Here is a 144,179-nt window from a genome sequence, read left to right on the forward strand (position 1 = left end):
TATTTTCAAGAAGTCTGCTGGGATGGGTAACCCCAATCTAGACAGCTGGCAGATACCAAAAGAGCATGACATTCTGATTTATTCATCAGCAAAGTCATTCTAAAAAACAGCATAGGCTGGGCAAAGCAAGGCACCACCTCTGTGTTGGGCAATTTTCATCAAGAGCTCTGGCCGTTGGATGGGGAGCCATCTGTACTCATCAATTTCTGATCATCCCCTCTTCACCCCAGTTCTTAGTAAGGGACCAGGCCAACAATCGTGGCCTGTTTACAGAAGTGCGCCAACGTCCATAAATAGGGTGGGGTAGGTCTGGGTTTCTTCTGGTCCCTGAGGGAACAGCTGCTGTACAGAATGCCCAAGATGGCTTGGTGCTCCAACTAATAATCCAGTGCCTTGGGATGTGCTGCATCCCCAAAATGTCTATTTTTTGAACCTCTTTTATTTAGTTTTTAAAAACAGAATGTGAATTTTGATGGCCAGTGGTCTATCTCTAAGTTCAGAATAGCAAATTAAATTGCACACTATGTGAATTTTTTTCCTTCCTTCCTTCTCTGTAAGGGCTCAAATAATTAAACACAACTAACCTTCAGATAGCACTTTATCCCATTAACACATTTGCTCTTCACAGGGTCGCAGCTCCAAAGCAGGATGGAAGGGTCCTTTATGCATGAAGAAACTGAGGCCCAGAGAAAGTTAACATCACCCAGGTAAGTAAGTACATCCAAAGTAACATTGGAACCTAGGTCCTCAGATTCCAGAACCAGGGCTTTCTCTATTTTCCCGTGTATTTGCATTATGATGCCCCTCATTTTGGACAAGAGGAAGCTAAGGGTTAAAACAGGTGAAATGATTTAAGCTGAAAGGATTCTGGATCTGAAAGGAGGCTTCTTATCTGATAAATGAAGAAACTGAGGCCCAAGAGAGGACGGTCACGCAGATATTAAAGGACTCGGCTGGGATTCGAACTCCAGCCTCCTGACTGCAGATTTAGTGCGTTAGCCATCAGAGAGCTGCCGCGGTTAAGTAAACGGAGAACGACTTGGTTCCCTGCCCGATGCTCTTTGTACCACTGGAAGCTATGGCTCCATGCGGTGCTAACCATCTCCGAGCTTTAGCTCACTAAAGGAGAACACAGTTTCCCTAGAGGGCCGAGGAGGCGTCCACACGGCCCCGAACCTCTTTGCTGAGGGTCGGCAGTAAAGCTAGTCCCGTTTTCCCTTGTCTAGCAGACCTGCTTCCCTGGTATGAGAGCAGGCTGGATCGGCAGGAGAGATCAGCTGGTAGGAAGGTCTACCCAAAAGTCTGAGCTGCCCAATCTTGAACAAGTCAAAGAAATGGAGACCAGCCAGCCCCTACTGGCTCGCACCGCTCCTTTTGCTGGCTTCGGCAGCATCCTGAGGGCTCTTGAGGGGAATGCTGCCCTTCCGTCCTCAAACACGCAGCCAAGGCGTGGCGAGGCATCCTGCCGGAGCAGCCCTCTTACCCATCATCAGAGAACTCGGACAGACGTCTGCACAAACCGTTCCCTCTGCCTGCCTGCCTGAAATGCCTCCTCCCTGACCCCCTGCTTCTGATACCAGCATCTCCTCCGCACAATCATTCCGGTCCAGCCCCCCAGAATGGGGCTCTGTCCTGGGCCCTCTTCCCTTCTCCACCTGGGGGCTCTCCTTGGGATCTCCTCACTTCCCAAGGCTTAGTGATCCTATCTACGTGGCTGACTCCCAAGGAGATGGACTTAGCAGGCGCATCTCTCAGGGTCTGGCCCCAAGTCACAGCCTGCCTGCTGAACATCTCCACCTCCGCGTCCTGTCTCAGCCTCAACGGGCCCAAAGTTCACTTCCGTTCAGTCACACCCTTAGCGTGATCCTTCCCCTTTCCTTCTCCTTCACCCCTCCTCCCATATCCATTTGGTGGGCAAGTCTTACTGAGTCTGTCCTCTTCTCTCCAACACACCATCCTCTTCCAGGCCCTCCTCACCTGTGAGGCCTCAGTTTCCCCCTTTATAAAACAAATTAGATGGTCTTTGTGGTTCCTTCCAGGCCTAGATCTGGGGTCCTATGGTCCCCTAGGGATCATTTAAAACAAGGTGAGTAAGACACACTATGCAAATATCAGTTCTCATCACAGCTATAACAGAAAAGCAGGGGAAAATTCACATGATGTACAATTTGGTTTGCAATTGGAAATCAAGGGAAAGACCACTGGCCATCGAAACACACAGCATATTCTTTAAAACCAAAATCAATATTTTGGGTTGGGATACTGCTCCGATTAATTTTGTTTCTTTGTGATCCTACTGTTTCACCTCAGTAGAAAGTAAGCTCTTTGTGGTTAGGGACATGTTTCATTTTTGTATTTTCATATCCTCAACATCTAGCACAGTGCCTGGCATATATGGGTGCTTAATAAATGTTTGTTGAATTGAATTCTTGTAAGTGCCTCAAGAACCCTTCCTCTATTTATGTCTCATGGCTAAGAAAAGCCTAAAAAAAAAAAAGCTAAAAACATGAAAGATTTCATTGCCCTGTTGTGTCACGTCAGAGAAGCCTGACCCTAACCTTGTAGGGTATTTGGAGCGTGAGCTAACGTTAGGCTTGACTGACCTGTTGGCTTTTCATTGCACAGAGGAGGCATATATTTGCAGATAAGAAAACAACCATGAATGAAAGGAACCACTGAGTCGGAAAGGACCTCCGAGGTCTTCCTACTCAGGCATAAATCCCCTTTGGAATGCCCCTGCCAAGAAGTCAGTCGTCCAGCCTGTGCTGAAGCACCAAGCGCCTCTAAAACGCTAGTGTCCACACTGCAGCCAACGTTGAAGACGGCTTGTTGGAAAGAACCCATCATCTCCACATAACTCTTCCCAAAGCGTCTCTGAGAACATTTTGCCGATCCGGTAATATCCCCATTAGGCCCCAGGCAGAGGCATAATTGATTCGTGGTGTTCTGCGGGTTTTATAAAAGGACATAATCCAGCCAGTGTTTCAGGCATCCTGGCTCCCACCATCTCAGGTCACCGTGACACAGGCTGGTTTGGGGCAGATGGCTCTGTCTGATGTTCCAATGGATCACAAAGACTCTCAGGGCACCATTTTTCCAGTGGGAGTCCGGCGTAGGTGGGACTGCTTTGTACCTAATTGAGGGCTTTGCTATTTCATCTCACATTTATAACGCCCACCCATGTAGAAGGAAGTTGTTTAATTGGATCAAGAACTCCATCTCCATTGTTGGCCTCTCTAGCAAAGAACAGGACTTTAGAGACTGTGGATGAATGGGCATATGGACAGAGTAAAACTTAGCACATTTTCCCAAGCAAGATATCATTAGTAGATGCAGGAGGGAGTAAATGTGTAATTGGCCTGGAAAGAGAAGCCGGAGCCAGATTGAGAAAAGGTTTCAAATGCCAAAAAAGAGACATTTGTATCTTATTCTAGAGGGAACAGGCAACTACTTGAACAGGGAAGTGACATGATCAAACCTGATCTTTAGGAATATCAATCTGGCATCTGTGTGAAAGCTGGATTGGAGAGAAAAGAGCCTGGAGGCAGGGAGAACAGCCAGGGGCATTATCTGTTTAGTTGCCTGGAGCACAATCAGCATATCTTATCACCATCACCACTACCACCACCACCACCACCACCATCATCACCATCATTGCTAGCATTTATATTGCCTCTACTATGTGTGTAAGCTCATTACAAATATTATATTGTTTGATTCTCACAACAATTAGGTGCAATGATTGTCCCCATTTTACCGTTGGGGAAACCGAGGCACACAAAGGTTAAGTGATTTGTCCAAGGTCACACAGCTAGTTAAGTGTTCAGTGTCTGAGGCTGGATTTGAACTCAGGTCCTCCTGACTCCAGCCCCAGCACTCTATCCATCACGCCACCTAGCTGCCTCATCTCATTCTTGTCCCCTCCCCACCCTTGACTGTAAACGCCTCGAAGGCAGGTTGGAATTGTGTCTTCTTGAACGTGTATCGGTATCGCCAGTGTCCAGTACAGGAAAGGTGTGAAAGCATCAGTCTGGGAGTTAGAAGGCAGAACCACAGAATTCCGGATTTGGGAGGAACCTCAGAAGCCACCGCATCCAGTCCAAACTGTGCAGGAATGAGAACTGCCCCCCCCACCCCCGCTGCACACCCAACAGCCTTTGCTTGCTTGAAGGCCTTGCCTGGGGGCAGCCAGCACCTCTAGAGGCAGCCCCCTCCCCCTGCCTTCCCTTCCCTCTGTTGACCACTCCCTAGTTCTTTCAGCCAGATCTTATAGATCATGATCTCCAGGCCCTTCTTCATCCTGTTTTTTAGGGTCCTTTCTAAAATGGAGCGCCCAGAGTTTTAAGCTTTGATGTTCTGAAGTTGTGTGGCCCTGGGCAAGTCCCTTCACTTCTCTGATCCTCTGTTTCCTCATCTATAAAACTGGAATAATACTTGCACCGCCTACCAGCCAGGTGGCGCAGGGGACAAAGTGCTAGAGTTGGAGTCGGGAAGACCTGGGTTCATGCTTGCTAGCTATGTGATTCTGGGCCAGTCACTTCTCTGCCTCAGTGTCCCCATCTGTAAAATGAGGATAACAGCACCCACATTGTTCTGAGGATCAAATGAGCTAACATACATAAAGCACTTGGTAAATATCAAGTGCCGGCCGATCCCTCCACCTAGCCACGGATGAAGAGTGTCACGTGAACCTTAAGTGCCACGGAAACGTGAATGATCACCGGTTCACAGAACAAGCTGCTGAAGTTGTCGAGTGGTGGTACTGAAGCAGGCCCGAAGAGAACAAACTACATGTGCCGAGGGGAGACACGGGCGGGGACCGACGCAGATGCTGCTGGGACGTGCTGGCCCCAGCCGGGTGGTTTGTGGCTCTGCGACAGCACGTGTAGGCAGCCTGGGCGAGTGTGCCGGCGGCCCTGTTCTCTAGATTCTCTGCCGAGGTTCCTGTTTGGATTAAGCAGGCCGTTGACATTCTTGTTAACGGCCATCCCCATCCGGATGAGATAAGCCAATTCTGGAAGGGACCCACCCCTCAAAACATCCCCACCCCCCACAACCGATGCTGAGGGCTCACTTGAGCAGTCGTGGGTGACTTAGAGAGAATTAACACTGGGCCACACGTACTCCTCTGGGAACGAAGCTTGTCTGGTGTCTTGCAGAGGAAGTCAGTGTGACAGAAGGTGCTTCCTGTGTGCCAACCCTCCACTCCCCCCGACTCCCACCCTACCCACGGACCAGTTCTCAGAGGCCTTTCTCTCTCTCCTGGAAAAATCACCTCTAGAGAACAAGGACAGACCCAAATAACTATGTGCAATTCACAGCTCATCCTGCTTTAATTTTCAGGTTTCATACTTAACCCAATTCCCCAGTTCATGGGCTTTGTCAATTAGCAGGATACTGGCCTTTCCAACATCTCGACTTTGGTGCTTTACAGAAATTTCCTTGTAATCCTAAAAATTCCTAAAAGGGTCAATGGAGGGGGAGGGGTTGGGGGGGAGCAGCATCTGTTGGGGAAAGGGCAAAGTTCTGTGTTTCCTGCATCTCTCCCACTTCGATGGCCTTTTCAGAGGTCTTCAGGAATGGGCAAGCCAAGAATGTCAGCAGTGAATATCTCAGCAGTGATTTCTTCCGGGAGCTCTTCCTCCAGGCAAATGTCAGATCCTGGATAAATAAGATGAAACAGAACAGTCCCCACATGCCCAGGTCCCCAGCTCAGGAAGGTTGAGGAAAAGAATCACAAGGAAGTATCACCAACCCCCCCCCACCACCCACACACACATTCAAAGGGATCTGTTCCAGGACCTGACTTTGGTTGCCTGGATGCCATCGTGTGGAGGTTGGTTAAAATCCCATTTTCACCAGAGTGATGACTGTCGATCAGTTCTCTGCAAACTTCATTGGACAGTCTGACATGAGGGCAAGAGTAATTTTGGCCCAAGATACTTTGGGAGAAAGCCCAAATGGAGCATCATAACAATGATAACTCCCACTTTTAGAGCGCTTAACCAGGCTGCAAAGCACTTTCTTCATGCAAGGAGGCAGACAGCACACATATTATTATTCTCATTATACAGTTAGGATGAACGAGGCTGAGAGAGGTCACGCTGCTAGTATGTTTCTGAGCTAGGCCTCAAAGAGTCTGAATCTCTGCACTGGAAAGAACCTCAGAGGCAACTAGGCCAACGACTTCGACCTGAAAAGGAATTCCTTCTCCGACGCCCCAGACGAGGAAGGAGTCCTCTGGGTGCCACGTGGGGACCTCCAGGGGAAGGGGAAGCTGCTGCTTCCCAGGACACTTCTCGTTGTTGGAAGCTTCTTTAACAAACATCAAACCTGATCCTCCTCCCCACCTCGTACCTGTCCCCCTTTCTGCTCCTAAGCCAAACAAAACATGCCTGATCCCTCTTCCCCATGAGGACCTTTCCGGGACCTGAAGGCATCGGCACTTCCCTCTAAGCCTCCTCTGTGGGCCAAACCCCTCGTCCTTGCAGACACTTCTCACGCGCCTTGCTCCTCTCCTCCCACCTGCCCGGCTCTGCTTCTTGGGGATTTTCCCACTGTGTTTGAGTCTTTCCAAAAATGTTCTACACACTGGTTGTCAACTCCCATTGCTAAGGAGGAGCTGAACTTTCTGTGGTGGCTAAGAATCGCCAATCACAGGGATGCCCATCGATTGGGGAATGGCTAAATAAACACGCTGCGGTAGGTGATTGTGACGGAATGTTATTGCACTGTAAGAAATGACAAGAGGATGGTTTCAGAAAAACCTGGAAAGACTGACACGAACTGACGCGGAGTGAAGTGAGCAGAACCAGGAGCTGCCGTACAGTAACAGCAGCATTGTCTGACGAACAACTGTGAATGACCTCGCTATTCTCAGCAATATGATGACCCAAGACAATCCCAAGGGACCCATGATGAAAAATGCTATCCACCTCCAGAGAAAGAACTGACTGCGTCTGAAGACAGACCAAAACATAACTATTTTTCTCTTTCTCTTTCTTTTCTTTTTCATTCCTTCTATTCAAGTCCTCTGGCACAAAATGACTAATATGGAATGTTTAACATGATTACACATGTATAAACTATATCAGATTGCTTGCCATCTCGGGGGGGGGGGGAGGGAGGGAGGAATACAATCTGGAACTGAAAACGCTAAAAAAGTGTTTAGGGGGCAGCTAGATGGCACAGTAGACAGAGCACCGGCCCTGGATTCAGGAGGACCTGAGTTCAAATCCGGCCTCAGACACATAACATTTATTAGCTGTGTGACCCTGGGCAAGTCACTTAACCCCACTGCCTAACCCGCCAAAAATGTTTAAAAAATTGTTTTAACATGTGATTGGGGAAAAATAATTTAAAAAAGGAGAGCTGCAGGTGTTGCCTCTGTCGAATGAGGCAGGAAATCAAGGCTCCTCCAGGTTAAGTGGATCAGATGCAGGATTCAAACCCAAGCCTTCCTGGGCCCAAGGCCAGCCCTCTGTCTCCACTCTATCCACCAGCCCCTCCCAGATGTCAAAGGTGAATGCTGAAGTTTAGAGCAGGCAATGACTGCCCAGTCTAGACTACCATGGACTGGTCTGGATTTAGAAGCTTTGTTAACATTGTCAATGCCCTTCTCTCTGACACCTGAACAGGGAGTGATGGCATCAATGGAGCCCAGCGATCTTGGTCACCCTGGGTGACTCCAGGGAGAGCCTGACAAAAAGGGCACACCGTCCACAGGCTTTTCAGGCCTAGTGTGTCCTTCCTAGCCCTACCTGCCTGGGCCAGGCAGAGGGCAGAGAGAGGGCAGGAAAAAGAAGCGGGGACAGGAAATCCCACGCTCGCCTCCTGACAAGCTGCATGTTCCTCACTCTCTCTGGCCCCTGACACCCAGTCAGCCGTCCCGTTGTGTTGTTTCTACCTTCAGAATGTCCCCTCCAGAATTCTCTCTGACACTGACACCCCTACCCTGGTGCAGGCCCTCATCACCTCCCACCTAGGTCAGCCTGCCGCAAGTCTCTCCCCAGCCCCTCCATCCTCCGCTTGGCCGTCACACGGATTTACCCAGAGTCCAAGTCTATGTCATCACTTAGTCAGTGAAATGCCAGCGGTCCCCTATCACCTCCAATACCAGACAGAAAATCTTCTGTTTGGCTTCTAAAGCCCTTCATAGGCTGGCCTCTTCCTATCTTTCCAGGATTCTTATACCTTATTCCTCTTCACATACTCTATAGTCCAATGACATTGGCTGCCTGGCTGTCCCTTGAACAAGATGTACTATCTCCCAAATCCTCTCCTTTCCACTCCCCTCCCATTCTCTTCCTGTCTTCCCTTCCTTTCCTTTCCTTTCCTTTCCGGCTAGGTCTTTTCCCTATCTCAACCAAACTAAAAGTGCAGTGATGGACTCAGAGTGCAAATTGAAGCATTTTTCCCCCATTTCTTTCCCTTTTTTGGAACACAGTTAAGGTAGAAACTTGTTTTGCATATCTGCATATATTTGTAATAGGTTTTGTTTTTCTCGCCTTCTCAGTGGGTGGGAGAGGGGGTAGAAGGGTGGAGAGAGTTTGTGTACTTAAAAAAAAGAATAAGTCTGTACATAAATTTTTAAAAAGGGAAAAAGAAATTTGAAGAGGGAGAGAGCACTTTCAGCTGTGTGCATGTGTGCATTGTGTGTGTGTGTGTGTGTGTGTGTGTGTGTCTGTGTCTGTGTCTGTGTAGGTGTGTATTCAGAGAAGGCTCCACGGAGGAGTAGTCACTGCTGAGCTTTGAAGTAAGAGATGGATTTTATGCCTATTCCCTCTCTTTGAAGGAAGAGCTGAGGAGCAGATACATTCACACACACACACACACACACACACACACACACACACACACACAATGTGTGCAGGAATACAGGGACCTGATTCATTAAAAACAATGTATGTATGTATTTAAAAGTTCTGGGAAATGCTAAAGCTTTTCAGTAAACTAAGATGTCCCTTCCTAACAGTCTCTTTTTCTGCAACAATCCTTCCCTGAGCCCTTATATCCACCCTCCTGAGCAATGGGACCATGCCAGGAGCCTGCTATTCTACACTCCAGAGTCTCACTACATTGCCCCCATCCTCTCCTCCTCTGTTCTGGTCTGTCAGGCCTTGCCAAGGCCAAGCCCTCTATCTGCTCTGGGAGTTTTCCCCCTCGGGTCCTTTCCCCTGCCCCTCTCACCTTCATTTCCTCATTATCACTGGCCCCTTCCTCACTGCTGACAAGCTTGTCTCTGTCTCTCCCACCCTTAAAAAGGCAGTGGGTATCACAGTGGTTAGAGCATCAGACCTGGAGTCAGGAAGACTTACTTAAAATCCAGCCCTAGATGCCTGCTATAGCTGTGTGATGCTGAGCAAGTCATTTAAGCTTTGCCTACCTCAGTTTCTTCACCCGTAAAATGAGGATAATAATAACACCCATCTTCTAAGGCTACTGAGATAATGTTTGTAAAGTGCTTTGCAAACCTTTACAAAATGCTGTAGTTATTATTATCAATAAAAAAGTTTCATTTGAAGCTGCCATCCTCTGAAGCTATTATTCTATCTTTCTCTTCCCTCCCATGACCAAACTTCTAGAAAAATAACCTTTATCTGTTCCTTTCACTTCCTCCCCTTCCATTTCTGGCCTACAGTCCCACCATGTATGGGGTCATAGGTTTACAGACAGAGGGAATCTTAAAGACGGTCGAGTTTAGCCCCCTTATTTTTACAGGAGAGGAGACAGAGGCCCAGAGTCTCTGATCCCCTCCCCCAAGCCGAAAGTGTTCTCTCCCCCTTCTGCCAATTTCTTTTGAAGCTCAGAGCAGCAGAACCAAGATTTTAACCCAGTTTCTCTGACTCTAAATCCAGTGCTTCCCCCCGTGCTATGTCGCCTCGTATTTCCCTTCAAAGCTACCAACGTTTTCTTGACTGCTTTTCTCATTCCTCACCCTGGTTGACCTCTCTGCAGTTTTTGGCCCTTGTGATCCCCCTCCTCTCCTTTTAGACACTCCCTCCTCCCTCAGCATCTGTGACACTTCTCTTTCTACGGGTCCTCCCTTCCTGCTCATGCGACCCTTCCTTGATCTTCTCTGTGGGATCACCATCTTTCCATCTCCTGTCCCTGAATGTGGGCATTCTTCAAGGTTCTGTCCTGGGTCCTCCCTCCCCTACATCTGGACAATCCCATCAGTTCCCATGGGTTCAATGTTACCTCTATGAAGAAGACTCCCAAATGTGTGTATTCAGCCCCAGTCTCTCGTCCAAACTTCAGACTCTTTTCACCAGACCTAATGGACAACCCCACCTCAATGTCCCCAAAGCAGCTCAAATTTATTGTGTGCAAAATCACCTCTTAACCTTCTCCTTCCACAAGTTCCTGTTTCTATCGAAAATACCATCTTTCCAGTCATCCAGATTCAGAACCTTGGAATCATTCTTGGCTTCTCTCTCTCATCCACCTTGATCTATCAGTTGCCAAGTCCTGTTGATTCTGCCTCCAAGATATCTCTTGCCTCTGTCCTTTGCCCTCCATTCATATGGTGCTACCCTAGTTCAAGCCCCTATCGACCTGCCTGCATTACTGCCAAAGCCTCCTAAGTGGGCTCTTCACTTTTTTAGGGAAGGCAATCAGGGTTAAGTGATTTGCCCAGGGTCACACAGCTAGGAAGTATCTGAGGCCACATTTGAATTGAGATCCTTCTGACTCCAGGGCCAGTGCTCTATCCACTAAGCCACCTAGCTGCCCCCTCCCCACTTTTTTTTTTTAACTCCCTTTTCTCTAATCCATCCTCTGCACAGTTTCCACAAAAATCCTCCCAAGGCAGGGGTCTGACTATATCCCTGCTGCACTCAAAAATCTTTAGTGGCAAAGTGGATAGAGTACCGGCCCTGGAGTCAGGAGGACCTGAGTTCAAATTTGGCCTCAGACACATAACACTTGCTAGCTGTGTGACCCTGGGCAAGTCACTTAACCCCACTGGCTAGCCAAAAAAAAAAAACTTTAGTGGTTCTTTCCTCATTGCCTCCATAATAAAATAAACGGTGTCCCAAAAGTCTTAGTGCAGTATGACAGCACTAAGACTTTTGGGACACATTTTGCACCTGACCCGGGCTGGCCTTCCATCAGAGCTCTTCGCCACAAGATTCCGGCCCACCTTTCCACATACTTGATGTTCCAAACAGGTCACCTTGCTATTCTGTCTCCCCCTTCTGTAGTTGGCATAGGGTATGGTCTAAGCCTGGAATGCACCCCTTTTAGGACTTGAGCTTCCTTCAAGGTCCTACCTCTTTTGTGAGGCTTTTCCCGATCCCCCAATTGTTAATACTCTCTCTTCAAGTGACCATCTATCTGCTTCTTTATGTGCATGTTTGATCCCTACTTTCCCAAAGAATGTAAGCTTTTTGAGGACAGAGACGGTTTCATTTTTTCCTTTGTAGCCCCAGTACCTGGCACGGTACCAGTACTGCACTGTATACAGAAGACACTTAATAAATATTTGTTGAGTTCTGATGACCCGGGATCAAATTCTGGCTCCAAATCCCAACTAACTAGTGACCACAGACAGATTATTTAACCTCTCTGATCTTCAGCTTCATCTGCAAAATGGGGATAATAATGCCTGCATTACCCATCCTCACAGGGCTAGGTTTCAGGAAAGTGTTTTGTTTACCTTGAAGCACTATGTACAAATGAGCTTGTCAACATTATTAAGAAAAAAAAAAAGATGGAAAAGCAAGCAAGGCAACATGAAGTCAAAAAGAACGGCCAAAGGAATGGCTAACATGCTTTCACTGAGGATATTCATTCCTCTCTAACATGCTGTGTGGTGATTTCCTTGCGCCGAACTTGGTGAAAACTCAACTAGTCAGGAAGACGATTGCCCGGGTCATTCTACAGAGCATTCATCAGTGCCTGGGGAAGGTTAATCATCATACCGTACCTTTGTAATCCAAGGTTGCAGGTTCCGATTTCCAGCCCTCTGGGTTCAGGCCAAACAGCGTGCTGAAGCAGTCTGACAGTTCCTCCTCGGTCATATGCTCCCCTGTGCCCCGTCCGGTAAAAAGGCAACTGGTTAGAGCCTGGCACTGTGGATGTGAAGGCACTCTGCTAAGACGCCCGCACTACATGAATGAGCTCCGATGCTCTGTGGAGTCATTATTTCATCACTAAATCTGCTAAAACATCTCCTGACCTGCCTACACCTTGGCAGAGATTGTTTCATGATTGATTGTGGCCTAAAAGAGAAGGCTATGCCCACCGGTGGCCACCCCCTTTGGTGACATGCTCGTTCCAACTCAGCTGAGCTGATCTTTGGACAGCAGACCAGGTTCATGCTCCAACTTTTCTCCTTTGGTTGGGACAATGTGGACTGTAGGGTCCTTGTGCACTGGCCTCAAGGACCCAGACTTATCTCCACTCCAAGTTAACAAAGGCTGGAAAATGAGGGCAGCCAATTCCTCTATTTAAGGTGAGGGGCAAATAAATGAGTGGTCTGAGGGTTATGCTTGAATCCAAAAAAATATTAAAAGACCTCAAGAAAGGCATCTGTGTGCTGGGGCAATCTTCTGTGACATATTTACAGAAGAATGTGGACAAAAATTGCACAGGAGAGAAAGCGTAGATGACTTTTGAGCCCTCACTAGTGGGGGGACTGCCCACATTATTGGGAAGTAGGTTCATCAGTTATTTTACCATTTCCTTAACTGGAAAAACAAACAATTTAAATGGCATACGATTCGGTTCATTCATGAGCATCATTCCACAGGCTTCCTTCGGTGCTTTTAACCTCTTCAATCCTGAAGTTAAGTTTTGACTTATGTGTAAGGGAGGGGAAGAGGTTTTAATGAGTTAACAAGCCTGGATACCCTGTGACCCCTTTATGAGGCACAACCACTTCTCTGATTGAGTTAAGAAGGGAACAAAGCAATTGGCTGAGCAAACAAATTAGCCAGGCCTCTGGGAGCTTTAAGTCGCTAAGCCCTGGGCAAATTTCAGCGTTCAAGAGGGAAAGCTCGCAAGCCTTCTGCTGGCGGTGAAGACCACTGGGAGGGGGAGGGGAAGGGAGTTGTTTCAAGGCCACGTAGCTTTGATGGGGAGCAATGGGATGGACAAATGTGAACACCAAGAGGTAGTTAAGCCAGCAAGGAGGCACTTTCAGGGACCATGATCCCTGGGCAGCAGAGAAGGCAACCGGGCCTGACCCTGGGAACCCCATTGAGCAGCCCAATCTGAGAGCCGACTGCATTCTCTACAAAGAGAAAAAGGTCTTCCAGGGTCTGGAACTCAGGACCTGAGTTCAAATCCGGCCTCAGACCAAACACTTGACACTTACTAACTTTGTGACCCTGGGCTAGTCACTTAACCCCAATTGCTTAAAAAAAAAATACCCCAAACTTATAGCTTTACAAAAAGGGGCAGACAGACAGCTTATTCAGCATGCTCACGTAAAGTAATCAGTCACAACTCTTCAGCTCTATAGCTGAAGGACAGTGCCTAAACCACTGTCCCAGGATCTCCTCTTCTTCCCAGCTCTGCTTTTTCAATGGGAACCTCCATCTTTACCTTGCAAGCCACAAACTGGGCTTTACATAAAAGCAGGCTGTTGTTTACCATTCACCAAGTACTTATATCCTTTGATGCCTCAGAGAGGCAGCCTGGCACAGTGAACCAAGGGCTAGACACTAGGGTCTAAATTCTCCCTCTGACATTACTAATTGTGTGATCACGAGCAAGCTGCTTGCCTTCTCTAAGCCTCGGTTTCCTTACCTGTAAAATGAGGATACTACTATCAGTAACAGCAATACCTAGCTTGCCCTTGTGATAAAGTCTGTAAAGCACTTTGCAAACCTATCAATGCTATAGCAATGCCAGTTGTAATCATGATCTCATGATGGGAGTATGCCTTCTGCTACTGCTACTTAATAAATGCTCATTGGTTGACTGATCACAACCCATGATCTCATCTTGGGAGACTGAGGTGTGTCGTGCCTATGTGAGTCCGCCACTGCACATTGACTCAGTGGCCCTGGTAAGAATGCCAGTGCCCACACTGAGGCTGCCTGTCTGTTATCGCTCATTCTCTATACCTGACCAGCCCACCTCTTGTTCTCATCATACGTATCTCAGATGATGCCTTTTGTGTTACTCCTTGCTTGAGAAAACCTTAGGCATATATACTGACCTTTGGTTAGAAGCAATTCTAGGAAATCTTCTCTCCTAATAGCCATTTCTTCATCCTTTTGAGATAGCCAAGAATTTTGAAAGAATTTCGTATGTCACTCATGGTTTGACCAAAAGGTGGTCTGTGGTTGATGTAAACCTTGACAAAATCTGGCAAGTTGATTGAATCAACGAGCTTCCCTGTATCCACATACTCACTGAATTTAACTTCATTTAGCATATCATCAATCTAAAAAAGATGCAGAAATTTTTAAAACATGTATTCTTGGTAAAAATCTGAAATTTTCACATACTTTTTAAAAAAACAATTTGTATTAATATATTGTTTCTTATAGCATCATAATTATCCCAAGCATTCTTCTTCCTCCCAGAGGAAGTTATCCCGTATGACAAATAGTATCTTTTTTTTTTTTTTTGCTTTTTGGTGAGGCAATCAGGGTTTAGTGACTTGCCTAGAGTCACATAGGTAGTGAGTATCAAATGTTTGAGGCTGGATTTGAACTCAGGTCCTCCTGATTCTAGTGCTGGTGCTCTATCCACTGTACTACCTCGCTGCCCTGACAAATAGTGTTTTTTAAGAGACGAAAGAAAAAAGTCAGTGCCAACTGACTGATAAACTGAAAAAGTCCAAAAATATGTGCAATGTATAACACCTGCAGACCTCCCACTTCCACAAAGGAGTGGGTTGGGGGCCTGTCCTCATCCCTCTTCATTTGAGTCCTGATGGATCTTTATACTTTTGTTACATTTACTTTTAATTTGTTGGTGTTATTCACATAGTTTAAAAGAGTAGAAAGTAGGGGGCAACTAGGTGGCGCAGTGGATAGAGCACTGGCCCTGGATTCAGGAGAACCTGAGTTCAAATCCGGCCTCAGACACATAATATTTACTAGCTGTGTGACCCCGGGCAAGTCACTTAACCCCACTGCCTAGCCAAAAAAAAAAAAAAGAAAGAAAAGAAAGTAACAGGTACAATGTTGGGCCACATCTAGTTTTTCTCAGCATGATCACTCAATTCAGAAATATTCCTCCATAACAGTAATCATGATGATGAGCATTTATATAGCGCTTTAAAGCTTATGAACTGCTTTACATGGGTCATCTCATTCTGTCCTCACAACAATGCTAGTAGGTAGGTGCTAATATCAGCTGTTTTGGATTTTCACACTTTTAAAAAAAAATTAATGCTTATTTCTTCATTGTATTATTTAGTCTTTTTTTTTTTTTGCTTTTTCGGTGAGGCAGTCGGGATTAAGTGACTTGGCCAGGGTCACACAGCTAGTAAGTGTCAAGTGTCTGAAGTCAGATTTGAACTCAGGTCCTCCTGACTCCAAGGCTGGAGTTCTATCTACTGCGTCACCTAGCTGCCCCCGTTTCATAGACGAAGAAACAGACTAGGAGACATTAAGCAACTAGCTTAGGGTTACCCACTTAGTGACTAAAGGCAAGGTTGAAATGAAGGTCTTCTTAATTCCAGGTCCTGCACCTTGTCGTTCAGTTGTTTTTCAGTTGTGTCCTATTCCTCGTGACCCCATTTGGGGTTTTCTTGGCAGAGATCCTGGAGTGGTTTGTCATTTCCTTCTCCAGCTCATTTTACAGATGAGGAAACTGAGGCAAACAGGGTGAAGTGACTTGGCCAGGGTCACATGGCTAGTGTCTGAGGCTGGATCCGAACTGATCCCGGCGTGCTATCCACTGTGCCACCTCGCTGCTCCTCCTCCTACTCCCCTGCACAGACCTGATGCTCCAAACAAGACTCTCAATCGTCCAGAAAGAAAGAATCTGAAGAGAACTCAGCAGGCAGCCAGTCTGATCTCTTGATGCTTGTACAACTTGTTTCCAACTTGAATTGTTCAATCTAGCCACTACTGCAGTCTCAGAGTTTGTAGCTTACGGTTGCTGTTCTGTTTTTCTGTTTTCCTCTGGAGGTGATCCGTGAATTCTTTCAATTACAATTTCACTGTGTCTGTTTAGAAGCTCTGGGCAGTCCTCTTCTTTTATTTCCTGCAGGACAGTGTGAAGGTTTGTGGTCTAGATTCCTATGATCACCACGTTGCCTCTGTCCGTCCTATCTTCCAATATGTCTTCACTATGTTTTGTTTGCATGGTCAGCATATTTTCTGTCAACGTTCCTGTTTCTTGCTTCTCTGCTTCTAGGTTGTCCTTTGCTTCTGTGTATTTGCATTCCCAATCTACTGTTCTCTTTTCTGTTTCTTTGGCGAGGCTGGCCATCGTCATTCGAGTTCTTCTATTCTGTTCACTATTTTTGCTGTGCAGGACAGAAATTCTGCTCTCATAATTCTTATTTTCTTTTAAATCACTCAGGAACAGTGTGTTGTGGTTTCATGCTCTCCTCAACTTCCACAGGGTCCTTTGTCTCATCAAGTGTTACATCATTTTCCTTTTGTTGGGGGAAAGGGGGCAGTATTTATCCACAGATGCCTGAACTCATTTACTACATCTGAAAGCCATATTGCCTTCCATCATTAGTTTTTTCCTGTTGATTTATGTTTATATTCAAGGTCTTCAGATTTCTTTTTCCTGAAAATTTTGGTACTTTTAGACCTTTCCTCTTTTATTTTCCTTATCACTCACTTTCTGACTCCCTCCCTTCTGTTTCCTTGGGGGCTAGATCTCAAAAGTATCTTGGCCTCCTCCCTTACTGAGTAATTCATACTTCAACAGCCTAGGTCTCTGCCCCATGTGACTTCTGAGTGGTCAGAACTGGCTCCGGCTAGATGCTGCGTTCTTCCTTCAGACTTACTGGGGTGCTTCAGAACTCCCCACATGCACGGTGTCCTGTCCTGGTGACCCTGCCCGCTCCCTCTGCTCCTTACTTTCTGGCCAGGCACCAGTAGTTCAAAGTCTGCTTTCTCTGGTTCTAGTAGAGCCTGCTTTCTCCAGCACCAGCAGTTCAGAGCTTTGCAGCACTGGTACTTCTGGGTTGCAAGCCAGAGTCATACTGGCTGTTGATGCCTGAGCAAACTTTCACCATGTGCTGCCAGAGTCTCTAAGGCACTAGAAAAAGAGACAGGGAATGGGGTGCAGGAGTGGGCTTTGATGTAAGCCTGTGTTGTATCGTCAGTTCTGCTAGCGTGGCCTCGCTGCTGATAGTGTTGGAGGTAGGAGAGGGGTACTGAGTGAGCACAGGGCCGGTGAGCATCAGCTCCTGGTTCTGGGAGGATTTTTAAAACCTTCCTTTTGGATTCTGGGTATCCTAGACCACAGAAATAGCTGAAGTTGCTTTATCTTTGGCAAATAATTTCTGCGTTAGAGAGGGCTGAGAGGTTGTGGCCGTTAATGAAGATGTCACAGCTACCATCTTGTTGCTCCTGTGACCTGAAAATCCCCATGCAGTTGGATCTGTAGCTGAACGAGTTATTCCTTGAGGGCTGGAATGACTATGTTTTTCTTTCTGGTGTCTAGCACAGGTGTTGGCATATATCAGGTGCTTAATAAATATTTGTTGACTTAGACTGACCAAGAATCCCCTCTACAATATGTCTAATCACTGGTTGTTTAGCCAGAAAGTTTCTTTCTTTTTTTTTTCCCCAGCAATTAGGGTTAATTGACTTGCCCAGGGTCACATAGCTAGTGAGTGTCAAGTGTTTGGTCTGAGGATGGATTTGAACTCAGGTCCTCCTGACTTCAGAAAGTTTCTAGTTGCATATTTCTTGAAAATAGTAATAGGGGGCAAAGTGGGAAGGTATGATAGTGATATCCCAGAAAAAGAAAAAAGAGAAGTGACATCCCAGAAAAAGAAAAAGACACTAGTAAAACATTAAGAAGACTACACAGAAGGCCAAAAGTAGTTCAGAAAAGAACACAGATAAGCAGGTCAGTTTTAGAACTATCATATCAAATTTATTAGTTAAAAAAAAGCTGTACATAATAGAGATTTCAGATTTTATATGCAATCCTCTTTTTCTGTTCTTTTTTTTAAATAAAGAATGTTTTTCAATGTTCAAATAATGATGTCTGTCAAGTTCATCATTAGGAAAATACTTTTTTTAATGCCTATTGAAAGTGACTTACTTGGAGCTATCAACTGGTCCAACCAATCTGGGAAGAAATTGGGACCTGTGCCCCAAAAGTTACCAAATTGTGCATATTCTTCGATCCAGCTATGACACTACTATCCCCAAACCTCTCAAAAATCAAAGAAAGGGGAAAAGCACCCATAGTGTACAAAAATATCTGCAGCAGCTCTCTTCATGGTAGCTAGAAATTAGAAACCAAGGGGGCATACTCTTAGGAACAGCTAAACAAACTGTGTGTGGTATACAAATGTAATGGGATTTTATCAGCTCGTGAGCAATGACAAAATGGACTGTTTTGCAGGAAGCTGGAAAGATCTCTAATGAAATGATGTGCACCAGAGGGAGCAGAACCAGCAGAATGAGAACAACTCTGGAAGACTCTACAACTCTGATCCCACAGCTCCAAACCACGTGTCCAAAGGAAAGAATGGGAAACATCCCATTGGCCTCTGGACAGGGAGGTGATGGTGGGAAAGTGCAGAGGCATGCATGTTCAGGTCCAACCAAAGTGGGAATTTGTTTTGCCTGTGGACTATGTGGCAACGGACTGAGGGCTTTCTTCTGGTTGGGGTGTGTGTGTGTGTGTGTGTGTGTCTTCCTCTTTATCTGCTCAGCTGGAGTAAAGGGTAGCAGAGTGACTCGCTCCAGGTCATGCAGTGTAGACCGATCCTAGACTGAGTATGAATGCATCTACAAATGCTTCCTCCCACTCCACGCCACTCTCTTCTCTCCGCTCTGTTTCACTTGTGAACTCTGAGCTAGAATCATAAGACCAAACCGACTACCTAATGGGATTCAGGTCAATAACTATTTATTTATTCTAAAAAAGAAAAAAAAACCGATCCCTGCTCCCCATCCGCTGTTTCCCTGCAGCCAAACCTCTGCTCCACCTCGGCTGGAAGCCTCTCATCAGGCACAAAGATTAGTGTTCAAAGCTTGGGAAAGACTGAGGAAACAGCCCTGTGCAAGTTCCTGGACGCTCTGATCATTTTTGAGTCGCTGTTAAATCACACAACTGTGCCATTGCAAGGTCTTCGGAGGCTGCCTGGCCAATCTGTACCTAAGCCACAATCCCCTCTACGACCTACCCATGAGATGGTCCTTCAGCCTCTGGGAGTCTCCAGTGAGGGACAGCTGACTCACTGACCTACAGGTGGTGGGTGGCACCACTTTGGGATGACAGGACAAGCCTTTCTGCACTTCTGCTCATTGATCCTAATTCTGCCCTCGGGGTGAAAACAAACCTAATCACTTGATAGCTGAATGTGCTTTCACATCTATCCTCCTTTTCTCCAATCTCAACATCCTCAATTTCTCCAACTAATCCTCATATGGTGTGGTCTGAAGGTCCCATCCTCACTGGCCTTTTCCGGGTGTTCTGCAGCCTAACAATGCCCTCCCCGAGAGAGACACCCAGAACTGAACCTCACACCATCTCCGCGCTTGGGATGTACTGTCTCTACCTACTCCGTTCCTGCCCTTCTTTCAAAGCCCAGCTCAAATGTCACCTCCTCCGGGAAGCCTTCCCTGATCTCCCTGGCTCAAAACCATTTCTTCTTCCTCTGATCCAGCACAGACCTTGTGTAAGTCTTGCGGCACTTTCGAACTTTATTAGTGTAATCTGTACTCCTGCTTTTTCTCCTCTGCAATGCCATTGGGAAGATCACTAAGGGCGGGGATCATCTATGACTCTTTCTTCCTTCCCATAGGGAAGGGTGCACAGCAATATGGAGCAGATGAGAGAATCCCAGATTTTGAGCCAGAGGACATGGGTCTAACCCGAGTTTTGCCATTTATTACCTGACATCTTGGGGCTTCTTCCTCTGTAAAATGAGGGGAAGGTGGGCCAGACGATCTCTAAGGTCTCTTCTGGCTTTAAACCCAGGATCTCAGCAGGAACTCAATAAATATTTGTTGAATAAATCTGTCCACTGCTTACCCCTCTACCAAAGGCTTAATTCCAGTTTAGTGATTTTATTTACTGTAGAACTGGGTGGCCCCATGGTTAAAGTCAGGAAAGAGTCGTTAGCTGAAGACAGAGCAAGGGTAAACAACCAAACCCAGTTTCAGATCCAAGAACACAGACATTGTTTCTCTAAAGTACTGAAAACAGAAGCGGCATCCTTCATTTCACTGCGGAGCAACCCACTGCTGGCTAGAACAAAACAGCCTCGCCTGAGGGGTAGCTCAGGAGCTGTACCTATCAATTTGGAAATGAAGACCACACTCTTTCGAGCACCAGGCAGAAGAGACAGTCAGACTGAAACATGCTTTGTGTATTTTTGTTTTTGGAGGAAGCCTATGATGCTGAGGCCCCCTCTTCGGGGTAGAGCTCTCCAGATTCCCAGGAGGTTCTTCTAGGAGCAGAAGTGTTGCCTGTTGGCCCTCAGCTAAGATTCCCCTTCCTTGATATGCATGGGCCGTGCCAGTTGGCTGTAATCCTTCCTCCCCCACTGGAAGTGAGTCAGTCACAAAGATTAGTGTACCAAGTTTGGGAAGAGCCCTGAGAAAACAGTCCTGTTCAAAAGCTCCTGAATGCCCCAGTCTCTTTCCACTGATGACCATCTCAACCACAGCTAAGGACAATATCAAGGTTTCATTCTCATTATCCCATCTTCCCACAGGGTGGTATTTGCACCTTCTGTGCACGTGCAGCACCATATTGTTGCCATAATAGCAAATCAAAGCTTCTCCAAAGAGGTTTGGATTCCCCAAAATGCTCCCCATGCTGCCCAGAACTTGGCACTATCCTGCTAAGTAGCAGCTCTCTGGATGAGCTGGAGATTTGGACCTCCACTTATCACATTAACCAGTTTAAACTCCCTAAGACAGCTACAATGAGAAGCAAAAATACATAATGATGCATCAGTCTTGTCATAGTAAGTGGCTTTCAACTGCTGGGTGTGATATCAGTGTCTGAGCCCTCTATGTGTCAGAGCTGAGTTTAAAACAACGTGGAAAAGGACAGCGATGTCTCAATGGGGAATGTACCATTAACCACAGCAGAGGGCTGTTTTCAAGCCAAAAAGCCCTGAGAAAATTTCTATTAAAGTCTCAATAAATCTGACAGGAAAACAAAAGGGTCAAAAGCTTTCTGCAAGAGCTTAAGATAAAACGTCTCATCAGTTAGCAAAGTTTGTGGAAAGACATGGGATCCATCTGGGTGAAAGGGCCTGCAGAAACGGCGTCAAACAAAAGGAATAAATGTGCCCTTTAATAATGTCTAAAATCGAAGAGGCCACGGATCAGAGGGAGCTGACACTCCCAACACCTGCTCTGTACCACCTGCCGGCTCCACGCATAAAGAACCGCCACATGCCGCAGACTACCTTGTTATTGTTGCTTGGTTGTTTCAATCACGTCAGACTCTCTGTGTCCCCATCGGGGGTGTGCTTGGCAAAGATACTGGAGTGGTTGGCCGTTTCCTTTTCCAGCTCATTTTACAGATGAGGAAACTGAGGCAAGCAGGGTGAAGTGACTTGCCCAGGGTCACCCAGCTGGGAAGCATCTGAGGTCACATTTGAACACAGGTCTTCCTGACTCCAGGCCCAGCGCTCTCTGCACTCTGGCACCGCTGAGCTGCTCTCTCATAGTCTACAATCCCATGGTAATGTGCGTGTGGACTAACCTTACTAGATTCCTTGTACGCTCCCTGAGAAAAGGGGTTGTCTCTAGCTTCTCTTCGTATCTTGCCCAGTGCCTGACGCTGTGTACTGCAGACAGCAGGTGCTTCATAAATACTTGTCCCCTAAGGCCGGTGCCACTGACCCTCCTCCCTAACCTCGGGGTGTTTATATCAGCACCCTTCTCCTTCTCTTCAGCCCCAGTACCACTTTCTCTGGGAAGCCTTCCCCGATTCCCTCGTCAGAGTTCCTTCCCTTGGATTCCCTCCTTTCTGCACAGATTGGGAGGGCAGAGTCTGTTTTCTGGCCTTTGTGTTCCTAGCACCTAGGACAGAACCTTGCCCATAGCAGGAGCTGAACAAATATTTGAACAGCATAAACCGAATGTCCATTCAGTGGTGTGGCTTCCTGCCCTGATTACCAGCCATTACACATCCATGGCCCAGTCCCTAGGAGGAGATGGGGACAAGCCCTGATCAAGAGAGGTGAAAAGCACATCTGTACATACCCAACAATGACGGAAAACCGCGTTCACCACTAATTCTCAGAAGAGACAGATTTCTCAGCAAGAAGCTGATGAAGGGACGCTTTTGTCTGTGCCTCCCCCCCACCCCCACCTTTCTCACCAGGGACTCAGATTTCTTTTTTTATTTTGCCACGCGCTTCTCAGAGATGAGTGTTGGGTGGGGTGTGTGGAGGAACTGAAAGGACCCCCGGCACTCACATATGCTCTCATCCAAGAGCCCACAGTGATCGGAAAGTTTTGTTCCCTGGCTCATGCCCCAGACGGTACTTGGGGAGAAGACAGGCGACCTTCCGATCACACAGTGATCAAAACCGGGTGATCCTGACACAAGAGCAGCGGATCCCAATGAGGGGGCATCAAAGCGGGCGCCACAGAAGAGTTACCTTCCTAGCGTCTGTCATGTGCTCTCGGCCGCCAAATAAAACCTGCATATTTTAGGACTCCTGCATCTTAAATGAGTCTCTTCTAGGTTGTGACAGCTAATGGGACTGAGGAGTCTCTGCTCCTCTCCCTCGGGTGGAGTCTTAATAACTACTGACCATCGTCCCTCCTGGCAGGAGTCTCAGGGGCCAAATGTTTTGCACACTGTCAGATACACTCTGTCTAACCCTACCATACTTTCTCTACTGTTTCACTTGGTGATCTCATCAGCTCCCGTGGATTCAATTATCATCTTCACGTTGATGATACCCAGATCTACTTACCCAGTCCTAACTTTCAGACTTGCTTCTCCAACTGCCAACAAGACATCTCAATCAGGATGTGCACATTTTAAACTCAACATGTTCAAAACTGAACTCATCCTTCCCCCTAACCTATGGCCTCGAGGCCACGTGTGTGTGTGTGGCCCTCTAGGTCCTTGGGTGCAGCCTTCTGAGTCCAAGTTTTACAAACAAGTCTTTTTATGAAGGGGATTTGTCTGTGACGTCTGGATTCAGTCAAAGGGCCACACGTGGCCTTGAGGCCACAGGTCCCCCACCCCTGCCAGCCTAAACTCTCCCCTTTCCCTAGATTTCCTGTGACTGTCCAGGGTACCACCATGTCCCAGGCCCCCAGGCCCACAACCTCGGTTGTACCCTCCCTGCCCCCTCACCCCCCTCCATCCAATCTCCCTTCCCAACATCTCTTGTCCGTGGCCCCTTCTCTCCCTGCCACACCCCCTGCCTCACCCTCTCACCCCCCTCCATCTGATCTCCCTTCCCAACATCTCTTGTCCACAACCCCTTCTCTCCCCTGCCATACTCCCTGCCTCAACACCACGTGGCTTCTTTCAATCATCAGCTCAGGTACTGCCTTCTCAAAGATGTTCCTGGTCCTCCTTAACCTTCATGCCTTCCCTCTGAGATTCTCTCCAACCTATCCTGTGTGTATCTTACCTGTATGCAGTTGTTTTATGTCTCCCTATTAGACTGTGAGTTCCTTGAGAACAAAGACTGACTATTTGATTTTTTTTCTCCCTCTGTGTCCCCAGAGCTTAGCCAGACTGTGGCACATTAGGCACTCAGTACTTACTGACTTAATTAACAGCTAATTAACAGCTATTTTTCTTTGTTTCAAAGCAGAGGACAATCTTGGGGTGGAATATGCCTGAGAATGACTGTGATAGTAAAAAGGGAGACATCAAAAATATCTAATAAATAAACGGAGGCAAGTAGGTGGCACACTGGAGAGAGCGCTGGACCTGAGTTCAAATATGACCTCAGACATTTCCCAGGTGTGCGACGGTGGGCAGAGCACCTGACCTCTTCTGGCCTGTTCTCTTCTCTGTAAAATGGGGACAATATGGGGACCAGCACCTTCTTCCTGGAGCTGCTGTGAGGACCAATTGAAATAACATATACAAAGCACTCTGCAGACTTTCAGGAGGCACATAAATGATGGTTATTATTATTATTAATGCAGCTGTACAGTGTTTCCAGGAGACACCTCATAGCCAAAGATAAGAACACGCCTCCCAGGAGAAATCGACCTTGTTTTCACCTGCTTGGACCAATTCCTGAGAGCACCCCCTCTCTCCCTACCTCTCTCTCTCTCTCTCTTTCTCTCTCTCTCTCCCTTCTCTCCTCTCTCTCTCTCCTCTCTCTCTCCTTCTCTCTCTCTCTCTCTCTCTCTCTCTCTCCTCTCTCTCCCTTCTCTTTCTCTCTCTGTCTTTCTCTCCTTCTCTCTGTCTCTCTCATCTCTCCCCTCATAATATCATGTTCTTTGTCATGTTAAATCCTTTTTCAACAATGCATCTGAATCATCCACAAGTGAACTCCCAAATCTATTTTTACGAGAACAAACCTAGGATCCACCCTTTGACCCACAACCACTGTTTCTCAGAGAATGCAGAATTGGGTTGTTTGACTTTTCTGGTGTAAATTTAATATCCCCTGGTTACTCTTTTTTTCTTTCTACCTACCTGCTCTTCAGATGGATAGAAGCCAATTGCTCTCATTACAAAAGGAAGCTCACTCAGGGGAATTTTTGTTGACACCTTTCTGGTCTCCATTGTATCAATACCCTGACTACGGAGCTGAGAATAATAAAAATAGTCCTCCAGTTCCTAAGCGGGAATACAAAAGAAACATGACAAATTTAGGCTTCAGGCTGCAATATCCACCAGGCAACACCTCTCCAGTCTTTTGTAGGAAGTGTGTCTTGTAGGTATGAGGATGAAAAGCTTTTAGAAAAGGGACCGTGGTTAGTTCTGGGTACATTCTTTTTAACAATCTAAACAGAGGTTGCCAGAAAGTGTTTACTGGGAAGACAATTACCTTGTAGAATTCTCCTTCTCTGCCCCCGTCCAGCAGACCATAGAATGGGGTCAGATCTTTACCCCCCAGGGAAACCGCTGCCTCCAGAGCCCTGGAATAACAAAAACATCACTATTGGAGAGCACTCATGCAAGAACAGACTTTAGGTGGTAGCCTGCCCAGCGCCAGCAGCTGCTGAGTGATATTAGACAATGAGGCGCGATTAAAGTCTTGGTCAGCTTGTTAGGAAAAGTCCCTCGGAGATCAACACGAAAACTGAACATTCAGATTCCAGCTAAAGCAGCCAGCAGGACGAGAGCACCGAATGTGAAGGCAGAAACCCTGGTTTTGTTACATCCGAGTTATGCAATCTGGGACCAATCCCTCTGAGACTCAGTTTCTTCATTTGTCATGTGGAGAAAAATACCTATGCTGCTTAAGTCACAGGGCTTTTGTGAGGTTCAAATGAGACAGTGATGGCCAAGCACTTGATAAACCAGAGAGCAGGAGGCCTGAATGTCTCTTAAGGCATAGCCAAGCACAGGGTTTTGCCCAGAGGAGGTACTTAATACAAACGGTGCTGAATGTGAACTTAATCCCTGCCATGCTCAGGCCCCAATGATGAGGCCAACACTAGAGTTGCCTCTGTACTTCTGTGCCCTCAGCTTCCTTAGCACTCATGGGGACAGGCAGCCGAGGAAGGTCTATCAAAGCACAGAACTGGGGAGAAATCCCATATTCTGAAACCAAAGCCCACAGGGTCCAAGCCACTCACTTTTTTTTTTAGGCAATCGGGGTTAAGTGACTTGCCCGCGGTCACACAGCTAATAAGTGTCAAGTGTTTAGTCTGAGGCCGGATTTGAACTCAGGTCCTCCTGACTTCAGGGCTGGTGCTCTATCCACTGTGCCACCTAGCTGCCCTGAAGCCATGCATTTTTACAGAGGTAGAAATGGAAGCCCAGAGAGAAGTCACCTGCCCAAGGTCACAGAGCTAGGAAGTGGCAGAGCCAGCGACCTGAGGCTCAGGTCTTTGGCTACAAATCCAGGGCTCCCTGCTCCCCCCAGAAGGCCAGCAGGGCTCCCTGCTCCCCGCAGAAAGCCAGCAGAGCTTTCTTTCCACCATAGCTAAACCCTGAGTTTCAAGGAGGTTGCTTCAAACACAGCCAAAGCTCCCCCAAAATCTTGAAGCCACCATTAAATAACAATCACAGTCAAAGAGTAATATTCTTGAGCTTTGGAACACAGGGTCAGAGTTTCTGAGACAGACCATCTGAACAGTATGAAGGCCTGCTTCTCCACAGGCCATGGTACACTGATAAACAGGGGGATATTTAATAATAGCTGACAGTTCCATGGTGCTTTATCATTGTTTCCTGAGTGCTTCTCAGGTGGTCTTTCATTCAGTGCTCACAACAGCCATGTAGAGGAGGGTAAGCTAGATCTCTGATCTCACTGAAGTGGCTACTCCCTCCCACGAGGCAGATCCCAACCCTTCCAGGCCGGCTCATCTTGACCATGGCCTTCCATGAGTTCACGACAGGGAGGTCCACCCAGTGTGCTGGTGGCTATTCTTGAATTCCCTTGACATTGCAAGGATACCAGTGGAGTATGGAGGCTTGCCACCTGGCCTGCCATCTTTTTCCCATCACACATTTTTTGATGATATCATTTACACCACTTTTTCTCCCTAATCCCTTACTTATAATGCATCACAGACTGCTCACACCCACCATATCGATGGTATGTCTCCACTCTCCTTTGGGTTATTCTCAACTCCAGTTCTTTGGAGGCTGTAGAGTTCCATGACTTGCAGCAACACATCCACACTGGATGAATAACTGATGTTCAGAGATGGCCCTTTGTTTTAGGGGAAAGCTTAGGGTTATTCAAAGAACTCTGCAATTTCCCAGAAGCAATCGAGCCTGCTCTCCTTCTCCAGTTCAGCTCTGGCCCAAATTCATTGTCTGTTTTCACCGTCTCTCCAAGTGAGATGCACTAACGGAAGGACCCTACAGTTGGGCTACCACATTTAGAAACTAACATCATGATCTCAGATGTACCTGGGCGTTGCCTCAGACAAACTGAGACCTGGGAAAGACCACAGCTTAGAAAGGCCAAGGTCTCTCACTGCATCCAGGGCCATCTCCAGTCATCCTGATCTGTATCTTGCCACTGGACCCAGATGGCTCCAGAGGAGGGAGTGAGGCTGGTGACTTTGCACAGCCCTGCCTCATTTAAATCCAATTCCCCTGCAAGTCATGACATCACCTTGCTGATGTCATGGTCCTCTTCAAGAACAAAGGACGAACAATGACAACAATCAGTTGGACTACCACATTTAGACACTAACACCATGATCTCATGAGATGGCACAAAAGAAAACAAGAATGGGAAAAGCCACTGGGCATTTGCAGAGGAAATCTGCACTGGAGGCAGTGCCTTTCTGAGTGTGATGAGTGACTGCCCAAGAGGTAGTGAAGGAAGAGGAGATGCCAAAGGCACAGGAAAAACCTGGGTCTTATTACTACCAACAAAAGGGGACCTAGAGAACACCAATAGCTATCACCAGCCCATAGGAAATACTATGACACAATCACACACACACATTGAGATGTCTTTGATAAGGGCATTTGCAGGAAACAGGCAGGCTTTCACAAATGATGCTTCACAGCAAAATTCTGTCGATCAAATCACATCTCTACTATCCTACTATTAGCTGAAAGATAGTAGGGAGTACAAGCTCTCTCTGGCTCATTGTTTATCGACTATAAAAAAGCACTAGATTCAGTAGAATAAAGTGATGTCTTAAAGGCTCGCCTCCAATCAGGTTTTGCCATGCGTGTGGCACATGATTACCGAAAGGTGTAACAACTGAGATAACCTTGTTCAGCAATCTTCTGGTCGCTGATGGCAAGTAAGGTACCAAACGGGGAGAAGTGCGCTCGCCAAAGGTGTTTGTCACTGACGTGGAGATCTATGGGAGTCCACGTTGAAGAGGAAATGAAGGTTCCTTAACCTTGTTGGTGTCCCGGAGCCCTTCGGCTGTCTGATGAAGCCTACAGATCCTTTTTCTGAGCTATGTTTTTAAGTGCATAAAACAAAACACACAGGATTACGAAGGAAACCAATTATGCTGAAATGCAGCTATCTAGACCCTTCCAATAAGATCAGGGGTGAAGCAAGACACCCATTATCACTATTACTATTCAATATTGTACTAGAAATGTGAGCTGTAACATCAAGAACAGAAAAAGAAACTGAAGGAATGAGCACAAGCAGCAAGGAAACAGAACTATCACTTCTTGCAGATGACATGATGGGTTACTTAGAGAATCCCAGAGAGTCAACTAAAAAACTACGTGAAACAACTAACAATTCTAGCAAAGCTGCAGGATATAAATCTACCTGCCAAGACACACACAAGAACTTTATAGACACAATTACAAAATGCTTTTCACACAAATACAGATCAGAACAAATGGAGAAACGTTATTCGCTCCTGGGGTAGGCCAATATAATAAAAATGACAATTCTACCTAAATTAATTCATTCAGTGCCATACCAATCAAACTACCAAAGAGTTATTTTGTAGAGCCAGAAAAAATAACAACAAAATTTATATGAAGGAATGAAAGGTCAAGAATATTAAGGAAACAGATGAAAAAAAGCAAAGGAAGGCAGCTTAGCGGTATTAGATCTCAAATATACTACAAAGCAGTAATCATCAAAACAATCTGGTACTGGATAAGAAATAGAGTGGTTGATGAATGGAATTGATTAAGTATATATGGAACCCAAAGAGCCCAGCTCTGGGGCAAGAATTCACTATTTGACAAAAGCTGTTAGGAAAACTGGAAAGCAGTCCGGCAGAAATTAGGTTTAAACCAGCATCTCACACTACATACCAAGAGAAGCAAAAAATAGGTATGTGAATTAGACACAAAAGGTGATATCACAAGTAAATTAGGGGATCACGGAAAAAATTACCTGTCAGATTGATATAGAGGGGATCATGGGAGGTAAGACGAATAATTTTGATTGCATTAAATTAAAAAGTTTGGTAGAAACAAAACCAATGCAGCCAAAAATAGAAGGAAAGCAAGAAACTAGAGAAAAACGATTTTATGAGAAGTTTCTTTGATAAAGGTCACATTTCGGGGCAGCAAGGTGGTGCAGTGGACACAGCACCGGCCCTGAAGTCAGGAGGACCTGAGTTCAAATCCGGCCTCAGACCAAAACACTTGACACTTACTAGCTGTGTGACGCTGGGCAAGTCACTTAACCCCAATTGCCTAAAAAAATAACAATAATAAATAAAGGTCTCATTCCTCAAATATAGAGAGAACTAAGGCAAACTTATAAAAATAAGAGCCATTTCCCAATTAATAAATGGTCAAAGGATATGAACAGGCAGTTTTCAGAAGAAGAAACCAAAACTACCAATAGTCACATGAAAAAAATGCTCTAAATAACTAATAATTGGAGAAACGTATATCAAAACAACTCTGAGGTACCACCTCCTACACAGCTAACATGACAGAAGAGATAAATGACAAATGCTGGAATGGATATGGGGAAATAGGTACACTAATGTACTATTGGCAGAATTGTGAATTGGTCCAACCATTCTGGAAGATAATTTGGAATTATGCCCAAAGGGCTATAAAACTGCATATCCTTTGATGCAGCAATATTACTACTAGGTCTGTATCCCAAAGAGACCATGAAAAAGGAAAAGGACTCACATGTACAAAAATATTTATAGCAGCTCTTTTTCTGGGGGGGAAACTGAGAAGATGTCCATCAGTTGGGAAATGGCTGAACAATAGATGGCATATATGATGGAATCTATTGCTCTTTAAGGAATGATGAGCAAGATGGTTTCAGAAAAATCTCAGGGGCAGCTAGGTGGCACAGTGGATAGAGCACCAGCCCTGAAGTCAGGAGGACCTGAGTTCAAATCCGGCCTCAGACCAAACACTTGACACTTACTAGATGGTGACCCTGGGCATGTCACTTAACCCCAACTGCCTAAAAAAGCAAAAAAAAAAAATCTCAGAAGACTTGTCTGAACTGATGCAAAGTAAAGTGAGCAGAACCAGGAGAATGTTGGACACATAACAGCAACATTGTGAGGATGATCAGCTGTGAAAGACTTAGTTACTCTGATCAAAACAATAATCCAAGACAATTCCAAAGGACTCAAGATGAAAAATGTTATCCATCTCCAGAGACAGAACTGATGGACTATGAGTGCAGATGGAAACATAACTTTTTTTACTTTATTTTTCTTGGGTTTTTTTATGCATATTTTCTTTTGTAACAGGGCTAATATGGAAATATGTTTCACATGATTTTACAAGTATAATTGATATTATATTGCCTGCCTCCTCAGGGGGTGGGAAAAGGGACAGAGAAAGAGAATTTGGAACTCAAAATTTTAAAAGCCTATTTTTTCTATTTTAATATGTGATGGTAAGGATTAATTTTCCCCTAGGGACTGCTTTATCTGCATCTTAGAAATTTCAGTATGTTGTTTCATTATTATAATTTTCTTTTACGTAGTTACTGTTTCCATGATTTGTTGTCCCATTCATTCAAGATTTAATTGTTAAGTCTCCATTGGGGTCTGCATCTTTTGTTTGTGTTCCCTGAACCAATTTCTATTCTTACTGCATTATGGTCTTTAAAGGATGTATTGACTGTTTTTGGCTTTTTACATGTTTGCAATTATCTCTGAGCCCCAGTATATGGTCAATTTTTGGTGCATGTGGTGCAGATAAATATATTTATTCTTTTGCTGTCCCACTTAGGACATGCCATGAATCTTTTAATTCTATTTTTCTAGTTTTTTTCCTCTATTTACTTTCAAGTTCTTCCTTTCCCTTTTATCCTTCTGTTAGACTTATCCACAATCGAAGTCTTCTGTCAACGTTGTGTCGCTGCCATTGTCTTCAGATGTTGGCTTTATGAAATTGGCTGACGAGGCATTTGGAGCATATAAGTTTATTGCTGATATTGGTTTGTTGTTTACGGTTCCTGTGGTGGATGAAAGATGAAATGACTAAGGCAGCTTGAACCTTCGCTTCCTTAGTCATTTCATCTTTCATCTACCATCTTCCTTTCAGCAGAATAGTCTCCTTGTTTATCCTTATTCATTCATTTATTTATTTATTTTGGTGTCCTTTTTATTTTTTTAATTTTTTTAATTTTATCTGTTATCATGACAGCAACTCCTGCTTTTTAAAATTCATTTGATGCATAGTAAATTTCTTCCCATCCACTATTTTATTTTATGTATGTCTCTGTTTTTTAAATATTTTTTTTTTGGTTGGGCAATGGGGGTTAAGTGACTTGGTCAGGGTCACACAGCTAGTAAGTGTTATGTGTCTGAGGCTGGATTTGAACTCAGGTCCTTCTGAATCCAGGGCCAGTGTTCTATCCACTGTGCCACCTAGCTGCCCCCTTTAATTTTTTTTTTAAATATTTCTTGTAAGCAACAGAGTTTTATTTTCTTATCCAATCTGTCACTCTTTTTCATTTTGTTGGTTAGTTTAGTCCATTCACATCTAAAGGTTTATTAGAGTTAGGTTTATATTTTCCTGCATCTGTCCCTAAAACAATTTTTTCCCCAAGCTGTCATCCCCACCTTCTACTGTAAACACAGTATTACATTTCTTCAGTTACTTCACGTCAGTCTTTTTTTGAGGGGGCACCATTCTGGGCCCTGCCCCCTAGGTGCTTTCTCTCACTGCTCTGTAGGGCTTTCCTCATAGACCCCTCTTTTCCATTGTGCCTAACTCTCAGAACAGTGCCAATTATTCTAAGTGTCAGGGAGGACAATGTCCTGTGATAGGGCATCTCCCCCGCCCCACCTCTTGTTGATCTTTTTTTCTGATCTTTTTTTTTTTTCTACTTGGAAATCTCCTCGCGTCCATGCTCTTCGTCGCCTCTAGGTGGGAGTTGTCTGCAGGAGTTCCAACTCCCTCCCTCAGAGGACAAATAGGCTTTTTAGGCACCAAATCCCCCAGACCTAATCCAGTACAAGGTCCACATCTCACTTTACCCATAAGACCATACATCAGTGGAGCCTCCTCCACCCTCCCAAGGAAGGCCTCCTCCCCCCACTTTGCAGTCTTTTCTCCCTTCTCCTTACCCACTCCTCCAGAGGCTCATTTCTTCCTGAGACCATGGAGGTCACCTTCTCCTCACTGAGAGCCCTTGATTTGACTCTGGTGCATCACTCCCTCCTCTCCGTCCCCCTGCTCCCCTCCCCTCCCTTTCAAGTACCCTCCCATGTTGTACTGTAGTCCCACAAAAGAAGCATTTACCTATAGGCAGAGTATTGTCAGGTTCTTTCTACAATGCCCCATCTGCCTCTTCACTGTTACCTCTACCAGATTTCCACCTTCACCCCTGTCTCCTTATGTACATTTAGAAAGAAGTCTCTTACTGGTCTTTCTCTTGTCACTCTGTTGCTTGTTACTGTCTGTATTTATTCACTCTTCCTGCATTTCTATTGTTTGGGGTTTCAGAGAAACAAATAATCTCTTCAGTCCTAGTTTTCTTTCTAAAAATGTGTTAAACTCTTCTGCATTATTGAACATCCACATCTTTTGTCTGTGTGGCTAAGCCCAGATTTGCGGGCTAGATCACCCTGGGCTGTATTCTGTGCTACAATGCTCTTAGGAACACATTATTCCATTCCCTCCCCCCTCCTTCTTCTAGTGGGTACAGAATAGCCTTGCATTATTCAAATGTCTTTTCCTTTGTATTGGAAGGTTTTCTCCCGATGGCTTTCAGAATTTGTTGTTTCTGAATTAAACTGTTAAATTTAACCACCAGGTATTTTGGAGTTTACAGCCTTGGATTTTTTTCTGGAGGCAATCTGTGAATTCTTTCCACTGGAATTTCATTTTCTATGTTCAGAAGTTCTGGGCAGTTCTGCTACATTCTTCACCATGGCTTTAAGAGTGTTTCTGTTTTGTTTTTTGTCCTGTCACGTTCTTCTGGGAGACCTAGGATTCTTAGGCCGTCTCTATGCACCCTGTCTTCATGATGCCTAGGTTTTGCTTGCATAGTAAGTATGCTTTCTTTCAATGTTCTTGTTTTTTGCTCCTCTTCTTCTGGATGGCCCTTCACGTCCGTGTGGGTCCCGATCGACTGTTCTCTTTTTTGTTTCTTTGGTGAGGCCTGCTGGCACAGATTCAAGTCTTCCTATTCTGCTCACTGTTTGTGCTGTGCAGGACAGAAATTCTGCACTCATAACTCTCATTTCTCTTTTAAATCACTCAGGGATAACATGTTGCAGTTCCATGTTCTCCTCAAATTCCACAGGGACTTTTGTCTCTTCAAGTGTTAATCATTTTCCTTCATTCTGAAGTATGTATTCATAGATGTATGACTCATTTGCTAGATTTAGAGGCCCTATTTCCTTCTGTTATCACTGTTTTCCTGCTGCTTTATCTGTTTACGTTCAAGGTCTTCACAATTTCTTCTACCTGAAATCTTTGGTACTTTTGGTCTTCTTCTCCCCACCCCCCTTATTTCCTTTATCATTCACTTGCTGACTCCCTCCCCTCTGACTGTGGTTTCCTTAGAGGTTGGATCTCAAAGCATCTCAGCCTTCACCCACACTGGGTAATGCACGCTTCACCAGCCTACGTTTCCTCCTCAGCTGACTTCTGGGGGTCAGAATTAGCCCCAGCTGGATGCTGGGCTCTTTCCCTCGAGCTTTGTGGAGTGTTGCACAGCAGCCTACTCCCATGGTATCCTGTCCCACCCCTTCTGTTCTTTAGTTCTCTGGCCTGCTACCGGCAGTTCAGAGCCTGCTTTCCCCAGCACCAGCAGTTCAGAGCTTTGCATTGTGGCTACTGTTTTCTGCAGCCTTGTGCTCTTGAGGAGCTGTCCCCAAGCTGGCTGTCAAGGCCTGAGCAAAATTCCACAGCCTGGAGCCAGGCTCTCTACAGCACTAGGGAGCAGGTAAGGGGCTGTAGGGGTGGGTTCTGATGCAAGCTTTTGTTGTGTTCTTAGGACTGTTAGTGTAGCCTCGATGCTGGTAGCATGGGAGGTGGGAGAAGAATGCTCAGTGAGCTCAGGGTCAATGAACTCCAGGCCCTGGGTTTTGGAGCTGGGTTTTTTTTTTTAACCTTCTTTTGGATTCTGGGTGTCCTAGATCATGGAAACAGCTGAAGTTGTGTTATCTTTGGGGCATAATTTCTGTTTTGGAGAGGTTTGAGAATTTGTGGGGATTGGAGAAAATGTCCAGTCTGCCATCTTATTACTTATATGACCCAGAAGTTAGGTAGATTATTTTCTTTTTTTTTTGGCTAGGCAATGGAGTTAAGTGACTTGTCCAGGATCACACAGCTAGTAAGTGTTATATGTCTGAGGCCAGATTTGAACTCAGGTCCTCCTGAATCCAGGACCAGTGCTCTATCCACTGTGCCACCCAGCTGCCCCAGGTAGATTATTTTCAAGAGTCACTGTGGCCAAAAAAAATTATCACCCTATGACCAAACGTGATGAATTTTTCCAAACTCAGATTAGTCTTACTATCTTCACTACAGACACATTATCCGTAGCCAGGTCTATGTTAAAAAACTCAACTGCCAGGCCCACACTGGAAACAAGAGTCACCATAAGGATTCACTGGAGTAGCACTTTAGTAAAGGACCTTGGAAAACACCGTGAAATTAATTGCTTTGCACCCAAACCCTTGTGAGTTCTTGAACATCTTCATCATCTTACACATCCTTTCCACAAAGCCCTGCTCCAATGGCTCACTGTGGCACGGAGGTGTTACTGGCTTCTCAAAAGCTGTCAATTAAGTACAGTCTCCTGCGCATTCTAGCACACTTCAACAGGCATTTTCTCTCGCTGTCCATCATGACTGGAATGCTCTCCCTCCTCAAGTCCACCTACTGACTTCTCTGGCTTCCTTTAAATCCTAAGTAGACTCCCACTTTTACAGGAAACCTTTTCCAACTTCTCTTAATTCTAGCGCCTTCTCTTTGTTAATTATTTCCTATTTATCTGTATATGGCTTGTTTGTATGTTTTTGTTTGCATGTTATCTCTCCTATTAGATTGAGAGCTCCTTAAAGGCAGGGAATGCCTTTTCCCTCTTTTTGTATCCCCAATTCTTAGCAGAGTGCCTGGCACATAGAAGGTACTTAATAAATGTTTATTGATTGATTGATTGGAATAGTTTTGAGTACGGGCCCAGGAAAAGACATCTGCTTTCTAAGGACCAGCCTAGCTAATGACAGGGAGAATCTTTGCTAGTAGGCTGGCCAGCTGGTGATTAATAATCCTCAGTCTTGTGTGGCTCCCTTTCACTTCTGCAGTGATGGCAGGTGAGTAGTAGAAGACGAGGCAGAGGGTATTAATAATCACAAAGCTTTTAGACCATCTATAAATATTAACTTAGCTGTTGGTGCACAAAATGTGTCCAATTCAGGAGGACCTGAGTTGAAATCTGACCTCAGACACATAACACTCACTAGCTGTATAACCCTGGGCAAGTCACTTAACTCCACTGCCCAGCAAAAAAAAAAAAAAAAAAAAGAAAAGAATCTACCTAACTTCTGGGTCACATAAGTAATAAGGTAGCAGACTAGACATTTTCTCCAATCTCCACAAATTCTCAAACCTCTCCAAAACAGAAATTATGCACCAAAGATAACACAACTTCAGCTGTTTTCATGACCTAGGACACCCAGAATCCAAAAGAAGGTTAACAAAAAAAAAACCAGCTCCAAGGAGAACCTTGCCCAAACACTAATACTGAAGAACTAAACTATACCAGCCTTGACATTCTCACTATAATGAAATTGGAAGGTATATACAAGTTGTGGTTAAATGGAAAGTTGGCTCATAGATCTTCCTTGGAGAAGCAAATAAAGGAGTTGAGGAAATTGGTTTTTGTTATGTACCCAAAGGCAACAAGAAACATTATTAAATCAGACATTTGACCATTTCATATTGCAATGCTCAAGATGAGATTTTGCAACCATATAACCAGGCCACCATGAAAATAATTACAGCTTATGTGCCAACATCTGTTGTACAGGATGAAGAAGTAAAGAAACTCTAGGAAGAACTCAACAATCAACACAGACTCTGATGATGATTTCAATGCAAAGCTGGGCATAGGTGAAGATGACAAAAATGCTTGGAAAGTTTTTTGAGTGCAGAATGAGAGAAGCCAAAGACTTGTAGTTCACACGAGGCCACGTCAAATGAGAATCAGTTGAATAAGTGAAAAACTTTGAATAAGTGAAGACTAAGGGAGCATGGTAGCTTTCGTTGAGTATTTGAAGGGCTGTTGTGTGGAGGAGGGAGGAGACATGTTCTGTTTGGTCCAAGAGGACAGAACCAGGAGCGTGGGGAGAAGCTCCAGAAAGGCCAGTTCAGGCAGGATCTCATGAAGACCTTCCTAAACACCACAGCTGTCCAAAATTGGAATGAGCTACCTTGGGACATGGTGGCTCCCCTTCCTTGGAGATCTTTCAGCAGAGGCCGGATGGCTACTTGTCTGGTAATGTTCTAGCAGAAATTCCTTCCAGGTGTAGCTCAGAGCAGATGGTCTGAGACCATTTGCACTCTTCAAACACTGTGATTCCTCAATGATGCAGCAGGCCTAGTAACAGACTTCATACATCTTCATATACTTCTCTAAATTCTTCATATTCACCATTCCCACTTCTTTTTCATTATGTCTCTTGATGTTCTTGACCCTTCAGTTTCCAAATGAGTTCTACTATTATTTTGACTCATTATATTCCTTTCATAATTGGACTGGTTTAGTACTAAATCTGCAGTACAACTTAGATACTGTTATCATTTTTTGCTAAATTGGCAAAGACCAGCCTTCCAGTTATTTTTTACTATATCAATATATAATAGACTTATATATTTATACATAACATATTGGTACATATTTTATATATTTATATGTTAACATATATGTATTATAGATTTTTATAAATAAAATTCTTTTATTCATATAAAATTATTTTGTAGTTATATTTCTTTTTTTTAATATAAATTTATTTGTTTTTAGTTTTCAATATTCACTTCCACAAGTTTTTGAGTTCCAAATTTCTCACCCCTCCCCCCACCCCAAGATGGCATGCATTCTGAATACCCCTTCCCCTGGTCTGCCTTCTCTTCTATCTCTCCCCCCCTCCCTTCTCTTATCCCCTTCCCCTTCTATTTTCCTGTAGAGCAGGATAGACTTCTGTACCCCATTTCCTGTATTTCTTATTTCCCAGTTGCATGTGAAAACATTTTTTTAAAACATGTGTTTTAAAACTTTGAGTTCCAAATTTTCTCCCTTCCTCCCTCCCCACCCACCCTCATTGAAAAGGCAAGCAACTCAATATAGGTTGTACATGTGCAGTTATGCAAAACACTTCCTTAGTAGACATGTTGTGAAAAACTAACTCTATTTCCCTTAATCCTATCCTGCCCTCCCATTTATTCTATTCTTTCTTTTGACCCTGTCCCTCCTCAGAAGTATTTGCTTCTGATTACCCTCTTTCCCAATCTGCCCTCCTCTCTATCATCCCCCTGCTCTTGTCCCCTTCTCCCCTATTTTCCTGTAGGGTAAGACAGATTTCCATACCCAATTGAATGTGTATGTTATTCTCTCCTTAAGCCAAATCCTATGAGAATAAGATTCCCTCATTCCCTCTCACCTTCCCCTGTTTCCCCTCCACTGTGAGAGACTTTTCTTTTCTTTTTTTTTGTGAGATAATTTACCCCATTCTACCTCTCCCTTTCTTCTCCGAGTATCATCCTCTCTCATCCCTTAATTTTATTCTCCAGATATGACCCCTTAATCTTCAACTCACCCTGTGCCCTCTATCTATCTATATATACATACAATTTTTTTCCTTCAACTACCCTAATACTGACAAAGTTCTCATGAGTTACAAATATCATCTTTCCATGCAGGAATGTAAACAGTTCAATCTTAATAAGTCTCTTATGATTTCTCTTTCCTGTTTACCTCTTCATGTTCCACTGGAGTCCTGTATTTGAAAGTCAAATTTTCTCTTTAGCTCTGGTCTTTTCATCAGGAATGCTTGAAAGTCCTCTATTTCACTGAATGACCATTTTTTCCCCTGAAGGATTATACTCAGTTTTGCTGGGTAGGTGATTCTTGGTTGTAATCCTATCTCCTTTGCCCTCTGGAATATTATATTCCATGCCCTGCAGTCCTTTAATGTAGAAGCTGCTAAATCTTGTGTTATCCTGATTGTGTTTCCACAGTACTTGAATTGTTTCCTTCTGGCAGCTTGTAATATTTTCTCCTTGACCTGGGAACTCTGGAATTTGGCTACAATATTCCTAGGAGTTTTCCTTTGGGATCTCTTTCAGGAGGAGATCTGTGGATTCTTTCAATTTCTATTTTGCCCTCTGGTTCTAATATATCAGGGCAGTTTTCCTTGATAATTTCTTGAAAGATGATGTCTAGGCTCTTTTTTTGATCATGGCTTTCAGATAGTCCAATAATTTTTAAATTCTCTCTCCTGGATCTTTTCCAGGTCAGTTTTTTTCCAATGAGATATTTCACATTGTTTTCTAATTTTTCATTCTTTTGGATTTGTTTTACAGTGTCTTGATTTCTCATAAAGTCACTGTCTTCCAATTGCTCTATTCTAATTTTTAAGGAAGTATTTTCTTCAGTAATCTTTTGGACTTCCTTTTCCATTTGGCCAATTTTTCTTTTTAGGGCATTTTTCTCCTCATTGGCTTTTTGGACCTCTTTTGCCATTTGGGTTAGGCTTTTTTAAGGTGTTATTTTCTTCAGTATTTTTTGGGGTCTCCTTTAGCAAGCTGTTGACTTGTTTTTCATGATTTTCTTGCATCACTCTCATTTCTCTTCCCAGTTTTTCCTCTACTTCCCTTACTTGCTTCTCAAAATCCCTTTTGAGCTCTTCCAAGGCCTGGGACTGATTCATATTTTTCTTGGAGGCTTTGGATGTAGGAGCTTTGATTTTGTTGTTTTCTTCTGGTTGTATATTTTGATCTTCTTTTTCACCAAAGTAAGATAATATAGTCTGACTCTTTTTGCGCTGCTTGCTCATGATCCCAGCCAATTACTTGAGTTTTAAACTCTTTGTTAAGGTAAGAGTCTGCTTCCAATGTGGAGAGTGTACTGTCCCAAGCTTCAGGGGTTTGTGTAGCTGTTTTCAGAGATACTTGTAGGGACCTGTAAATTTTCAGTTCTTCCAAGGTGGTATGATAAGGGGCGAGGTGTTTACTCCTTTCCTGGCCTGTGACCACAAGTATTCCTTTCTGTCCTGTAACTGTGAGGAGGGGTTCCTCTCCACAGCCACTACAAGCTCCACCATGCCAGCGCTCCTCCTCACCCCAGCACTGCTGCCCAGAACTGTGACCCAGATCCACACACGGGCAAAGCAAGAGATTCCTGCCTCAGCACTGGCAAAGAGATCCCTGCAGTCCCTCTCTGATCAGCCACTGGATTCCCCCTTAGTCTGTGGGCGGGAAGCTTGGGAAGCAGTTGCCCCTTCCAGGGCCACACTCTTGGGGATTGGATCTGAAACCCCGCCTTCCTCTCTGACCACTGACAGAAACAGACTTTTCCCACTGACCTTCTAAGTTGTCTTTGGCATTCGTGGATTGAGGAGTCTGGAAACCTCCACAGCTGCCCGCGATTCAGTCCTCTGAGGCCTGCTCCAGGTTTGCTGTGGCCTGCGCGCCCACGCTGCGTTGTGCTCCCAGCCCGGCGCGATACACCTTTCTGATCAATCATCCAGGTTGTCTTGGGCTGGAAATTTGTTTCACTCTGTCTTTTTGTGGGTTCTGCTGCTTCAGAATTTGTTTAGAGCCATTTTTTATGAGTATTTGGAGGGTTTGGGGGAGAGCTCAAGAAAGTCACTGCTTTCACTCTGCCATCTTGGCTCCACCCCTCTGTAGTTGTATTTCTACAAGTCTTATGTGTGTCTGGGTAGCTTATTTCAGATACTGAATGCACTTTATTTTTACTCCTACATTTTGTATCTGCAAAGCTGATTAAAAAAAAACCTTAAGTATGAGACATTACATTTATCAGATTTCATCTGATAAATTTGGCCCAATTTTCTGGTCTGTCAATATCTTTTTGGATCCTAACTCTGTCATGCAACATGTTAGCTATCTTTCCCAAATTTGTGTCATATGCAAGTCTGACAATTCCTTCATCTAGATCACTGATATAAACAGCACAGAAGGGGTCTCTACTGGAGATCTCCTTCTAAGCTGACACTGACCCCCTCATGGCTATGTCTGGGTCTGGTCCTTCAATCAGACTCCTGCATCCACCTAAGTGTGTTCTATTATAGTCCAATTTCTCTATCTCAGTCACAAGAAGAACATAAGGGACCTTATCAAATGTATTACAAAAGTCTAGGTGGTATCAGATTGGCTAACATAACAAGAAAATGATAAATGTTGGAGAAGATGTAGGAAAAGTGGATCACTAGTACATTGTTGGTAGAGTTGTGAACTGATCCAATCATTCTGGAGAACAATTTGGAACTATGCCAAAAGGGCTACAAAACTGTGCATACCTTTTGATCCAGCAATACCGCTACTAGGTCTGTATCCCAAAAAGATCATAAAAAAGGGAAAAGGACCCACAGGTACAAAAATATTTATAGCAGTTCTTTTTGTGGTGGCAAAAAATTGGAAACTGAGGGGATGCCCATCCTTCGGGGAATGGCTGAACAAGCTGTGGTATACAAATGTAATGGAATGCAACTATTCTATAAGAAATGATGAGTAGGCAGATTTCAGAAAAACCTGGAAAGACGTACATGAACTGATGACGAGTGAAGTAAACAGAACCAGAAGAACATTGCGCACAGTAACAGCAACATTGTGTGATGACCAACTTTGATGGACTCTTCTCAGCAATGCAAAGATCTAAGATAATTCCAAAAGATTCATGACGGAAAATGCTGTCCACATCCATAGAAAGAACTATGGAGTCCAAACACAGCTGAAAGCACATTATTTTCTCTTTTTTTTTTTCTTTCTCGCGGTTTTTCCCTTTTGTTCTGAATCTTCTTTCACAACATGACTAATGTAAATATGTTTAATATGATTGTACACGTATAGGCTATATCAGATTGCATGCCATCTTGGGGAGGCAAGAGGGGAGGGAGTGAGGGGGGAAAATATGCAACTCAAAGTCAAAAGTGAATGTTGAAAATGAAAAATTAATTAACAACTTTTTAAAAATCTAGGTGAACTGTCATTATACCATTCTTAGGTCTGCTTGTCTAGTAACCCTGTCTAAAAATAAAATGTGGTTAGTCTGGCAGGACATTTTCTTGACAAAACCTTGCTGGCACTTTGAGATCGTTTCTTTTCCCAGAGGTTTACTGAACATCCCTTTAATGAAACATTCTAGAATTCTGCCAGGAATTCATGTTAAAATCACTAACCTATAATCTGAAGATTCCAACTTTTTCCCCCTTTAGAAACTTAGCACACAGTTGCCCTTTTGCAGTACTGTGGCACCTCTTTCCTTGTTTCTACAACCTTTCAAACATTACTGAAACTGCCCCTTGGCCACCATAGGGAGGATCAGGTCTTCTGGCAATCCGGGCTATAGTACATTTGGGTACAGAATCTTCGTTCTGCCTTTCCCAGTCTCCTTTGCTGGATTATTCACTCAGGTCATGCCTGTTAATTGGGGGTGTCCCCCCAGACTCTGCCCTCAGCTCTTCTTGGTGATCTCATCAGCTCCCACGGTTTCGGCTGCTATCTCAATGCAAATCATGCCCAGACCTATTTAAACCTAACCTCTCTCCTGACCTCCTCTCACATCTCCAACTGCCTACTGGGCACTTAAAACTATGCCATCTTGTAGAGACCTTTAGCTCAATATTTTTCAAAACTGCACTTGTTATCTTCCCTTCCTGAGAGAGAACTCTCCTATTCCTGAAAGGATACCACCATCCTCTCAGTCACTCAGTCTCAGCTCTTCATTCTCTCTCATCCCCCATAAAGAATCTACCTTCACAACACCTCTCTTTCATGCCTCTTCCCTGACACTGTCACCACCTTGGTCCAGGACCTCATCGCCTCAGCTGTCACACTGATCCTCCTGAAGCACGAGTCTGACTGTTTCATCCCCGATTCAATCAACTCTAACGGCTCTCAAACAATCCCATTTGGCTTCCAAGCCCTCTATAACCTAGCCCCTTCCTAAACTTCCAAGTCTCCTGTTCCTTACACCTTCCCTGTACTGTGTGATACAGTGCCTCCTCACTGTGCCTCACACTGGACGCTCTGTCCCCAGACTCCAGGTGTCTTCTCTGGCCATACCCCCCCACTCCCACCCCAGCCCCCAGCCCTGTCTGGAAGGTTCTCACCTCATCTCTGCCTCTTGGCTTCCCTGGCTTCCTTCACGTTTCAGCTAAAATCTTACTTTCTGAAAGAAGATTTTGCCCAGCCTCCCTCATGCTAGTGAATTCGATGTGTCCAAAACAGAACTCATCATGTTTCTTCCCAAACCCTCCTCTCTCTAAACTTCCTGATTACCCTTAAGGCCACTAGCATCCTCCCAGACCCATAACCTTGGTGTCATCCTTGACTCCTCATTCTTACCCCTCCTATCCAATCTGTTGACAAATCTTGTTGTTTCTGCCTTCCCAGCACCTCTCCACAACCGGCACCCTAGCACAGGCCCTTGTGATGATCTAATTGATCTCCCTGCCTCCATTCCCTCCCCCCTCCAATCCAGCCTTCACCTGGCTGTCACAATTATTTTTCTAAAGTGCAGATCTGACCATGGCCCCCACTCAGTGAGACCTAATGGTTCCCGATGGCTTCCAGGATCATATCTGACATTCTCTGGTATTTCAGACTCCTCTCCAGTGTTCTTAAACCTTATCCATGCACTGCATGGTCCAGCTGCACTGACTTCCTGCTAGCTCCTCTAACAGGACAGTTTCTCTCCAGCCTCCACACTTTCACACTATGTGCCTCCCGTGCCTGGAATGCCCTCCCTCTTCATCCCTGCCTTTGTTTCCCTGGTTTCCTTCCAGGCTGAGCTCAAATCCCATCTTCTATGGGAGGCCTGGGCTGATCCCTCCAGCTGCTAACACCTCCCTTTTCAGAGTGCATTTCTCTACTCTGAAGTTATCTACATACCTATTCACATGTTGTCTCCCCCACAACAAATGTTCTCCTTGAGAACAAGGAGTGTTTTCTGTCTTTCTTTATACCCACCGTGCTGCCACACAGCATGCTCTTAATAAAGGACCACTGGTTGCTGACTGACTTCATCCAGCGCCTCTATTTCCTCTTTTTCTCCTGGGGGTTTGGTTGCCTCTGTTCATGCTTCTCCTGATCACCACCACAATGCTTTCCGTCCCTTCTCCCCTCGGATTCCTGCATGTCCCCACCTCCGGGGCTCCTCCCTGCCCTACTTTTCCCCATTCCACCCCTTTCAGCTGCTTCACCCTTGCAGAGCAGTGCCCTGGTCAGGAGTCCCCCTCTCCTGAGGCTCCAGGATGTCTGTACGAGGTCAGACTCCTGTCTCCACTTGGGTCCCTCTTGATCATCGCCCACCCTTTGTACATCTGAGCTCAGAGGAGTTTGATTTGGGGTTCCTTTCTTGGGTTTTGTCACCTCTAAGTCTCTGGCTGGCTCCACCGCTATCCTTGTGCTGTCTGCTATCTGCAGGCAGTTTTTTTTTTTCTTTCCCCTTCCTCTTCACTTTATAGCCTGTTGATTTGGATCTGGAAGGATGGATTTGATTGTTTGTTTTGGGTTTTTTGCTTCCTTTTTATTACTCAAATGTTGAACATATTAAGCGACCAAAGCTAGCTTCTAAGTGCTAATTAATTAATAAAGGACTTCTGTCACACAAATCAAATTAAACTAAAATTTTATCCTGCTGGCATCCTCACTGATCATCATGAAGAGATATGTATCAATGGTTTCATTTCTTCAAACTTTGACCCTCTGGCCCTCAGGTGGGGGGTGGGGGGTTGGGACTGTGCTCTCCCACTAGAACCTCCAGAGATTCATCTTAAAGTAAGCTACATTTCTAGGGGAAAGGAAAACAGCTATTATTTGGTAGATTCTTCTATTACAGTGCCCTACCATATCACAGCACTTACAGCCAGAAGTGACCTTAGGCATCATCCAGCCCAGAGTTTCTTAACTTTTTTTGGTTCCCTGGACCCCTCTGGCAATCATTCGGGCGAAACCCACGGACCCCTTCTCAGACTCATGTTTTTAAATGCATAAAATGAACTACATAGGATTGCAAAGGAAACCCATTATATTGAAATTCATTTACCAAGTATCAACATCATCACTGAAAATTTATCAAGCACTAGGTGACAGGCACAGGGTTATTTTAAGGATTCAAAGGAAGGCAAGAACAGGGCCCTGCTCTTCAGGTGCTTACAATAGAACTGGGGAGTAAACATGCAAACAAGTATGTACATATGAGACATTTACAATGTAAATAAATGGGAAGTAGTCTCTGAGGGAAGGCACTGGCAGGTGGGAAGATCAGGAGAGGCCTCTTCAAGAAGATGGGAACTGAGGCCAGTCTGGGAGGAAGGGGGGGGAAGAAGGTGAGCTTTTCAAGCATGGGGGACAAACAGTGAAAAGCGGGCACAGTGCTGTGTGCAAGAAACAGCAAGAAGACGCGTGTTGTTGGATGACGGAACATGTGTTGGGGAATGAGAAAGGAAGGATGAAAAAGGTAGCAAGGGGCCAGGTTGGGAAGGGCTTTAAAAGTCAAGCAGAAGGTTTTATATTGGATCCTGGAGGCAACAGGGAGTCATTTATTGAACAGAGGGAGTGGCGTGGTCATACCTAAACCTTTGGCAACCAGCGGAAGATGGGGTAGAGTGGAAAGAGAGACCATTAGAAGGTCACTATCATAGCCCATGGCTGAAGGGATAAGGGGCCTGCACCGTGATAGGAACTAGGCTAGAAGAGAGGAGGAGATGTGTGGGAGAGATAGAGGTCGAAACATTAAGATTCAGCAACAGATTGGACACATGGGATGAATCTGAGAGAGGAGTGGTGGATGACACTGAGGTGTCAAGCTTGGGTAACCAGGAGGATGGCGGTGCCTTTGACAATAAGGGAGTGCAGAAGGCTTGGGGGTCAAGATAATGAGTTCTGTTATGTACATGTCTAGGGGATATCCAGTTCAAGATATTCAATAAGCAGTTGGTGATGTAAGACTAGAGGTCAGGAGAGAGGTTGGGGCTGTATAACCAATGGGAGAATCATCTCCATAGAGATTATGTCAGAATTCACAGCAGCTGATAAGATCATCAAAGGAGATAATACAGAAGAAGAGAAGAGGGCCCAATACATGGCCTTGGGTGACACTCACACAGTGAGTGAGTTGTGACATGGATAAAGGTCTATTGTTTTTTTTTCTTTCTTTTTTTTTTTTATGGTGAGGCAATCATGGTTAAGTGACTTGCCCAGGGTCTCACAGTTATTAAGTGTCAAGTGTCAGAGGCCACATTTGAACTCAGGTCCTTGTGACTCCAAGTTCTATCCATTGTGCCACCTAGCTGCCTCGAGAAAGATCTATTTTATTTTATCTTATTTTGCTTTTTTTTTTTTGGTCAGGCAATTGGGGTTAAGTGACTTGCCCAGGATAAAGATCTATTTTAAAAAGACTGAGAAGTTGGACAGGTGGGGGACCTAGAGAGAACAATGTTACAAAAACCTAGAGAGGAGAGAGTATCTGAGAGAAGAAGGTAGTCAACAATCTCAAAGCCTACATGGGAAGAGGCTATTAGATCTGGCCATTCGGAGACCGTGGGTAGTTTCAGCTGAAAGCCAGCCTCTGGGGTTTGGATGAGATAAGAAGTGGAAACACTGCTGATAGAGGCCTTTAAAACCCAGGTGAAGAACCTCGGATCTAGGCCAATGCAGTCATTTCCCATGTGAAGAAGCTGGGGCCTAAGGAAACACAGAAAAAAGAATTAGGGTTGGGATCTGAATCTCTCTTCTGATTACAAATCCCACACTCTTTCCCTAAGATTGCTTCTATCCATCCATTCCTCCACCAGGCATCATTATTAATTAGTGAGACCAAATTAGATCCTATCTATGAGGTGCCCAGCATGGCACCAGGCACACAGTAGGTGCCTAAGCCGTGCTCGTCCCCTTCCCTCCATAGAAAGTGGCTTGGTGCACTCAGAGAGGCACGGGAGCATAGCCTGGCCCCCGTCCTGCAGAGGCGGACGATATGGTGGCCTCTTCCAGGCAGAAGCTTCTATGTTCAGATTCTCAGTTTAAACGGACTTACTTGCAAGGTTCACACCACAGGTCAAAGCACTCTGCTCATTGTTTTTCCTTCTATCCTCCTTAGAAAGTGCTGCTGGGCTCTGACCTCCCAGGAAGAAGAGCGCTTAGCACACAGTCGAGGGAGTTTGGAGTAGGACCACCAAGAGTTTCTTAGGAAAAAAGGAGGCCTTTGCTTTCTCCGCTGTCCCCTGACATAAAGCAGACAGGGAGAGGCGCCCGGCTCACAGACAGGAGCAGAAGACAAGCCTGGCTGGAAGGCAGGGGCAAAGACACCTGCTACTCAGTCTTTCTTCCCTGTGGCCTTTTACTGGACAAAACCAGTCGATTTAGAGGCTCCTTTCCTTAACTCAATACTCTGGTGAATTTGTGACCACTCTCTCCCTGGTGACACCTACTGCCACCTATCCATGGCCAGTCCTGTGACACATTCCCCCCTCAATGCTCTGTGGCAGGAGGGGCCCTCCTCCAGCTTTCTTGGTTTTGCGCAAATACAAACGCACACCGATGGCGCATGCAGGGCATCCATCAGTTATCTCTCAGTCCTGTCCCGTGACGGGAACGCCTCCTCGTCCTGTCTCTCTGAGGATGACCTGCATACCACTGGTCCTTCACAACCTACTGCATGCGGCTTGCCCTGATGCCCACCGCCCCTCTCTTCACAGCTTTTCTGCGTGTGTCAACTTAAATTCTTTAAATTTACTTCTTAGCATAAAAGATTTAACGCTTGGTGGTCAAAGGACGTGAGCAAACAGTTCCCAAAGAATTGCAAGCCATTAATAACTAGAATAAAGAGTGCTCCAAAAGACTATGGAGAAGAGAGACGCAGATGGAAACAACTGTACGACCTGACCTCCCGTCGGGCCGACGGGCCGAGATGACAAACTGTGGAAAGGGTGTGGGAGGACAGGCACACTAGTACATTGTTGGTGAAGCTGTGAATGGGCCCGACAGCTCTGGAGAGCAATTTAGAATGAATGCAAATAGAGTCCCTAAAAGGTCCTGACCCGCTGACCTTGAGATTCCACTGTGAGGCACATCCCCCGCGGAAGTCATGACAAAAGTAAAGGCTCCGTACATACTGAAATATTCACGCGGACCTTTTTGGGGTAGCAACAAACAAGAAACAAAGCAGATGTCCTTTGACGGGGAACAGTTAGAGGTTGTAGAACATGAATGAAATGAAATATTATTGTGCGGTAAGAAAGGGCGAGCATGGCGAATGCCGAAAAACACGGAAAGACTTCCGTGAACTGGCACACAGGGAAGCTAGCAGGGCCAGGAAATGAACATATACAGTATCAACAAGGCCGTAAGAACAGCCACCAGACAACCAAAACTCGACTCCGGCCTCAGACACTTGACGCTCACTAGCTGTGTGACCCTGGGCAAGTCACTTAACTCCACCAGCCTCGCCAAAAAAACCCCAAAAAACAAAAGCAAACAACCAAAACTGAACGGTCTAAAATCACCAAGGACAAGCTTGGCCCCAAAGAGAGACATGAGAAAACACCTCCCTCGCTCATCTGCACAGTCCAGGGCCATGGGTGCAGAACTATAGATCATGTCAGATTTTTTTGAGGCATTGATTGGTTTTACGAATTCTTTCTTCTCTTTTTCTTTCCTTTAAAAAAGTTCTTTGCTAGGTGGCGAAGTGGATAGAGTCAAGAACCTGGAGTCAGGAAGACCTGAGTTCAAATCCTGCCTCAGACACTTCCTAGCTGTGGGATCATTTCACCTCTCCGTGCCTCAGACTCCTCATCTGTAAAGATGAGGACAATAGTAGCACCTCCTTCACCAAGTCATTGTGAGAATCAAATGTGACATGTATGTAAAGTGCTCTGCAAACCTCATAGCAGTATATAAACATTAGTTATTATAAGGGTCAGTCTCCAGGAATGGGGGAGTGTGTGAGAGATTCAGGGAGAAACACAGGCAAGGTGGAGATACATTAATAAAATGAACACTTTCGTTAAAGTGATTAAAAACCTGGGCTTTGTACACACAGATGGGTGGGTGCTGTGAAGGGCACAAGCACATCTCCTCCTGGCTCGGCCTCGGACCTCAAGGCCATTGAACATTCACTTTCTATTACATTTGGCTTCTTTGGTGTGTGCGTTGGACCAGACAGCCATTCAAGTGCCTTCTAGCTCTGAAATTCTGTGACTGCACAAACGTCACGGGTTACCCTGGGGGGAGCCAATGGCAGCTGTTGGAGCTATGCCACCCACCAATCCGAGGCTATGTTATAAGGTCAAAGAGGAGGTGAGTAAAGCCCTGTGCCCACGAGATAAGTGACAGCTGGCATGATAAACTGTGTCTCCAGGGGACAACGGAGCTGGGCAGGGGGCAAGTATCAGAAAATCATCCCAAGTTCCCCTTAGGTTCTTGACCCTTGCCAGAATCTTTTAAGGTTTAATAATCACTCAAAGGTAGAATACGGGTTAGCTCACCTGCAAGATGGGCCTTGTGTTGTCACCACTTACCCTAAATTAATCTCCCACTGTAACACGGTGCGGTCATCACCTCCTGCAGTGAAGACGTAGACGCCATCATAAGAAAGAGTCATGTTGGATACCCCATCTGGGTGGCAAATAATAGCAGCTGTCTTGTGGGGATTCCCATCAACTGGTAAGATCTGAAGTCCAACCTGGTAAGAGACATCAAAGGGGCTGGTTTTCTCTCTATTCAGGTATTATAATGTGGGTCTGTGAGCTCCCTTATCACAAGAGCCAAAGTGGGCATCCAGAGCCAGCTGAAGGTCAGGCCCTTTCCGCACAGACACCCCAAAGTCAATCCCTGCCCTCCCACCCCAACACCCTCGGCCCCGGCTGTGCTCTCTCACAGTCTGCAGAGATACTGCTGCCCTAGGAGCGTCCACCAGTTATCGACATGTTGGTGCTACCTGCCACTGCTAAGCACTGTTTCAAAAAAAGGTCAGCCAGGGCATGGGGGAGAAGTTCATACAACTTAGCCTCCAGTGACAGCAGCATAGAAACTTAAGAGGTCACTGAGCTCAACCCCCTCATTTTCCTGATGATGTAACTCGGGCTAAGAGAAGTGACATCCCACCACTGGATTCCCCAGGGAAGTGAGGAGCATGGCCAGGATGGGAAGGCCGGCCCTCTGGCCCCAAAGCCTGCCCTCCGCCATCATTCCACAGCAATCCTTGCCCTTGTGGGTCCCCTTGATACCGCTGATCACATCCCACCCAAAAAGTCTAGAACAACTCACACCTTGTCTTTGTTTATAAATGCCAAGTATCGCTGCTGTGAGTCATTTGTGAATTTCTCTGGGAGGACCAGGACTTGCTTAATGGGCGATCCATAAGTTGGCCCAATTACTGTTTTTCTGGAGAGACAGAAATAAACAAAAACAAGTTTGTCTATTTTTGCTCCAAAGATCAGAATGTAAACATGCACTGATTATTCTGAATCTCTGGTGGATTTTAGGCACCAGGCCTTTAAAAGGTACAAAGTTCTGTCACTTTGGTGTGAATTTCCCACCAGGGCACCAGGACATGCGTGTACAACTCACTCACTGCCATCGACCATTGCTAACAACTACTTCAAAGAAAGCGGGCCAGGCCTGCCAGCGCAGTTACAAAGGCCAAACGCTCTGGAGAAAGCTTTGTGCAAGAAGCAGGGTTTTTAAGCAGCCTGTGATTCTGACTTTCCCCTGGGGTAACTAAGAGAGACGGAGATAATGCCTTGGGACAAAGAAGCAGCAAGGAACTGTTCTATGCCAGCAGATGAAAGGAAAGCCCCCCCCCCCCCCCCCCCCCCCCCTCCCCCCCCCCCCCCCCCCCCCCCCCCCCCCCGCTGTTTTCCATTTTTCTGCTCCTCAGCTGTTACAGGTGTACCCTGCCTATGGGATCGAGGGCTTCCTGAAAAACGGTGTGCAAATTAAACCGCTTCAGGTCAAATCGCACCTTCCCAAAGTGATGAAACCCAGGAGGGCACAGGGCAATGTGATCATTACAGCCCGAGGCTGGCCTAAAGGTTACACAAAGTGACCTCAGCAGATATTTTCCTCATAGATACTGACGTTACTGAGCTTCACTAAGATTCAGTAGGACATCTGAAATGTAAAACTAAAAAGGACCAGGAGTACTATAGAAATAGCCTGTTCCTACTCCAAAAAGCACATGCTTTTGTAATATAAATACAATAAATAATATAATATATATTATATGTAATATATAATGATATAATATGTTACTTTGATCTGTTTATTTAAGGAGTTAACTGATAGAGCTGCCAAGTCACATTTTGCCGTCCTCGTTTGAATTGCTGGAAGTAATGAACTAGTGCGTTTTTAAAAATCTGTATTACTTCCACATCACTAACTCGGACTGGTCTTCCCCCCAGTTACTCTGAACTGGTTTCATCATCCCTCCCACCTGCTTTACCTTCATGTCGGATTTGTCGGGGGTGGGGAGGAGGCTACCACCTGCATGGCTCTTGTTCCATGGTTAAAACAGCAACAACCAGAGTACCCTGGTGCCCAGCGCCCAGTGCCAGAGGCACCGAGGCTCTGACTCTCAGCAAGCTCTCTCTTCCTTCCCAGTGTGTCTTTCTCGCGGTTCTCCGGATGTTCCATCTCTGGGATTGTGGCCAGTGCTTAGCACAGGGCCTGGCACAGAGCAACTGTCCCATAAAGGACTGACTGGGGCGGGGGGCATTGCGCCACGTTTCTCTCTTGTCCTCACCCCCTAAAGTGCCTTATTCCCCCTCTCTCCCCCCAACCCACGGCCTCTACCTGCTGCCATTAAAGTCTATCTGGATGTGAGTTTTCACAGGCTGTGCTGGGGATGAGCCGAGGGTGTTCACGTCCATCTCCAGGGGCAGCAGGCCAGCACTGCTTGCCCCTAGAAGGCTGGTGATGAGTGGAGGGGCAGGGGCTCCCCACACCCATGAAGTCACAGATCATGTTCTCGTACAGACCACAACCTGCCCCTGGGATCCCAGGAGGTCTTCATACTCAGAAGACTCCTGTCTTGGCTAACATGCGGTGGAACAGAGCAGCTGAACACTGGGCTCAGAGCTCAGGGAGACCTGGGCTGGGCTCTTCCCACGGGCACGTCCTAGCTAGCTGACGCTGGGCCTCGGCTGTCTCTGTCTGGTCCCCCTGGCTCCCCAGCAACGGCCTGATGTCCAGCACTGCCCGATGCGGCTGCCCAGTGTGGCAGCATTCTTGTTTTCTGTCTCTCTTCCCTAGGGCCTCGTCTCTTTCTCAGGGCAGTGGCTGCCATAACCAGGGCCCAGGGCTCTCTGTGGGGGTGGGAGGCAATGGCTGCCAGGTGTGGGCGCCCCCAGCAGCCCCGGGAGCCCCGGAAGCTTGGGTGAGTGACCACCAGCATCAACATTCAGACGTCACATTCTGCGGCCTCTTTGGAGGGAGCCATTTCCCTCCTTCCTATGCTACAGCAGTACAAGGTGACCTAGTTCTCCCCAAACTGAGAAGTTAGCTCCGGACTCGGCAGCAGCAGGGTGAGGCGCCCGGAACTGAGCACCTGGGAAGCAAGATCCAGTCTGGGGACCCCGCTGGTTACCTGCACATCTTTGTGGTGGAGTTAAACAGCTTCACTTTGTACACGCTGTTGCAAATGAGCAAGAAGGACTCTCGGGTGATGGGCGGGTACCAGACCACACACTTGGGGATGGCCTCCTGGTCCGTGCGATGGATGTCCAGGACCTCCAGGTGGTCCTTGGTGCTGCTCGGGAGATCATACTCTATCTGCAAAGGAAGCCCCGGCAGAGAAGCGTGAACCGGCAGGGGGAGCTCTGGAGCCTTCCCCACAATCACGGTGCCTCTGCCTCTGGGGGCTGAGGGCTCCCTTTTTGTTTTGCTCTGTTGCCTTTTTGCCATTCAAGGTGGGTGAATTTACAAACTCCTAAGAATGACCGTAATAAAAGCTATTTTGGCTGCTCCCCCACAGTCTAGGTAGACGCCAACTGTGTCTACGTCCCTGGTCCTGGAGGGAAGGGAAGCGAACAAGCATTAATAAATCGCGGGATACGTGCCAGGAACTGCACTAAGCGGTCTGTTTTTTTAAACAAATATGATCTCATTTGATCCTCACAACAACTCTGGGAGGTAGGCACCACTATGACCCCCATTGTACAGATGAGGAAACTGAGGCAGATGGAGGTGAGGTTTGAACTCAGGTCATCCCGACTCCAGGCCCAGTGTTCCAACTAACTGCGTCACTTGGGTGGCTGTATAATGAGAATAATAATGAGAATAGCTGACATTCATTCATATAGCACTGAAAGGCTTAGGAAGTGCTTTACCTACACCATCTCCTTTGATTCTCACAATAATCCTGTGAGACAGCTGCTACAGGTAATACACCCATTCTACAGGTGAAGAAACTGAGGCTGAGAAAGATTCAGGGACTTCATGCTCGTGGTCCCTCAGCCAACAAGAGGTGAGGTTTGAACCCAGACCTCTCCTGGCTCTCAGCCCATCGTCTTTCTATTCTCCATGTCACTTTTCAAACATCAAGGTCTCCATGACCTTTATAAGCCACTATTGTGAATAATCCATGCCCGCATCATTGCAGAAGAGGTAGCACCAGGACCCTAAGATGACAACCCCACATCTACATCAGTCAGTCAGTCAGTCAGTCACATTTGGTGAGCAGCTACCACATGCCAGGCACTGTGCTAAGCGCCCGAGATACAAAAAGAGGAAAAGCCAGGCCCTGCCCGTGAGGAGCTTGTGATCGAAGGGGGTACAACACACCAATAAACGCGTGCAGACAATACAGACGCTGCCGATCAGTCAGAGCTGATCACCAGGGGAGGCCCTGGATCTCAGAGGGGCTGTGGTCAGATTCCCCTACGCTGACGGAGCTGCGGAGGCAAAGCTCCAGCTTCTTCCCACGCCTTCGAAGCTCCTTTGTCTCAGATTTCACGAGGCCCAGGCCTCTCCAGAAACACCTCAGCGGAAAGAACACCATGTTTGGGCCTATAAGCTCTAGGTGTGATTCTCAGATCTGCCATTCACTATCACGTGGTCCTGAGCAAACTGCTTCAGCTCTTTGGGCCTCAGTCTACATATCTGTAAAATAGGCTGTTACACCAGAAGGCCTCGGAGGTCCTAGGAGCCTACAGGAGGTGCGGAACCTGCCTTCCCTCCCGCACGTCAGCCCGGCAGTGCGACTCCAATTTCAAGGAGAAACTCTCCATTTAAGAGAGTCACCGAAGGAGCAAGCAGGTGCCAACTCACCAGCAATCTGTCCTTGCCGAGGCTGAGGAGCCTGGGCTCACTGCTGTCCAGCTGAATCCCAAACAGCAAACTCTGGATTCTTTTGTGGTGAGAACGAAGTCTTGCTAAATATTCCCAGACCTTTGCTCCATTTTTTATCATTGTCTTGTAAACTGCCACCGTAAAATTTACATCCTGAATGAGAACAAAAGGATCAAATCATGCTCAAAATCTGTGGGTTTTCCTCTCATCATTTATAAGCCCAATGCACATTTAACAAACTCAAGAATTCTCATCGTTTCTCTAACCCTGACAGCACCTTTCTGGACTGTTTTATCAGGGAAATTCCATTCGCCTTCATCAGCCTTGGCACAGTTAACAGAAACCTCTCCTTGGCGACAGACCGACACACATTTTACTAATTCACTAAGCCCATACTGTATGCCAGGCATTGTGCTGTGTTAAGGATGGAAAGACAAGACAAAACAAAATGGACACTGCCCTCAAGGAGCTTACATTCTACTGCTGCCGCTGTCGTGCGCCCCTCATTCTAGAAGAGGACCATGACATCAGGGAGGCGAAGCCATGACTTGCAAGTGATTAGGTTTAAGTGAGGGAGGGCTGAGCAAAGTCACCAGCCTCACTCTTTCCTCCAGAGCCATCTGGGTCTGGTGGCCAGACGTAGGCCAGGACAACTGGAAAGGGCCCCCACATTCTACTGAGGGATGATGGAGGGGAAGACGCTATATACAGAGACAAACTGAAATGTATACAAAGTAAAAAAAAGTAACATTAGTAGCTGGAGCGGGGAATCAGGCTCTTGAGTTGAGTCTTGAGGAAAGCTAGAGACAAAGAGAGGAAGATGTGTGTTTCAATGGCTCTGCTGCTTTAATAACCATCGCTGCCATGTCTACGGTACCTTTATCTTCATGACGACTTTGGAAGGGAGATGCTACCATCATCCGTATTTTACAGATGAGAAAACTGCTGCCAACAGAGACTGAAGTGACTTCACAAAGCCATCGATGTCTGAAGCGGGGCTTGAGCTCAGGCTCTCTGATTCTAGGATTCTGGTTCCCTTAGGAAGGCAAAGAGGAAGCAGGCCAAATTGTCTGAAACACAGAGTCTGAGCCAAGTTCGGAGCCAGAGTGTGAGCAGCTCTGTGACTGGCTTTGTCAGAGGACTTTGGGAGAGGCAACAGGGAGCCCCCACAGTCTCTTGGGCAAGAGAATGACATGGCCAATGCTGCGCACTAGGAGAAAACTAAGGCTGAGGCGGGCAAGTCACTTACCACGTGAGTCCTTGGCAGAAGCAAGAAGTGGAAGGACCCAAATACCTGTCGAACAAGGAGGCCCCCCTACCCTCTTTTTTTCTTTAAACTAGCCTGGCTTCCAGAGTAGCCAAGATGTCCTTGGATTCTTCTTCTCAGTGGAAATACTTACAGCAGTTGCCAGAAATTTGGAGTCATGGGAGAAGCTGATAATAGTCACTTTGCCCCTGGAATATTTGAAAGGCTCCGGAGCCTCGTTTTCTAGCGACACAGCATCCATAACGTAAACTGTCCCTTCGGTGAAGCCAGCCCCCAAAAGATACCCTGACAACACAGGCCAGAGAACAAGGACTCAGAAAGATGAGGTCACTTCCCATGACATCTCACACCGGGAGCCTGGGAAGGCCCGTCAAAGAAGAAACAAATACCTTCAGGATTGAACGTCAGGCTCTGAACGCCAAGCCCGTCCTCAAAGATCCTGCTCGCCACGTACAGTTTCTTGTGATAATTCCACATTTTGAGCAGCCCGCAGTTACTCCCGATAGCAATAAGGGGCTTGTAGGGATGGCAAGCGATGGCGTGAATGGCTTCCTTGGGCTCGATCAAGACTTCTTCTAGCTTGGTCCCATCTGTCGTTAAATGGTACACTCTGGCATCAGATGTGCCAATGATAAAATTTCTGTTTGCCAAGGAGAGACCAAGCTATGTCAGCATTTGTGGGGAATTGGGGCACAACAGCCATTCAGTTCCTAATTGCATATGAAACCACTCTGTGTCTGTAATTTTGTGACATTATTAACCTTACATCTCCAAAAATACACCATCAATACCCAACAGCATCCATTTGCAAGTGAAAAAGCCTACATTTCAACATGCAAATTGAGTCATCAAGTATGCAGATGGACAGTCGGTTGTACAATTAGCTAATCTGCACATGCAAATATTCATTTGTGTACGCAAATGTGGAGTTCTGTGCACATAGGCAGATGTGCCTGTAAATGCTGTAGAGGTAATTACACAGCCTCATTTGACAATTTGGTCTTGAAAATTTATGGCTATTAATTATCAAACATCTTTAAAGGCAGCAGCTAGGGTGAACAGAGCTCGGAGAAGAAAAGGAGACACAACTGCACAGAAGGGAACCCAAACCCAACAGGGACGGCAGGGCCAAACTCAGGAGCTTCACGGGTTTCATACAAAGACGTGGAATTCCTCTTTTTTTTTTAAGGTTTATCAAGTCATTGAAAATTCTTTCAGGTTCATCAAATATTTGAAACTTTATTCACTGGCAATACAGTTATCAGCTAGGTGGGAGTCCTCGGCAGGAGGAAGTGACATTTCCTGTCCAAAGAGGGGGCGGGTCAGCAAACTGGGCAAGTGTTAGGCACCATGGGAATGAAAGCAGGCCCTGCCCTCAAGGAGCTCTCTTACAGTCCAGGGAGAGTCCCTCCGTAAACACGGCGCCAGCACTTGGGTTACTAAGTCAAAGCAGAGCCTGCCTGACTCACCTTACAACGAAAGGGCTGCCAGGAAGGGTGCAGTCTGATGGGAACCTGGATTTCTCCCCCACAGGAAAGAGGGGGTTCTTTGAAAAGGACAGCATGACTATAGGGCTCAGTTTGAACTGGCTATACCAGTTAACCAGTGACAGCTTGCCGTCATAGAACCTGATGTGACCTCTGACATCACCGGTTACAAAGTATCTGCAAAAAACAAGGCCAGTTTGTCAACTGCACGGCTTCCTCCCTCTCACGTCTCACATTTCCCACACCTGTGATGGCAGCGCAGGGGTGAGGAACCTTCGGCCTTGAGGCCACACGTGGCCCTCTAGGTCTTCCGGTGTCCAAGGGCCGCTCTTGAGGACGTAGAGGACCACGTGTGGCCTGGAGGCCGCGGGTTTGCCACCCCCTGCCTCAGTCTAGTGGTAACTGGGACAAGCAATTGCTTCAATGCTAAACCACGCCCCAAGACTATGAGGACAGCTCTGTAGCCCCATGGGCAGTAGACAGCTGCCTCCTCCCCACCCCCACCAAGAGCAGCTTTCAGGGCAGAAGGGAGAGGACTCCTAAGTGGGCCCAGGCAAGCCCGGGGCCAAGGAGCACCTCATGGGGAAAGAGAGCGTCCTCATCTTCCGTTTTACCCCTTGGATTCATCTGAAATTTACATCTTTAAAGTAACTGTAATCACTAGGGAAAATGAATTCTCTTGTGTTTAGAATACGTGGGCAGAAAGACCAAATAAAAGCCTGGATTTGGTGAGAAGCATCAGCTTCGTGCCCTGTGTGTCCAACACTGCCCTCTCCTGGAACCTGAAAAGTCAGGCATTTCCTACGCACGCACGGCGTGTGTGTGTGTGTGTGTGTGTGTGTGTGTGTGTGTGTGTGTGTGTGTGTGTGTGTGTGTGTGTGTCCCCCCATTGGGAAACTAAGTGGAAGGAGCTAAAATTCTGATCTTAAGCAACAAGGAACAGTGTGGACCAGCTAAAAAGAGGCAGGTTTAGGCACAATGTCCAGAAAAACTTCCCAACAATGACTGCTGTCTCCAAAGGGGAATGAATGGGGGGCTCAGAGGTACTCCACCGCTAGGCTGGGGGTGGGGGTGGGGGAGAAGGTCTTTAAGGGAAGGCCGGAAGACCCCTTGTCAGGGATGTGGTACAGGGGGTTCCTGCTCGGGTCCGAAAAGGCCTAGCTGGTCTCTAAGGGGCCTTCCAACTCCAACCCTAAATTAATTCAGAATCTATCAAAGCATAAATTGCAAAGCCACTGTTCTTATTTTTTTCCCCAAGGATAATATCCCTGTAGGGAAAAAATAGTTTTTTACCTTTTGATTTGGATGTTTCATCTCAAATCTCAAAACCCTTTAAGACATGAGTAATTACTAGATTATACTTTTCTAGGTATGTTGGGTTCTCTCCAACCACGCTCTCTGACTCCCTCTTTCAAGGCAAGGACTAGGCTACTTTTTATCACATAAAGCAGGTATCTAATAAACACTGACCTGTGTGTTAATTAAAGATTACAACCTCTTCCTTTATTTCTTTTATCATCTCCTGTATAGTCATCACCCACCCATTAAAAGCAAATATTCTTATCAATGAGGGCCCCAAATAGCCACAGTAGAATTGCTGCAGGGGACAAACCTGGATTGGAATCTGGAAATAGCTGTCTTTGTGACCAATCACGGACTGTGTGAAATCACTTACTTGTCCACAGTGGTTAACACGGTAAGAGCATCCTTCTGCAAATGCACCAGTTTACAGGCTTTAATATGAAGCACCTCTAAGGAAGTGTAAGATCGAGGTGGGGGGTGGAGGTCCCAGACCACCAGCTTCCCCTCCATTGTGGCACTCAAAATCTGTCTGGTCACAAAATGAAAGATGGACTGGCTAAATTTTCCCACAGTCTTGTTGAATGTCTGCATTTTGAAAGAAAAGTTATGGGTTACCATTTGTACATATAAGGTGAAGAATAAGCCCATTAAAAGTCTGCAACCGTCACACAAAGGGACCAAGTAAATACACAGTTTAACTCCCAAAAAGAAACACACAATTACCCTGCAGATACTTCTAAGGTCCACAAAAGTCCTAAGCTGTTAAAAGCTTGGTGAGGGCCTTGGCTGGGAGCCAAATTTAATTAAATGATCCACTGAAAGCAGATCAAAGAGAGATCAATCGCTCAAACTTCTCTGCCTTCAGAGACTGAGAAGGGAATTTCCGGTGGGTGCAACCTGTCAGAAAGAAAACCGTGCTCTATTTATAGGATAATATCAGCATGTTTAAAATTTCCTAATCAGCTTTTTGTCATAAAGTTATTTCTCCAGGAGAGAATGATACAGGATAAGCAGTAATGCTCCTGGAATATGGCCTTTTGCTCACCTAGAACAATGAAGCCATATCTTCAGTAGAATCACAGGACTGAGGCCTATAGGAAGGGACTGCAGAATTTCCTCATTGTGCAGATGAAGAAACTGAGGCGATGAGAGGCAATAGCTTGCTCAAGGACCCTGCTGCCCAGGCAAGTGTCAGAAATGGCACTCAGCTGTGGTGACCTACAGGAAGAGGTGGACTTCCAGAGTCTACTGAGTCACCGCATCAGAGGTCTACAGCCGGAACGGAGCTCAGAAACGGACTACTGCAATTCCCTCACTTTAAAGGTGTGGCAGCTGAGGCCCACAGAGGTTTAATGGTTGGGCCAAGGTCGCAGAGGTCGTAAGCATCAGAGACTAGACCCAAAGCCAGTGCTCTTTAAACATATACATGCGCACATGCGTGTGCACACACACACATACGTGTGCATAGATCTGCTTCCACATATACACACACGTGTGTATATATGTATGTACATATACATGTGTGTATATACACACATATCACACACACACACATATATCAATATCACATCCTCCTAGACTATAATAGTGTAGGTACCAGAAAATCTATCTTTTGAGTCCTGAAAAAAGAAACTATAAACAAAGTAGAATTTGGTAATTTGCTACGCGATCTTTCAAATGTACAATTTCCCCAAACGTACAATGGGAATCATCATATTTACCCTCTCTCTGCCTCAGACATATTGGGACAATAGATTAAATAGTTATCAATAATCCAGCAAGTTCTCGAAGGTCTTTGGAAGGGAGGAGTTACTGAAAACCACAGTACCAAAGGAACTTCTGTCATTGAGGCTCACATTAAAATAAGGTTCTTGGACACCAGGGCATTTGATGCAGTCTTTTCATAAAGGAACTCTCGCAGCCTTAACAGGTGATTACTTTTTGACCTTTTCGACCTTAAGGGCAGGGGCTATTCCTTTCTTTTCTTTTCTTTTTTGTCTTTGCACCCACAAAGCCCAGCCCAGCATGCAGCACCCGGTGAACAAATGCTTCAGGGATGAAGTGGGGAAGATGGGGCCCTTCATGGAAACCAGGACACAAGTCCGAGGTACTTTAGGACCATCTTAGTATTTTACACCCTCAGCTAATGAGCACAAGGTAGACTTGTACCTACCCGAGGGACTGAAGACTACCTGGGAGCTGGAGCAGCTTGAGCCCAGAGTGACACCTGCTGGCTCATTTGGAAACTGCACTCTGAGCCGCTATTCTGGCAGTATGGTTGGGAAGCTAAGATAGACAGTGCCTGACAATTACCTCCTTTCTCTGGGTCTCTACAGCCCACGTAAGAGATGTGCCTGCTCCTGTGGAGAGGAGAAACTCCTGCACCTCACAGACATAAAGGTCAGACAGCTCCAGCCCTGAGGGAGCCCGCATTCCCCCAGGCATGGAGGACTCATCTTCTGAGACAGTCCACTCTACTCTAATGGCCCTGTCAGGAAGTACTTTCCTCACTTCGAGCTAAAGTTTATTTCCTTCCAATTTTCTGCCTATAAAGGGCAGCATTAGTGGTCAGCCTCAGGGTCGGTCCCACATCACCAACAGCCTGTGAGACACCTTTAGCTAGACCGGTAGACATCACCAAGTCAGTATGTCCAAAATGGAACTTATATAATCTTTGCTCCCCAAACCCATCCTTATTCTTAATATTCCCATTTCTGTTGAAGGCGCCACAATCCACATTAGCCTCAGAGTTATCCTTGACTTTTCACTCTCTCACCCCCCCCATTCCCAATATGCCATCAGCTGCAAATCTTCATTCTTTCTCTATAATAGAAATCTTTACCCAACCCCTTTTCTCAACTCATAAGCCCCGTCCCTCATTTCAGCCCTCATTCTTCCCTGGACCACTGAAGTAACCTAATTGGACTCTCTGCATCCACCTTCTCCCCTTTCCAATCTATCCTCTATGCAGCTGCCATATTGATATCTCTAAAGCATCAGAATGACCACGCCACTTTTTTTGCTCAATTTCAATGACTCCCTATTGCACCTAGGATAAATACAAACGTTTCTGTTTAGGCAGCTGGATGATACAGTAGGCAGAAGACTGGGCCTGGAGTCAGGAAGAACCAAGTTCAAATCTGCTTCAGACGCTTATTAGCTTTGTGACCCTGAGCAAGCCACTTAACCTCAGTTTCTTCATCCCTAAACTGGGAATAATAACAGCACAGTGACTGGCACACAGTAGGTGCTATGTAAATACTGTTAAAGCTCTTCACAATTTGAGTCCAGCCTACCTTTCCAGGTTTACCACACAAACATTCTGCTTTCTGGAGAAAACAACTTTTTGCTGTTTCCCATCCCTCACATTCCCACCTGTCTCTCTAGCTTTGCACAGGCTGTGTGCCCCAAGCCTGGAATGTTCTCTCTCCTTGCCCTCATCTCTTGGAACCTCTGTCTCTATTCATGGGCCAGCTTAAGTACCACCTCCTAAATTATTTTGTATTTGCTTATCTGTTCTCCCTTGTTCTCCCTGCCTTCAGTTAAGCCTGGGTGACCACCTTAATCAATCAATCTATCCACAAGCACTTATTAACTTCCTCCTATGTACCAGGCACTAGAGATATAAGGACAAGACAGTCCCTGCCCTGGAGGAAATGACACCCTACTTGTCAGGGATGTTATGGAGAAGGCCAGTTAGGGGTTGGACTCAATGGCCTTTGAGGGCCCTTCCAACTTTGAGACTCTGTGATTGGAAGACCTGAGGTCAAATCCTAGTTCTCCTTATTACCGTGTGACCTCAGGTGAGTCATCTGAACTCTCTGGCCTCTATTTCTTCATATGGAAAGTGTGGGAGCTAAACCTGCAAACATCTAATCTTAGTTAACAATTAAATATATTCTCTCTCAAAATCTGATGAGTGAAAACACAATAAACATACTCACTTTTTCAGTTAAAACAGGCATACTAAAGTGAAGAATGCCATTTGCTTCATCCTGGTAAGTACAGGTAAATATTAATATTTCTGTTCCAAAAGAGGAACTGTATAATATCAGGACAGTCACAACAAAAGCACATAAAAGGACCAACAGTGTTAAGAGGAATTTATCTTGTGGAGTTAAAATAACCAGTTGCTTCTTTCACACTCATCCCAGAACCAAAGCCCAGACAAAAACAGAGAAATGAAAAGACATTTCAGATACTATAAATTACAGAGTTAAAAACAAACCTATAACCCCCTGCAGAAGCAGCCTTCTGCTGCTCCTTTCTTCCTGCCTCCTTTCCCATCTGACATTTTCAGGATGTCTAGGCACCAGAAGAGAGGGTAGGAAGGACCAGGAATGGCCAGTGGGGGGGTGGGGGGGAGGGGTTGGGGAGCTGTCCAAGGTGACACTCCAGCACAACCTTGCAAAGGCCCAGACACATGGCTCTGTGCTGCTGCCTTCTCTTCCTCAGGACATAGGCCGTTTCTGCACCATCCAAATGCAGTCAGCGCAAACACAGAGAAAGGCTGGGCCAGGTGAGCACCTTGGATTCCTCCAGCGCCCACAGGATTCACGGGGCAGGCAGTCAGGAGTCAGGTCAAACGCCATGGAAGTGGCACCTAGAGTTTGGCGTCAGAATACTGGATGAGACAGTGCAAGTGACTGACCATGTTTCCTCTCGGGGGTAAAAGTTCTGAAGATCGACTCAGTATAAAGAACTTATTCACAATGAGGCATCCCAAGAACAGAACGGGCTGCTTTGGAAGCCGCAAGCTTCACATCCCAGGCCTTTAAGGCTGTGATCACAGGCTGAGGGTGGTGTAGGGGGTGGTGTAGGGGAGATGGCTGCTTCCTGGGGGAGGACCTGGATTAGCAGCCCTTTCTAAGCTAAGACCTCTCCTTTTAGTGTGCTGGTTTGAGTCAACCTGGCATTCAGGAATTTCATTTTTGAATATTTCTGACTACATATGGAAACAGTGAACTGTATTTAAGAACAAATCCTTCAAGTTTCACCCCTTCTTCCACGGGCATTTTATTTTAAAGAAATGTCTGTTTCTAGTTGTGTGGAATGAGACTTTTCTCAAATATAATTTTTTTTATGAAAGCTTCTCAGAATCTGGAATTTCAGATCAAGGGTTGAAAAAGAAAGATGTGCTTTGTAATAGGACTAGGATAGCACACTTTAAAGAAAACATTCTGACCCGTAATACCTTTTGTAACTTAATAAGAATCTAAATCGATAGGGACAGGACCAAAGTGTCACACACCAAAGAACGACCATGTTTCTCCCCTGCCCCGAGCGCACCCTGCATTCTTACTCACCCATTCATAATACAGTAGGTGGGTTTTGCTGTTGCTCACCAATTCTCTATGATTACCAGGGTTGAAAATAATGTATTCCTGAAATGTAAAAAGAAAAAAACAATTGGTGAAAAACTCTGTATTAGCATAAAATTTATATTTACAGTCTTCAGTGTTGAAAATCAGAGACAGGGAACATGCTTCCGGTCCTAGTTCAACAGCAGGGCATCCTGCCCCTTCTCCTCCGAAGGGTATCGAGCTTGGCCCTCCTATGTGGCCTCAGTGAATTATTCATTGTCTTGTCCCCTATACACAACTGTAAACCCCATGTGGACAGGAACTTATGCAGCTGATCTCTGTGCTCCCTCCAGATTCTCAATAAATATTTGCTGAATGAATGATATAATAACCACACAGGAGAATAAAACAGACTAGACAGAGTGTTTTCATTCCATTAATTCAACAGGCCATTTACGAGCATCTGCTACAGATCCGGGATGCAAAGACAAAACTCACACAGTCTCTGCCAGTCACTTGGGTGGCCTCGTGGAGGATGGACTGAAGTAGGGAGAGACTGGAGGCAGGCAGCGGCCCCCAGCAGGCTGCCATCCACTCTCACAGCCCTCAGCTGCTAGGCGTCTACTTCCAGTCTCTCCCCCGGAAGTCCCCCCTCAGCCACTGAAGAGATTTTCCTAAAGCGAAGGTCTGGCTACATCACCCCCAGCTGCTCAGTGCACTCCAGTGACTCCCTATTGGCTTCAGGAGCAAACACAAAATGCTGTTTGGCATTCGAGGCCCTTCACAACCTGCCCCCTCCTACCTTTCCCGCCTTCTTACACGTTACCTCCCAATACGTATTCTGACCCAGCGACACTTGTTTGTGGCTGTTCAACAAACAAGATACTGCCTCTCTCATCTCCAGGCATTTTCTCTCTGTGGCCCCCATGCCTGACAGGCCTCCTTATCTCTGCCTCCTGGCTTCCCTCAAGCCCCAACTAAAATCCCATCTTTTACTTTCTCAACCTTCTTAATTCTAGTGCCTTCCCTCTGTTAATGATTTCCTATTTTTCCTGTATATACCTTGCTGCTTCCCCTGTTAGACTGTAAGCTACTTGAGGGCAGGGACTGTCTTTTGCCTTTCGTTGTGTCCCCTAGCATCCAGCAGGCACTTAATGCATGCTTACTGACTGACTGACACGTCTCCAAAGTGGGAGCACCATTTGGGCCACTGGCTTCACTGAACTGCTCTGGGAATACAATGACATACTGGATGTCACCCCATACCCAATTTCCACTGGGACAAAAAGTGGTGCCCAGAGAATTTTCTGTAACAGGACATGCCCAGGGCTCCGTGTTCATCTTTAGGTTAATCTTTCCTCCCTTCAGCTTTGACTAGCGGCACTCACTTGAACACCCATATCTGGTTCCAGGGTGGCAGAACATGCAGGCGTCTCAGTGTCCACCGTCCATCTCCAGATGCAGACTTTCTTGAAGAGAAGGTGACAAAGAGACACATACTGTTAGCCAGCTCTCCTGGCTAACAGGGCACACCTCGCCGGCCCGTACACAACCACTGAAGGAGACGGGGAGGGGTATCAGAATGGGCACATTTCTTCTGAATGTCCAACAGGAGATTCAGGGAAGCCCATCTGGAAGAGCTTTGATGAAAGACCCAGTGTAGTCTTTACCTGGAACGCCCCATCATCAATGGTCACTAAAAACTTCGCATCATTTGTCATTGCCATGGCCTTAATGCCGTTTCCTTCTGGACAGCTGTCAAATATGGTATGCACAGGAATACTGCAAAGCAATAGAGATGTGGATGCTTAGTAAGACGTGATGGTCACCACTCAAGTTTAGAACTACTTGATCCTCCCATGCTATTCAGTGTCAGGAAAATTCATGGTGTCATTTTTTTTTTTCACAAGGGCAGGGTCTGAAGTTGGCTCTTCCCCTACCCATGACCTCTTCCCCCATTCTCCCAGTCCCTCAGTCCCTTTCTGGCTTCACTTGCATCTCTGACCAACCTAGATCCCACAGTTTACCACTTCAACGCCACCCTCCATGTTACCTTAGATTCCTTCCCCACCACCGTTATACTCCCGCAAACCTCCCATCGTGCCAACTGCCAAGCCTGGGTCACCCCCCACTGAATGTTTCCTCTGGTCTTTGGCTGGCTGGTGAACATTGCTGGAGAATGCCCGGGTCCATAGTCAATTTATGCTAATTTCACCTGGGCCCTCACTACACCCTGACGATCATGTCATCCATCTCTTGAATACGCCCTAACCCATGAACATAGACAGCAATTACCCTAGATCATCTTCATACGTGTCAGATTTCAAGTGTTCCCCTTACTTCCCTAAATCTCAGCAAATGGCCTTATCTCCTCTAGGAATTCAACCTGTTGGGCGCAAGCATCGCCCCCATCCTGTGATGACGTTGCACCACCTCAGACTCTCTCTGTGCCCATGTGCAGCCTTCCCTCACGTCCCTTCTAGGCTAAGCACTCTGGAGGTCTTCTTCTGGCCTCTGTCATCAGTCATGCTCCGCCCTTTTCCATCTCTCGTGTCCCTCTCTCACTGTCTCTGCTCACCAGCATGGTCCTCCATCTCCCCATCCACCCCTGCTCATCTCTCTGCTCCTCCAGCACACCTGGAATTCCTTCCATCCCTCTGCTCTTTCTCTGCCCCCTCTGCAGACCCCTCCTCGCCTGCCCCAGCCCTCAATCACCAGGACCTGAAGCACTGTCTGCACCACTCTTTGGTACGGAGCCTGTGCTGCTGTGTGATGTGGGTTCTCTCCTCACATGTAAGCTCCGTTTCTCAAAAAGGCCATAAGCTCCCAGAGGGCAGTACCCTTCGTATCTATAAGGCTAAGCTTCACGATCACTTCTGGCTGATGATGTATTTCCTTTCACACATTTATGTCACGGGGGCAAATCTCCCTGATCTGCTGGGCTGGGGCGCTCCTGCGAAGCCAAGCCTGCCCCCCCCCAGCTTCCCTGCTGAGCCCCAAGCATGGGCCTCCTGGTTGGTCCCGGTGTGTCCCTGGCACTGAAGGCTGTGTCAAAAATGGCTGACAACTAAGCAAGAACCGCTCTGAAAAGAGAAACAACTTCCACTCTTGTCCTCCTCTTTTTCAAATATGGGGCTTGGGACCCCTACACGACAGCCCTCTCAGTCTCTCTCTTCCCATTGGGGAATTGGGAGTGGGGGTGGGGAGGCAGCACTGAATTTGGGGCTGGCCAGGACCATCCCGTTCTGTGCAGAGTAACAGAGCTAGTCGGTCAGGATGTGGGACCTGCTGGGTTTTCCTTGTGCCTATGCAATGGAAGAGACGTGGCACGGTTTAACCTGCTCAGTGATGAAGAGGGTGTCATTTTAAATAGGGCGTTTCAGAGACTCCAGTCTAACATTCAACATACAGAGATAATTCTCAGTCTCCTGGCTCCAGACATCCCAATGCAACGGGGAAGCGGGGGGAGAGAGAAGGGATTTCTGTGCTCTTTTCTTCCCTGGCTAGAGGGATATGTGCTATACACACGCATGCATGGACACACAGACACATATGCACACACGTGTACACACACACACGTGCGCACTCAGCAGAGAGTGCACGTGCTTGTCTGTGCACGTGCCTGAGGCTGGGCTGGGTTGCCTCAATCCTGAGATGGATGTTTCTAGCCGGGGTGGCTACCTCACTCAGGTCAGCGGTTCCAGGGTGCTGAGTGGCAGCAGGCAGGGCTTCCTATGACCACACCCTTCTCAGAAGAGAAAGATGACCACTCCCAAGAAGACTGGAGAGGACCCGGCTAGCCCCAAGAGATGGACCTCAAGTTACTGCTTAGACAGCAGAGATCAAAGGTGAAGGGGAAACCTAGTTAGGAGTCCCACAAATCTCTGCCTCCCTAGATAGTAAAACAGGAATTAAGAGTTATTTGTGGAAGTTACTACTGTGCTGTAAGAAGTGGGGAAGAGGATGGTTTTGGGAAAAACTGGACAGACATAATGACTGATGCAAAGTAAAATCAGCAGAAGCAGGAGAACTATGTACACAGTAACAACAGTATTGTAACAATGGTCAACTGTGAAAGATTTACTAACTGATCAAAGCAAGAACCCACCACAGTTCCAAAGGACTCATGGTGAAAAATGCTATCCCATGGGGCAGCTAGGTGGCACAATGGATGGAGCACCGGCCCTGAAGTCAGGAGGACCTGAGTTCAAATCCCGCCCCAGACCAAACACTTGACACTTACTAGCTGTGTGACCCTGGGCAAGTCACTTAACCCCAATTGCCTAAAAAAGAAAAGAAAAAGATGCTATCCCACCTCCAGATATAGAGCTGATGGACTCAAAATACAGACTGAAACATGTTTTTCTCTTTCTTTTGCTTGTTTTTATTTTTATTTCTTTTTATTTTTTGGAATATGGTTAATGTGATGTTTTGCCTGACTTCCTACGTATAATGTGTATTGTATTTTTTGACTTCTCAAGGGGGCAAGGGGTAGAGAAAGGGAAAGGGAAAAGTGAATTTGGAACTGAAAATAAAATGAATTTTTAAAAAGTTTTTCATGTTTTAATTTTTTGTCAATGCCTAGTTATGAATTTTTTTGTGTTCAATGTGTTTCCTTTGTGGTGGAAGAAAAAAATATGGTATCTATTATTTTCTATATTGAGTAACTTTTCTTAAAGGAACCTAGTTTCTTTTTAGGGAGACCCTTGACATGAAAAAACCTAAGCTTTAAAAGATTATCCCCCAGACGCCAGGGTTGGGGCATCATGAGCTAGACTGTGAGAAAAAACTCTGAGCCTTCTCTCCTTCTCTCTCTCTCTTTGGGACCAGGCTCCAAAGACTGAAGTTGGCCCCTTTTTCTTAAGACCTGCTGTGGTTAATTTAGTGAAGAGCCTAGTCCTTGGGTGACAGCTTCATACTTGCAGTCTTTCCAGCCTGGTCAGACCTGCTTAAACTAGTGTTTCGCTGGCACGATCTTAGTGAATTCAGGGTTACCTCCCGACCATGAGGAGGCATCAGGGGAGGCCTTAAGTGGCGTTCCTTTCATTTACAAGAGATGTAGAATCTCAGGAATTTTTCTGATTTAGTTTCTCTCTCTTTTTTTTTTCATGGCTTCAAGAAGATGAGTTGAGAAATATACTGTCTATGGAAAAAAGGAATATGAGGAACTTACTGCTTATTATTAAAGCTCTTACATGAAATAACTCAAGTAACCATACGAACATACAAATAAAAATAGTTTTTACTTTGAATACCAGTTCTGAGAACTTAGTACAAGTAAGGCAAATGAAGCTAAAAAATAAGAAATGAAACAAGTAGATCTCATAGTGAAAATGTCTTCAAATCAAAACTATTCTACAAACTTGATTTTAAAAGCAGGAGGCAAAATAGAAACAAAATAAGATGCATGGAAAAAAATTTTTAAAGAGAGAAAAATTTAGTGTGAAGGTTTGGCAGTTCAAACTCATTTATTATCACGTATTTCTTCTTTGTTTCCTCTAAAAGTATCCTTATAATTTAATTATTTTGCTGGCCTCCTTTGATAGCATTCAGGTGACAGGATTACTTTTAAACAGAAAAAAAGTCTGACCATGTCCTAATGATCAGTTCAAAGGATTTGCTGATTTAAGGATTAAACAAATCTCTTTTAAATGGAGAAACTGAGCTCAGGTTACTCCTCGGTCCTCACAGGGTGATCAGTTTAGGACTGCGTTGAAGAAATGGTGCTTGTCTTGTTCTGCACACACCAGTGACGACAACAGGAAAGAAGACAGATTAAATTCCCAGCCTACCCTGAGAAGCCGTCCCACACAATCACCAGGCATCGGGGGCCTTTGTCAGCTGTCGCGATCCACCTTCTGTCTTCACTCACGCACATACAAGTGATCACGTTACTGTGGCCCTACGGAGACAGAGGAAAACATGCCGTGAAACACAAAGGCTAGAACCAACCCTCACCTGGACAGTGCAGGGCCCTGCTTTGGGGTGAAACTGGAGGGGAAGCGTCAGGCCAGACTGGGCTCGAAGCATCTTCACCTTACGCTGATTCTGTATTTCTGTGGGTCCTTACTGTCTCTCTCAATAGAATGGAAGCTCCTTGAGGGTAGGGACTGCTGCATTTTTGTCTCTGAATCCCCAATACCTCACACGGAGCCTGGTAGATAGGAAGAGCTTAATAAATGCTTATTGATTGCCCGACTGACAAACACTACCAATGAGTTGGGCCTAGAACTGAACAGGAGGAGAGCAGGCTAGCTTGCCTTAGGGAAGTCAGAACGTTCTTTCAATGACTCAGCTTCTCTCTGAGACAAAGTCTCATCATTTTAATGCTGATATTCCATTTTTTAGTAATAATAGTAACAATAATGAATAGTAATAATAATTAGTAGTTGATTACAGAGATGCAAATTAAAGCAACTCTGAGATACCACCTCACACCCAGCAGATTGGCTAACAAGACAGAAAAGGAAAATGACAAAGGCTGAAAGAGATGTGGAAAAATGGGGACACTAAAGCACTGGTGGTGGAGTGGTGAACTAGTCCAACCATTCTGGAGAATTTGGAACTAGGTCCAAAGGGCTTTAAAACTCTGCATACCCTCTGACACAGTAATACCACTACTAGGTCTGTATCTCAAAGAGATCAATGAAAAGGGGAAAGGTCCTATTTATACCATAATATTTACAGCAGCTATTTTTGGGGTGGCAAAGAATTGAAAATTGAGAGGATGCCCTCAATTGAGGAATAGCTGAACGAGTTGTGGTATGTGATAGTGATAGAATACTATGATGGTCTAAGCAATGATGAACAGGTTGGTTTCAGAAAAACCTGGAAAGAGTTACATGAACTCATGCAAAATGAAGTGAGCAGAACCAGGAGCACATTGAACACAGTAACAGCAACACTGTAAGATGATCAACTGTGAAAGACTCAGCTACTCCAATCAAGACAATGATTCAAGGCAATTCCAAAGGATCCATGATGAAAAATGCTCTCCACCTCCAGAGAGAGAACTGAGGAACTCTCAATACAAATTGAAGCATACTTTTTTCTCTCTCTCTTTTTTGGTCTGTTTTTCTTCTGTAACATAGCTAATGTGGAAATATGCATGACTTTACATGTATAATCAATATCAAATTGCTTGCCTTCTTAAGGAGGGGGGAGGGCTGGAGGAAATTTGGAACTCAAAATTGTTAAAATTTAATGTTTAAAAAAATTTACATGTAATTGGGAAATATTTAATGAAAAAATAGATTGAAAAATGATAATTAGTAGTAACTTATGTTTATATAGCTCTTTAAGATTTGTAAAGTACAACCACCCTAGGAAGGTAGTATATTACCCCCATTTTACAGATGAGAAAATTGAGGCACTAAGAGGTTAAATGACTTGTGGGCAGTTAGGGGAGGGATGTCACAAAACTAACAAGTATCTGAAGAGGAATTAGAATCTAGGTATTTTGACTCTAAGTCAATGGCTTCACCTTGCACCCCATTGTCAGCCTTGTCTTCTAAGTACTAAATCAAATCTAGTGAGACGTCTGTACAGCACTCTGCCATCGATAAAGTCGTCTATAACTGTCAGCTGATTAATGCCTCCTTCCTGGTTTCATCTCCAAAGGCCATCCCACCCCACTGAGCTCGTTTTCTCTCCCTGCTCATTCCAGCGCTCATACTCCTTACTCCCATTAGAGAAACAGTGGGCCTTTCCCCTCTCAGCCTTTAAAGGCTGATCTCCCTCCAGGACCCTTCCCCACAATTCAGCTGGCACTGCACCTCAGCTCCTTCCTTTTGTGGGTTAGACACTTCATTTGAGGGTGGGGGTAAGGTTGATCAGGGACCTCATCAATTGTGTGACACCCTATCCCCAATCCATTGAGTAAAATGATAGACTGAGGGGTTAGTAACAGAGACAGTGAGATGTAAAGCAGAATGAGGAAGTTCCCGCTGATTCAGGGAAAGGTTTTAGCAGGTGGCCATGCCTACAGTGAAGGCATGCAACAGCATTAAGTGGAGACTGTAAAACTAAGGTCACTGGGAGGTGTGAAACACTATCGGGGCTCCCTTGCTCACAAGCCCCCAACAGTGTGTCTGCCTTGTCTCCAGTCAGCTAGAGAACATAATTAGTTCAGAACAAAGACATTTATTGAAATAACATAGTAACAAAATGTTGCCCTCACATACCCAGGGCACAGTCTCACACCACATCAGTGGGAAGAGGGGATGTCCACTGGGGTTCACGAGCAGAGAGGTGCCCACATAAGGAAACTATGTGGCCAAGGCACATTCTAGGAGTGGCAGCTCACACGTCTGCTGCTGGACTGCTAATGTCACTCGTCACACAACCTCCTCTGACCTTCTTCTTACACTTTCCACTGGAGAATACTTGACAGCTTGGCGGCAATCACCACGGCCTCCAGTTTCTGGCTCTGCAGAAACCCTGGCATAGGGACTGCTATGACCTTTTTCCAGAAGGAATCTAAGCCTTTACCCGGGGACCAGCAGGAGCATCTCTCTCGTGCTCCCTGGGACACAGTGTCTCTTGAGTACCAGGGCACTGGCCCCAGGCTCTCTCCTCTGGACAACAGCCAGCTCCCCAGTCAGATTCTGCTCCCCCAGGGGTTGCCATGTGTTTCTGCTACAAGAAGCCACTGCCAGGAGAGGGAGGGAAGGGAAGGGAGGAGGAAGAAATCTCCTCTCCCCTCACTATGCTAAGAGGTGTCAGGATGGAAAAGGTGGGGAGCAAACTCTCAACAGCAGAGCCCTTCTTCCAGAGCTCTCAGTCTCCCCCTCTTTTCCCAAGTCACTGAGTAGGCAGAGAAAAGAGCTCTAGGCAGCTCCAACATCTTTGCCAAACTCAGCCTTTTCTTCTGATACTTACATAAGCTAATGACCCACTCACAGCCTCAGATGGGTGGACCCTCATATTTCTCTGTCTTTGTTAGCTGCCCATACACCCAGTTATTTCAGCAAGCGAGTTAGAAGGACTCTGTTGATCAGAGGGGTCTTCCAATCCACCCTCCCACTGTACCTATTGGCCACGCAGTCCTATTCCCTCAGGGCAGCCAGGTAGTGCAGTGGATAGAGGACCAGGCCTGAAGTCAGGAAGGCTTATCTTCCCAAGTTCAAATCCAGACCTAGACACTCACTAGCTGTGTGACCCTGGGCAAGTCACTTCACCCTGTTTGCCAAAGGCCACAGTCCAGGGATTGTCTCCTTCCCTTCATCAAAGAAAACGTGCCCACCTGGAGATGGTGTTGGCAGTTCTTAAAGGCGTCGTACAGCACGGCGGTGTGGGAGCAGGCGTAGAGCACTACCCTCTGGTTTTCATCCTGCATGTTGTAAATGGGAAGAGAGCTGTTCCATCCGTAGCACCAGGCCAGGTTCTGTAGGGGAAACAAGGCCCTGAGCACGTCAACATGCCCCGGGATCTGCGACCACCCTGCTCCGACCCACACACCTGACCCCTTTGTGGGGGCTGGCGCAGAGACGCCTGTAGATCAGGAAACCTTGGTGACGCAGAAGAGCTGGGGGGCCCCAGCCCAGTCACTCAAGCCCATGCTCTGGGCCTGCGGAGTGCAGGGAAGAATGACGGCAAGAATGAGTGACGCGGACATAGGAGCAGGCTGGGTACTTCAGACATGATCTCATGGGAGTCTCACTACAACCTTGTGAAGCAGTAAATGTAGGGATATTACCAGCAATTTACAGATGAGGAAACTAGCCTTTGATCACAAAGCCAGTAAGTAGTGAGACAGGATTCAAACCCAGATCTTTCTGGTGCCCATTCCAACCCTCTGCTTACTAGCAGTCATCATATAAGACAAACACTTTGCTAGAAGAAGCCTGGAGTGGTGCTAGTAAACCCTCTACTGAGAGAGCTCTGTTGGGGGAGAAAAACTTCAAACCAGAAATCGAAACAGAAAACAAAGAGAAATAACGTTAGTCAAAAATTCATGAAAATGCTACAGGTATTGGAAATACAAAGTAATCTCTCATGATAAAGTGACTAACTTTACAATAAAAAGTACAGTTGGACCTTATTAAATACATAGACATCACTGAAAATAGGAGTTTGAATCAAATGCTTTACAAAGACTCAAAATATATCTTTAAAGAAAAAGTGTTTTGTGCTGTAAGATGGAAATTCAGAGAAACATGGAAGACTTACATGAATTGATACACAGCAAAGAAAGTAGAACCATGAGAATAATATACTCAAAGACCACAACAATATAAATGAAAAAAAAAACACCTCTAAAAAACTCAGAATGCAGATGGTAGACAAGGAAAAGCCTTGGTTCCAGAGGAATAGAGACCCAGGCCCCTGCCCCAGTCTTGGTGAAAGGCGGTGGGCCACACACACAAGCAGAACGTTACAGACTCCGTCAGACGAGGCTGTTTAGGTGGTTTGACTTCTTCTGTTTTTTACAACCAAGGGCTCTATTGGTGAGGATAAAATTAAGAAGTGACAGTAGTATAAAAAACCAAAATGAATCAAGAAATGTAGAAAAAAAGACATAATATGCTTAATATTTTGGAGTCGATTTGTCCACTGTTTATGTTGTCATAAAGAGTAGGGGTGTCCACTGGGGAAGGTAGTAGCCTCTCTCTCTCTCTCTCTCTCTCTCTCTCTCTCTCTCTCTCTCTCTCTCTCTCTCTCTCTCTCTCTCGGGCCCTTGTCTTAACACACTTTAGGAGATGAAAGGGGAGTCCCACCGTATTCTCTCAAGGCTAAGGACTTTGTGTAACCAATAAACATGATTTTCCTACATTTCAATCAGTTGTTTGCCTATGACAACGAGGTCAGCTGTAGAAAATCATCTGCAAAAGTCCCCTCTTTCCCTTGCATATTTCCATCATAAGGAGCCTGGAGCCTGTCTCCAAGATTTTAGAGGAGAAAGTAGAATATTTACTTTTATGTGTACAGACTGTTTCTTCTCAATAAAATGTACACTTCCTCATGGCAATGACAGTCTTGCTCTGGTCTTTCTATCTCCAGAGCTCAGCATAGTGCCTGGTACAGTATAAGCACTTAATAAATTACTTGCTTGCTTCCTGTGTAATCAATCTATTAATCAATCAGTAAACATTAAGCAGCTACTATGAGCCAGGCATTGTGCTAAGAGCTGGGAATACAAAAAGTGGCAAAAGACAGACCCTGCCCAAAGGAGCTTATGTTTTAATGGGGGAGACAACATGCAAACAAATATATACAAAGCAAGCTACTGACAGGATAAACAGGAAATAATTAACAGAAGGAAGGCATCAGAATTAAGAAGTTCTGGGGAAAGCTTCCTGTAGAAGGTGGGATTTTAGTTGGGACTTGAAGGAAGCCAGGGAGGTCAGAAATGGAGAAGAGAAGGGAAGGCTTTCCAGGGATGGGGGACAGCCAGAGAAAATGCTGGGAGCCGAGAGATGGAGGGTCTTTTTTGTGGAACAGCCATGACACCAGTGTCAGGGATCGAAGAATATGTGTCAGAGAGTAAGGCATAAGAATCCTGGAAAGGTATGAGCAGGGCAGGTTATGAAGGGACCTGTGTTTTAGGAAAATCGATTTAGCAGATGAATCGAGGGTGGACTGAAGTGGGAAGAGACTTGAGGTAGACAGACCCACCAGCAGGTACTGCAGGAATCCAGGTAATGAAGGGCATGCATCAGGCAGGTGACAGAGGAGAGAAAGGGGTGTATTCAGGAGATGTTTCAGAGGAGAAACAGCCAGGTCTTGGCAACAGCTTGGATGTGGGGGCTGAGAGATAGTGAGGAGTCCAGGATGACACCTACGTTGTGAGCCTGAGGGCCTGAGAGGATGGTGTTGCCCTCTACAACAACAGGGAAGGAGTGGGGAGTGTTTAGGGGGAAAGACAATGAGTTTAGTTTTGAACATTTAAGATGTCTGCAGGGCATCCAATTTAAGATGTCTGATAATTGGAGATGCAAGATTGGAGGTCAACAGAGAAGTTGGAACAGGACAGGCAGGTTTGAGAATCATCAGCAAAGAGATGGTAATTAAAACCATGGGAGCTGATGAGCTCACCAAGTGAAACCAAGTAGAGGGTGCAGGACAGAAGCCTGTCCTATAAGGAATATCCTATAGGAATGTCCTATAGAATCCTGTTCTACAAGGAATGAGGAATAGGAAGATTTTAAAGAAATATAGAAAGACATATAAAATGATACAGAGTGAATGGTGCAGAAGCAAAAGGACAATATATAAAATCAGTGAACTATGTAAATGAACACACTTTTTTTTTTTTTGCTTTTTGGTGAGGTAATCGGGATTAAGTGACCTGCCCAGGGTCACACAGCTAGTTAAGTGTCAGGTGTTTGAGGCCAGATTTGAACTCAAGTCCTCCTGACTCCAAGGCTGGAGCTCTATGCACTGTGCCACCTAGCTGCCCCTGAACACACCTTTTTAAACACAGTAACAAAATTCAGATAAAAATTATAATTTTCCATTTGTTAAAAGAAAGAATGGGTATATGCTTTACAAGCTGGTACCAAAACTGTATGATATTTTTACCTAAGTTTTTGTTTTTCAAGATTTTAAAGAAATATAGAAAGACTAGAAACATTTTTTTTCCTAGATTTACTTAACTGCTTGGTCTTTTTTTCACAGACCACATACTGTGCAAGATTCAACTGGAAATAAGATGTGTTAGGCGCAGCTAGGTGGCCCCGTGGATAGAGCTCCAACCTTGGAGTCAGGAGGACCTGAGTTCAAAACTGCCCTCAGACACTGGACACTTACTGGCTGTGTTGTGACCCTGGGCAAGTCACTTAACCCCGATTGCCTCATTTAAAAAAAAAAGATGTGTTAAAACAAGTTGAATAAAAGAAATTAAAAAAAATAATAAAGTAAAGTAGACACACGTTGAAGAAGAAAAAACCCCCAAACCAGTTGCTGCCCAAGATGGAGCCATACTCCTTATTGACTACTGGTTTACTGGGCAGCTAGATGGCACCTCCCACTACACTGCTGATTAGTATCAGATAATTCAGCACTTAATTACAGATGGTCTTGTATTGTTGTTCCAAGTGCTTCATGTCAGTTACACTTGTTTCCTCTATGAGGGGAGGGAAGGGGATCATGGCTTCAGGTTTCTGCAGGTCTCCCAACGGCCAGCACTGGGTTTAGATGCATAAATCAGTGCTCCACAAAACACTTGTGTAAAGAGTCACTGAATGTCTTCAGCATAGAACCAACTCACTGAATTTTTACTAATGTTTGACAAACTGCCATTCCTAGGTGTGAATGTTACTATTCAGAGATTAAATAAGGCTACCTCACAGCACGTGTCTCATTTTTAAAAAACACCTTTTTATTTGAGATCTGCTCTGTGACCCCCATAGAAGCCATTACATGTAGGGAGACTTATTTCTCTCTCCTCCGGTCTTAGCTCTGGGTTCCATCTGCTTCTTTCCTATCCTTTCTATTTAGACCTTCTCTTGCGTAGGTGTGAGTGATAGACTCATAGGATCATAATTGTCTCAAGCGGAAACTTCCAAGAACAGAATCATTTAACATCTGATTTCCCTTTTGAAAACCCTTCACTACATATCTTAAGATCTGACTGTTCTTTTCGGAACTTGCTAATCTTTTACAGAATTTTTAAAGCTTAAAACTTCAGATTTATGCTGGCTTCTGGAAAACTGGCTGTGCCAACGTCAAAGCTCCCTAAACAGTTGGCTGCAGTCGGTTATCCGCACTTGCCGTTACAAATTCAAAGTAAAGGTGGAGCGAAGTGTCAAGTACCTATGACAAAAGCTCCTTATTCAAATTGTGTGACTTTTACTGACATCCAACAGCTTAATTTATATCCTGATAATCCTCTTCCATTGTGGTCTAACACAGGGGTGGGGAACCTGCAGCCTTCAGGCCACAAGGGGTCTTCTGGATCCTTAAGTGTCGCCCTCTGACTGAATCCAAAGTCAAAAGGCTGCACACGAGGATCTAGGAGGCCGCAGGCTCCCCACCCCGGTCTAACATTTGCTGCTACAGGAGATGTGTGCATTTCTTCCACCAATATTTCTCAACTAAAGACATGGGATCTGTAAAATATATTTCTTGTTGAAAACAGTTTTTTTAGCCAAATCCATAATAAAAACAGATTTTATTATATTTGACCCTCATAAGACTCCTCACCCATTTGGAATTTCCTTTTTTGTTTCTATAATTGAAGTGGAAACCACTGTCACATCAAATAACTATGGGAACCATGAGTTTACTTCTTATATAAGAAGCGAAGGTTACATTCTTTGGGGATGTGGCATGGCAGTCCAAAGGATAAAAATAAAAATGTTGAGACTACAGAGAGCTTAAGGGAACTTGGCAAACGGGACACTGGAAATTTTTAGCTATCCTAGGAAACCAAGAGTCCTGGCCGTCTGGTGGATGACTGGTGAAATTACTGGTACTCCCCTTAGAAAGACTACATGCAATCCTGTCAATGACATGAAACCATTTCTTACTGGCCCAGGTTGAACACAGACAGAAGGTTCCTGGAGGCCTAAAAACCCAATGATCCGCCCTCTTCTTCAGATTGATAAGCAAATCGGCAGAAACTCGAAACTCCACTGCCAGTGCTCCAGGAAGATCAAGGATGCCATCCTTTTACGTTTTCAGTTAGGGGTCTTTTACTGGCATCGCACTGACGCTAAAACCTTCCAAAGTGTAGGAATCTCCGTCACGGTCACCTACAGGTGAAATGGGCCCTGGTCCATAAAATAAACAATTTCATTTTTCAGGATTTTCAGGTCTGTTAGCAGATGGAGAAAGGAAAAACTCCAACTCTGTTTCCTTCTCTGGGTGAATGAGAATATTTTTATTCCTAGCAGATGGCTCCTCTCTGGAATATTTTCAGGCTTGGCACTGGCAGCTGCGTTCTGAAAAAGTTTGACGTATTTCAACAGTTTTCAGTATTGTTCGATTTTTTTGCTTTCCATTAGACCAACTCCTTTCAAACCACAGTAAGGGTAAAAGAAATGACAGAAGAAGGAAGAGGAAATGGATAGGGAGGAGGCTGTCAAACGAGAGAGAACCACCACAATTCACAAGGAACAGAAAATCAGAATGAAGAGCCCATATAAAATAGCGTAAGCGTGGAAAGGACAAACTCTGCTGGGAATTTCCTGTTCGTTGAAATTGTTGCTATACTGACACATTTCACAATCTGTCACACCATCCCCATGCCCAACACTTTAAATGGGCTTTAAAAATGGAAACAAAACAATATAATAAAGCATAAGTTTAAAATTATTATTCTGTTATGAAAACTTTGGTCTTAAAAATATGCTTATGATTCTTATAAAAGTGCTGAAAAATCTCCACCACTTACCAGTGGATAAATTTTTTCCTCTTCTGTCTTTTCTCTAAATAGACTATTTTCCCTGGTGTAGTACAACAAAGATTCTTGTGATGTCAGTTCTTTGGAGGAGGAAGGCTCCTCTTCAACCTGCCCGTCTTTCTCTTCTTCATAAGGAATACTTCTCCCGTTCTCATAAAAGTGGATTGAGCGTCTCCTTGCAGGGGATGGGTCCGCAGTGTCATTAGGGCTCTGACGAGCTGATCCAGGAGCCTCTTGAAAATTCCACCCACTCGATTCTCCAAAAACTTTATCTACTTCATTTTTCTCTGTTTCTTCAGGCATTCCACTTGAAACTTCCTTTTTATCATTAAAAAAAAAAGAAACAGCAATTCAAAATATAATCCCCACTTTGAAGGGGGTAAATACCCTATTGTCTCCCATACCATAATTCTATCCCCTTCACAACTGCAGCCAATACCAATCAGATGATTTCTTTGACACTGTACCAACTGGGTTAAAACTGGTAAGCTGTTAAAAATGCAATGAAGATTTTGATCCCTAGCAGAGGATAGTTGGGGGGCACTCAGCCCATCTTGTAATAGGCCCCTGTTGCTCACAGATTGGCTAGTTACCGCCTCCCCAACAAAAGAGGCCTGGAGTCAGCTGCTACAGAATCGAGGAAGCTTTCCTGACTGCACCAAGGACCTGATTTCCTCCCTTACTTTGGCTCAGTGTTCTCTAGCCTCAGCTCAGAACTTAAAATGCATTCATGTATGATATTTCATAAACATTGGAAATTAACTGATTACTTTGCCCTTTTTAGGGGCAGTTGGGCAGCACAATGGATGGAATGTGGAGCCTAGAGTCAGGAAGACCTGAGTTCAAATCCTGCCTCAGACACTTCCTAGCTGTGAGAACCTGGGCAAGTCATTTAACCTGTTTGCCTCAGTTTCCTCATCTGTAAGATGAGGATGATAATAATAGCATTTACTCTTCCCCTCTCCCCAGGGTTGTTTTGAGGATCAAATGAGAAAATAATGACAACTGTAAAGCACTTAGCACAGTACCTGGCACGTGCTACATAAATGTTCACTATTACTATTGTTATTATTTTTGACCTCACCCAGGATTCCAGGACATAATAGCCCGTGCTTAATTTCCCATTAAAACTCTTATTTCCTTCACCTCTCTGCATAACTCAAGGAAACAAACTCATTTTGAGGTCTACAAAACCTTTATTTCAAAAACAACACAATTAAAAAGACAGTAACTCTTAGCTGTACTGGCTAGGTACTGCTGTGAATCTGACTCACAAAAGATTTAAATTAGCCCTCAGGCTATTGTATTGGCTCACATTCTGTTGTTGTTTTACCTGACTCTTCATGACCCCATTTGGGGTTTTCTTGGCAAAGATACTGGAGAGGTTTGTCATTTCCTTCTCCAGCTCATTTTATAGATGAGGAAACTGAGGCAAACAAAGTCTGACTCTTCACGACCCCATTTGGGGTTTTCTTGGCAAAGAGCCTAGAGTGGTTTGCCATTTCTTTCTAGAGCTCATTTTACAGATGAGGAAACTGAGGCAAGCAGGGTGAAGGGACTTGCCCAGGATCACACAGCTAGGAAGAGCTGTAAAAGGGCGCCTTCCTAAGAGGCTTATCAGATGGACATGGCCATTCAGCAGAAGTGTAACAGCACTTCCACAGAGAAAGAGAAAAAGAAAGACAGTGGCCCAGCTGATGATGCTAGCAGCTTCAAAGGCAAAGAGGGGAGTGGGTCCTAGCTGGGGTACGAGCCTCAGAACATTTCTCGTCTACTTATAAATGCTTCCTTTGCCCACCGGTGGCATAAGAACCTATTGGAGACTGAGCCCTGGATCTGTGGAAAGATTTTTCCTTTTTATTGACTTTGATATTCTGCTTAATTAAATGTCTTTGTTTTGAGTTAATGTGTTCTCTGGTTTAGTGTGGTAAGAGGGGAACATAAGACGTCAGGCATTTCCATCTGCCCTACTGACGCACCCTAAGACGGCCAGGCCTTGCCATCTGTCCCATAACCAGAGCCTCCCAAAGCACATGTTGTTTCCTGTTATGAGAACATGAGCATGCTGAGGGCAAGGAATGTCTCATTTAGCATCATGCTTGGCACAGGGTAAGTCAGCACTTGGTAAGTGTCTTTCATTCATTCATAAATAAGCCAGGGGCTCACAAGCTGCGGTTTTGAATAGACACTTTTCAGATGACTATAGAGGTAGCAAGGAGGTACTTTCCCCTCCTCAGTCTTTTTTTTTCCCCAGAAGCCCTTACCTTTCCAGGCCTAGCCCTGTGACCCCAGAGAAAGACACAGCACAGGAGAATGAGCTGTGCCTTCCTGCCTCCCTCTCTGCAATGACAGGAAGCATGTGGATGAGGCACACACAATCTGACAGAGTTCATGCGTTGATTAATTTTTCCTCTTCTTTATTCTTTTTTACAAGAGATGGCCCTCTTTGTGGCAGACGAGAGGAATACAATGGAAATTGAAGGTGATGTAAAAACAAAAGACAGCGATAATTTTTTTTAAAAAATAAAACAAAACAAAAACCTCACTAAGAGACGCTGGACAATCAGGAAGCATCCCAGCTGGGCCCTGGGAGAGAGGCACAATGGGAATATTTGCCCTAACTCATCTAGGAGTTGAAAATGGAGCAGGGCATCCTGGCATGTGGTAGGATATGCCTGTCATCCCTCCCTGCTCCTGACAGTCTGAGGTTAGCTGAGCCTGGGAGTTCGGAGCAGCGGTAAATCTTTCGACAACACAGTGGCCTTCCCTTGAGATCAGGGGCCACCAGGTGCCTAAGGAGGGGCGAGCCAGCCCAGATTAGAAACTGAGCAGGTCAGAGCATCAGTGCTGAACAGCAGAGGTGCAGCTCATGAGTGGCCACTCCACTTCCAGCCTGGGCAAGGCAGGGAGAGACCCAGTGTCAAAGAAAGGGGGAAAAAAGAAAATTCAAACTGCAAGGAAACAATGGTTACTGATACACGCTAAGAGGCTCTTGATAGGATGGGACGATGGGACCCAGAGACATTCTCTGACCCCCTCATCATCCCCTCCCCTGGCTCAGCCACTGGTGCCCTGCTGCCCTCTCTGAGGAAGCAGCCGGGGGCGGGCCAGGAGATAAAAGACAGGAGGTAGACCCCAGGGCACCGGGGGACCATCCCAAGGAGCCCGTCCTGGTCTTCACTGTCTCACCTGTCACAGCCAGAGCTACACCCACAATGAGGTGCCAAGTCACAGGAAATGAGGAAGACACTAACTCGTAGGGAAAGGGATGATGTCAACTCTCTACAAAGTCAGGGCCGAGTCCTTACCATGTTCTTGAGTTTATGAAGGAAAACTGCTCTCTGGGCTTGAATGCTGGTAAGGGGACTGATGGCCACCCTTTGGGGAATGCCATACACTAACATCTGAAGGTGTCACCTAAGTGACAACAGACAAATCAAGGAGGTGATGGGTTCCCAGAGGGACCAAGTCAGACACCATGTGGGGTCACGATCACAATGTAACACATACTGTGATCTATGCAAACAAGTGCTGTAGGGGTGCAGATCTGGAAGAGTTTACTTGCAGGCAGGGAATCTGGGAAGACTTCATGGAGGAGGAATACTGCTTGACGGTGACACAGAGCAGGGTCTGAGCCAAGCCCAGGGAGGCAGGTTAGGCTTCAAAAGCCAGGGTGGGCGGGACTGGGAAGGTGGGAAGTTCAGCCCAGGAAAGGACAGGAGCAAAGGCAGAGCCACAAGAAAGGCCAGGGCGCTTGGGAGCGGATGGGAAGAAGGACAATTTGGCTGAAGAGCAGGGATACTGGACTGGAAAGGGAAGGTGGTGGCAAGCCAAGGAGGACCTGAACTCCCACCCTGTGCTGGTATTTGATCCCTTAGACAACAGGCAGCGACTGTATGACAATAAGTTTGACCATCTTAGTGAAAGGGATGAATACTTACAAAAAATTACCCAGATTAACAGAAAAGGAAGTAAAACACTTAGCCTCATTTCAGAAAAGGAAATTGAACAAGCCTCCAAAGCACTCCCTAGGAAAAAAAAAATCTCCAGGGCCAGATGGATTTACAAGCAAATTCTACCAAACATTTAAAGAACAATTAATTCCAATACTGTGTAGACCATTTGGGAAAACAGGTGAAAAAGGAGTCGTACCAAATTCTTTTTATGATACAAATATGGTATTGATACCTAAACTGAGAAGAGTCAAAACAGAGAAAGAAAATTATAGACCAATTTCCCTAATGAATATAGATGCAAGTTTAAATAAAATATTAGCAAAGAGATCGCAGCAGCTTATCTAGAGGATAATACATTACAACCAGGTAGGATTTATACCAGAAATGCAGGGCTGGTTCAATATTTGGAAAACTGTCAGCATAACTGACCATATCAACAACAAAACCGACAGAAACCCCCTCAATAGACGCAGAAAAAGCTTTTGACAAAATACAACACCCATTCCTATTAAAAATACTAGACAGTACAGGAATAAATGGAGTCTTCCTTAAAATGATAAGTAGCATCTACCTAAAACCATCAGCAAGCATTACATGTAATAGGGATAGGCTAGAAGCATTTCCAATAAGATCGGGGGTGAAACAAGGATGTCCGTTATCACCACTGTTGTTCAATATGGTACTAGAAATGTTAGCTTTAGCAATAAGAGAAGAAAACAAAATTGAAGGAATTAGAACAGGCAAAGAAGAAACAAAGCTATCACTCTCTGCAGATGATATGGTGATATACTTAGAGAATCCTAGAGAATCACGTAAAAAATTACTTGAAATAATAAACAACTTTAACAAAGTTGCAGGATATAAAATAAACCCACATAAATCATTGGCGTTTCTATATATTACTAACAAAGCCCAACGGCAAGAGATAGAAAGAGAAATTTTCATTTAAAGTTACTGTAGACATTAGAAAATATTTGGGAGTCCACCGGCCGAAACAAACTCACGAACTACATGAACATAATTACAAATAAAGTCAGATCTAAATAAGTGGAAAAACATCAGTTACTTATGGGTAGGCTGAGCTAATACAATAAAAATGACAATTCTACCTAAATTTACTTATTCAGTGCCATACCAAATCAAACTACCAAAAAATTATTTTACAGAGCTACAAAAAATAATAACAAAATTCATCTGGAAGAATAAAAGGCCCAGAATATCAAGGCAATTAATGAAAAGAAATGTTAAGGAAGGAGGCCTTGCCATACCAGATCTTAAATTATATTGTAAAGCAGCCATCATCAAAACTACTTGGTAGTGGCTAAGAAATAGAGTGGTGGATCAGTGGAATAGGTCAGGTACATAAGACACGGTAGTAAATGACTAGAGTAATCTGCTGTTTCATAAACCCAAAGACCCCAGCTTCTGGGAAAAGAACTTACTATTTGACAAAAACTGCTGGGAAAACTAGAAAATAGTACGGCAGAAACTAGGCATAGACCAACATCTTACAACATATGCCAAAATAAAGTCAAAAAGAGTATACAATTTAGATATAAAGGCTGATACTATAAGCAAACTGGGAGAGCAAGGAATAGTTTATCTATCAGATCTATGGAGAATGGAAGAATTTATGACCAAACAGGAGATAGAGAAGAACATTATGAAATGCAAAATGGATAAGTCTGACTACATTAAATTGAAAAGTTTTTGCACAAAGCCAATGCAACCAAGATTAGGAGGGAAGCAGAAAACAGGGAAAGAATTTTTACAACCAGTGTCTCTGATAAAGGCCTCATTTCTAAAATATATAGAGAACTGAGTCAAAATTATAAGAATGCAAGTCATTCCTCAATTGATACATGGTCAAAGGATACAAACAGGCAGTTTTCAGATCAAGAAGTTAAAGCTATCTACAATCACATGAAAAAATGCTCTAAATTACTATTGATTAGAGAAACGCAAATCAAAACAACTCTGAGGTACCACCTCACACCTATAAGATCGGCTAACATAACAAAACAGGAAAATGATAAATGCTGGAGAAGATGTGGGAAAATTGGAACATCAATGCATTGTTGGTAGAGTTATGAAATGATCCAACCATTTTGGAGAGCAATTTGGAATTATGCCCAAAGGGCTAATAAAATGTGCATACCCTTTGACCCAGCAATAGCACTTCTAGGGTTGTATCCCAAAGAGATCACAAAAATGGGAAAAGGACCCACATGTACAAAAATATTTATAGCAGCTCTTTTTGTGGTGGCAAAGAATTGGAAATTGAGAGGATACCCATCAACTGGGGAATGGCTGAGCAAGCTGTGGTATATGAATGTAATGGAATACTATTGTACCATAAGAAACGATGAGCAGGTGGACTTTAGAAAAACCTGGAAAGACTTACATGAGCTGAGGCAGAGTGAAATGAGCAGAACCAGGAGAACAGTGTACACAGTAATAGCCACATTGTGCGATGACTTTGATAGACGTGTCTCTTCTTAGCAGTATAAGGATCTAAGACCATTCCAAAGGACTCATGATGGAAAATGCTGTCCACATCCAGAAAAAGAACTATGGAGTCTGAATGCAGATCAAAGCATACTATTTGCTCTCTCTCTCTTTTTTCCTCTTTTTTTGTTTTTTCTTTCTAGTGGTTTCTCCCATTGGTTCTAATTCCTCTTTACAACATGACTAATCTGAAAATAGATTTAATATAAATATATATGTAGAGCCTATATCAAAATGAACGCCGTCTTGGGGTGGGGAGAGGGGAAAGATGGGGAGAAAATTTGGAGCTCAAAATCTTATCGAAGTGAATGGTGAAAACTAAAAACAAAGAAACAAATAAATAAAAAGAAGGGTCAGGAGGAGAGAGAGCAGAGGTGGAGAGCAATCCTGCCTGCCACATCACCCCTGAGTCCCGGGGTTAATGGTGAGGACGCACAGGTTCCTTGGGAGAGATGCTCATGCCCATGAACGCCGGGGCAGAAAACCGGCCAGCACAGCACGGCTGTCTGCTCTTACTCACTAGGGATCTCTGCCGGGAGCTGGTAGTCAGGGCCTCCAGGTACACGCGCTCATTCTCCTCCGAGTGAAAGGGCATCTGCCCATTCAGGGCCTGGCCAGTGCGCTCTGCTATGCTCCTCATCGACTCTTCAGGGGCTTTTCCCGAAGTGCCCTCGGCCTCTTCTGTGTCATCCAGTGCCTGTGCTGTTGTCTCCACGTCTCCTTTGCCTGAGGATGCCTGGCCACCCTCAGAGATGCTTTCCGTACCACCTTCCACACTTTCTTTTAGCGGCTCTTCTTCACCACTCGACATGCTTCCCAACTGGAGTTTCCTTTAAAAAAGATCACAATGTCATCAGAAGCAGCATGGGCTACTCTTTCACCGGCCGTCTAAGGAACAGAACACAAGAGCTCTTTTTCCCAGGAACAGTGGCCAGAGAACAGGTGTTGGCATCCTCCCAAGGAGGAGTCAGTCCCGATGCCCTCAACCAGTGGTCTCAGAGCCTCCCTCTGTGGATTTCAGAGTCTAAATCAGGAAGGAGCTTGGGGGCCCTTGTCTAGGCCTGGCGCAGAAGTACATAAAAGATCCTTCTGCTAGGAGAGTGATCCGAATGAGTCAACCGCAAAGCAGACCTTCCGAGAGGAAAGTTGGGGGAAAGAGAGGCTGGGTAAAGGTGGGGCCCGAGATAAGAAGGAGTAGAAAGCCCCAAACAGCAGAGTTCTCCAAGCTCATCATCTATTTCCAAAAGGAAATGAGCATCTCCTAGCAGAAGACCACCTCCCTGGAGGCAGGGCCTGCTCCTCTGTGCCCAGTGGCCGGGGTTATCCCTGGTGCTTACTGAAGGGGATCATCCTTGGGAACTTCAGAGCCCCGAAGGCTGGAGGTGCATGGGGGGGAGCATGTTGAGGCCCTGGGTATGGGGCCAGGGCTCTCCCTTCCTCTCTTTCCTTCCCTGGGCAGGGCACAATACAAGTTTAGCAGTTAGGGGAGGCATCTAAAGAATCACAGGAATGGAACAGAATTCAAGTTTGTGTATAAAGGCACCATGCCAGAGGATAAAGACAAATAAACAACCAACCCAGCGGTACCTTCCCTCAAGGAGCTTACATTCCACTGGGGAGAAAAACAAGCGCTTCATTAAGCAAATGCAAAATGGATACAAAGTAATCGTTTGGGGAGGGAGGGTGGGCTCTGGCTCCCAGGGGTGATCCTAGGAGTGGGAGGGGGCACTTGGGCTGAGCCCTGAAAGGAGAAGGGTCCTAACAGCAAAGGTGAGAAGGAAGGGCATGGCAGGCAAGGGGGGCAGCCAGGGCAAAGGCTCAAAGGGGCCAGTGTGGCTGGAACGAAGGGCGCCTGGGAGGGAAGCTCCTGGGAATTTAGCCTGAAGAGACAGCCAAATGGTGACGGGAGGGCGAGGCAAGAGGAGGCCCCTGGACGTCCCTGCAGGGGGGTGACATGGTCAGTGCTACGCTTGAGGAGTATCAACCTGGCAGCTGGGTGGAGGACAGATTGTCCAGAGGAGAGAGCTGGGGCAGGGAGACTGCCTAGGAGATTACTACAGTAACCAAGGCAGAGAAGCTATGGGAAAAAAAGACAAATACCTCATTTGATCCTCAAAACAATCCTGTGAGGTAACTATTATTATCTCCATTTTAGAGTTGAGGAGACCCACTTGGACACTCGCCCAGGGTCTCATGGCTAGAAAGTGTCTGAGGCTAGATCTGAATTCAAGTCTTCCGACCCTTTCTGCTTCGCCACCCAGGGGCCTCCGTGAGAATCAGGAAGACTTGCAACGTAACTGGACGCCGAGGAGGAGGGAGAAGAAAGGGATGAGGCTGTGCACGGAGCTTCAGAGATGAATGAGGAAGAAGTATGACAAAGACAGAATGTTTCGTGTCTCCTGCTGGGAAGTAAGTCAAAGCAGGCTCTTGCTGAAGGTGGGGAGAGTCTCAGGGCAAAGCATTTTGCCTTCGCTAAATGAGGAGCTTGGGCTAGGAGATATTCTAACACCCTTTCATCTCAAACATTAACTGATCCTATAACTTACAAAACAGAGAGACAGAGAGAGAACTGCATTTCTCATCAGATCACCTGGTACTCAAACCTCAGCTTCGCCATTTTCCCATCTATATCATCGTAGGCAAGTCGAGAACTCCATCTGGGCCTCAGTCCCCTAGCCTGTAGAATGAGGTGCTAGACAGGCTAAGCCCCTTCCAGCTTAAAGTCTGTGATGCCCGCAGACACAAACATGCACTGCAGCCCATTCACGAACCTTCGCACAGACACACAATCCCTATAGATCACCACACAAAAGACACGCATGCCCTAAGCCAACTCTCACAAAGCCATCCCCCACCCACACGTTCTCCTGCATACTTCCGACCTACATAAATACACACGCAGGACACAGAGTTGGTAGAGCCCATTTGGGCCTCCCCAAGCCTGAATAAGAATCCCCTCTAGGCCAAGAGAACCTGCTCCCTCTGAGGCAGCCCATTGGGCTTTTTCACAACTCATAATTGCTAGGAAGTTTTTGTTGTTATTCAGTTGTTTTTTCAGTCAAGGCCCTCTGTGAGCCCTTTTGGGGTTTTCTTGGCAAAGATGCTGCAGTGGTTTGCCATTTACCTTCTCCAGCTCATCTTACAGATGAGGAAACTGAGGCAAACAGGGTGAAGTGACTTGCCCAGGGTCACCCAGCCAGTAAGGGTCTGAGGCCACATTTGAACTCAGGAAGATGAGTCTTCCTGACTCCAGGCCCAGTGCTCTGTGCCTTAGGAAGCTTTTATCTGCATCCTAATTTTCCTTTTTTGCAATTTCTACCCATTGCTCCAAGTTCTAGCCTATGGGGCCAGCCAGAACAAATCCCTTTGTTCTTTCATGGCAGAGCCCTCTACCCAGACGCAAAGATGTCCTCCTAAGCCTTCTCTTCTCCAGGCTAAACAACCTAGTTCCCCTAACCAATGCTCACACGCCATAGACTTGAAGCCCTTCCCCGTCCTCACGGGGCCCCTTTGGCAGCTATTTTCAGTTACCAATGTCCTTCCCTACACAAGGTTCAGATGCCCACCCCTCCCCCGGTAGGCCTCCTCCATTAGCACAGACTGTCCACATTGGTAGAGGCCTCCATCAAACCCCAAAGCTCCTGCCCCAGCACCCTCTACTCCCTTCTGCTCTTCCACCATTGGTCTGGGAGCACAGAGTTCTTACACCAGGTACAGAATTTGGAAGCATCCTCCTGTCCTGTACAGAAGTACTACGCTGCCTGGCTCCATGGACTCATTTGGGAATTTGCCTCAGACCTCCATAACCACAAAGCACCAGGGACCAAGTCCGTGTCTCGAATCAGAGGCTCAGGCAGCAGGCCTCAGACGGCATTGCAAGGAACTTGTCGAGGGCTGGGGCCTTGGGCCCTACGTCTGATCGGGCCAAGGCTACCCTGGGTGAGTGAGCCCCATCCTCCCAACCTCTTGGTATGAAACAAGGACCTCTCAAAGAGAGCTCAGTCAGGCCCTGGAGACCCACTTACCAAGCGCCTATCACCTGGCTTATCTCCTGTTGGCCTAAGCCCTTCCCTGGTGTCTCAGAGATAACAAACAGGGGTCTCAGAGGATCCTTGAAGCGGGGAGCTTGAATTAACCTGGCTTCCCCTGGACAATTATCAAGTGAGATAAAGCACTCTTCAAACCTTAAAGTCTCTGTAAACGCTAGCCAGCTGGCTAACTGTAAATGGCAAACTCTCCTAAGGCCTGTGATTCAGTCCCTCTTTGCTAGCAGAAAGTCACCTTGCCCTGCTACCCCTCTCTCAGCTCTCATTCCCATCCACCTGCCAAGGGCCTGGCCAGCTCTGCTCTCCCCTCTCCCAGAACGCCCTCCCTCTCCAGCGTGGATTCACGGACCTCAAACTGAGCCTCCTTCTAGTTCTTCTGTACATACTGACTCTTCTGAATGTAAGCTCCTCGTGGGCAAGATCGCCTCTGGGGTTGTCTTTTGTAGCCCCAGCTCCTAGCTCAGTGCCTGGTATACAGGAAGTGCTAAATAAATGCTTGTTGATTGACTGAACAAACTTCCCTTGGTTCTAGACCTGCTTTTCTTCCCAAAATCGTTTCATCTTCTGCTCACACAGACCCAGCTCCCTCTGAAGATCTAACATCCCAGGCCACCCTCCTCCACACCAGGTGCACCCTGGGCCAGGAGGAAGACAAGGCGCATCACCCTTGCTCAGCGGCATCCCTTCCAAACCACCCTCCCTCTACGGACACGCAGCCCTGCCTAGACCCTTGTCAGGCACCTGCGGGCCTCCAAGTCACAGGCTTGCCTTCCTCCTTCAGAAGCCCTTCAAACAGTCCCGTCAACCCCCACAACCCCCACCTCCATGCCCCCTCAGACACCCATGCAGGCGCTCACGGCGTTGCCACTCCCACCATCACCTGTCACTCTGAAATTCCTCTCTATTATTTTCTGTCCCTCCATCTCTCCCTATTCCCTGCTCTCTGTAAACTCATTCTTCATCCTCCACTCAGTCTCTAGTTTCTCCAACCTTCTCCGATCTCTTAGTCCATTCTACTGAAATTCCACAAAGATGTATCAGTCACCTACATTGTTCAGGGAATTATATCAGGCTCCTGGGCCTACAAAATTCTTTTTGTAGTCAAACAGATAATCCACTGAGGGGAAACAACACAGGCACAGATAGATAGACAGACAGACAGATAGACAGATAACCACACAGATAAATACAAAGTAATTTGGGGTGGGAAGAAAACTAACAGGTGGGGTGATCAGACAAGAAGACCCCATATAGAAAGAAGCACTTGAAATGAGCCTTGGAGGGAGCTTGAAATTCTGAGAGGGAGTATTCAGGTATTATCCAAGGAGACTAATTAGGATGGAATTATAATCAATAGTCTGGGCTAGAAGCAATGAAGGGCTGAACTAGTGAGGTGGCTGTGTAACTAGAGACAAGTAGAAAGATGAGAGAAATGGTGTGATAGCTGAATAGCTAACACACACAAACACACTCTCCTCCCACATAGACTCCAGAGGTACACAACTTCCACAAAGACTGTCTATACAAGAGAGACCCAGACTGCAAAGGAAGAGCAGAAGTCATCTGCCCAGAGAGGATACATCCCCTTCTGAATCCCTCTTTGTCAGGGAGGGAAACCCAGAAGGTGAAGAAGCCCTCTCTCTTCCAAAATAACCCTTTGGTGCTCCTAAGGTGACTCGAGGTCCTTGATGTCTTCTTTCACAGACCCAAACGCACCGCCCCTGTGGATTCGTTTCCTCAATATTAACTCCTGTTTGTTATAGGGGGGTCCAGGGGATACCCAGACGTAATGGCATGATGCCTTCAGATAGGAAGGGGGACTTAGGAAAGGGCAGGGGCCTTCCCACAACTCGACCACAACAATAACAGGTTCTTCTGATGGTGGCTCAGTGCTGTCATTAGAGGCTGCGAGGGGAAGGAGGCCTGTACCTGGGGCTGGAATCCTGTCCCTCCCAACCTGTGTGACTTCGTCAGCACATCTGGGCCTCAGTTTCCTCATCTTTAAAATGAAGGAGTTGGATTGGATGGCTCCAAGGGCCCTTCCAGCTCTACACCTATGATCCTCTGACCCTCCCATACACCTAAACCCCTCAAATACCTCCCACCCAGACCCCCTCCAAGAGGCCTCCCACACAGATCTTCTTCCCCAGGCACAAAACCTGACCAAATATGCACCCCCCAGGACACACACACACACACATACACACACACGTAGGATACAAGAAGGCACAGGGACCACACTGTCACAACACGTACACACTCCTCTCACAGACCTTGCACACAACACACACACACACACACACGCACACACACACACACACACCACGTAGACACAGCCCTACAGACTTGGAGTCTGAGTTTGCCCCAGACACTCGCCTGCTGAGTGACCTCAGTCAAGCTGCTTCCCCTCCCTGGCCTCAGTTTCCCCATCCGTAAAATGAGAGCTTGGACTCCACAGCCTCTGAGAACGCTTCCCAAGGTCCAGGTCCGGGATCCTGTGACACGTCCCGCCCCCCCCCCACTCCCAGACCTCACTAAGGCCCCTCCGGCGCCCTCACCTCCTCGCCGCCGCCTCCTCCTCCTCCTCCTCCTCCTCCTCCGGCTCCTAGGTTACCGTTTACAACCCAGCCGCGTCTCCATGGTAACTGCCACCGCCACCGCCGCCGCCTCGAACGACAGGCCGTAAAGTGAACGAGCATGGGGGAGGAGCCGAGTGGATCACGTGCTTCCGGGGGCTCGCGGGAGCGCGCGCGGGACTGCGGCCAGCGGAGACCGCTCCGGAGGCCCCGGGCGCGTTCGCGACGTGTTTCATCGTACCTCCTCGAGTCCTCGAACTGCCCCGGTATCGTCCGGCTCCTAGTTTGCCACCTCCGGGCTTTTGCTTTTGTCCAAGCAGGCCCCCGTTCCCTCTGTTTAATACCCCTCTTTCCAGACCGCGCAAGGCTTCCTCCTCCTAGAAGCCTTCCTAGGTGCCCCCTGGGGGAAAGCGCTGTCTCCCTCCTCGTTTTCCGACGGCATTTTCGTCCCTGGGTCATTACTAACTCGCGGGCCCGACCGTGTCACCCCCTCCTCGATAAGCCGCGGTGGCTCCCTGTCGCCTCCGGGAGCAAACACGAAGCGCTCTGCTCGGCATTCAAAGCCCTTCATTGAACACACACTCTCAGGTCCGGCCACACTGGCCCCCCTCGGGCTGTCCCCCACTCTCCCTCCCGGCCTCCTCTCAGTCCCCCCTGCTCCAGGCAGCCTTCCCCTGCCCTCTCAATTCGGCGCTTTCCCTCTTTATCCTGCATAAAGCTCCTTGTGCATCCCGACGTGACCCCGCGGGGGGGTTTCTTGGCAAAGACAGCGGACTGGTTGGCCGTTTCCTCCTACGGTGAATCACCGGCGAGGAAACTAGAGCTAGGAAGTGTCCGAGGCAGCATTTGAACTCAGATCTTCCGACGCAGGCCCAACGTTCTAGCCACCATGGCGCCCCCTAGCAGTCCTTGCTCGCTGTGGATATAGTTGTTTGGGGGCAGCTAGATGGCGCAGCGGATAGAGCACCGGCCCTGGAGTGAAGAGGACCCCAGTTCAAATCCGGTCTCTGACCAAACACTTGACACTTACTAGACTGGCTGTGTAACGCTGGGCAAGTCACTTAACTCCAATTGGCTCACTGAAAAAAAAAATTTGTTTCACGTTAACTCCCCCATGAGAGTGTAAGCTCCATGAGGGCAGGGACTGGCTTTTGCCTTTTTTCCATCCCCACCTCTTAGCACAGTGCCTGGCACATGATTGACAGCTGGGCATGTGTGCCCTCCCCCTCTGTTACACTAAGTTCCTCAGCACAGTTTTAGGCATACAGTAGGTGCTTAATAAACATTAATTAATTGAACAGACCACTTCACCTTTATCTTGGAATCCCCAGTACCAGTGCCTCCCTAGCGCTAATAAATGCTTGCTTGATGGATGGTTTCTTGCATACAACTGCCCACCGCAGTGGGGCCAGCCCCTATATAAGGGCGACTTACCGGGCCTCTGAGTAAAACTACCCCCATCCAAATTTGTCTCCTCATTGCTTCTCAGGGGCTGACCATGGCTCTGCACATCTCAGTTTAGCCGTCTTTTCTTTCAGTAGGAAACAGATCTCTAAATGCTAATCCAGAAACAGGCAGAATAGCTACAAGGATGTCAGGTGGTAACTTGCAATCACTGATATTTATTAGAGTGCATGTTTAAAAAATTCAAACTCTTAGAAAGTGTCCAACCCTAAAAAACTCTGACTTTCCATCGGTTAATGTCAGTGTCCACTTTCACAATTTCCATCTTACAACTTAAGAGAAGGGTGCTGGACCAGACACAGATAATTGTGGGGAGAAAAAAAGTGGATTCCTCTGACCCGGACTTCAGAAGTAGGGCCCTTGCTGCCCCCTTGTGGAGGCAGAAGACTTGCATCTCCCAATCAGACCGAGCACCTGCCCCAAAAGTTGCAGTACTGATTGGTCCGTGGTTACAAACTGTTTTGAGGTTGCAGAGACATTCAAGATTTACCATATCACAACCCAGCCATCCAAGCTCCAGATAAGTTACCTCCCCTAAGCTTAAATATCATTATACTCTGGTCAGTAGACCCAACCTAGGAAGAGATGATATAAGGAAATAAGAGTCAAGTTACAATTTCAGAAATGCCTGGACAGCTCAGCTCATCTCCACTGGCAGCTTTTTATATACGAGTGTCTATGGGAAGACTCTGACCTCATACACTTTGGTTTAAATGGACTCTGTGTGTGTGTCTGTGTGTATCAGGACAACATAGCAGCACACTGCAAATCACATCTTATCCAAAATTTTTTAAAAATTAAAGCAACCTCTAAAAGAGTAAAAATACTGTCAAATTAAATTCCTACCCCATTCATCCAAAAGCAAAAATAATTTCCATTAAAGACCAAGACATAATTTGAAGGAGATGCTAAACAAATGTGAAGTTTTAACCAAGCCTTAATCTAGGCAGACTGTTGGTCAAAACCCCTGCCAGGACTGCATCCCCAACTCCCGACAGAGAGTTCACCCATCCAGAGCTACTGCAAAGCCTTAAGTTCCCAGCAGGAGCTGAAGAAGGGAAATCCCAGCCACCTCCAGGTCCAGGGGATGGGAAGGCGGAGGCCTTCTCTGTCGTAGTCCTGAAGGGCAATCATCTTTGCAAGGGAATAATATTGCAGCTGAAACACAAAATAAAAAAGAATTCAGGTTTATGTTTTACACACCATTAAGAAAATCCAGAAGATGCTCTCCTACTTCTTCTGCATTAAATCTTTCATGTTGTGTCTTGATCCTAAAGCAGATGCTCAAAGAGCAATCCTTCTGCTTACTAAAAAGGGAGTGAAGTGAAGTGAGGGGCAGTGTGGCACAATGGATGGGGAGCTGGACTTGTACTCAGAAAACTGAGTTGAAATCCTAGCTCTAACTACATGGTCACGGACCCATCTTTTACATTGTATGAACTTGCTGCTTCTTCTATAAAATACCTGTGGTACCTACCTCAGAGGGCTGCTCACTGTGGGGCGCCAAAGAGATGGCGTGTGTGAGGCACTTTGAAATCCTTAATATGCTACATAAACATTAGCTCTTTTCATGATGGCCAACGGTGAGGTCAAGCTGACCTTCAGTCCTCTACTTGGGACAGTTTACAAATTACAACCCCTGGAGGAGGGGTTGAATGAGATTCAACAAGCAACTGCTGTGTGCAAAGTAACTTGTCACGATCTAATAGTAATCAGTGCTAACACAAGAACATGCTTTCCTTCCAGCTGCCCGTGGCTGGGAGGGCTGACCAAACCGGGCCCCTGAATGTGACGGAGGGTCAGCGCTGCACTGTCGGGGAAGAGGAATATGGGGATTCGGAGCTTCTCAGCGAAGGAAGCAAAGCCAGGAAAACGACATGGGACAAACCAGCCAAATGCTGAAACAACCGAAAACGGCTGTTGTGAATGTAGAAAGAGCTGACACAGGAAACGAACGACGGCCCCGATGGGAGAAAACAATGACCCCCATTCTGGCATGGTTGTGCAGCGCTGTACGATCTGTCAGATTCTTTCAACATGAGCATCAGTTTTTCTAATTTCTCCCTCTTTTTAAAAAATTCTCCGGCTCTCTGCGAGTGGGGAGGGGTGCAGGGGAAAATTGAGGCAATGTAAAAGGTCACCAAAAAAAAATTGATTTTTTACAAAAGAACAAGCTTGGCCCCAAAGAAGACTGACAAGAAGACCTCTCCCCCGTCTTGCTCCTCGGCAGAGGTCAGTGTCCACAGGTGGGAAACACTGCAAACAGGCTCAGATTTTTTTGATGTGCTGAATGCTATTGATGAATTTTTTCCCTCTTCTTTTTAAAAATACTTATTATCATGATGGCTTTTTGAGAAGCAGGAGGAGCAGGAGGGGTACTGCGGAAAACTGAGGCATTAAAAACAAGAAATAAATAAACAAAAACATCCACAATAGAATGCATGATGCTGGACACCTCCCTAATGACCAAGCCTGGCCCCAGAGCAGAGCGGACAAAACATGCCTCCTTCCTCCCCTTCACTGCCCTGCGGGGTGACAGGGGGAGAGCCCTGGGGCGAGGGCCGCGCTTTGCTGTGGAACACTGCATCTACTTTCAGATTCAGTTAAGATATTAATTTTGCTGAACTATATTTTCCCCCCAATGTCTTTTTTGTTATGAGAAGTGACTTGCTGAGAGGAGAAGGTTAGGAGAGAGGATTTGGAAATGAAGGTGATACAAAAGCAAGAGAAAACAACAGGAATTTTTAAAAAAACCAAAGAGTAAGGAGCTTTTCCAAATCCATCTTACCCTAGCAGTCCTTTCCCAGCCCAGCGCATGGGGACAAGCCTCAGCTGGAGCCTCTCGCCTCCCCGGAGCACTACCACATGCAACGGATGCTGAAAGACAAGGAACAGCCAGTCCGAGCGTCAAATCAGAAGAAGCTTCCCGAAATCAAGCTCTGGTAGTGACACTGCCAAGCCTGTGCCAGCCTGCTTGAGCCGGGACAGGCTGGCAGGGGAGGGGGCAAAGCCCTAAGGATTTGGGCCCAAATCGTCCATCCCCAGAGTCCTGAAGAATGGATTCGAGCAGCTCTTACTTCCCTTTCCCTCAGAGAGAAGACACTCAGCCTGAAGGAAACCAAACTGAGTCAGTGTCAGGTAGGAGGAGAGGGAATGAGGCAAGCGCTAAACCCGTGCCCCCAGAGCACAGCATGTTCTGGAGATCTTCAACACCCCCACCAAGGACCGAGTTGGGGGATTCAATGTTGCTCCAAAGGGCCTTAGTTTAGGCTGGAACAAGGGACTTTCAGCAAGAAAGGACAATTCACATTGCTTTCTGCAAGCCAACTTGGGCTTTTTTCTCCCTAATTACCGGACCTCACTGCTGTATTTTACTAGTAGGCTTTACCTATCAGAATAAGAATTCATGGAATCATGGAATTGTAGATTTAAAGCTAGAGAAGGTGTCTCTGAAAGTCATCTAGCCCAGAGCTTCTTAAGCCATGGGTTGCAACCCCAAAATATTTGGTAACAGGAAAAGGTTTCTGAACACACAACACGCACAAATTAATTAAAAATCAAACACATGATGAATCCGACATGTTTCTGGCAGCCCATCTCACAGCTTTACTGCGGCCTGGCTCTGAACATTTGCGCATGCCCTCAGGCTACGCAAAACCAAAAAATGCTGCTCAAGCAAAAAGGGGTCACAAGCCGAAGAAGCTAGTCCAAAGCCTTCATTTTAACAGATGGGGAAACTGAGGCCCAATGAGGTTAAATGACCTGCCTAAGGTCACACATGTTAATAAGTGGAAGAACTGGGATTTGAAGCCAGGCCCTCTAATTCCAAATCTAGCATCCACTGTGATGCTGGGCCTCCCCAGAAGTCTCTGTAAAATCTTCAGAAGTCCCGGGTGACCAAGGGAGCACCCACGTCACTTCACCACCATCCAGCTCAGCAGCCACTTTTCAGCACCTGCTGTGTCTCAGGCATCGTGCCAGGGGCTGGGAACACACTGAAGCAGAGCCTCCCTTGGGCACCGTGCCAGGCAGGGCCCAGCACTGGAAAGGGCCTGGGGTCAATCTCAGACCGAGAGAAGAGAGGACGTGGCCACCCGACTCACCCCTTCACTGTGCTGGACCACTGTTCCAATGTTCTGCAGATTCTGGAAGTTGTGGGCATTCACTGAGCCAAACTCCACGATCTCATCATCTACTTGGAGACCCTAGAAAGGCGAGACCAAACACAGGGGAGATCTGAATGAAACTTCCACAGCCGATGGCAGCCAAGGTGCTGATGTGCTCTGATTAACCGGATTTTGTTATAAAGGATCCTAGGGTCGTGGACTCAGACTGGGAAAGGACCGCAGAGGACCTCTAGCCCAGCGTCACTGAAGGGGCTGTGAGTGGAAAAGGCTTAAGAAGCCCTGGTGTAGCCCAGCGTCCTCATCTGACAGAGGACTTTGAAACCCAGAGGAGAGTGATTTGTGCAAGCTCCCAAAGGCAGTCGTGAGTGGCACGGTGAGGATTGGAGTCTCCTCCCGCAAGAGCCAGGGTGCTACTGGAGGTGAGGAAGAAGAGTCATTGGGAAGTATTGGTGATGCTTTTTAAAAGCATCAACAAAACCATTTAAAAATCCAGTGACATTTGCCAACAAGAACCACAAAGGAAAGAGACTATTTTTTCCTAAAGGGAATAATACTGAAGATTAGAAATGAGTAATTTTGACACTTGGAGGGTAGAAATCACTTCCTCCTGCTGGATCCATGCAGACGAGGTAAGAATATCACTAACAAGCTTCTGCTACTTGTGACACTTCTGGGTCCCCTCTGAGGGCCACCTGCCTAAAGGAACATTCTGAAACGAAAAGTGTGGCTATCACTGGGGCCTGCATGTGGGTTCTGGGGCAAAAACAACCACTGCTTGTCACCGCCCTCAGGAGCCCTGGCTCTATTTCCTGCCCTCAGCACTTAACTGGGCTACAGAGGGTGTTCCAGAGAAATCCAATTCAGAGGGAAGAACAATTGTCAATGATCTTTGTTCTCATTCCATCCCAACCACCATCCAGGAAAACTGGGGGAGACTCGCTCTCTTTTCCAGGTGAAAAAAGCATTGAGAAGACAAGGGTTTGGCCCAAAGTGCCCCAGGCCTTTGGGCAGCAGGAAGGCCAAGCTTGGAACGCAGAGCTGCTGCCCACGGGCCAAGCCTTGTACCACCTCCCTTCCCAATAAGCTGTTCTGACTTCTGCTCTCTGGGTCCTGGAGCAGCTGCCCAACTTACCGAGTTGCTGGCAGGAGAGCCCGGGCTGATGCTGTTCACTTTAGCAAAGGGCCGAGGGGGACTCTGGCTCGGGCCCTGGCCTTGGTTCAAGGCCTCATTCTGCGCCTCGGCTGCATCCCTTGCTTGCTTCTCCTTCCCCCTGGCATGGAGCTGGTGCAAGGCTTCTTCTACCTGCTTCATCAGGGCTTTGTGGTCATTCTGCAGACCTAGAAGGGAAACTCCTTGTAGAGAAGGAAGAAAGCCATGCCCCCAAACCAAGGCCAACGTACATCTTTAATCCCACATTCCTATTCAGGCAGTTCTCTCAACACATTTCCCTTCAAGGGAAAATGGGCAGATTGTTAGTTGAGAACTATCTCTGAATGTCCCCCCCAAAACGGTGCTGCACAATGATGGGCCAGGACATGGTGTTTTAGGGGTATATGTCACTGTGAAGTTAGCCACCCTTTTGTCTGTGGGGATCTCACCGCAGAACCCTAAGATCATGGATTTAGAGCTGGAAGGGACTTCAAGGATTGAGTCCAAGCTCCTGGCTTTTTACAGATGAGAAGACTGAGGCTTGGAGAGCTTAAGTCACATATGCAAAAAGGCAGGCGGTGGCATAGGTGGGTCTTCTGACTCCAACCTAAAACTCACGTATCATGACCACTTTACCAGAAAGTTTGCCTGAGGCCCAGAGATATGAACTGAACCTGAGTTCTAGGAATTCCAGACCTGACCTTCTGCTCATTGTCTCCCACGCTCCTCTGTACTCACAGATAATGTTGTGCCTTGCCGTACGGACTTGATACACATCCACGTCTGCTCGAGGATAGCCCTCGACGTCCACCAGAGGCTCGTTCATCCCAACTCCTTTTTGCTGGGGAGAAGAAACAAGGTTAATAGATGTCATTAATATCAACTCATCATGTTCTCTTTTCCCAAAGCATTTTTCTTTGTACCTGTGAGGAGGAAATGTGGGTACTTAGAAGGGAAAGCGTAGATCTATTAGGACAAAGAATCTATACCTAGTACCTAAGGACAAATGTCCCAGGCAACCTGGTCTGAGGGAAAGAATCCTGCATTTGGAGTGTTGGACCCGAGTTCAAATCTAGGCTCTGGCATGGGCAACCTGCGTGTTGTTGGGCAAGTAATTTACCTTCCTGGTACCTCAATTTCCTCATCTGTAAAATGAGAGGGTTGGAGTAGATGGCCTGTGAGAGGCCTTCAATTCCAGCTTTGCAACCTCATGACCACGTTGGCCAGCATCTCTGCGCTGGTTCTGGGTCAGGTGCTGTGAGAATCTGCTCGGTGCCCTCCACTAGCTCACAGGCCTCTGGCCATCTCCCTGTGCTCACCTAGGCTAGAGAAATGACTCACTGGTTCTCCCCTGGGCGTCTGATCCCTACTCAATCTGCTGTTCTTCCCTGACTGTTGCTGGACTAAGTGTGGAAGAGAGCTGGGTTACACTGCTTCCTCCCACATTGCCACCTTTAATGACCTTCCCTTCCTCTCTAGATTCCCCTCATGTACAATTCTGAACATGTCACTCCTTTGCTCAAAAACTTCGCTGGCCCTCCACTGCCTCAGAAAACTATGAAAGCCTCAGCCTGGGGCTTAAGGCCCTCCCCATTTTAGCTCAAAATGACTTTTCTAGCCGTATTGCACATCGCTACTTCTCACAAACTCTGCATTCAAGCCAAGCTAGACTATCAGTTGTTCCCTATGTAAACATGCCAAGTCCCACCTTTGGGTGTTTCCACAGAGTATCCCCCCACAGCTGGAATGCACCTCACCTCTACCTCTAAAATCCTTGACTTCCTTTAAGGATAAACTCAGGGCCTCTCCCTGGCCCTCGCCCACTGAGGTTGCAAGTACTGTTCCTCCTCCTCAAATTATTTAGTATCTACTTATCTGTGTACTGTCACAAGTGAAATTTAACAAAAACGTAAACTGAGGCACGTTTCTCTGCACAAGATAGCATTTTATTCACAGGGCACAAAACCTGAGAATAAGATGGATCAATGGTTACCTCAGGTTACAACCAAAGACCCAAGCGAAAGGATAGCTCCCCTTTTACAGGTTTTTGGAGTACAGAACAAAGAACAGAACAGAGTAGGTGACATCATGGGGTTGCGGGGAACATGATGGTTAGATAGCTGAGATGTGGAAAACAATATGACCAGTTGAAATTGGAAATAAGAGGCTAGCAATAGCCCCCTCCTTCCCTCCTCTGACTAATAAAGATCACTGTTGGAGTCTACCTACAAGGCCAAAGGTAACAGCCCAGACTTCTTTGGACAGCAAGCCAGACATCCTTGAAGGAGAGCCCGGCAATGTAAAGATGTTAGGCCCAACTCCCTTATGCCGAGTGCAATTCTCCAAGCTTAGCAGAATTCCTTGAGGCAAGAATAGAACACTCATCAGCAGAAGAGCTGGATTTCTAAACTTAACCTATTGTAGGCCAGCTGCATTCTGAACTACGTTTAAAGACAGAGCACTCAGGAAGTTACAAGGATAAAATCAATTACAGGAGGAAATCACTTAATTGTAAATAGGATCAATACAAAAATGATATGAAATCAATTTAATCTTCTCAGTATATAGTGTTTCCCCATCCCTTACCCCCAGTAGAAAACAAGCTTCTCGAGAGCAGGCCCCTTCAGAAGCAGGAGCAAGATTGTTTGCTGAATTAAACTGCTGAACTGAGTGTGGATATGAGCTAATAATAATAAGCACCTTGTATGGGATATTCTGGAGTTTACTTTCCCCCCAGCTCCAAAGGGTTAACAACCTGATAAGATAGACAGGAGTGAAAAACCCTCAAGAGAAGAAAACTATTGAAACTTTACTCTTCTGAAAATCAGGTGTCTTTCCTACGTAACATGTGAAAAATAAAAACATGCTGTCCTGCATATCCAAATTGAACCCCCTGAGCACAGTAAGGAGCCCAGATTCTCAGGCTCATTTTATTTTAGTTTTCCCCTTTTCAAAACTGTGTTCAAAACGTAGCTTTCCCAGACCTCAGGAAGCCTCCTGCCCCTTGGCCCTCCCAGGCTGCACATAGTTCTATCCTTCACCACATGCACTTCCTAATTTTCAGGTTAATTAATCATTGTTAATTTCCTGCCTGATGTTATGAACCCCTTAAGGTCACAAATTTCCTTGTCTCCCTACAGCAGTTGGGTGATTGATTTACAAATAGAATGGCCCATCCTACAGAGAGCAAGTCAGTGTATCCCCAAGGGGGCTCTGCACTCCGAGTCTGCTGCCACAGTCGTGAGGAGTAGCCTCTCAGGGACCAAAGGGAGCCTGGACAGAGTCAGGGGCTACAGGCTGGGTCACTGTACTGATTAGGCTTCTGGGTCTGGGTCCCAGCAGCACTCTCAGCCACACTGGCCATCAGGGAAGAATCTTTCAGAAGCAACTCCAGACTCCAAGAATAGGCGCTCCCATACACAGAGCACAGTAACATTTACAAAGCTCTTTACGTGCACCGTCTCACTTCATCCTCACAGCAAACACGGGCTGGAGAAGTAAGTCTTAGGGATAGGGACAAGACTGGATCTGTGATTCTGCTGATATACGAAACTCAACAACGATGCAGCTCTGCACCTTCTTTCCATCTTGTCTGGTTGAGCTGAGTGCACAGGATTTCCCTGAGCTCATGAAGCCAGGACGCATGAGTAGCCCGGATTGGTCTTCCCTCCCCCAAAGCCAGCTCTCTATCCACTAAACCACATCGCCTCTCCTGGTGCTGGTATCATCACCCCATTTTATTCACAGGAAAACAGGATCACAGACAAGCAATGACCTGCTCAGCAGATTTCAGAAAACCTGCAAAGACTTCCATGAACTGATGCCGAGCAAAGTGAGCAGAACCAGGAGAGCGCTGTAACACCAACCCTGTGCATAATCAACTGCGATAGACTAAGCTCTTCTCAGCAACACAGTGATCTAAGGCAATTCCAAAAGACTCGTGGCAGAAAACGCTATCCACATGCACAGACAGAACTACGGAGTCTGAATGTAGATCAAAGCATGCTATTATCTCTTTTTTTGTTTTTTCCCCCTCATATTTCTTCCCTTTTGTTCTGATTCTTCTTTCACAACATGACTAATGTGGAAATATGTTTAATATGACTGTCCATATATATAGCCTATATCAGATTGCACGCCATCTCAGGGTGGGGAAGGGGGAGAAATTTGGAATTCAAAATCTTATAAAAGTGAATGTTGAAAAATGAATAAATAAATAAAAGAAGTGACCTGCTCACAGTTACACAGCTAGTGTGACAAAGGCAGGGTGGAGTAGAGGGTAGGGCTGGGCTCGGCAGCCAGGAAGACCTCTTCAGATCCTGTCTCAGACCCGTATAAGTTGTATGACACTAAGCATGTCACATCAGCTCCCCAGGCCTTAGCTCCCTCATCAATAAGATGAGAAGACTGGATCTGATGGCTTTGCAGATCCTGCCACTCTAAAAACACAATCCTATGGCTCCAGATCCTACGTGCGCAGTGCCTCGAGGGATCCTCGTCAACCAGTCAATGGACATTTACGAAGCAGCTACTATGTGCCAGCACTGTACTCACTCCGGGTATACCAAAAGAGGAGAAGAGACAGTCCCTGCCCTCAAGAAACTCACACGGCACAATGACACAATCTAATGGAGGGGACAATACGCAAACAAATACATACAGAGCAAGCAAGCCACATCCAGGATAAATGGGAAACAATTAACAGAGAGAAGGCACTAGAATGAAGACATCAACGATGGAATTTCAGCTGGGACTTAGAAGCTGCCAGGGAGGGCAGTAGTTGGAGCAGACGAGGGAGAACGTTCTAGACATGAGGGACAGTCAGAGAAAATGCCCAGAGCTGAGAGAGGAAGAACAGCCAGGAGGCCGACGTCACCGGACTGAAGAGAAGTACAGGAGAATGAGGTGTAAGAAGACTGGAAAGACAGGACGAGGCTGGGTTATGAAGGGCTTCGAATGCCAAACAGCCATTTTGCATACAATCCTGGAGGCGACAGGAAGCCACTGGAGTTTGCCGAGTAGAGAAACGACACGTTTGGACCCAGGCTTTAGGAAAATCACTCAGTGGCTGAATGGAGGATGGGCTGGAGTGGGGAGAGAGTGGAGGCGGGCAGACCCTCCAGCGGCTCTTGTGATAATCCAGGCATGAGGTGACGAGGGCCTGCATCAGGACGGGGGCAGTGTCAGAGGAGACAAGAGGCTGTTTTCAGTGTATGCTGCATAGGTAAGATCAACAAGCCTTGGCAACAGTTTGGATGGGGGGGTGAGAGAAAGGGAGGAGTCCAGCATGACTCCCAGGACAGGGAGGCTGAGGGACTGAGAAGATGGTGCTGCCCTCTACAGTAATAGGGAAGATAGGAGGCGGGGAGGGTTTAGGGAGAAAGATGATGAGCTCTGTTCTGGATACTGAAGATGTCTACTGGACATCGAGTCAGAAAGGTCTGAAAGGCAACTGTCGATGTGAGATTGGAGGCCAGCAGAAAGATTGGGGCAAGAAAGGTATGTTTGAGAATTGTCAGCAGAGAGAGGGTAATTAATTCTACAGGAGCTAATGAGATCACTAAGGCAGGTATAGGAAGAAGAGTAGGACGCCTGGGACAGAGTCCACCACGTCTAGAACTGTAGGATCTCAGAAAAGTAAAGAAGTAGAGAACCCGTGAGTCTAATCTCTTCCTGAACAGGAAAAGACTCCTCCCTTGCCACATCCTACCCCAGTGGCCTCTACTTGAGCAATTACAGAGAGAAAGCATTCATCACCCCACACCCTGTCCAGGCCGCCCATCCTACTTATGCACAGCTTTGATAGGAACACCCTCGTACCAAGCCAAACTCTGCCTCAGTAATTTACCCACACCTGGTCCCAGCACCTCTTGAGGCATTTCCAATAGTGCTAAGGACTATCCTTGGAAGAATCACCCTAACGTCTGAGCAACACAACATAGTAGTAAGAAAAATACTCACATTTCCATAATGATTATGGTTTACAAAGCACTTTCCTTACAACAGCCCTAGGAGGTAACCTGTCAACGATTAAGGAATCCCGGACTTAGAGCTGCAAGGATCCTTAGGGCTCATTTGGCCTAATCTTTCATTTTACAGATGAGGAAAAACAGGCCCAGAGGTCTACGACCTGTCCAAGGCTGAGCAGCTCAAAAGGGGGCAGGGCCAGGAGCTGGGGCCAGGTTTCCCATTTCCAAATCTACTGTTATCGGCTGGGCCAGGTTTCCCATTTCCAAATCTACTGTTATCGGCTGTCTTCTTGTTGGAAAGATCATTTGCCATATGCTGGGCTCGTAGTAGAGAGGAGAAGTACCGGCATATTGGAGTACAGCCAGAACAACCAAACTGCTCTAGGAGCTGCAGCAACGACCTCAGGGGACAGGAATTTCGAAGCCTCTTTTCCCATGTACACTGCACAGTGCTAAACACAGCATAACTCATGTGCTGCTGGCACTGCAAAACTTGTTAAGCATATTTCTTCCCCAGATCTTCACATACAAATAAGGGTACTGATGATCTGAGAAATTAAGTGGACTTGCAGGGGATAATGCAGCTACTAAATGCTGGAGACAAAATGGGAAAGCAGCTGTCCTGCCTCCAAGTCAAATAATAACACAACCTTCTTCAACTGCCTTTCCCAGGGGGCAGGGGAAACTGAGGACAGAGGGACACGTAGTCCCTGGCAAGAGAGAGCCTAAAACAACAAGAGCTGGGCAGGTGCGCAGTGAGAGGGTTTCACAGAATGTCAGTGCTAAAAGGAACCTCAGCCATCACCTACCACGGTGGTCCTGCACCTCTCTGAAATGTAAAAATAAGGTTAACAATACAAAGACTGTCAGACAGAGCTGTGGAAAAAGCATTTCCACAAACTTTGGAGTGATATAAAAATGGAAACTTCACCTAGTAGGGTGGCTGTATAGGAATGAAAAGATCCCTGAAGCCACAAGAGCAGGAAGGCCCAGCTCCCACAGTCACTACCAGTGGGTGACCTTGAGAAAGTCCTTGACCTCTCTGGAAAATGAGGAGCTACAAGAAGACTAGATGGTGCTGCCAATCAAAGACTCTACCATCTATACAGTCCAGCAAAGGGAGTGGCAGGGAGTGGGGTAGCCTGATGGGGTGGTTAACCACCTCCGAGGAGACATGGAGGGTGCAAGATAATAGGAAAAGCAGAGCTGGGAAAGAGCCTTAGAACACAGAATTCAGTTCATTTCAACTAATACATATCAAGCACCTACTAGGGACAAGGCACAGTGCTAGGTGAGGGGAATACATACACAAAACAATCCCCGCCTATAAAGAACTTGTAGTTTAGTCTATGAAGGGATATAACACATACACAAATAAGAAAGTACAAGCACAATACAAAGGAATTTTAAGAGAAAAAGACCACAGATGCCTTCTGTCAAAGAAGGCACCGGAGCTGGACTCTGAAGGAAGGTTGGAATTTTACGAGGCAGAAATAAGGAAGCTATATTTCAAGTCTAGGGGAACCTCACTTGTGTGAAGGGACAAAATATAAGGCAGTGGGCAAGTTTGACTGGCATAATGAGAAGTAATAAAACATGACCAAAAAGGCAGGTGGGAGCCAGTCCGTAGAAGGTTTTAAACTCTTCTAGGCTCAGGAATTTGTACATTATTCTAAAGGCAACAGGAGCCACTGAAGATGTTTGAGTAAGGAGCGTTATGGTCTGAGCTAACTTCTAACAATACCTACCTGGCAAGTTATATAGAAGATAGACTAAAGGAGAGATTGACGGTGGGGAAAAAACCAATTCTTGCTACTAGGCAAGATATGATGAGAGCCTGGAATGGGAGAGAGGGGACAGAAGAAGAGAGATGCCAGAGACCTTGTGGCAGTAGTATAAATAAGGCCCGACAGATGATTAATCTATGGCAATAAAAGGAAAAGGTACAGACTCCAAGGGTAGAAATCTGGGTGACTGGTGGGATAGCGGCTCTATCATCAAAGATGGAGAAGTTGAGGACACAGAGATTTGGGGAGATGGCATAATCTGAAAAAGAGATCCTAGAGAGAATAGTGTCATGGAGGCCAAGGGAGAACAGAATATCTGAAAGAAGGGTACAGTGAACAGTGTCAGAGGTGGGAAGAAAGGGGATTAGGTCACAGACTCAGGTCAGGAAGGGCCTCAGAACAGGGGACGTCGGGGCTGCGAGGGGCCTCCTTTGACAGACGAGGACACCGAGGTCCTGGCCGGAGGACAGCCGCCCCGCCCCCCTCCCCTCTCCTCCCCTCCCCTCCCCCCCTCTCCCCAGGCCCCCCGTCCCCCCGCACTCACGTCCTCCAGCACGTCGTAGTAGGCCTTGATCTGCGCCTCGATCTCATCCTTCCGCCGCACCAGCTCCTGCACATCGCTGATGGTCACCGGGGCCGGCCGCGGTCTCTCCGACGAGGCCCTCTCGTCTCCCGATTCCCTCCTCTCAGACATCTCTGAGCCGCTGCTCCAGAAGTGACGTAGCGGGAAGAGCGACGACTACGGCTCCCCCCGCGGGCCAAAACTCCTCTGCCCGCGACCTGGGACGGGCGCGGGCTGGAGGGGTAGGAGGGGTATGGGAGGGAGCAGCATGGAGGGATGAGGCAGGGGCGGAGCGAACCCATGGGGCGGGGGCGGGGCTCTGTTCGGGGGAGGAGCCATAAAACCCCGCCCAGCCGCAAAGCGACGGGAAGGGAGTGTCTCCACTGGTGCCTTGTGATCCGCGTTTTAAAAAGCTTTTATTGATCCAAGGTTTTTTACATCACCTTCATTTACAAATATTTCCCCCTCCATCCTTACCTCCCTCGCGAAGCATCCCATGTAAGAAAGATTAAAAAGAGGGGGGAAAAAAATCAACCTGACAATGTATGCTCTATTCCACCTCCATAGTGCCCCACCTCCGCAAAAAAGGGAGGAAGATGCATTCTCTTATTTCTTGGTGGGGGGACTTCAGTTATATTAGCTGCACAGGGTCCATTTTGATCTTTCCACTTAAACTCGGGAGCCCCTGTGTATACTGTATAGTTTTCCTAGCTCAGCTTACTTCATCCCTTTCTTCTGAATTCCTCTGAGGTGTCTCTGAATTGTTACTATGCATTGTTTCTTGAGGGGAAATCATATTCCATTACATTATTGAACCATGATTTGTTTAGCCAGTCCTCACTTGACTGAAATGTCTCTAATTCCTGCTACCACAAAAAGTCTTGCTATAATTATTTTCAAATGGAACTTTTCTTTCTGTCTTTAAGCTCTATGCCAGCTGTGGGATTCGATGAGGCAAAGAATATCAATAACCCACATTTTTCATATTGCTGAGAGTCATAGATTTGGACCTTGAAGAGACCTTAAATATCACTTAATCCAATTTCCACTCACTTTACTTTTTTAAAAATGTAAATAGCATTTTATTTTTTCCAATTATATGTAAAGACAATTTTCAATATTCATTTTTTATAAAATTTTGAGTTCCAATTTTTTTTCTCCCTTTCTCCCTACCCTCCCCCCTCCAAGACAGCAAGCAATCTGATACAGGTTATACATGTGCAATCACATGAAACATATTTCCGCACTAATCATGTTGCAAAAGAAGAAACAGAATAAAAGGAAAAAACACAAGAAAAACAAAGTGAAAATAGTATGCTTCCATCTGCATTCAGACTCCAACAATTGTTTCTCTGGATTCCCATTTTACCAAAGAAAAACTCTGTCAAATGTGAACTCCATTAAAATGCCACCTGTAAGAAATGATCAAAGGAATGGTTTCTGAGAAACCGGGGGCAGGTTGCTGTTAACAGAACCAGGAGAAGATACAATGACAACAATATTGTAAAGACAAACAACTTTGAAATACTTAGTAACCGATCAATACCATGCCTCACCAGAACCCCAAAGGAATCATGAAAAAATAATTATCTGACTCCAGATGGAAAAATGATGAAGTACAGATTGAAGCATTTTTCCCTTTTAGTTTTTTTTGTCATACACCCACACCCACACACACACACACACACACAGGTAATATAGAAATATATTTTGCATGACGGTCTATGTATAAATGGGTATCCTTCTTAATTTCTTAATGGTTAGGAGAGGCGCTTAGGGAGAAAAAGAATATAAAACTGAAAATTAAAAGAAAAATGTTAAAAAGAAAAAAAAACTTAGGTATGCTGATCAGTATAATAACCAACCGCAATTTCAGAGGACTCGTGATGAAACATGCAATGTTGTGCTGGAATCAACTTGAACTAGTTCTGGAGAATCGATTGTTAAATTTCCGGAGTAAGCATTTACATTTTGGAAATTGGAAAACTTACAAATAAGAGCTTGTCTTATTGTTTTGTTGATTGTCTAGACTTAGGAAAGTGATAGAGAAAATGTTAAGAATGAAGATTAAAATTAAAAGTGTGTAGTGAGAACCCCCTCCCCCAACCCAGATGTTAAACATTTACCAGGGCACCCTCTGCATGCTTTCCACTGAAAGACTTAGTACAGAATGAGACTGTGTGTGAGTCTTTTAGTCGAGGTCAATGCAGAAATTTCTTTTGCTTGATTAAGCATATTTGTAACAAACATGTTTCAAAAGGTTTCCTTTTTCTTTCTTTCTCCATTGAGGAGGTGAGAGGGAGAGAGGGCAAATTTTTTTGCTGGTTTAAAAATTTTTAATTTAAAAAAGAAATAAAGATAATCAAAAGCAAGCAAAAAGAAAATGCAATTTACCTCCCTTTGAGGTAGGAGGTGAACAGTCAGCCCAGAAAATGTGTCGGTTGGTTTTGTTGAACTGATTTTTTTATTCTTTTAAAATTTTTGTTATAAGGGAATTGGGGAGCAGAGGAGACTTCTATTCCAAAATGAATGTGATGAAAAACAAAAGGCATCACTAAAAAGGGAAGAAAAGAATTCCAAGCTCATGGAGAGCAGGAACTTTCATTTTTGTTTTTGAACCCCCAGCATCATCTAGCATAGTAACCAGGCACATGACGGATACTTAAAAAGTGTCTGATGGATCAAAACTGATGCCCAGAGAAAGAGTCACACATCAGAGCCATAACTCAAACCTGTTCTCTGGACCCCAAACTTAGCGTGCTAACATTGATGAAATTGTACGTGAGGATGTCCTGAGGAGAAACTCGGGGCTTCAGACTTAGCACCAGGGAAGGATGGGAGAGGGAGATGAAGATAATCTCTTCTGGAGTAGTTTCCTGCCAGTGATTGACTCAAGCAAGAATAACTTCCTAACTCACAATGACCCTATGAAATAGGGTGATTAAAAAAAAAAGCACTGCACTTGGAATTGGGAGAAACCTAGCCATTCCAAGCTGTGTGACTCACCTGGACCCTCATCTGTCTGAGCCTCAGTCTCCTCATATGAAAAAAGGGTGACAATAAAAGAGATACTCCCAACCTCCTGGAGCTTGGTGGGGAGCAGAGGACTCTGAATATTAAAGTGCCACCAAAATGAGAATAATTATTATCCCCATTTTGCAGATTAGAATATCGAGGCAGGGCTAACTCCTCTGAGATGCAATGACAGTGTAGGCTCCTTGCTGTTCCATGAACAAGACTGCATTTCCCAGTGGGGCATTTTCACTGGCTGTCCACTGCCTGGCACACTCTTCCTCCTCTTCTCTGCCTCCTGGCTTCTTTGGCTTCTTTCAAAATCCCACCTTCTACCAATTGCCTCATTAAAAAAAAATAAATAAATCCTGATGGGGTGAGCTCAAGCAAAGATCTCCCCCCCACCTTGACCCAAAGGGAATCTGGCTCCCACTTGTCTACAGACCCCAGCTCCTTATCTCCCTTTGGAAGCCTTAGCCTACACCTTTTGACCTTACTCAGATGCCTTCCAGCTCCCTCCATTACAGGCCCCATAAAACACTTAAACTATTCCCCTTATCTCCCTTTGACCAATGCCTTCCTGTTCCCTCCATTAGCTATTCCCATTGTTTATTCAATCTCTCAGACCTCCCCAATTAGAATTCTTACCTAGACCCTTTTCCCAGCCCCCTTCTCTGGCCACCCAAAGTTACTTTAGTATTTAAGATCCACCCTGGCCCCCATTCAGATGCTGAGAATCTCAGGCCCACAAGGCTGAGAACATCTCCTGTGCTTGTCCTCACTGGCCGTCACCTGGCCTAAGTATTTTATCCATAATAAACTTTTCCTCTGGCTGGAAGAAGATTTGAGTTGAATTCATTCTGGCAGGGCCCAGTACCGTGATCTTGGGGTTCTAGCAGCACCCCAAAAGTCCCAGACCTCTTCATATCCCACCTTCTACAAGAAGCCTTTCTCATCTCCCTTAATTCTAGGGCCTTCTCTCAGTTGATTATTTCCAATTTATCTTATTTACTACATAACTTGTTGGTATGTAGTTTGTGTGTCTACCACGTTTACCACGGTGCCTGGTACCATGGCACATGTCAGTTGTATCCAACTCTTCATAACCCCATTTGAGGTTTTCTTGGCAGAAATACTGGAGTGATTTGCCATTTCCTTCTCCAGCTCATTTTACAGGAGAGCAAACAAGGTTAAGTGACTTGCCCGGGGTTGGTCACACAGTTAGTAAGTGTCTGAGGCCAGATTTGAACTCAGGAAGGTGAGCCTTCCTGGCTCCAGACCCAGCTGTCTATCCACTGTGCCATCTAGCCACCCTGCCTGGCACATAGGTGGTTTATAAATGTTTGATGACTGACTCAGCCAGCTGATATTAACATTACAATAAGCTAGAAGACCTAGAAGTGTAATGCAGAACATTATTTTACCATTTAGGTAGTAGAACCCTTTAGGCCATGGAAAACTCCAAATTCCTTAGCAAGACCCTTATCTGGCTGCTCAGGCCACAGCCCTCAGATCATATCTCTGGAAGCCTCCATTGTAAGAAAGTTTGCAGAGCATTATCATATCTACACAGAGGGAGAAGGGTGTCCTTGACCAGCCAGACTTCAAAGATCCATCCCCCTCCCTGTCCTGTATACTCCCTATATAAACCCTGGCTCGACCCCTGATGAGGGCTGCTTGATTTGGATGTGAATATCCCTGGCAGCCTCGCGCTAATATAATAAAGTCCACAATTTAAAATTAGCCTGAGCGGTCAACTCGCTCATTTCTCGGTATAACATTTTGGAGGCCCCAGCGAGATAGCAGCGTACCGTGTCGCTGCAGAGACCCACCTGGAGAGGACATCGGCCTCGGGAGGGGGAATTGTTCTGTTCTGACTTCTAGGGGAGCCGGCCCCTGATGATGTTCCAGGGCCCCAGGACTCAGGACTAGGAGAAGCCTCCCTCCCCGACTCCGACTGTACCTCATTTCGGCCCTCGTGGACCTGGTAACCCTCTGGAGGTAAATGTTTGCAAACCTGTTTTCTGGTGGGGAACGAGTGCCAGACGTGGCAGAGCACCTAATTAGTGCCTCAATCCCCCAGGCACCCCGAGACGTCGGGACTATGCCTGTATCTGGTTCCTGGTACCCGGTTTCTGGTTCCTGGTTTCTGTCTTAGTTCTGTTGGGCCCGTGTCTCATTCCTGGTTTCTGTCTCAGTGTTGGTCTATTAGTTTATATGTGTAGAGATTGTGTTTTTAAGAGATTCTGTTTTGCAATCATCTGCCTGAAGCCACCTCTGTTTCATACTGAAAGACAGGTGTCAGACTGGATTGCAGACAGTTTTCTCCAGGGCAGTTCCTTTGACTTCCATTGGGAGGATGTGTTTGTGTTCAGGCTCTTATTGTTTGTCTGTGTCTGTGTCTGTGTCTGTGTCTGTGTTCTGCAATAATGGGGGGGGATACGGCCAGTACATCATTTCCCTCCCTTTTGGGTTGTTTGCAGCCAGACAGCCAAAGGCTGCAGCAGGACTCTGAAAAGTTGCCTTCATTCTCCCCCTCTCCCTCCCCAGGTAACAGCAGCTTCAAAGCAGTGCGTGGATGGGAGAGGGAAAGAGAGAAGAATACTTTATTATTTAGGTTATATGGTTGGTAGAGGGCAAGTTGGGAAGGATTTTTGAAGTGTCAGGTCAGAATTAGAAAGGAATGAGATATGTACAGGTTTTAAGGGGATTTTAAATCATTAGAAAGAAAGGCAAGGAAGTTTAAGCATGTAGGAGAGAGGAGTGTGTGTAGAAAATTTGAAGGGAATATGATTTAGTTGCATGGTGTGACTGGAGGTTTTGAAAGTGAGAAGGTTTTGGGACTTTTGCATGAGTAATAGTTTCTCTCTCTCTGCATTCTAACTCTGGCCAAGTTTGAGTGTGGAGACAAAGAGAAAAGTTCTTGTGTACCAGAACATAGACAAATGGTTTATGTGCTGAGGACTATGGCTTGCTGGGTTTAGTTGATATTTTCCCACGAGCCCCAGCTCATCCAAATTGGTAAATATGTGAGGTTTTCAATTTCAGCATTTGTTACACTGTTTTGCACTTAGGTACATTGAAGGAAACTCAGACGAGTGGATTGTTTTGAGTGCACAGTGAGGGCAGTTTGAGGAGAGATGGAGGGAATTATGTCCACCCACCTTTCAGGCTAGATCCCCGGGTGGGTTCTTTTAAAGACTGGTCATTATGGGAAAGAAAAAGCAATCAGAATACTGGTCCAGTACATTTCTAAGCTTAACAAGGGTATTGCATTTGGGAATATATTTTTGTCTACCCTCCAAAAACTAAATAAATAAATAGGGGAGAATGAATGGGTTAGAATAAACTTCCAAATTTTATGTGCTTTTAAGAGGAAGTTTCACCTATAATTCTTATCAAATCTGTGTAAACGTTTTCTGTGTTGTGAAATTCCTGAGTAAATGAGAATTCTTGAGATAAAAATTGAGTAAATTTTTAAAGGTTTGATAATATTTGTTATTGTGGTAATGTTCTTCACGCATTATAAAAACTGAATTTTTTTCCTCTGTTTTTGACTAAGGAATTTGATGTCTAGGAATTCTGTAACAACTAGGAATTTAGTTTGTTATGGTACTTTGGGAAGTTATTTATGTTACTTGAGGACATTTTACATCAACTTAGTTTTAATGAATTCCATTTTTAAAGGTTTATTTTTACTTTAAGGTAGAAAGGAAAGATATCTATCACCTTAAAAATTTCTAACAAATGTTTTCATGAAAGTTTAGTGATTATTCCTTCTAACATCAGGATAAACTGTAAGCTTTTTTAGAAAGGGAAATACTTTTTACAAAGTAATGTTTTGCAAAATCTTTTTGTATGATTTTTAGAAGGCCTACTAAATTTCCATTTGCAAGCTAATTTGTTGCAATAATTTAATACTGATAACAATTATGTCTTAATCCACTGTGAATTTTCTAGTTTCATTCTTATGTAAATTGTGTCCTTGAATTGGCCTTAAATGGGTGCTTTCAGAGAAACAGAGTCAATGGTTCCTGCTTCAGGTACATAAGAAAGGGCACTGGTCTCAAGAATGTAGGTTTGAAAGTTCAATGCCCCACTCTAAGTTTTTAAGGGGTGGACGTAGAAGTGAAAAAGATAGGACAGCTAAAACATTTAGCAGATTCTGGAAGTTTTTGAGATTGATCATTAAGGAGTTTTTAAACACCTCTTACAATCTTGTCACTCCTTTCCCCCACTTCCTCCCCTTGAGTCAAGAGGGTATCTCTGTGTGGGGATCCCAAACAGCGCTGGGTTTCTCTATTAACCCCTTTCAGCCCAGATCAGATTAGGAAGAGAGTGTTTTACCCCCTCTCCCCTGCCCGCAAATTCACCTTCCCCCACCTGGCTATAGGAAGGAAGGGGAGGGGTAGCAGCTACAGCCTGGAAGTATCTTCCAGCACACAGCCATGGGGAGTAAAAGGAGATGGGTCAAGGTAAAGAAGCCAGTCTATAGGGATGGGAGTGGCCCCAGGAGACTGTTGGACCTGGTGAAAGGGTCTAGAAAGAAGAAAGATTTTTTTATTGGGTCAATTGTATTAGTTATGTTGCTGGAAGGGCAATTTCTTTTATAATCTAGAATGTTAAATTAATTGTGTCTTCAAAAAAAAAAGGAGTCAATTTGGCTGTTGGGGCATTTTATATGATCCTGTTTTGTAACATTTCCTTTTAAATATTGTAATTCAAGGAAGTATAAAAGTTTCAAATTTTGTCTCTATTGAAAGGGAATTTTCAGTTGAAATTGTTTTGTTATAATTTATGAAAATTTGTGAGATTGTTAACTAAGTTATTTGGGGTTATTGTTTTAATATCAAAACCTAAGATTGTTAATTGATTACTTGTGTGTGAAAAGGAGGGGCACATGGCAATTCCCTTTATTTTGTAAACTTGCCAGGATCCCTGGAAACTATGGGGGGGGGCAAGGTCATCTGCCCTGAAAAAAAAAAGTGCAGCTTCCATATGTTTGTTTGACATGTGGCATGGGAAGGGAATTTTCTTAATTGAATGGGTTGTAAATTCAATAGAGCGGGAGGGTGTCAAAGTGTCAGTTGAAATTATAGACCAAGATATCTGTGTTTCTTTTACCATTAACATGACATAGCATAGTCTATGTCCATAAGATACCGAGATAAGAAAAGTCCCATTGTTCTGGAGAGTGTTTGGTCCCAGACATCTTGGGCTCAGTGATAACACACAGAAAGAATGTTGGTCAGTTCTATCTGGTCCTGGAAAGGGGTGTTTTTGGTTCACTTGAAAAAAAAAAAAGAATTAGCTCAGGTTTTTTGGCCCTTATTGGGGTTCAATTGATTATACTCACCTCAAGATGTTCCCATTGTTTAAAGGAATTATGAGAGCAGTAGTATTTTTCTGTGATCAGTCTCTTACTATTACCAATGTGAGATTAAATTCTTATTATCTAGGATTTGTGATTTTATGGGACAGACATTTACTATTGTTTTGAGCTTTGATTACCAGGGTACTTGTCTGAGTTGTCATAAAGCCAATAGTAGAATGGCATGTGCTGCAGGCTGATAACTGATAAAGGTGGAAGTCTGTGCCTGGGAAGACTTTTGAGGACAACCTTGGACACAGCCTAGATAGGATCTTCCTGACTCTTTCCCAATTGTGCTATTTCCTTTCTGGCAAGGGAAATCCCCACCTGATTACTCCCAGGCCCTGCTTTTAACATCCAGTGACTACGCGATTACCTATCAGATATGACTCATGCCTGGAATCAAATGGAGCTAAGGAAGTTCTTTCCTTCTGATATGATATATGACCCTGTCCCTCTGGAACATCTCTGTGTTACCGTAATAGGATGCAAGTACATTCATGGCCACATAATAATAATATAGGGATAACATCCCCCTAAGGAGGAAATGTTTACACACAATAATAGGACAAAGGTGTAATGTGATAGATGTCTAATTAAATAGGATAGCAAATTTTGAGAAAAGCAATAGGATTAGACTGATATGATTGGCTTCCAAGATGTATCTATCATGGCAATACAAGCTTTAAGCATGTTTAGGTAGGAAGATCACAGTTTTGGATTTTTACACTAAGCCAGAGAAGCAGAGCTCCCTTTTTGAACTGCCTATGAATTAAACCGATTGTACATGAGCAAGGAACTTAATGTTAGTTAATATAGGTAATACTGATTGTATTGATTTGTATGATTCCTGTCTAAGGTTTTCTTTGTTACCCTGATTACATGTAAATCTCTCTTTTCCAAACTAGTCTATTGTGAGCTCTCTGATTGGTTTAATCTGTACCTGACTTAATGTAATTATGCAATTTTGCGAATTATGAGTAAACTTTGTTGTATTGTTTGAACCTAGTCCTGTGTGACTGGGAAAACTGAACTATCTCTATGTGCCTTTAACTAAAGACTTATGAGGGATTCTGGAATACTTAGGAATTCAGTTTCCTTAATACTACTCTGGAATTTGTGTTATTTAAGAACTTTTGTACCAATTTAGTGAGGTTTTATGAACAAGAGTAGAAATGCATGCAAGCTTTTTAGGGCTCATTTTGGAAATGTTCCTTAGGCAATGTGACATCTTAGGGTACTATAGAACTGGGACTTGTGTTCTGTGTGTGTTCCTATATGAGTTAAGGTTCTTTACAATTAGGTCAGGGGTTTGTGAGAATGTTATTTTGTTATTTGGGTAATATCATACTTGTTTAAAGTTGTGTTACAATTAATAATGTTAAAAGGAAATGGCTTGTGGTTTATCTTGTCCATGTCATCAGAGAAACATGGCATGACTGAAACATTTAAGATCCTATATGCACTGTGTTAAAATGGATTCTTTCATATATCTATGTATGTATTGGGGCCTGTGGATTAATGTAAGGTATGCATATTGTTGTTTGCTCTTGTTTACTATTTAGTGGGGGTTGGCAGTATGGGTCCGGCTCTTACGGCAGTCCTCTTCCTTGGATGATTCCTTTGCCAAAAACTAAAAGGGGGAGTAGGAACTCAGGGGATGGCACTAATTCTTCCTTAACCAAGTTCCTGCAGGGACTCCAGAAAGAAAACACAGAGGACTCTTCTAAAATCTGTCCAGGACACCTACCAGTCTCTACCTGTCAGCCTGTACCCGCTTTCAGCCCAGGAGACCCAGTCTTGGTCAAGAAGTACACTGCCTCTGGCCTGGAACCTAAGTGGAAAGGTCCCTACACCATGATCCTGACCACTCCAACAGCCATAAAGGTGGACTCTATCCCTGTCTGGCTTCATCATTCACGAGTAAAGGCAGCCGCTTCATCTACCAGTCCTGAGAAATGGGAAACGATACCTGGTCCAGATCCCCTCAAGTTGCGTCACTCCCGAACATCCCCTTCCTAACCTTTTCCCTTGTTTTTTTAATCCTTGCATTGGACATCCTAATCCCCATGCTCCTTTGCCAAAACCTCATGGGTCCTCAAATCTAGGGGGCTAACCCCGAATACACCCTCACTATGTCTGACTGCCTACCTGGACCCCAAGGCCCTGGTGCCCTCTTCAATGTTCCAAAACCACCGTGCTCTGGCATCCCTTCCAAACCCTTTCTCTGCCAGGGGTTAAGGGTATGTCAGCCTCCTGAGTACTTTGACCTGACAGCATCTTTTACCCTCATGGCCAACTCTACTCATGTGACTCTTGTTATCCCTAATCAACAGTCCCTCCAGTGGCTCACACCCCAGACCTGGGGTTTGTATGCCTGTAAGGGGGAGAAGAAGGAGTGCTCCTCACTGTGTATAAACAGGTCCCTGAGAGGTCCCCTTTGCCCATCGGTCCCCTAGGAGGACTGGCCCGCCCACCTGAAATTCCTCCCAATCCTCTGACCCCCACTAGGATCCCCTCCGAGGCTCACCCCTCAGCCACCTAAGATTCTTCCCGATCCTCTGGCTCCTAGTAGGACCCCTCAGGCTGATCCCCCTCACCCCTCAATTATAAGACTGCTCCGAGCCATCCATAGCATTGTCAACTCCACCAGGCCTGACCTAGGACCTAGCTGCTGGCTGTGTATGGATGCACCACCCCCATACAATGTGGGAGTGGCAGTTAATGGTTCTGTTTCCCATAGCCCAGACTCGGAGAATTGTCGGTGGGAACACCCTGGGGAATGTCCAAGGAAAAGGTACCTGTCTTACCTCATCCACCACATCCCTGAGAACTTCTCCTTACTCTCCTGTCTGTAATAGTACTGTGGTTGTTCCCCAATCCTCCTCCTCTTTTTATTCAGCGCCATCCGGCACTTGGTGGGCCTGTCTGGATGGGATCACACAGTGTGTCTCCGCTGCAGTGTTCCTAAAAGAATCTGAGCCTCTATGTATATTAGTCTCCATTATCCCCAGGGTCTCCCTTCTTCAGGGCCCGGAGGGTTGGGAGTACTTCAGTCATGAGGGCAGTGTGTCCTACTGAAGCAAGCGAGCTGTTCCCCTCCTCATCCCTATCCTCAGTGGGGTTGGGGTTAGTGGGATCAACTGCTGTGGGTACCGCTGCCCTAGTCCGAGGAGAGGCCAGTTACCAGGAACTTAGTGCTCAGGTCGATGTAGACCTGTCATCTGGAGCACTCTATATCCCAACTGGAGAGACAGGTCAACTCCTTGGCAGAGATGGTTCTGCAGAACCAGAGGGGTTTGGACTTATTGTTTCTCAGGCAAGGCGGCCTTTGTGCCGCCCTAGGGGAGGCCTGCTGTTTCTATACCAATAACTCAGGTGTAGTTCAGGAGAGCCTTTCCCTAGTACGGAAAAATATTGCAGACAGGCAGAGGGAACGAGAAGGGAACGAAAATTGGTACCACAGCCTGTTTCGGACTTCCCCATGGTTAACCATTCTTATTTCTGCCTTAGCCAGGCCTTTGCTCCTCCTTACTATAGCCCTAATTCTTGACCCTTGTCTAGTTAATTGGCTCCTTGACTTTGTTAGATCCCATATTAATTTAGTTAAGTTACTGTAGGTTAGAGATCCCCGTTATCAGACCCTGGCGTCTGCCTTCTTTGCACCTTATAATGAGGCAGCCCCCACCACGGTTTGACGTGGTGCACAAAAGAAGTGGGGAATGTAATGCAGAACATTATTTTACCATTTAGGTAGTAGAACCCTTTAGGCCATGGAAAACTCCAAATTCCTTAGCAAGACCCTTATCTGGCTGCTCAGGCCACAGCCCTCAGATCATATCTCTGGAAGCCTCCATTGTAAGAAAGTTTGCAGAGCATTATCATATCTACACAGAGGGAGAAGGGTGTCCTTGACCAGCCAGACTTCAAAGATCCATCCCCCTCCCTGTCCTGTATACTCCCTATATAAACCCTAGCTCCACCCCTGATGGGGGCTGCTTGATTTGGATGTGAATACCCCTGGCAGCCTCGCGCTAATATAATAAAGTCCACAATTTAAAATTAGCCTGAGTGGTCAACTCGCTCATTTCTCGGTATAACAGAAGGACATTTTGTCCAGGCTTTACTTGACCATGAAAACCTATAAGCTTTCTCAAAAGAGGTCATCCTTCAGATAAGATCTCCAAAGAGGAAAAACAAATTTCTGAGCCAGCCATTCAGTTTTTGCATAGCAGGTTCTTTTATCTCATCTAAATCTTCCCCGTGGTGTTTTTTGTCCTACCCTCAGGGCCCAAAGTAAACTAATCACATTTACTCTGGACCTTCTCAAACTTAAGTTTCTTCTTTTCTAAGGTAAACAACCCAAATTTCTTAAGCAGTTCCTTATCTGGTATGTCCTCCAGCTCTCCCTACATCCTGTTAATATGTACATATGCCATTTGTTTATGGATTTCCAAAATAGGATGCCAAGGACTGAACGTAATCCTTTTCATGGTGTCTGACCAGGGCAGAGTACTGAATCCAGATCCAAAGAAATCTCAACAGGCTAATGATGTTCTGAAATAAATGAGATGCAATTTAACAGTGATCAATCTAAAATTCTACAGTCAGGTTAAAGAAAACAATTTCACAAAGCCAAGGTAGGAGACACCCACCTAGAAAATAGTTACTGGGGTTTTTTTGGGGAGGCAGTTCAGGATAAGTGACTTGCCCAGGGTCACACAGTTAAGTGTCTGAGGTTGAATTTAAACTCAGCTCCTCCTGACTCCAGGGCTGGGGCTCTATCCACTGAGCCATCTAGCTGCCCTTAGAAAATAGTTTTGTGAAAATATTTAGTGGATTAACAGCTCAAAGTGAGTGTGACATTCTGAAAACAACCCAAAAAAACCAAAACCAAAACAAAAACAAAAACTGTTCCCAGCCTACAGGGAGGGGCAAAGTATCCAGAAAGGAACAGTCAATCAAATATTTTTTTAAGCTCCTACTATGTGCCAGGCACTTGGTTGAATGTACAAAGAAAGGCGAAAGATAGCTTCTGCCCTCAGTGAGCTCATCACAGTAGACTGTCAGATGCAACATGGAAATAACTAAGTTAGGACATGATATATAAGCAGTGTGCCTAGAAGGTAATTTCTGAGGGAAGGCACAAAGAGGAGGTGGTTGGGGAAGGGAGCCTTCTGCAGAAGATAGAATTTGGTCAGAATCTTGAAGTCAGAGAGTCTGGGAGTCAGAGGTGAGGAGGGAAAAAACATTGTAAGCAGTGTAGGACAAAGGCAGAGCAATCCATTGTGTTAGCTATTCCTCCTGCTTCCTCTTCATTAGCAAATCTGACAAACTTGTTCTCTAGGCCTTCATCCAAATCTGATTAAAACATTATACCAAAGAGCCAAGAACAGATATCCAGAGCACTGTAAGTTACCAGTTCACAGTGGACCTCTTAATGGCTTTTCTTGGGTATAACAGAACAACCTAACTCATATCTTTCTAGCTCATTCTACAAATATGCCAGGAAAGATTTTGTCAATTTATAGAAATCTAAATATGGTAAGTCAACAGCAGTCCCCTGATCCTCTGGTCTAGTTATGTCAAAAAATGAAATTAACTTAGTCTTCTTAATGAAGCCAAGTTGGCTTTCATTGATCACTGTCTTAAGTGCTCATAACCTGTCTCTGTCATAATAATGCAAACTATTGAATAATAATACAATAAATATAATTACTAATAATTTGTATAGTGCTTTGAGGTTTGCAAACCACTTTACAAATAAGATCTCACAACAATGCTGTGAGGTAGATGTTACTTTTATCTTCATTTTTCAGATGAGGAAACTGAGGCAGAAAGAAGCTAAGTGATTTGCCCAGGATCACACAGTTAGAAAGGGTCTGGTGGTCCTTTCAGTAATCTAGGATGTAGTTGCTTCTTGGTGATGTTGGCTCTTTGAAGACAGTCAGATGTTGCTGGTATCAGTACTTTTCTTGGAGGTGTAGGGTGTGTCTAGGGAGGATCAGCACCTCTGGTATGAGGGCTTCTGAGCCCCTTTCAGGGCTGCTCATCCACCTTTGGTGTCCACCTGATTGAAACAACTCTTGCTTGTGGCTTCATGAAACTCAGTGACCACATCCTGGTAAAACCATCTCAGCAGACTGGCTAAACCAGGTTGAGGGGTCTCAAGCCTGTTGGTACCCAAGCATGTGAAGACTTTCCCCAGGGGCATGGGCAGGTGAGCACAATTTATTCCAATGCCGGGAGAGCAGTTGAAGCAGGCGCTGTGGAGCAATTAGAGCTTGGTCAGACATGGAAGACACTAAGGTCATCTACTGCATCTTGGGCCATTGCATTTTCTTGACTTTGTCTTGTCACTGGATTCCACTGACTCTGGAAGAGAGAGTGAGTCTGACAACTTCATGCAACTCTGCCTCACTTCACAATGCAATTACCACATGCAGGAAAGTGCCATTCTACCATCATCAGGGCGTAGGTTCCCACCTGATGAGGTCAAAGAAAAATTTTGTGAAGATCCGGAGACCCTCATCATCAATGTGCCCAAAGAGGACAAGCTTATAATTCTGGATGACTTTAATGCAAGAATAGGCACAGACTTCCAAGACATGGCAGGGAGTCCTTGGGAGAAGTGGAGTCAGAAATAACCGCAAAAGTCATTTACTACTGAAGACTTGTGTATCTCATGACCTTCTCATCACCAAAATGTCTTCCATTTACCTAAATGCTGTAAAACCTCATGGATGTGCCCTTGCAGCAAACATTGGCATTTAATAGACTATGTCATCGTAAGAAGAAGAGATAGACAGTATATGAAAGTGATGAAGGCAATGTGTGGCACAGAGTGCTGAACTGATCATAGATTATTCTCTCCAAGCTAAATATTTTTCCATGCAACAAAAATGGAGACCCCAAGGCAAGATGGCTACCAGAAGACTTAATGTCAACAGATTACAGTACTTTTCTGAGCTGGAACAGTTCATTGTTAACTTGGAGGGAAAGCTGAGCCAATGTGCAGTTGGCAACAGTGGAGCAGAAAAAGAGTGGGCAGCTTTCAGAGATTCGGTATATAGCACTGAATTTATTCATCTGGGCCAAAACATTCACAAACATCGAGACTGGTTAGACAAAAATGATGGGGAAATTCAGAAGCTGCTAAAATGAGAACTCCATAGGGTTTATCAGCCGGCGAGTTCATCCATCTCTAAGAAGATAGTGTTTAATTCCCTCAAAAGTAAAGTGAAAATTTGAAACTATGTCCAAAGGGCTATAAAGCCGTGCATACCCTTTGACCCAGCAATACCACTACTGGGTCTCTATCCAAAGAGATAAAATGAAAGGGTAACGAACCAATTTGAACAAAAATATTTGTAGCAGCGCTTTTTGGGGTGACAAACAATTGGAAATCGAGGGGGTGCCCATCAGTTGGGAATGGCTGAATAAGTTGTGGCGTATGAATGTAATGGAATACTACTGTGCTATAAGAAATAACAAGCAGGATGATTCCAGATAAACTTCAGACTTACATGAACTGACACATAGTGAAGTAAGCAGAACCAAGAGAACATTGTATACAGTAAAAGCAATATTGTACAATGAAGAATGGCGAATGTGTCAGCTGTTACCAACAATAGAATTATCTAAGACAATCCAAAAGGATTCATGATGAAAAATGCTATTTGCCACTAGAGAAAGAACTGATGGCATCTGAATACAGAATGAAGGCATACTATTTTGACTTTCTTTCTTTCTCTCTTTCTTTTTTCCTTCCTTCCTTCCTTTCTTCTTTCTTTTTTGTTCAAGTCTTCTTGCTCCCAAAGAGATCATACAAATGGGAAAAGGACCCACATACACAAAAATATTCACAGCAGCTCTTTTTGTGGTGGCAAAGAAGTGGAAATTGAGGGGATGTCCATCAACTGGGGAATGGCTGAACAAGTTGTGGCATGTGAATGTAATGGAATACTATTGTGCTGTAAGAAATGATGAACAGGCTGACTTCAGAAAAACCTGGAAGGACTTGTATGGACTGATGCTGAGTGAAGTGAGCAGAACCAAGAGGACTTTGTACACGATAACAGCCATTTTGTGTGATGACTAATACTGATAAACTTAACCCTTCCCAGCAATACAGGGATCTAAGACATCTCCAGAGGCCTCATGATGGAAAATGCTATCCACATCCAAAGAAAGAATTATGGAAGTTGAATTGCTATTTTCTTTTCTCTTCTATTGAGTTTTGTTTCCTCTTTCTGATGGTTCTTCCTATTGGTTTTAATTTTTACTTACAACATCACTAATGTGAAAATATGTTTTAATAGGAATGTAAATGTATAGCCTATATCAGATTGTGTACCGTCTTGGGGAAGGTGCTAGGGAGGAAGGGAGAGAAAAATGTTAAACTGAAAAAAAAAAAGAAAATAAATTCACAAGTATTATCAAAAAAAAATCTTCTTGCACAAAATGACTAAAATGGAAATGTTTTATTAGATTGCTTACCATCTCAGGGAGGGGAGAAGAGAAGGAGGGAGAGATAGAACTTGGAACTTAAAACTTAAAAAAAAAACCCCAACAACAAATGTTAAAAATTGTTTTTACATGTAATTGGGGGAAAATAAAATATTATTTAAAAAAGTAAAGTGCAAGCAAGCTTAGAAAGATGCAGGATTCTTTGCTCGGTAAGAAGGCAGATAAAATTCAGTTTTACACTGATAGTAAAATCCAAAGCACTTTTATGATACCCTGAAGGCTGTTTATGGGACAAAGACCTATGGTGCTGATGGAGCCACATTGATTAGTGATAAGGACATGATCCTGGAAAGATGGGCTGAACACTTCCATAGTGTTCTCAACAGTCTGCCATCAATCAATGCTGAAGCCATTGACTATTCCTCAAGTTGAAATCAATCCCTCTCCAGCTGAATTTCCAACTGAAGAAGACGTTTTGAATGCCCTTTGACTCTTCTTGTGTGGCAAAGTGCCTGGTGCTGATTCTATTCTATTCTAGCTGAGATTTACAAAGCAGGGGGTCTACTTCTCATACAAAAGCTGACTGAGATTTTCAGGGTTTATATGACAAGAAGAGGTATTCCCCAGGAGTTTAAGGGTGCTTCCACTGTCCATCTCTATAAAGGTAAAGGAAATAGATTGTCCTGTGACAATCATGTGGGGTGTGGGGAAGATCTTTTTCTTAGTCATTGCTGGCAAGGTGCTTGCCAGAGTCCTCCTTAATAGGCTGATCCTTCACCTGGAAGATGGTCATCTACCTGAGAGCCAGGGTGGCTTCAGAAAGGATTGAGGAACAGTCAGTATGGTGTTTGCTGCCTGACAACTCCTGGAGAAATGCCAGAAGCAGTTCAGAGGTCTGTACACAATATTCGTTGATGTGGACCAAGGCTTTTGATACTGTCAGTCATGAAGGCTTGTAGAAAATCATGTCAAAATTTGGTGGCCCAGAGAAATTCATCAGTATTACACATCAATTTCACAATGGCATGCTTGCCCAAGTTCTAGATAATGGACGATGCCCTCGAGCTTTCCCAGTCACCAATGGAGTGAAACAAGGTTGTGTGCTTGTTCCTGTGCTTTTTAGCATGATGTTTTCAGCAACATTGTCAGATGCCTTCAATGAAGACAAAAACAGCCTCAAGGTCAGCTAGTGCACTGAAGGTAAATTTTTTGACTTGAAAAAGCTACAAGCCAAGATTAAAGTGGAGGGAGAATTGGCACATGATTTTTTTTTTGGCAGATGATTGTGCACTCGATGCAGCCTCTGAGGCTTGAGATACAACAAATTATAGATCAATTCTCTGCTGCTTATGCTAATTTTGGCCTGACAATTAACTCCAAGAAAACAGAGGTTGTCTACCAGCCAGCAGCAGACCATCCCTATGTGGAACCATTGGTTACAGTAAATGGAGAAATTTTGAATGTTGTGGATATGTTACCTTGGCGGTATATTTTTCAAGGAGGTATACGTAGAGGATGAGGCTAGTGCACATATTGCCAGGACCAGCTCAATGTTTGGGAGGCTCCAGAAGAAAGTATAGAAGAGAAGAGGTATTAGACTGCTGACCAGACTGAAGGTCTAGAGAGCTGTTGTGCTGACCTCATTGTTGTATGCCTGTGAAACCTGGACAGCATATCAGTGCCATGCCAGGAAGCTAAATCACTTCCATTTGAATTGTTTCAGGAAGACTAAGGATCCTCTGGCAAGATAAGGTAGCAGACACTGAGATCCTTTCTCAAACTAAACTGCCATGCATTCAAACTCCGCTGTAGAGAGCATAACTGACGGGCTGGCCACGTTGTTTGAATGCCAAACATATGTCTGCCTGAAAGATTATTTTACAGAGAACTTACACAAGGCAGGCGCTCATGTGGAGGTTAGTAGAAGTGATACAAAGACACTCTCAAGGTATCTCTGAAGAACTCTGGAATTGATTGAATGACATGGGAGACACTGGCACAGGACTGCCAGCGTGGCGTGCCCACATCAAAGAAGCCACTGTGGTCTATGAGCAAAGCAGAATTGCAGTAGCTCAAAAGGAAAGTGAGGTGCACAAATTTAGAGAATCTACCCCAAATGTTCACATGGACTATCTGTGCCCAACCTGTGTTAGAGCTTTCTGAGCCCATATTGGGCTGTTCATCTGAAGTCAGATTCAACGAACCATGATTCTAATGGAGTGGTGTCATTTTGGTCTTCTTCAAGAATACAGAACAATTAGGGGCAGCTAGGTGGTTCAGTGGATACAGCACCAGCCCTGAAGCCAAGGACCGGAGTTCAAATCCCACCTCAGACCAAACACTTGACACTTACTAGCTGTGTGACCCTGGGCAAGTTACTTAACCCCAATTGCCTAAAAAAACCAAGCAAACAATAATACAGAACAATTAACCACCAGCTTTTCTTGGGCTTTCTCTCCATGTTAACTGTTTTTCTTCTATCTGTCCTATTTGCAACCTTATTCTCCCTGGAAGAGATAATAGCAGTTAAATAGAAAATAGGATCTAGTTTTCTCATTGCTATCAGTTAGCAACAACCCATCCACCCAAACAACAATCCTCTCCCTTTTTTGAGTTTCTTCTTGCTCAGCGATAGAGCTGTTAAAAAAAATGCCCCAAACAAGAGGCAGTAACTAATAATAGGGACAGCTGGGTGGTGCAGTGGATAGCGCACTGGGCCTAGAGTCAGGAAGACTCATCTTCCTGAGTTCAGATCTGGGCTCAGACACTCACTAGCTGTATGACCCTGGGCAAGTCACTTCACCCTGTTGGCCTCAGTTTCCTCTTCTCTAAAATGAGCTGGAGAAGGAAATGGCAGACCACTCCCATATCTCTGCCAAGAAAATCCCAAATGGGGTCAGGAAGAGTCGGGTATAACCAAAAAAGGACTGAAGAATGAGTAGTAGAAAGAGGGTTGGCCTGACTCTCTGGGAGTCTACTACTTATCTCAGCTTGGTTGCTGGCTCAGTTCACTGTCCTTTGAAGCTCTGTCCCTCCTCATGTGTCCATGGGCAAGTCAATCCACCTAATTGGGCCTTAATTTCCCCTTCTGTAAGAGAACTAAACCAAAGGTTCCTGACCTGGGATCTATGAACTTGTCTGCTCGTTTGTTTTTAATATTTTGATAACTACATTTCAATATAATTACTTTCCTTCGCGATCCTGAGCATTTTATTTTATACATTTAAAAAAAAAAAACAAATGTTCCTCCGAGAAGTGGTCCATTGGTTTCACTGAGCTGACTGTCGAAGGGGTCTATGACGCAAAGAAGGGAAAGAGCCCCTGGGCTGGGTGAGACCTAGAGTTGTTTCCACTTAGAGCATTTGCTGATGACTCCAGGAAAAAGGACGGGGATCGGCATGGACATGGGTCAGAGATCCAACTCAGGTCTTGGTTTTAATTCTAAGCTGATGTGTGGGTGCTTCTAGGCACTAAAGGAGAGGCTGGGACCACTCAAGACGCTCCCTGTCTATTTTGTCCTGGAGTTATCCATATAGATCTTAATGGCTGATAGATCTTATTGTTAGAAAATCAGTCTAAGACAGGAAGATATTTATTTGTTTGCTGTCTGTCACCTAGAGCCAATAAGAAAAAAAGAGGACTGGGGGGAGGGGAGGCTTAGCTTATTTTGAATAGAAAATTTAATTAAGATCTGACTGTGGCTGTCAATATCCTTCCCCCTCCAGCTGCAGACGGCTGAGCTAACTTCCTTGTCCAACTGACCTTGGCTCAGAGTCAGAATGAGAATCATTATTGGTAAGCTTCTTGAGGACAGGGCTACTATTTGGATGTGAGACCTGCTGAGTTCTCTTGCAGCCCTGAGTGAAACAAGGCTAGCAAGTGAAGGCCAGCTTACTGAAGTTGGATGCATTTGTACTCTGGTCTTCCCTGCTCCAAGCCTTTTGTTCTATCTACTGTGCTACCTACCGCAATCAATCCTGCTGCCCTAGAAGGGCTGCTGTCCCAACGGGAGGTCAGTTGTTACCAATCTGGTGGAAAGAGGGCAGCTGGGAAGTAGAAGAATTCAGTTCTGTTCCCAACTGTAACATTGACTCCAGGCCTCTTCTTCATCCTCTGTAAACTGAGGGATCCTAGGAGGCCTCTAAGACTCCTCCTGTTTCTAATAGTCTGTGAAATTAGAATGCTTCAGTTTCATTTAACATTAACTCAATTTAGCCTCGATTTCAGTAAGAGTTAGGTGAGCCTTCTGTATGACTCTGGACAGATCACTCCTTGCCCCACCTCAGTTTCCTCTTCTGGGAGATTGCAGAGTAGGCCTAGATGATCCCTAAGAAGCCCAAGAACCGGGATTTCTTAAAGGCCAAATGTGAAGAAAAAACAGGCCTTACGAGAGTAATTCGTTTCCATAGGAAGCTGCCAAATGGCCTGCTGGGGTGGGGGGGGGGCATCCTCTCCAGAAGCTGTCCTATGGCACTCTGGAGACTCCACTTACAGGATCCAGCTAGTGAGTGTCCCCTTTCTCCACGCGGACTGTGTTGCCCAAATTGACAGTTCTGTATTAAGTTCCAAGGATCATCTCCAGAATCAAATATAAAATCCTGTGCTTTATCTTCAAAGCCCTTCTTAGCCTGGCCCCCTCCTACATTGCCAGTCTTCCTCAATATAGAGTCTTCTATCCAGGGACAACAGCCTCCTGGCTGTTCCATAAACAAGACTTTCCACCTCTCAGCTCTGGGCATTTTCTCTGACTGTCTCCCCTGCCTGGAACACTCTCCCTCTTCCCGTACTACTGACCTCTCTGGCTTCCTTTAAGTCCCAACTAAAATCCCACCTTCTTTTTTCCCTACTTAAATAGTATTTGATTTTTTTTCCAATTACATGTAAATATAGTTTTCAACATTCACTTTTATAAGATTTTGAGTTCCAGATTTTTTTCTCCCTCCCTTTCTCGCTCCCAAGACAACATGCAATGTGATACAGGCTATATGTGTACAATCATATCAAACATATTTCCACATTAGTCATGTTATGAAAGAAGAATCAGAATAAAAGGGAAAGAAAAAAGAAAAGAAAATAGTTTGCTTTGATCTGCACTCAGACTCCATAGTTCTTTCTCTGAATATGGATAGCATTTTCCATCGTGAGTCCTTTGGAATTATCTTGGATCACTGTATTGCTGAAAAAAGCTAAGCCTATCAACGTTAGTCATTGCACAATGCTGTTGTTACTGTGTACAACATTCTCCTGGTTCTACTCACTTCACTCAGTTTTAGTTCATGTAAGTCTTTCCGGGTTTTTTGAAATCTGCCTGTTCATCATTTCTTACAGAACAATAGTGTTCCATTGCATTCATATACCACAACTTGTTCAGCCATTCCCCAGTTGATAGACATCCCCTCAGTTTCCAATTCTTTGCCACTACAAAAAAAATGCTATATGTGTGGGTCCTTTTCCCTTTTTTATGATCTCTTTGGGATACAGCCCTAGAAGTGCTATTGTTGGGGCACAGTTTTATAGCCCTTTAGGCATAGTTCCAAATTGCTCTCCAGAATGATTGGATCAGTTCACAACTCCACCAACAATGCATTAGTGTTCCAATTTTCCCACATCTTCTCCAACATTTATCATTTCCCTTTTTTGTCATATTAGCCATCTGGATAGGTGTGAGGTGGCACCTCAGAGTTGTTTGAATTTGCATTTCTCTAATCACTAGTGTAAAATCCCACCTTCTATAGGAAGCCTTCCCCAACCCCTGTTAATTCTAGTGCCTTCTCTCTCTTAATTACTTCCTATTTATCCTGTATAAAGCTTGTTTGTATATATTTGTTGCATGCATGTTGTCTCCCCTATTAGATTGTAAACTCCTTGAGGGCAAGGACTATCTTTCACCTCTTTTTGTATCCCCAGCTCTTAGCACAATGCCTGGCACACAGTAGGTGCTAAATAAATACTGATTGATAGATGGTATATGGGATATAACCCTACACTTGGAATCAAGAAGACCTGAGCTTGAATTCTGACCTGTGCACTTACTAGGCAAGTCACTATACATCTCTGTGCCTCAGTCCCTTTATTTGTAAAGTGGGGAATAATAATAAGCCTTATTTCTAGGTTGCTGTAAGGATCAGATGAGATCTTCTACTTCTTATAGTAGTCAACTTCTTATACTTTCCTTCTGGGATTACCTCCCCTTTCCTCTACAAGGGTATGCTGGCAAATGTTTAACAACTGACTCTCTGGGAACACAAGATGTAGTTTTAAATTTAATCTGGATTGTTGACATTTTCCCCACCCCTTTCTTAAGTCTAGATCCGCAGGGGTGGGGAACCGTGGCCTTGAAGGCACATGTAGCCTGCTAGGTCAAGTGCAACCCTTTGACTGCATCCAAATTTCACAGAACAAATCCTCTTAATAAAAGGATTGTTTTGTTAAAAAAGTCATACCCAAGGACCTAGAAGGCCACATGCGGTCTCAAGCCTGCAGGTTCCCCACCCCTGGTAGACAACCAATAAATCAAGTCTTAGTATGTAGTGTTTGTTGATTTCCATGGCATGATATTTAACAATCAGCTCTCCTAAGCTGATGTTATATGTTCACATGTGCAATATTTAACAATCAACTCTCCTAAGCTAGTGTTTTTTATATATCCATACCATGCTCACATATGCATGTGTGTGTGTGTATGACTCTGTGTGTGTGTGTGTGTGTGTGTGTGTGTGTGTGTGTGTGTATCAGGAAAGTTGATTGTTGAATATAACACCATGGAAATCAAATATATGTGTGTGAATAATATTACTCCCAATAAAATATGAACACTTTGGTGAAAAAAAGCAGGGGTAGTAATTCTGATTTCAGATAAGGAAAAATAGATTTGATTGAAAAAGGAAACATGTTTGGAGTTCATAAATAGACTATTTCTGACATGTCAGTGAACCTCAACTTCACTTCAGAGACTGTTATTGGCTTGGAGCCTTATGGTAGTACATGAGGTCTCACATTCCCAAAAGAGAAATGCACTTGACTTTGTAATAGAGACAACCTTCCCTTTTTGCTCTGGAATATCCTCAGCCATGCTGGCCCCTTTCTCCCATTGATTAGTTCACTGGGGGGGATGGGCCCAGGCTGGCCACACTCTACTCTTCTACCCAGATGTATTTCTGATTCTATGGGCTTTGTCACCATGGCTCAGATGCTTACTCGTCATGGAAATTCCCTGAGACTCTGGGGCTTTCTCAACTTCAAATATCCACCTGCCATGCTAGCCCCTTCTTCCATTGGTGGGTTCCTTTCTGGGCCTCCATTTTGGGGATAGCCCCATTCCTATGGCCAGATGTGCTTCTGCCTCCACAGACTCTGCTACTGTCTGAGGATCCTGCCCCTCCCCTCTCTTCCAGCTCTCTTTCATATGTTAGCTTGCCCCATTAGAAAGTAAACTCCTTGAGGTAGGAACTATCTTTCTTTTGCTTGGATTTGTATCTTCAGCACTTTATTTATTTTATTATTATTTTTAAATATAAATTTATTTATTTTTAGTTTTCAACATTCACTTCCACAAGTTTTTGAGTTCCAAATTTTTCACCCCTTCCCCCTCCCCAAGATGGCATGCATTCTGAATACCCCTTCCCCTAGTCTGCCTTCTCCTCTATCTCTCCCCCCTCCCTTCTCTTATCCCCTTCCACTTCTATTATCTTCAGCACTTTAGCTCAGTGTCTGGCACAAGTAAGAGCTTAAAGAATACTTGTCACCTCCCCACCTTTTGGTCCCATCAGACTTTCAGCACCTGAAAAACTCAGCTCTTTTGCTCGCTCACGTTGTGGCTACAGTCACTTGTCATTCCTTCATCTGTCTTCTCTCCCCTCTGCAGGGCCATCTCCAATTGTCCTGATCCATATCTGGCCACTAGACCCAGATGGCTCTGGAGGAGAAAGTGAGGCTGTGATTTGCACAGCCCTCCCTCCCTTAAATCCAATTCACTTGCGAGTCGTGGCATCACCTTCCCAATGCCATGGTCCTCTCTAAGAACAAAGGGCAAACAACAACCATCGTGAGTAGGAAGAGTTGCTGCCCCACTGGGGACCCTTCCCTTCCCTTCACAGTGCCTGGCACATCATTACTATTTAACAAATGCTCATCTTCACAACGATTCTGTGAGATAGATGCTATTATTATCTCTATTTTACAGATGATATTTCATTCACATTGATAATGAGTGTGACACACACATTGCCAGAATTAGTTCAGTGTTTTGGAGGCTCCGAAGGAAAGTGTGGGAAAGAACAGGCATTAGACTGTTTACCAGACTGAAGGTCTACAGAGCTGTTGTGCTGACCTCTTTGTTATATGCCTGTGAAACCTGGATAGTGTACCAGCTTCATGCCAGGAGACTGAGTCACTTCCATTTGAATTGTTTTAGGAAGATTCTGAAAATCAGCTGGCAGGATAAGGTACTTATCACTGAGGTCCTTTCTCAAGCTAAATTGCCAGGCATTAAAACCCTAAGAACTCTAAGAGAGTGCAACTCTGATGCGCTGGCCATATAGTTTGAATACCAAACATATGTTTGCCTAAAAGACTATTTTACAGAAAAGTTACACAAGGCAGGTGCTCATATGGAGGTCAGAAGAAGTGATACAGGGACTCCCTCAGGGTCTCTCTGAAGAACTTTGGAATTGATTGCATGACATGGAAGACACTGGCACAGGACTCCCAGCGTGGCGTGCCCACATCGGAGAAGGTGCCGTGCTCTATGAGCAAAGCAGAATTGAAGCAGCTCACAAGAAATGCTAGATGAGCAGATTTCGAGAATCCCCTCCAAATGTTCCCATGGACTATCTGTGCCCACCCTGTAGTAGAGCGTTCCAAGCTCATATTGGTCTGATCGGCCACAGTCAGACACACAGTAACTCAACTCTAACACAGTGCTGTCATTTTGGTCCTCTTCGAGAACCGAGGACAGCAGCCAACCAATATCTAGCTTTCCTACAATTCTATTCAGACGCTTCACTTCTTACTTGTTAAGTTTTGTGTTTGTCCATCCTCCATTTAACCATCAAGGTGATTTTCCTAAAATATAGGACTGACCATATCACCCCCATATGCACTCTCCATAAACTCTAGTGGCTCCCTAGTGCCTTCAGGACCAAATACAAAATCCTCTGTTCAACATTCCAAGCCCTCCATAATCTACCCCTCCCCTCCATACACATACACCTTTCCAGTCTTCTCACACCTCACTCCTCACCATGTACCCTCCTTTCATTCCTGGAGTTCTCTCCTTTTTCTTTTTTTTGGGGGGGCAATTGGGGGTTAAGTGACTTGCCCAAGGTCACTCAGCTAGTAAGTGTCAAGTGTTTGGTGTGAAGCCGGATATGAACTCAAGTCCTTCTGACTTCAGGGCCTGTGCTCTATCCACTGCACCACCTAGCTGCCCCCTGTTCTCTCCCTTTTCAAAAGAGGACAAGCTTATAGTTCTGGGTGACTTTAATGCAGGAGTAGGCACAGGCTTCCAAGACATGACAGGGAGTCCTTGGGAGGAATGGAGTCAGAAACAATAGCTATGGTCACTTACCACTGAGGACTTGTGCATCTCATGACCTTCTCATCACCAACACTGTCTTGGGGTCATGGGGCGATGTTATGTGGCTTGCGTAGGGTCATAAAACTAGAAAATGTCTAATTCAGGATTTGAACTCAGGTCTCCATGACTCTAAGTTCAGTGCTCTGTCCATTATGACTGATGATATGATTTTTTTTTTTGGCTAGGCAGTGGGGTTGAGTGACTTGCCCAGGGTCACACAGCTAGTAAGTGTTATGTCTGAGGCCAGATTTGAACTCAGGTCCTCCTGAATCCAAGGCTGGTGCTCTATCCACTGCAATGCCTAGCTGCCCTGTGATGATATGATTTTGAAGGGAAGACACTACCATACATCTATGGTTCTGTAATCCTTTTTTAAATGTTAATTTTTAATCTGAACTTAACCATCAAATAGAATGGGAATTTGTGTAGACATGGTAGAGGAGAAAAGGAGAATTATACATGAAACTGCAGGCCTCATTATAAACATTTTGTTTTTCTGATCTTGTGGTCCTAAGGATGAGGAAAAAAAGGAAGAAATTAAGGATGAGGAGGAAAAGGAGGGAGGAAAGAAGGGGAACAGGGAGAAGAAAAAGAGGAGGGAGAAGGAAAAGGAGGAGGAGAAAGAAAGAAAAGAAGGAAGAAAAAGAAGAGGAGGAGAAGTAGGAAAAGAGGGAAAAGGAGGGAAAGGAGGAGGAGAGGGAGGGAGGAGAAAGAGAAGAAGAGGAAAAGGAGGAGGAAGAAGGTTGAGGGTGAAGTTGAACATGTTGGAGGAAGAATGTCAGCTCAGCTCTCTTTTTACTCATTGCCCAGACACCATTTCCTTTTGAAGATCACTGACTGACTCCCCTCACTCCACCCCCTAGGGGTTGAAGGTCAATGTTGCACTTGGACTTTTCCATTGATTGACCCTCCTGGGGCTCCATGACCCCTAGAGAAAAGACTCTAGACTGGTGTTTCCTGTGGTAGAAACATGCGCATGGAGGAATTTAAACCCATTCTCAGAAGAGTGGACCTTGATCCTTGGATGGAGATTAAAGAATCATTGGTTACCAACTAGGGGTGGCATCTATGCTGAACAAAAGCAAGATATTTTGTGGAATGTGCTTCCCCTACACACACACACACACACACACACACACACACACACACACACACACACACACACACACACACACACACACTTCAGAGGTCTCCTTTTCCAGGGAGCTTTCTCTCATTGGTGGTCATCAATGAAAGGGCATCCTGCCATATATTATCTGTCCTAAAGTTCTCTTCTTCCTAAACACAGAACATCAACCAGGATCAGTGTGCCAGAGCTATGGGCAGAGTACTCTACATCCCTTCAGAGGGGGTCACCAGAGATTTCTCCACACCACCAAGACACATTTATGTACCACTTTCTTTCACAGCCTTCAGTGGTGGGAAGGAACACTGGACTTATGGTCAGGATGTCTGGATCAAAGTTCCACCATATGTACTAGATGTGTGACCTTAGGCAAGTCACCCCTCTGAGCCTTAATTTAGGATCATAAGATCACAAATTTAGAACTGGAAGGGAAAGAAAGAGAAGGGAAAAAACATTTATACAAGCACCTGCTATGTGCAAGGTACTGTGCTAAGTACTTTTTATAAATATCTCATTTGATCTCAGAAGTCATCTAGTTCAGCCCCTTCATTTTATGGTGGGGAAATTCAGAGTAGTAAAGTGACTTGCTCAGGGTCACAAGGCAGTCATTAATAATAATAATAGCATTTATATAGTGTCTACCATGTGTCAGGCACTGTGCTAAGCACTTCACAATTTTTACTTCATTTGATCCACACCAAAACCCTGAGAGGTGGGTGCTATTGTTATATCCATTTTACAGTTGGGGAAACTGAGGCAAACAGAAGTTAAGTGACTTGCCCAAGGTCACACATCCACTATGTGCCTAAGGCTAAATTTGAACTCAGATCTTGATCACTCCAGGCCTTATGCTTTATCCACTGAACCACCTAGTGAATTCCTGCAAGTGAATTTCTTCTCTGAAAAATAATGTTAATAATACCTACTCTCCAAGTATTATTGGATCAGTATGAATTGGATTAATTAGGATGTGTGCATCCTTCACAAGACAGCTCATCTCTAAAGCACATACTTTTCATCAACCAAATACCAAATACAAGGGATTATTAGCCCTTATCTATTATAGTTATTTATGTGCATTAGATGATGCTATCTTAGTGAAGAATTGTTTAATATGTTTCCCCAATGAGACTGTCTATGCTTTGAAGGCAAGGTAAAATATTTTATACCTCATTGTCTCTCATAGTGACTGAGATAAAATGCTGTATAGTCAGCATATCCTCAAAAAACATCTGATTGGATTATAGACTGTCAGAGCTAGGAGAGTCTTAGAATGCAGAAGATGTCAGAGAATGTCAGAGCTGAAAGGGACTTTGAAATACAGAATGTTAGAGCTAGGAGGGACTTCAGAGTATTAAATGTAAGAGGTGGGAGGGCTCTTAGTCAATAAACATTTATTCAGTGACTATTATGTACCAGGCACTGTTCTAAGCATTGGAGATACAAAAAGGCAAAAGAATCCCTGCCCTCTAGGAGCTTACAGTCTAATGGGAGGAGATGACAAGCACAGAGAGATGATAAACAGGACAACTAGGAAACAGTCAACAGAGAGAAGGCACTAGAATCAAGGAGGATAGGGAAAGGCTTCCTTAGAAAGTGGGGTTCTAGTTGGGATTTGAAGGAAGCTAAAGATGTCTGGGGTGGAAGAAAGAGATGATGAGAGAGAGAATCCCAGGCATGGGAGACAAATGCTCAGAGTAAGAAATCTAACTCAAGGAACAATAAAGAGGCAAGTGTTACTGGACTGAAGATTACATGGGGTAGGGGAATGGTGTAAGGTATAAGAAGACTAGAAAGGTAGAAGGGGGCTAATTTATGAAGATTTTGAATGTCAAACAGAGGATTTTATATTTGATCCTGGAGGTGATAAGGAGCCACTAGACTTTATTGGGTGTGGAAGTGACATGGTTAGACCTACTCTTTAGGAAAGTCACTTTGTCAGCTGAGTGGAGGATGGACTGGAGTGGGGAAAGGCAAGGGAAATAGACCCACCCGCAAGCTATTGCAATAGTCCAAGAATGAGTGATAAGGGCCTATACCAGGGACATCAAAGTATCAGAAGAGAAAAGGAGGCATAGTGAAAGATGTTACAAAGATAAAGTTGACAGGCTTTGGCCACAGATTCTATGTCAGATGTAGGAAAGGGTGAAGAGTCGGCAATGTCATCTAAATTGTGAGTCTGGGGGACTGGGAGGATGATGGTGCCCTCAACAGTGGCAGGAAAGTTTGGAGCTGGTGGGAGGGGAGATAATGAGTTCAGTTTGGGACATGTTGAGTTTAAGACATCTACTGGACATCAAATTTGAGATGGCTAACAGGTAGTTAGAGATGTTAGACTAGAAGTCAGAAGAGAAAGAACTGGGAAACCCTCCAATCCAAATTCTACATTTTACTTAGGAAAAAACTTCAGATTGGACAAGGGAAATGCCTCCCCAAAGTCACATAATGAATAAAGAACAGAGCCAGCTGGAGCCCAAATCTCCTGACTTTTTGCAATGGGCTATTTCCAATGGAAATGTAGCATTGCCAGGCACTGTCCTAGGTGCTGGAGATACAATGGTAGTGGGCACTGGAAATCAGTGTCCTCTGGCAGATATCAAGGCTCCAATGCCTTTCTACAAAAGCCTCTAGAACCTGAGGGACTAGATAAGACACTCTCTTCCTGCTCCAATACACAAAGACAAAAAACCGAAACAAACTCTACCCTCAAGGTACTTGTAGTCTATTTGGGGGAATAGAACATGTATGAAAAGAAGCATGGTGTGAGGTAAAGAGTACCAAAAATTGGGTGTTACGGGAAAGAGGGAAATCTGGGAAGCCTTCCAGATGATCCCTTCCTAACCTTAGAAGGATTCTGAAAGGCAGGAGTGTGTTCCAGGCTTGGGGGACAGCTTCTGTTGATGTAGGGAGAGGGGAGATTGGTTGTCAAGTTCTGGTACCAGCAAGGGGTCCAGTGTGCCAAGGAGTTAATAAATCTGTCTATGGTTCATTGACTGAAGGAATTGCATAAATGTATCTTGTTCTGAACATTCTGAAACAATCCATTGGCACCAGGACTCACCTGCCCCTAGCCAGCTTCACCGTAAGCTTCTGCCAGCTCATTGTGTCTCCAAAGATTATGGCTTTCAATCATCTGTCATTACCCATAGCCCTGATGCCTCTCTTCAGCCCCTCTGACCAGCTTGATATCTTCTGAGTTCAAGTGGAAAGGCATTATCATCCTCCAGGGTCTGCTAGATCTTCTGACAGAGGCACCACGATGATTCCGTGAAGACCCTGCCCTGATTCACACTACTCCCAGGCTGATCACTCCTTGGCTCCATGTCTCCAGCAAGGAGCTGAGTCATTTCACATTGTATTACTGGTAGCACATTGTAGTAGATTGAGAATAGTTTTTGAAGTCAGGAGTTCTGGTCCAGTGTCTGACATGTACTGGCTATATGGCTTTGAGCATATCACTTAACATCTCAGTGCTCCAGGCACCTTTCCAAGACTGTAAATGGACAAAAAGGTGCAGACCTGCAATGGTGGAAGGAATTGTGCCATCAGGAATTCTCCATATCAGTGAAATTATAGTTCTAGTTCCCTTCAGCCAAATATATATATATGTATGTATATATATATATATATGTATACATATATATATATATGTATATGTATATATTGTGCTTCTCTTTTGTGACCATCATCATATTGCCTTGGGTTGATGCTCACAGGCTTATAGGATGGTAGGATTCAAGGCTAGAAAGGATTTGGCAGTCACCCAATGAAACTCTTTATTTTACTTTTCTATTTTTTTAGTCACACACCCAATTCATTGATCTGCTCTTTTTCTCTTTTACTGATGAGAGCACTCAGAGATCAATTTTCCTCTACAGATTGCTTTAATTGCATCCCCAAATTTTTGGTTTATTGCCTCATTGTCATTTTCTTTGATGAAATTTTCTGTTGCTTCTATGATTTGTCTTTTGACCCACCAGGCTTTTATGATTAAATTATTTAGCATCCAATTAATTTTCAAAATAGACTTTTATTGATATATTTTGTTTTTACATCACTTAGATTTGTCTCAATCTTTCTTCCTCCCACTTCCATGCCTTATAACATTTTTTTTAGAAGTCAGAGGGAGGGGCAGCTAACCACACACTTGACACTTACTAGCTGTGTGACCCTGGGCAAGTCATTTAACCCCAATTGCCAAAAAATAAAAAATAAAAGTCAGAGGGGAAAAATCAGCAAAAGTAAGTAACACATTGGACAAACTCTGATGTTACATTCAGGGTTCCATTGTAAATCCTGACTTCTGAAGAGGGGTAGGGAGTTTTCCTCTCATATCTTTTCTATGGGTCCAAGATTTAAAAAAAGAAGAAATTTGAAACATCATTTTTTGTTCTTTCTATTTACTCTATTGTAATCGTTGCATATATTGTTTTCTTAGCTCTGCTTACTTTACATTGCATTTAAATTTATTTTAATCTTGTATACAAAGACCCTTTATTGAATATAATTTTACTACGCTGTGGTCAGGAAAGGTTGTGTTTAATATTTCTGTTTTTCTGAATTTGTGAGGTTTATGTATTTGGACATTTTTTTAAAAAGCTGAGACAGATAAAATATAGATATACTCATACTCCTTTTTTTGCATTTAATAATCATCTAAGATCTATCACATCTAACGTCCCGAAAATTTGATTCAGAGTCTTAACTTCTTACTTGTTAAGCTTTTTGTCTGTACATCCTCCATTCAGCCATCAAGCTGGTTTTCTTTTTTTTCCTTTTTTTCCTTTTTTTGGTTTTTGTTAGGCAGTGGGGTAAAGTGACTTCCCCAGAGTTACACAGCTAGTGTTATGTGTCTGAGGTCACATTTGAACTCAGGTCCTCCTGACTCCAGGACTGGTGCTCTATCCACTGCGCCACCCAGCTGCCCCCCAAGCTGATTTTCTTAAAGCACGGGACTGGCCGTATCACCCCCATACACACTCTCAGTATTACTCCAGTGGCTCCCTAGTGCCTTCAGGAACAAATACAAAATCCTCTGTTTGACATTCCAAACCCTCCATAATCTACCCCTCCCCCCATACACATACACTTTTCCAGTCTTCTCACACCTCACTCCCCACTATGTGCCCTTCGATCCAGTGGCACTGGCCACAATCACGCGGCTCTGGGCATTCTCTGTGGCTGCCTTTCATTCCTGGAGTGCTCTCCCTTTTCATCTCTGTTTGCTGGCTTCCTTTAAGTCTTGAGTCCCGTCTTCTATAGGAAACCTTTCCCACCCTCTCTTAATTCTAGTGTGTTCTCTTTGATTATTTCTCCCCCCTCCCCCCCAGTTTGTTTGTCTCTCCCATTAGACCGAGCTCTTTGGGTGCAATGAATACAGCACTAGCCCTGAAGTAAGGAGGACGTGAGTTCAAAAACAGCTCTCAGACATTTCCTAGGTGTGTGACCCTGGGCAAGTCACTTGAAATTCAATTGCCTCTAAGAAAAATTCAAATCAATTGACAAAATAGAGCAAGCTCTTTGAAGGCTGTGACTGTCTTTTGCCTCTTTTTGTATCCACGGGGCTTAGCAGAGTGTCTGGCACACAGCAGGTTCTTAATAAATGTTCATTGGCTGACTGAAAGATTATCCCACTATGATAGTTTTAGTAGTTTTAGTCTTCTCTTGTAATAAAGATGAAGAAAGGCCAACAAACCCGACACCCCATAATAGCCCACCTCTGCAAAGAGAGGAGAGAGGGGGGTTTTCTCACTGTTCTCTTGGATCAAGCTTGGTCACTGTAATTATTCAGCTTTCAGATTCATTTTATCTTTCTTTTGATTTACACAATCATAATGTATATTTTCCCCCTGGTTCTGCTTACTTCACTCTGTATCAGCTCATAGAAGTTTTCCTAGGCTTCTGCATGTGCATCACTTCTTATCACACAGTAATATCCCATGAAATTCATGCTACTCTCACAATTTCTTCAGCCATTCACTAATCAAAGGGCATTTATTTTGTTTTTAATCTCTTTGCTAATAATAATAACTAACATTTATTTAAATTGCTACCATAAAAAGTACTACAGTGAAAATTTGGGAGGTATATAGAACATTTATTTCTTTTTTTCTTCTGTCTTTCTCTCTGTGTGTCTCTCTGTCTCTGTCTCTGTCTCTGTCTCTCTCTCTCTCTCTCTCTCTCTCTCTCTCTCACACACACACACACACACACACACACACCCCTCCCATTTTCCAGGCTCAGAGAAGAGAAGAGACTTGGTCAATGTCCCACAGTAAATAAGAGGCAGCACCAGGATTAGAATTCAGGTCTTCTCATTAGGAATCCAAGGGGCTTACCACTAAACCATAATGCCTCTTCTTTCTCTGTTACCACCTGACTGAGAAGTTCCTTAAGAGAAGTGAATGACAGAGCCTCACATCTCATTTGCCTTGGCAGAGCAACCTTTGGTCTTCTGGGAACCCCTTTCCCCTTTCCTCTCTGCTTCAAGGTCCAGGTCAAACCCCGCCTCCTCTGAATGCCTTCTCTGGCCGTCCTTGCCCGGCCCCCCCCCCCCCCCCCCCCCCCGCCTCCCCAGCCTATATGACCTTTCATTCCCCTGGATTCCTGGGACTTACTCTCTGTACAGCTCAGGTGACCTTTGCAACAGCGAGGCTATGCCAACAAAGTAATAAGATTGACTTTCATGTATGGCTCCAAATTCCCTGGGTCTGGAGCCAATTTTAAGCAATGTTGTTGAAGTAGGCACATAGCTGCCCAAAGTGACATCAAAGGAGAAAAGACTCACGTTTGTTTGTGTTTGCTTTGATTAGAAAGGCCACCTAAGCCAACTGGTGCTTCCCTCCACAATATCCCTGACAGATGGTCATCCAATCTTTGCTTAAAGACCTCTGGGAGAGGGAGAACCCATTGGCTCCTAAGCCAACCCAAGACACTTTGGGAGAACTTGGATATCACAGAGGTTTCCCTGACATCAAGCCTAAATCTGCCCCTCTATAGTTTCTGTCCACCTTCTGCCCCTGGATGAAATTTATTACCAATTCTCCAATTATTAATATCAAAAGAAGCAAAAAACCAGGAATGTATATATTCACCAAAGGCATGCATCACTGTCATGGAGGATTAGGAATCATAGAATCTGAGAGATAGAAGGGACATTTGTGGCTCTCTATTCTAGGGCTGTGCTGGTGACAGTGCATACTGGCTTGACAAGAGAGCCCATTGTTAAACTTGCAGTATGAGCAAATGCTATGAAGGCAGCCAGGTGTTGAAGTGGATAGAGCACTGAGCTTGGGATCAGGAAGACTCATCTTCATGAGTTCAAATCTGGCCTCAGACCCTGGGCAAGTCACTTAACTAATCCAGTTTGCCTCAGTTTCCCCATCTGTAAAATGAACTGAAGAAGATCTGTGCCAACAAAACCCCAAATGGTGTCACAAAGAGTCAGAAACAACTGAAACAATTCAACAAAATGCTACAAATCAGGGCTTGCTATGTTTTGTTGACTGTCTGGACTTCAGAAAATGATAGAAACTTTTAAAAAATGTTAAAAAAAAGTTTTAATATGTAATCGGGGGAAAATAAAATGTTATTAAAATAAAGAAAGTGATAGAGAAAATGTTGGTTATCACTGATTAATCTTAAAACTGTGTCCTGTATATATCCAACATCAGGGCTCTAATCCAGTCTAACCTATACACAAAATGAAACCCCACTAAAACATCCCCAATGAGGGGTCAGCTAGCCTCTGTCTGAGGGCCTTCAAAGAAGGAACGCTTTCCCATTAGCCTGTGAGCTCTTTCTAAAGGGGAACTGTTTGGGTTTTTTTTTTAATTTTTTAAAAAATTTTTTGCCTTTCTTTGTATATGTCAAAACATAGTGCCTGACACATAGAAGGTGCTTAATGAATGCTTCTTGACCTAGTAAGGTTTGGGTTAAGGATCAACCTCCTAATGATGACAGTTATCCCACCAGAATAGGGGTCATCTCTGCAGGGGGTGAAGATCTGGCTTGTGAATATCTCACCCCCCACGCCCTTGCTTTCCTCACCCCTGGATTGCTACTGTAGCTTGCTGATTGGTCCCCTTACCTCAAGACTCTTCCCACTCCAATCCATCCTCTGCTAAGCTGTCAAAGTGATCTTCCTAAATTGGAGATCTGACTAACATGGAAATCTGTTTTATATGATTGCACATGTATAACCTATATCAGATTGCTTATCATCTCAGAGAGGGGGAATGGGAGGGAGGGAGGCGAGAACTAAAACTTTAAAAAAATGAATGTTAAAAATTGATTTTTTACATGTAATTGGGGGAAATAAATTGGGGGTATTAAAAATAAATTGTAGGTCTGATCATCACTGCCCCCCCCCCTTAATAAACTCCAATGGCTCCCTATCACCTTTAGGATGAAATATACAAAATCCTATGTTTGGCTTTTAAAGCCCTTGATAACCTGGCCCCAGTTCTAGTCTATTTATTTATCTTACCTGCTGCCTCCATATACTGTTTAATCCAGTGATACGGATTTCCTGACTGTTGCACAAACAAGATGTTCCATCTCTCAGCTCTAGGCATTTTCTCTGGCTCTCCCTCCCTATCTATGCCCGAGGGCCTCCCTGACTTCCTTCAAGTTCCAGCTAAAATCCTACCTCCTACAGGAAGCCTTCCCCAACCCCTGTTAATGCCCACACCTTCCCTGTGATCTTAGCTCCAGTTTATTCTAGTGATCTTGTTTGTATCTAGTTGATTTGATTTCATGTTGTCTCTCACATTAGGACATTAGTGGGAGATAGCTGGCCATCTGCCTGGGCCTAGAGTCCAGAAGCCTTGGATTCAAATCCAGCCTCAAATACTTACTAAGCTGTGTGATCCTGGGTAAGTCACTTACCTGTCTCTATTTCCTCAACTGGAAAATGGGTAAAATAATAGCATCACCTCCTTGGGTTAATGTAAGGATCAAACAAGATATTTGAAGTATTTAACACAGTGGGGAGGTGGAGGAGGAAGGAGATTGCGGGAGGGAAGTAGGGTGTTAGTTACCAGATCTCTTTTTCCCCAGATACAGCCAGATAGGCTTAAGGGAACTAACTATATTTGATGCTCCCAGGGACACGGGGCTGAAGTCGTGGTCCAGCCGTTTCTAGCTGCCTGGGGCTTGCCCTAATGACATCTCCAGCCCCAGCTATCTCTCTCTCTCTTCCTTGACAACCCAGATCTCCCAATCAGGCTCTGTAAATGATGACAGCCATCACCGGATCCTGGGACTTTGGCATACAGTCCAAATCTAACTCAATGGGGCGGATGTGGGGCGGACCAGGGGAGGGGCATGCTCTGCTTAAAACACCTCGGGCTGTATCCCTCTGCAGCTTGAGCCTCTGGGAGGGGAGAGTACCGGAGTACACAGACAAACAGAGCCATCCCCTGTTCTGGTCGCCTGAACTCTCCTGTCATGGTAACTGCCTCAAAGGGCTGGCTGCCTGTGGTGGGGGGGAAGGGGCAGGAGTCATGGACATCCCTTTCCTCTGCCTCTATTCCCACTGGTCTTGCAAAGCCCCCAGAGGTGGGATTGGGAGAGGGACATTGCGGCTGAGGCTACCAAGTCTGACTGACTGTTTCTTTCTCCTTAGACAAGTTACACAGACCGAGGAGAGAAGGTAAGGAAGGGCTGGGAAGGGGGTGAGGGGAATTGGTCAGGCCAGTGCCCAGATTGTGCCATGGCTGGACCATGGGGGCACTTCACACACCAATCAGATTGGCAGAGCTCTGCAGTGCCTGTGGTCACAAAGGAAGCAGGGCTGGAGTTCCACTAGGTTTTATCATGATCAGAAAGGACAGGAAACAAGGGAATCATAAGGGCGACCCAGAAGGCGAGGAAGATGACAGGATTCTAACAAGTTGGAGAAGAATGATGACCCTTAAAGGTCATCTAACCTATACACTTCTTTTATAGACGAGACTGAGGTCCGGAGAGGAGCCACTGACCTAAAGTCGTACAGAGCCAGGTCTTCTCACTCCAAATCCAATGCTTTATCTATGATGACTTATTACATAGGGAGCCTCAAGTTCCTGGCGCTGCCTCTGGACAGAGCTTCCCGGGCAACCACCC

General features: G+C 45.2%; 3 protein-coding genes and 1 long non-coding RNA gene across 4 annotated transcripts in view; 2 read left to right on the plus strand and 2 right to left on the minus strand.

Moving 5' to 3' along the window:
- Positions 1 to 5,296: 5,296 nt before the first annotated feature.
- On the minus strand, positions 5,297 to 92,967 carry CFAP251 (cilia and flagella associated protein 251). Its single transcript, XM_020970268.2, is given in 23 exon segments — positions 5,297 to 5,661; positions 11,930 to 12,031; positions 14,171 to 14,230; positions 14,233 to 14,398; positions 24,760 to 24,903; positions 25,115 to 25,205; positions 48,897 to 49,060; positions 49,647 to 49,761; positions 51,965 to 52,149; positions 53,647 to 53,820; positions 55,068 to 55,219; positions 55,324 to 55,574; positions 56,404 to 56,598; positions 58,097 to 58,308; positions 61,668 to 61,718; positions 63,030 to 63,107; positions 64,415 to 64,495; positions 64,697 to 64,808; positions 68,819 to 68,928; positions 72,271 to 72,411; positions 78,364 to 78,690; positions 85,357 to 85,666; positions 91,441 to 92,967. Coding segments are annotated over 22 exon segments (3,300 nt in total). The 5' UTR covers positions 85,648 to 85,666; positions 91,441 to 92,967; the 3' UTR covers positions 5,297 to 5,563.
- Positions 92,968 to 93,052: 85 nt separating this feature from the next.
- Positions 93,053 to 106,745, minus strand: PSMD9 (proteasome 26S subunit, non-ATPase 9). Its single transcript, XM_020970273.2, has 6 exons — positions 106,500 to 106,745; positions 98,938 to 99,040; positions 98,182 to 98,387; positions 97,026 to 97,127; positions 95,711 to 95,799; positions 93,053 to 94,080 (listed from the first exon to the last, which is right to left on the minus strand). Exons 1-6 carry the CDS (start codon positions 106,647 to 106,649, stop codon positions 94,053 to 94,055), a joined length of 678 nt encoding a protein of 225 aa, XP_020825932.1. The 5' UTR covers positions 106,650 to 106,745; the 3' UTR covers positions 93,053 to 94,052.
- A 10,688-nt stretch (positions 106,746 to 117,433) lies between these two features.
- On the plus strand, positions 117,434 to 118,965 carry LOC144457122 (uncharacterized). The gene is made up of 2 exons (XR_013486471.1): positions 117,434 to 118,197; positions 118,658 to 118,965. It is a non-coding gene; the product is annotated as an uncharacterized LOC144457122 (long non-coding RNA).
- A 24,455-nt stretch (positions 118,966 to 143,420) lies between these two features.
- Positions 143,421 to 144,179, plus strand: part of HPD (4-hydroxyphenylpyruvate dioxygenase) — an 18,811-nt gene continuing 18,052 nt past the window's right edge. Inside the window, exons 1-2 of the mRNA XM_020970311.2 lie at positions 143,421 to 143,525; positions 143,701 to 143,727. Coding sequence (XP_020825970.1) covers positions 143,523 to 143,525; positions 143,701 to 143,727 — 30 coding nt within the window. The 5' untranslated portion in view covers positions 143,421 to 143,522. The remainder of the gene's footprint in view (positions 143,526 to 143,700; positions 143,728 to 144,179) is intronic.

This window comes from Phascolarctos cinereus, unplaced genomic scaffold (genome assembly GCF_003287225.1).
Source record: "Phascolarctos cinereus isolate Bilbo 61053 unplaced genomic scaffold, phaCin_HiC Scaffold_4;HRSCAF=312, whole genome shotgun sequence".
NCBI lineage: Eukaryota > Metazoa > Chordata > Mammalia > Diprotodontia > Phascolarctidae > Phascolarctos > Phascolarctos cinereus.

What these genes read in the sequence shown, in the direction of transcription:
- PSMD9 (XM_020970273.2), bottom strand. Translation starts at nt 106,649, where the DNA reads ATGTCTGAGAGGAGGGAATCGGGAGACGAGAGGGCCTCGTCGGAGAGA. An exon ending in TGGTCCAGCACAGTGAAGGG is followed by an intron (nt 95,800 to 97,025) that starts GTGAGTCGGGTG and finishes CTTGTCTTTCAG; the next exon opens with CATCCGTTGCATGTGGTAGT. An exon ending in GCTGGGAAAGGACTGCTAGG is followed by an intron (nt 94,081 to 95,710) that starts GTAAGATGGATT and finishes TTTGTGTTTCAG; the next exon opens with CTGCAATATTATTCCCTTGC.